Source organism: Xyrauchen texanus, chromosome 22 (assembly GCF_025860055.1).
Source record: "Xyrauchen texanus isolate HMW12.3.18 chromosome 22, RBS_HiC_50CHRs, whole genome shotgun sequence".
NCBI classification, from domain to species: Eukaryota; Metazoa; Chordata; class Actinopteri; order Cypriniformes; family Catostomidae; genus Xyrauchen; species Xyrauchen texanus.
The window spans coordinates 30,698,257-30,842,435 of NC_068297.1; the positions used below are offsets into that span (position 1 = coordinate 30,698,257).

Sequence of the window (144,179 nt, forward strand, 5' to 3'; positions counted from 1 at the left end):
GCCACTCATACAGCCACTGTAAATGTGTATTGTTTTACAGAAATGATGCTCGTAAATACATAAAGATGCTTGGATGGATCACCGGAGATTTAGGTGGAATGCTAGAAGAATGCTAAAAGTTTTACCTACATCTGTACTCTATCATTCAACTTTTTGTTTGATAACTCTTAATGAGAATTCAAATGGACTTCTACTTCTAATTACTCGGGAACACCATGATGAGGTGCAATGCACAGTATTTTAGCAATTCTTTATTAAAAAGGAATGTCTGACAAATAAAAATAGAAAATCCAATCTAAATGATTCTTTTTCTTTGTTTAGATGACATCCTCAAGGTATTATAGCTGTAAATGTGTTGTCATTCATTTCTGTCATTTTGTTTTTGTATTGATTGCTTTCAAATGACTTATTTGACAACGGCATGTTGACCAAACTCCATCTGACTCTTTTTATTAAATATACTAAGATTAAAGACCACATGAAATCGCTTGACGAATGCACTTTTCTTTCCTGTGTTGACGTATTTCTTACTGAAACTGGAAGTTGAGAAGAGTCATATCAAAGTTCTCACCCCATGAAATTCTTTGACAATTTTTTGGTGTGTGTGTATTGATGTATTTCCTATTGAAACAGGAAGTTGAGGCAGAACAAAATGAAGAGCATCCCATAAAATTGTTTGAAAAACAGTTTCTTTTGTTGTGTTGTACCTGCCTGATGTCATTGGACATTGGATGCTGCACGAGAGTTTGTTTGTGGTCTGCTTAGCATTGCTTATTCTCAAACGTTCAACATTATAGTCATCGTTCATAGTTATATCTTTTGTCATTTTACCGCATTTCAGATTTTTAATCTTTTCTCCTGTTTCATCTGCGTGTATTTTACTGGTTGCTGCTTGCACCTAGCTAGAGGCTGTGTTTGTAGCCTGCTAGTTTTTTAGCATTGCTTATATATCTGTTTTCAGCCTTTAATCCTTAAACATCTGCCATTTTTAAGCACGCATCGGGTCTTCCCGTATTATTCTCTTATCGCTATTCAACTGCGCGCATATTCCACCTGCATCTGCGTTCTAATTTTATTGCGATTAAACTGTGTGCATTTTTTTTTTCCAGCGCGCACCCGTTTTTTCTCCTCTGCGGTACACAGATTATTGTATCGACCTCAAAGCACCGCTTATCAAGAACAACCACTACCAACAACAAACAATTTTGTGAGGGATTCACATCAATCTCAAACCCTCACCACTCAGGAACAACAAACAATTTGCGGTAAGTCATGGCACCCGCTCATGTTATTTGTTCCTGCATTGCATGTCACATGTTTAAAATAGCCTCCTCCATCAGCAGTGAGGGATTCACTTGTGATAAATGTAAGGAATTAGTCAGGCTGAAGGAGAAGGTTAATGAGTTAGAGACTCGCATCCGAACGCTAGTAGAGGTTAGTGAGAAAGAGAAGCCGGTAGATAATGTTTCGGATGCGGGCAGTACAGAGAGCAACATACACACTTTGGAGCCCCTGCAGCAGGGCATTTGGGTGACGTCTTGTAGGGCAAAGAGACACCACTCTCCCGTTCCTGTTAGGGTTTCCAATCAATTCTTCCCACTCAGTGATACACCCACTGAGAATCATATTGAAAGAGCCCTTGTTATCGGTGATTCTATTGTAAGGAACGTGGAAATAGAGACTCCAGCCACTATTGTTAATTGCATTTCGGGGGCCAGAGCGTCTGACATCAAATCAAATTTACAAGTGCTGGCTAATGCTAAACGTAGATTTTCTAAAATTGTTATCCATGTCGGCACTAACGATGTCCGGCTTCGCCAGTCGGAGATCACTAAAGATAATGTTAAAGAGGTGTGCAAATTTGCAAAAATGATGTCAGACACTGTAATATGCTCTGGTACTCTCCCTGCTTGTCGTGGTGACGAGGTTTATAGTAGATCAGTGTCACTGAATGGCTGGATGTCTGAAGAATAAAATAGGATTTATAGACAATTGGAAGTGTTTTTGGGGTAGATCTGACCTGCTAAAGAGAGATGGACTCCATCCCTCCAGGGAAGGTGCCGCTCTCCTCTAGTAATTTGGCTCATAGTCTTAATAATGATAGTAATTGACTAACTGGGGCCCAGGTCAGGAAGCAGACAAACTGGTTAATCCGAACATCTGCTAGCTGCCTTGAGACATCACACAGGTCACATAAACTACAACACATAGAGACTGTATCACCTAGATATCTCATAGAGACTGTGTCTGTTCCCCAAACTACGAAACACAATACCCTCAATAAATAATTTAGAAAAAATTTGATTAAGGTCAAACTTGAACAAAACAAACAAATTAAAAATACACATCATATAAAAATAGGGCTACTAAACATTAGATATCTTTCTACCAAAGCACTAATTGTCAATTGAATTATTACAGATCATACATTGGATGCGCTCTGTTTGACTGAAACCTGGCTTAAACTGGATGAATAGATTAGTTTAAATGAATCTACTCCCCCAGGTTATTGTTATAAACATGAGCCTCGTCTGAAGGGTCGAGGAGGTGTTGCTACAATTTAAAGTGAAGTTTTTGGTGTTACTCAGAGGACAGGATATAAATGTAAGTCATTTGAACTAATAATGCTTAATGTGACACCATCAAATATAAATAAAACATTTCTGTCGTCTTTTACCCTTGCTACAGTGTATAGATCACCCGAGCCTTATTCTGATTTCCTTAATGAATTTGCTAAATTTTTTATCAGATCTTGTAGTTACTTTAGATAGAGACTTAATTGTTGGTGACTTCAACATTCACATAGATAATGAAAATGACACATTGGAATTAGCATTTATCGATATTCTCAACTCTCTTGGAGTCAGACAAAATGTAACAGGACCAACTCATCGCCATAATCATATGCTAGATTTAATTCTTTCATATGGAGTTGATGTTGATAATGTAGAAATTCTGCAGCAGAGTGATGACATCTCGGATCATTACCTCGTCTCTTGTATGCTGCAATCAACTAATGTTACTCAATTTACACCACGCTATCATTCAGGTAGAACTATTATTTCGACCACTAAAGATAGCTTCACTAATACTCTTCCAGATCTACCCCAAAGCCCAGAAGAACTTGATGAAATAACAAACAATTTAAATGCAGTTTTCTCTAGCACCCTTGATATTGTCGCAACACTTCGATTAAAGAAAATTAAAGAAATAAGCCCTGCACCATGGTACAATGATCACACTCATGCTCTCAAGAGAGCAGCTCGGAAAATGGAGCGCATGTGGAAAAATACAAAATTAGAAGTATTTCATGGTGCATGGAAGGATAGTGTCTGTAGCTACAAACACGCACTCAAAGCTGCCAGGTCAGCATATTTTAGTAAACTCGTAGAAAATAACCGCAACAATCCTAGATGTTTATTTGGTAGGCTGTGGCTAAATTGGTTAGGAATAAAGCCTCAACAGAACCAGATATTATGTCGCAGCACAAGAGTAATGACAATGATAAAATTGAAATAATCAGAAATAAAATTGGAATTATGCAATCATCTGTCATAGCACCTCAGAAAACAGTGTCTAATAATTTTCCTCATGTGCAACTCCAATCCTTTGCAATCATAGGTCATGAAGAGCTAACAAAACTTATCAACATCAAAAGCCACAACTTGTTTGTTAGATCCTATACCAACTAAGCTCTTAAAAGAGGTATCTCCTGTAATCTCAGAACCTCTTCTTAATATCATTAACTCCTCGCTATGCTTAGGACATGTCCCAAGAAACTTTAAAATGGCAATTATCAAACCGCTTATTAAGAAGCCACAACTTCATCCTGGAGAACTTGCTAATTATAGACCGATTTCAAATCTCCCGTTTATGTCAAAAATACTAGAAAAGGTAGTATCCTTCCAAATATGTCCATTTCTACAGAGAAATAGTATATATGAAGAATTTCAATCAGGATTTAGGCCTCATCACAGTACAGAGACTGCACTTATCAGAGTTACAAATGACTTGCTCTTATCATCTGATCGCGGCTGCATTTCTCTTCTAGTGCTTTTAGATCTTAGTGCTGCATTCGACACAATAGATCACGACATTCTCTTGAATAGGCTGGAGAATTATGTTGGAATTTGTGGAGTTGCATTAGCATGGTTTAGGTCATATTTAGCAGACCGCTACCACTTTGTCTATGTAAATGAGGAATTGTCAAACCAAGCAAAAGTAAAATATGGAGTGCCACAGGGATCAGTTTTAGGGCCTCTGCTTTTCTCCATGTATATGCTTCCCCTGGGAGATATTATCAGGAATCGTGGAATAAGTTTCCACTGCTATGCTGACGATACACAACTTTATATTTCTTCAAAACCTGATGAGATTTCACAATTCTCAAAATTAGCAGAGTGTATCAATGAAATAAAAGATTGGATGGCCAGAAATTTCCTTCTACTCAATTCTAACAAAACAGAGGTTCTAATTATTGGACCAAAAAATGCTAAAAATAAGCCGCTAAAATATAATTTGACTCTAGATGGATGTACTGTTACATCATCTTCAACAGCGAAGAACTTAGGTGTTATATTTGATACCAATCTGTCCTTTGAAAATCAAATCACAAATGTTTGTAGAACAGCATTCTTCCACCTAAGAAATATTGCTAAATTAAGGCATATGCTCTCTGTTGCTGATGCCGAAAAATTAATTCATGCGTTCATGACCTCAAGACTAGATTATTGTAATGCATTACTGGGAGGATGTCCAGCAAGATCAATAAATAAACTTAAATTGGTTCAAAATGCAGCAGCCAAAGTGCTAACAAGAACCAAGAAATATGATCATATTAGCCCCATTTTATCATCGTTACATTGGCTACCTGTTAAATTCCGTATTAATAGAAAAATTCTGTTAACTACGTACAAAGTTTTAAATGGTCTAGCTCCACAGTACTTAAGTGATCTTCTACCATGCTATATTCCATCATGTTCATTGAGATCGCAAAATTCTGGCCTGTTAATAGTTCCTAGAATATCAAAATCCACAAAAGGAGGTAGATCCTTTTCATATTTGGCTCCTAAACTATGGAATAGTCCCACAAACACTTTTCGAGATGCAGACACACTCTCTCAGTTTAAGTCTAGACTAAAGACTCATCTATTTAGCCAGGCATACACCTAATTTATCCTCCAACCCTCAATTAGGCTGCTTTAGTTGGGTCTGCCAGAACCAGAAACCAGAAACAGTGATCATGATCTCTAACTCTGCAATAAATTTAATGGCATCTATGCTTACATCTTTTTATTTGTTTCCCTGTCTCAACCTCGGGACTCCTATCCTGAGGTCACCAGAACCGCCTGGATCCAGCACCATTCCTGCTTCATGTTGGACTCCACTGCTACATGTCGTTGAATGATGATGACTAAATGCAGCTGGCACCAGCCATATATCACTTCAGTCTATTATGATGGACTTCAGAGGATGAACTGATGCCAACTCCAACCTGCATCACCTCGGTCTATTGATGGACTACGACCTTGAAATGGAATGCATAGACTAACTATTGCCAACAAAAGCCTTCATCAGCCAATTAACAAGGAAAATTGCATCTATGTGAACTTCTGCAATTAATCAAGATGGACTTCAAAGACTTTGGTCATTCATTTTACAGTTCAAACACAATCAATGTTTAAACACTGACCCTTAACCCTTACTTAGTTTAATAATTTTAAACCATGATTTTATCTATACATAAGTAATATTGGTATTATATTCATGATGTTAGCCAGAGGGGAACTGGCCCTCACAGAGAGTCTGGTTTCTCCCAAGGTTATTTTTCTCCATTAATCTACATCTTATGGAGTTTTGTGTTCCTTGCCACAGTCGCCTACAGCTTGCTCACTGGGGTTATTAATACAATTATTATTTAATTATTTTTAAACACGATTAAGAATCGTATTTTATCTAAATTGCACAATGAAGATTCATCGACTTTATAGACATTACAGTTTTATCGTCTGTTAATGCTGATCTTCTGTAAAGCTGCTTTGAAACGATGTGTGTTGTGAAAGGCGCTATACAAATAAAATTGACTTGAATTGTTGCAATTCGGGCTGTCAGTAGATTAAATCTTTTAATCGCGATTAATCTCTTTTTTTTTTTATAGTTAATCGCGATTAATCTCACATTTGAAAAGTAGTCAAATTTGACTCTATATATACTTATTGTCACATTCCCTGTAGTATTTTGTTTTTGTGCTTTTATGTTGAAGTCCTTGTTTAGTTCCTGTTAGGTTTTTGCAGCTTTATTAAAATAAACAGGAAAACACAGAGTACAGGAAAAACACAAGGAACCGAGTACAGAGCATAACAAAACATGCAAGAACTGACAAACTATATAGGGGAAACAAGGGCTTAAATATACAAGGGAACAAACAAGGGAACGAGGAACACCTGGGGAAACATTCAGGGAGTGAAAAATAATCAGGGGAAAACCAATCATAAAATGAAACTACAAAGAACTACAAAAACCTAACAGGAAACAGGAACTAAACAAGAACTTCAACAAAAGCACAAAAACAAAAGACAACAGGGATTGTGATTGTCTTCATGCATTTATTTGTTCTTTGGAAAGAACAACACAATAGAACAAAACAAAACAATACAGCATGTAACAAAATGCTTTATTAACATTTTCCAAACTCTCAAGACAGAAATTCTCAAAAATAGCTCCAATGAGTAACATTAAACATTTCCCAAAGTCTAACTGTGATGTTGACTGATTGAAAGAACTAGTATTCATTGAAATGCACCTTAAACCCTCTTTTAATATTAATCTGTCGGTGGGGTGTCTTTTCACTTTAGATATGGAATGCACATGACTCGTGTCAGATCATCCAGCACTGCAATGAACTCAATATAAAAAGCGCATCTTGTTCTGCTTTTAGCAGTGGTGGCTCTTCCAATATAAAGGTAATTCATCCAAACTGACATTTCAAAAGCTTGGCACAAATGGGTACAAAGTTGAAATCATATTAAATTTGATCAGAGGGAGAAAAACTAGCTGCACTGTGGGCTAGTAAGAATCTACATGCTTTTGTGCGCAAATCCTGATTTGCTAAAGATGCGTGAAGGACTTCAGTGAAGTCCTTTGAAGTTCCTTCAGCATTACTTTCATAGAGGTTCTTTTTCCAGCACTTGATCATTGGCAAAGACTCACTATTGTGTGTTTGTTTTTAGTGTGTATATAAGAGTAATGTCCCCAATAAACTGTAGACCCACCCTCTAACAGTGTTTACAACTCACAGAGCTGGATAAAATGTCAGAACCTTATGTCAAATCGATTCAGAAAAGTACGAGCTAAAATTTTTAAATCAATCGCCTGCATTAACAGGTTACCGCTGACAGCACTAGTTGAAATATTTCCTATTAAAACAGAAAGTTGAAAAGGGACACATCGAACATTTCGTCTTATGAAATCATTTGACGAACACAGATTTTTTGTTCTTATTTTTCCTATTTAAACAGGAAGTTATGGTGGAACAAAACAAAGTGCTCGACCAATTAAATTGTTTAAAAAAGATTTTTTTCCCCTGTGTTGACTTGTTTCCTATTGAAACAGGAAGTTGAGTTGGGGCATAACGAAGTGCTCCTCCCATAAAATCGCTTGAAGAATGTCGGTTTTTTTTCGTATGTTGACTTGTTTTCTATTGAAACAGGAAGTTGAGTTGGGGCATAACGAAGTGCTCCTCCCATAAAATCGCTTGAAGAATGTCGGTTTTTTTTTTCGTGTGTTGACTTGTTTCCTACTGAAACAGGAAGTTGAGTTGGGCATAACAGTGCTCTCCCATAAAATCGCTGAAGAATGTCGTTGTGTGTTGACTTGTTTCCTACTGAAACAGGAAGTTGAGTTGGGGCGTAACGAAGTGCTCCTCCCATAAAATCGCTTGAAGAATGTCGTTTTTTTTTCGTGTGTTGACTTGTTTCCTATTGAAACAGGAAGTTGAGTTGGGGCATAACGAAGTGCTCCTCCCATAAAATCGCTTGAAGAATGTCGTTTTTTTTTCGTGTGTTGACTTGTTTTCTATTGAAACAGGAAGTTGAATTGGGGCATAACGAAGTGCTCCTCCCATAAAATCGCTTGAAGAATGTCGTTTTTTTTTCTGTGTTGACTTGTTTCCTATTGAAACAGGAAGTTGAGTTGGGGCATAACGAAGTGCTCCTCCCATAAAATCGCTTGAAGAATGTCGTTTTTTTTGTGTGTGTTGACTTGTTTCCTACTGAAACAGGAAGTTGAGTTGGGGCATAACGAATTGCTCCTCCCATAAAATCGCTTGAAGAATGTCGTTTTTTTTGTGTGTTGACTTGTTTCCTATTGAAACAGGAAGTTGAGTTGGGGCATAACAAATTGCTCCTCCCATAAAATCGCTTGAAGAATGTCATTTTTTTTTTGTGTGTTGACTTGTTTCCTATTGAAACAGGAAGTTGAGTTGGGGCATAACGAATTGCTCCTCCCATAAAATCGCTTGAAGAATGTCGTTTTTTTTTGTGTGTTGACTTGTTTCCTACTGAAACAGGAAGTTGAGTTGGGGCATAACGAAGTGCTCCTCCCATAAAATCGCTTGAATGTCGTTTTTTTTTGTGTGTTGACTTGTTTCCTACTGAAACAGGAAGTTGAGTTGGGGCATAACGAAGTGCTCCTCCCATAAAATCGCTTGAAGAATGTCGTTTTTTTTGTGTGTTGACTTGTTTCCTATTGAAACAGGAAGTTGAGTTGGGGCATAACGAAGTGCTCCTCCCATAAAATTGCTTGAAGAATGTCGTAACATGAGACAAAAGTGTCATAGAAGTGACACAAAATGACATGGTTGCTTCAGAAAATGTGCTTTTCATTTCTCATTTTGCTTTTTGGAAACTATCGGTTAGGTTTAGACATTGATTAAGAGTAAGGATGTCTGTTTTGTGTTTAGTAGACACCTCTCATTTGCTTTAAAGACACTAAAGAAACTTGGTTAGGTTTATGGTGAATACTAGATGTAGGTTTAAATGAGTAAAACGTACCTCCCTAACCTAAAACTTTAAAAATCTCATCTGATTACGACATAATGACACTCGCTTATGGCATCCCTCGCTTGACATTTCCCTGGGAAACTGCAGCCATACATGTAATAAGGCACGCAATTTCATTTGGCAAAAATGTTGCCATGGTTACGTAATGTTTATGAGATCAGGCTGGGGATAAAACAAAGTGCTTAACCCTTTTTAAAACTAGACAGTAGCCTTTAGTTTACATCACAACTGTGAACCATGATTTGCTACCAGCTATATCTAGTGAGTGTATCAGGAGGAGGGGGTGTTCTCATTCTGGGAAGAATTTTACTGGATAAATATTTGGATTCACCTGTGAGTGAAAGTTGTGACAACAATATTTTTGGTTTATTTTTCAGGGAATTTGCATTTTAAAAGTGAAAATTGACTAAATCACACTTTTGTCAGCTTTTGTGGGTACACCACCCTATAGATGCCCTCATAGCTAAAAATCAATTGTGATTTCACAGGGCGTTTAAATGTATAATAATAAAATATTTTTTTGCCAGACTGTACCCACTCCATTCATGTTATGAGTCTCCTGTAATATGCTGTACTAGACTTCATGACCAGAAAAATGAAACACCTTTGAGATATTTGTTGATCCAGATGGCATACCGACATGACTCCTGCTCTTTGCCCAGCTCAACGTGTTAATGAAATAACTAATCTAACCTTTTGAAGTCTCTTACAGTATATTAACCTGATGGAAGTCATGTGGAGTGATACAATGGTATTCAGACTGACTGCATTTAACATTGTTTTTCATAACAAAGACAAAGAAAGCAAAGTGGCCTCCACACAATGATAGTGGAACAAAACAATGACAGCACTGCCCACACCTAGACATGGGAAACCTTTTAGACTCTTGAACCTGGAGTACTTAATTACCCTTGATGTTTAGTACCTAAATGTCAGCTTTGAAGATCAAGTATCACTATGACCTTGGTCTGAACTACAGCTCAGAGAAAAATAGCAGTTATCCCATACAGACCCTCCAAGTGCTCTCAGCAACAATCTGGACATCTTGTCCTGTGTATCCCCTATGACTCAGAGAGGTCTTGCTGATCAGGTTATGTTTGGCCCACACTGGATAGCGTGCCATCTTCACATCCTGCCAAGGAGAAAGCGCTGTGTGCCCAAGACTTTGCCTTCAGCTATTAAACCTGCCTGACTAAGTAACAGAAGGAACGCCATTACATCAAATGCCTGTATTGCCCTCCCATTGTGGCGGCATCTGTTGCTCTTCCTTCTAGTTTATGTATCTCAGGCATCCACATGCATGAGAAAGGTAAAAAATATCTTTGCCCAGCAGGCCCATGGGGGTAGGACATAGTGTACAGTATATTTATGTTTCTATTTTCGTCCTTACTGAAGGAACCAGGACAAAAATATCTCTTTGCTAATTGGAAGCGCAAGATAATTTATTTGAGACTCATATTTTGTTAATTAATCTGAGAGGAATATCCTGCTTATTTGGCATCATACTAGGGAGGGACAATAAATGCATGATTTTTGTTTTTGTTTATTATGTTTTATTAAAACCTCAAAAGGATATCTTTAATTAGTTTAACTAGTGAAACATATTCATTTGCATGTTCACTTAACACAGTCTGCACTGTAAGAGGTCTTAAAGGAATGTTCCGGGTTCAATAAAAGTTATGCTGCTATAATGTCAGAAAATGACGCTGATAACACATTACTTGTGTTCATCTACCTAGAAAAATAGTCAGCTGATAGAAGGATGATTTAGACATTTTTACAGCTCCAAAAACATACATGTGTTGCTTCAACTTCGAGCACTTTTAGCACTTTTTCACACTCTCACATTTTTTTTAACCGGTCTGCTAACAATGTCCAACAGTGTATGTAGATGCACCACAGGAGATTTATGTAGTTTTCATCATTTTATTCTTCTTCTAAAAATTATGAAAATTCCAACATCTGTGTCATTTCCACCACATCTCAAATTCGGTATTGTGTTTAATAGAATTCCTTGGGGGTTCGGGCGCCTGCCCAAATGCATTTGTATTCAGAATCGTGAAAAGTGACAAAAGTTGGAGGAAAGGAGTTGAAAAATAAGAGGGCCCTGTTAGTGTCAGCCGAAAAGTACTTTAAAGTCCTTTCCGAGATAGAGCAAGTGTATAACCTTTTGTTAAAAAATTACAGACAATTATATATATATATATATATATATATATATATATATATATATATATATATATATATATATATATATATATATATCCCGCACATGGGAATTGTTCACATTCACAATAAAAGTAAATCGGGTTCCATTTTGATTTCATGTTTACTTCAAAAGTGAGGACCTGTCACTTTAAAATTTCCTAGTAGCAAAAGGCTTTTTCATTGGGTGCATGTGACATGTGGCATACTATCATACTACTCCTACTATTTCTGCCATAGACAGAGATGGTAAAAGTAGTAAGAGTAGTATGGGTAGTATGCTATTTCGAAACCCAGCGACTACTTCAGATGTAACGAGTGCTGGAAAACTTTTCCGAGATTTGTCTCACCGACAAGAAAGATGGATTCTACTGCCTTTGTGAAATTAATCGATCAGAATAGGAAAATCGCCCTATGTGGTGCTGGTACTGCAGTTGCGCTGCTTGGACTCGGCCTGGGGTATAACTATATGTGCAAAGAGAAAAAGTTAACTCAGGTTGGAGTTGTTTCTCAGCTGTTAGTTCATCCGATGAAGTCTGGGAAAGCTGTGTCGGTAGATTCCGCAGAATGCCTTCGAATGGGACTGAAATACGGCGACCTGCAGGATCGGTGAGCATATGTAACAATGCTGCAAAGATCTGGATTGTTATTATAAGGACTGATGCATTGCTATTTTGAGGGCTATGCAGTTGTTTGGAACGCCTATTCTGTTTTAACATACTTTACTCTTTAATTATTTTTGCGTGCATCATAAAACTTCTTTAATTATGTGAGTTACAAATGGTTTGAATGAGCGTGTTTTTAGAACGACATAAGGATAGCCATTTGTCTTTTTCAGCTGTTAATTTCAACAAATAGTGTGTTTTGTTGTAGCCACTGGCTTGTCATCACTGAAGATGGACACATGGTGACAGGCAGACAGCAGCCTCGTCTGGTGTTGGTGTCGCTGGCCTGTGAAGGTGGGCAGCTTTGTCTCAATGGACCCAAGATGGAGGAGTTGAGGGTTCCTCTTCAACAGCCCAATAACTCCGTTGTGGACTGCAGGTACTTACTTTAGTGGCCCCCACAATTATTTGGACGCTAAAAGGAATAGTTCACCCATAATAGAAAATTCTGTCACCATTTACTCACCCTTCTAAACCTGTATGGCCTGCTTCTGTGGAACAAAAAAGGAGAAATTTAGTAGAATGTCCTTGTCCCTCTTAATGCAAAGGTAATAGATAGTGAGTCCACTTTGGAGCATCAAAAAGAAAGCAACAGTAACAGAAAAACAGTCAATCACTGAAAAAAAAAAAAGATGTGTTGGATTTACTTAAAATATACATGTGGCATTTTTTTGCATCACACTTTTTAAGTACATTCAACTTTTGGTCGTTTAATGTCAACATAGCTAGAAAACCTTAGTTAGATATACACAAATGTATCAGTTAATTGTAAACTTGATTTGCTTATTTATTTTACTTAAAAAGGTATGTCACACCAGTAAGGTAACTAGTAACATGTTGTTTCAAATTAGCATTTTATTATAGTTTCTACTTAATTGCATTGAATTGGCACAAGAGAAATTAATGACTGAGATCCTCCATTAAACTTGATTCCCCAAAGAAGACTTCAGCTATACACGTTCACACTCGCTAAGAAAATATACATTAGTGATGGGTCGTTCGCGAACGTTGGGAGCCGACTTGCATATCAGAAGGGCCTAATCTATTTATAAAAATTAAGATATGAATAATCAAAAGATTTAAATGAATAGAATTAACTCATTCAAAGAACGAAATAAATAAAATAATAAAGGCCTAAATGCTCAAGTGCACGCACATTCATTCTGACTGTCTGCTCAGACTAACAGCCTCATCTGTTGTTCCTGTCAATCATACACGCAGTGTCAACCAATGAACCAAAGATGCGCGAGGCAGGGCGGAGCCAACGTATTTTGTTGTTCAGATTGTATTCAATGTACACATTGTGTATATAGATCTAAAAAAATTATACTTTAAATGCACAAGTGTAATAACATCCTCCTTTTTTACATTTATTTCAATTTGTGGGATGCTGCAATTTTGAAAATTGTTTTTTTTTTTTCTTTGATATGGTGCAATATTCTATTATGCTGTTCAGAGTGTATTAGTTTTGAATGCACTTATATACAATAACATTTTATACTTTTAATGCAAATGTTTAATAGCATTCTTTTTCATAACAAAACAATGCATGTTTAAATACAAAAAATGTAGCATATGATTTCTTTTAATAATGTAATTAGAATTGTTTTTTGGGAGCCAAAAGAGCCGGAATGCCCATCACTACTTTACATGGATTGAGTATAATGCAGCTTCACCAAAGGGAACACTATGCACCTTAATGCTGACTTTACACAAAACAAATAATTACAATAAAACAACATCAATAATATACTTTGTAATTTGTTGTTGATAGGAACATGTTCATATTCTCAAATAAGTTCCTTTTGACCAAACAAACATGCTTAATTATTGAAGAACAATGGTTTATGGGTATTCCCCACAAAATCAGGTCTGTACTTGATTGTTTTTTATGGATTTTTAAGCCAAAGAAGTTTAAGAAACTCACAATTAATCCTTTGTCTTATGTATCACTCTAAGTTCACATTATAATTGATATTTTGGGTTGTACACGTTAATGCAATGTATGTTTTCGAGTAGATGCGGTTTATATTCATATGTTATGATAAATATATATATAGTATTACTGCACACCTTTACAAAATGAAATTGTGGTGAATTAGTTGCGATAAATGATACATTTGATAAATGATTTTGCTTGTGTCTGTAGAGTGTTTACTGTAGACGTCCAAGGCAGAGACTGTGGGGACGAAGTGTCTGACTGGCTTACTAGATACCTGGCATTTGACAAGACCATTCGCCTGGTCCATTTTGAACCGCATCTAAAGGCCCAGTGGCCTTCAGAGAAAGAGCCACTGTTTCCTAGGGATGAGAAGGTTTGATGCACATTTCTCATACTCCAAAGAACAAGGATTAAAAGCTCTTTAACTATAAAAATATGATTAACATATCTGTGGAGAGGAGGGGGCGGGGCCGGGTCGGAATATCGCGCGCCCGGTCCCCAATTGAATTGCATTCAATTATGATTTATGTTGACAAGCCGGTTCTCGCCTCCTCCTTGCCCATCCTTAACAGTGTTACAATATCATATCAGACGATAGCAATACCAAAAAGTAGTCACCGTTACTGCAAAGAAGTGATCTAATTAGATTTTGGGTTGTTTGTTTTCAGTCACAGGCATTATCTGGTATTTCATGATTTCCCAGGTGGCCTATCCTGATGCAGCTCCCATCATGCTGATGTCTGAGGCCTCTGTTAGGGACCTGAATAGCAGATTGGACCGTGAGGTCACTATCTCTCAGTTCCGTCCCAGCATTGTGGTCAGTGACTGTGAGGCCTTCACAGAGGTATAACTCAATGAAATACTTAATATATTTAATCTCATGTAAAATTAACCAAAACTGTTATCATTACAACTTTAAGACCCCTTTTACACCTGGTGACGTGGTACGAGTGACAGTGCTAAATAGATTCAAGTTTGCAAAATTGTTTTGTACAATAGGACACATGGGATCATATTCAGATTGGCCAAGTGGAGATGAAGAGAGTCATTGGCTGTGGAAGGTGAAGTAACTTGTACATTTAGTCCATACAGTGTTCTCCAGTATCATTACTAATGCAAAATACTCCAGTAACATTAGTGCTGTCTCTTTAACATACAGGTGCATTTTTACTACTGTTGACCCTGAAACTGGAGTTCTCACTGGGAAAGAGCCACTGAACACACTCAAAGCGTAAGTCTACACAGACAGAAACTTTATTTTTCATTAGATTAGGCTGATTAAAAATGACCTAGAGCATATGCATACTCCAGTTTTAAAAGAATCGTTCACCCAAAAATGAAAATTCTCTCATCATTTACTCACCCTCATGACATCCCAGATATATATATATATCTCTTCTGCTTAATTAAAAAAATATATATTTTAGTAGAATATCTCCGCTCGGTAGGTCCTCACAATGCAAGTGAATGGTGACCAAAATTTTGAATCTCCAAAAGCACATTAAGCCAGCATAAAAGAAATCCATAAGACTCCAGTGGTTAATTCTTTATCTTCAGAAGCGATATGATAAGTGTGGGTGAGAAACAGATCAACATTTAAGTCCTTTTTTACTATCAATCTCCACTTTCACTTTTACTTTCACATTCTTCTTGTGTTTTGGCGATTTCTTCGTGCCTATCGCCACCTACTTGGCAGGAAGGAGAATATATAATAAAAAAATGACTTTTTTTGGCTGAACTATCCCTTTAATAAGTACTTTTTATGACAGATTAAATAGATCTGTTGATTTAGGTTCATGGCTGTTTAGTCAGTCATTTTTTTGCGCCTCTTACCAAAATAAGTTTCTTGTTTCTTCTTTGTTAATCAGTTACATGTTATCGGGTACACTAGACTTAAATTCAACATGAAAAGCCATTTGCAGGCCATTTTACATTACATTTAGTTAAATGGGATATTGAAAGGAGAGAAAAAATCACAGGGCAGGACTTTATTTAGTCCTTTGTGATTTGATTGGATTGTGAAAAGTGGGCATTACAAATTAGAATTGAGATGGGTGGTTATTATAGTTTCATGAAAGATTAAGAAACACACTCACACACACACACACACACGTTAAATCTAGAATAACGTACACAAATTAATCATAAACAGTGAAACCAGGAATGTGCAATAAGAAAGATATTGGGGTACATTTCGATTCCATGTTGACGATGGTAAAGCTATGAGTTTTGAAATTAATAATATTGAGTTTATATAACACAGAACTACTCTGAAGCGTTTTGTTCACATCTTTGTAAACTGTACTGTATATTTTCATTCTACACATGTAACTACAAGGTAATGTAATGGCTCTATGTACTGTATAATTTATATTGTTGACATCTCTTAAAATGCATTAACAATTTACTTTTCATAACCTGCTTGGTTTTTGCTTCATAGCTATCGAATGACTGACCCTAAGCAGAAAATCTCACCAATATTGGGCCAGTACTACACCATCAAGAAAACAGGTGTCCTTCTTGTTGGTGAACCTGTTTATAAAGTCACCTGTTGATACAGTCCTGACAGGATGGAATGCAGAACAATGATCTGTTGAACATGTTACATGCGGACACAACAGAAAATTTGACTTTGATCAATGTTCCTAATCATTTTCAATGAATAAAAAAGAATAAAGAATTTATAATCAAGATTGTTTTGTAAAATGTACCATTAGCTGGAGATTATTGGGTTTGGAATAGAGAATATAAGAAGTCTTATGGATTCCAAAACCATTAGGTTTGTAGTGAAAAGCACAGATTTGTGTGCTTAAAAGTATTCAGTATTTTCAGTGTCTTCATATTGAACAAGGTATTCAATATTTTGGGAACCCCCAAAACACATGTGTATTATAATGATAATGTTGCAAGTGCATTGTTATGACTATCTCTGTTTATGCTGAAGCAGTGACGTTTCATTTTAGCAGGTGCCTTCATATGAGAAGCCATACATGTAACTGTTATATCAAGAACAGAACATTCTGTTCATTTGGAAAACACCCAGTAGATGGCGCTATTTCACTGATTTCAAGGACTTAAAGTGTACCAATCCATTAGAATCACATCATTAACCAATAGCACATTACAAACTACCTTGTTGCTTTTTAGCACATTATAAAAACCAAAAAACAGCGCATTATAAATATTTTCCATTTCTTAATGGTAGAGTGTACCCTAAAATAAAATTCTGTTATATTCTCACATTCAAATCCTTACGTATCTGTGATTTTCATACTTCTGTGGAAAACAAAACAAGTTATTTAGGTTTTTATATCTAACCTGTTCTTTTTTCATACAATGAAAAGTCTACTTTTGAGTTCCACTGGACAATGATTTGGAACAACATTAAGGTGAGTATAGGATAACAGAAATTGGTCACCCATGTTTTGGGTGAGCTTTTTCTTTGAAGGGATATTTCACCCAAAAATAAATGTTCTCGTCATTTACTCACCCTCATGCCATCCCAGATGGGTGTGACTGTCTTTGTTCTGGTGAACACAAACAAAGATTTTTTGAAAAATATTTCAGCTCTGCTAGTCCATACAGTGCAAGTGAATGGTGGCCAGAGCCTTGAAGGTCCAAAAAGCATATAAAGGCAGCATAAAAGTAATCCATAAGAATCCAGTTGTTAACTCAATGTCTTCTAAAGCAATATTACAGGTGTAGGTGTGAAACAGATAAATATTTAAGTCCTTTTTACCATAAATTCTCCCTGCCCAGTAGGTGGCGATATGCACAAATAGTGTGAATCACCAAAAAGTGAGAAAGGACTTGAATATTGATCTGTTTTTCATGCACATAACTTCTGAATAGTCGTATGGATTACTTTTATTTTGTCTTTATGTGGTTTTTGGCGCTTCAAAGGTTTGGTCACCATTCACTTGCATTGTAAGGACCAACAGAGCTGACATATTCTTTTAAAAATCTTAATTTGTGTTCTGCAGAAGAAAGAAGGTCAGACGTATCTGGGTTGGAGTAATGTTGAGAACATTTTCATTTTTGCATGATCTTTCCCTTTAAGGTCTTTGTTTTAGGGTTTGAAAGCAAAGAAGTATAAGGAAGGCAGAGTTTATATTAAGTAATGTTAAGACAACTTGATTGTTTTCATTACTATAGTCACTATATAGTACTACTTATTGGCAGTCAATTGCCCTCAGTGCCCAGTAGGATATTTGTGTTGGAGGACATACATTGGCAGTTATTACTTACATCTTTAGCCATGTTCAGTGTAGACAGTTGCAGGATAAAAACAGCAAAAAAGTTTTCATTGTGGCTATAAAGCACGTATCATACATATGCCGCACACACTACCAAGTCTATGGATCAATTATGTAGGACTAACATAAAATGTGAGCTCAACGCCAGTCAGAGACACGTTAGAACTTGTCAACACAGTAAGATCATTTTTCCTTAATTGGAAATATTGCCTTGGGCACTAATGCAACCAGTTTTCAGAAGCAAAGCTGCAGTTATTTTAGTTCTGAAGACCCTTCAAATTGTGCAAAATAATCCATGGCTTCCTCCCAGGGCACAAAACGAGCCCCTGCTTTAAACTACAAAGATCTCAAGCCCAGGATTTGCATAGAGCTGAATACTTCTGTGATGACATTTCAGCAAATCTTCACCTTTAGGGAATTTTCCAGACAATGCCTTAAGCTGTCAAACTAAGATGTCGTGCAGTGGCTTTCTAAAAGCTAGTTATTAGTTTCGGTGTGTGTCGTGAATACAAATAATCTGGTTCCAACATGTCAACCTGTTATGGTATGTCCATAAACTGTGCTTTAATTACAGGATACAGTAAAGCTCGGAGTGTTAGGCTTTGAAAAAGACCAACAGGCTCAGCAAACATAATCTCTGTGTACATTAAGTCGGCATTTCACTGTTGAACTTTATGGAATGGCATACTACTATACTATTCTTACTCTCTTTCATTATTTTTACTTTGCACAACATGCACATTTTCTGTATGCATGGAACTTTGAAGATCCTATTACATTTGCCAAAAATACAAAAGTGTTTGACGATTAAACCACATTTTTTACCATCTTTTTTGACCTCGAGGCATTAATCAGTGTATATTTCTTATTAAGCAGCAGACTATACTAGTATTCCATTACAATTCTATGCAACATTTCATAGTATACAACTCTCTTACAAAGGTTATCTGCAACCACTAAAAATACCCTTCTTAACATTATTTGCTATGATGTCTTGTGTCATGACCAGTCCTATGATCACTCATTTGCCTATCAGCATGCTAATGTAGATTTAGATGTCTGTCAATCTGAGAAATGCATTCAGAAAGTGTACAAAAATACCGGTAAAATCAGTCTGATCCTATGATTATTTGTAGGGTTTGCTGCATAAGATTGTGTATTTACACATACTGTACATTTTTGTGTGCTTGCATAGACACAGAGAAGTGCAATACAGACATATTAGCAGCATCTAAAATGTCATGTCATTATGTAGAGCTTTAGAAAAGTATTACAAATATTCCATTTGTACTTCTTTTTATTTTTATTTTACAGATATTTTAGATCCCCCTAAAGGGATAGTTCACCCAAAAATGATCATTCTCTCATACTTTACTCACCCTCATGCCATCCCAGATGTGTATGACTATCTTTCTTCTGCAGAACACAAATTACGATTTTTAAAAGAATATCTCAGCTCTGTAGGTCCATAAAATGCAAATGAATGGTGACCAGAACTTTGAAGCTCCAAAAAAGCCACATAAAAGTGATCCATATGTTCGACAGTGGTTAAATCCATATTTTCAGAAGTGATATGATAGGAGTGGGTGAGAAACAGATCAATATTTAAGTAATTTACGTGTTTTTGGAGCTTCAACGTTCTGGCCATCATTAACTTGTATTGTATGGACCTACAGGAGCTGAAATATTCTTCAAACATTCTTTGTTTGTGTTCTGGAGAAGAAAGAAAGACAGATGCATCTGGGATGAAATGAGGGTGAGTAAATGATGAGAGCATTTTCATTTTTAGGTGAACCATCCCGTCAACCCTAACCCTAAACACTTGGATTCTAGCGCATTAATACATAGGATTGCTTTTATGACTGTTTATGGTGTACTTTATGACAAGCTCAGTGATTAATTACAATAATATCAACCGATTATTTCAATTAATTCAATGTTCATGGATTCAATAAGGATTTATGATTTATGTTTTACATGCTGTCGATACGTCAATGTGCTTTTCAGTGAAAGCAAATGTATCTGTGCCAGTACAGTACTTTACTTAAGAATACCTAATACTAATGAGATCACAATGGTAAAATATATAAAGATGCAAAAGAGTTGGTATTACAGACATCAATTATGACTTGGAGGATAAACTGTTTTACCAAACTTAAAAAAAATGTTCTTTTATATCACTTGCCATTTTCATAAAATGACATTTAGCTTCTACAGTATGTTGAGATACTATAAATATATGTAAGATATTACAGGTGTGAGGTGGAGAAGGCAAGGAACATAACAGCTTGTGATCGGGGGTGATGGATTGGGTTTTCGATGATGTGCATTCTGTCAGCGGATCACCTTTGATTCTCTGTGCTCATGACACAAACTGCTGTAGGTCATTTTTGTTCTTGGAGGTGCAGTATCACACAGTGATGCCACTAGTGAGAACATTATTTATGTTGCCTTTGAAAACATTTTGAGGATTGTTTCCCCATGCCCCATTTCTTTTAGTACCACAATAAGTGCAACTGTAGCCATTAACATTTGCCATTTCATCTTGAAAAAGGGGCAAAAAGCATGTTTTCAGTTCGTATTTCACACATGTGAAATATTTGTATTAAATATTTTGTTACATACACCGGCAGCCATTTCCCCTGCAGCTCTTGCCTGGTTGCCCACTAAAGCTAAGCAGGGTTAAGCCTGGCCATTACCTTAATGGGAGACCTCCTGGGGAAAACCAAGGTTGCTGCTGGAAATGGTATTAGGGAGGCCAGCAGGGAGTGCTCACCCTATGGTCTGTGTGGGTCCTAATGCCCCAGTATAGTGACGGGGACACTATACTGTAAAAAGGCACTGTTCTTCGGATGAGATGTTAAACCGAGGTCCTGACTCTCTGTGGTCATTAAAAATCCTGGTGTCCTGGCCAAATTCCCCCCATTGGACCCTATCTATCATGGCCTTGATTAATCTCCATCCCTGAATTGGCTACATCACTCTACTCTCTACTCCCCACCAATAGCTGGTGTGTGGTGGGTGGTCTGGCGCACTATTGCTGCCGTCGCATCATCATTCCTATGCCATGTAAAGCGCTTTGAGAGCCTAGAAAAGTGCTATATAAATGTAAGGAATCATTATTATTATTATTATTATTTTGAAACAAAATATTTTTATAATTGTATTATTACAGATAAGAACCAATCATTTGCTAATCACATACAATATTATAATATTTTCTGTGGGGTCTACATCTTTTTTTAATTATTATATGCAAATATGTGCATATTTAATAAGATGATGCTTATTAAGTAAATAGTCATAATAGAAATAAATATGTACTCCTACTTTAATATGAAAAGGTTTGAAGAAAAATCCTATTCACCTGTTGTGCCTCTGATGTTAAATTTGTAGTTGAGCAGCAAGTAAGAGTGTAGAAAGTGATACTAAACTTACACTGTCACATGGACATGGTTAGGATCTGCGTTGAAAAGAATTTAACTGCAAACATACCAAAACACGTTTATTGAATGAAACATTTTTAGTTGAACCAAAAAAACCAACCAACAAACAAAACAAATCTTATCATGCATGGTAAATACAGTATATGTTTGCCTTCTGTCTGATTCTATTAAAGGAAAAGTAATACCACTTTGGTTTAACACAAGTTATTTGAAGTTTAAAAAAAGAGTTCTTGTTTTACTTTCTTAGGTTTGTCACAAAATTAACACGTTTAACAATGCAATGTATTTTAGTTTCAAACAATTATGAAAGATTTTCAAAAGCATTCTTGGTTTTTATTTAGAATTTTTCCTTTTAATTTTTGTTTTGCTCTAAAATAAAGATTATTGCCTGTACTAATTACTTAACCACATTCCAAAATTAGAATAACTTTTGAAGAATGCTCTTGTTGCATGCAAAGTCAAATCGAAACACGTGGACTGTTGGTGTTTTCTCCTTGTTCCCACACATGATTATTGACCTCACAGTTGCTATTTCATTGATACACTTTTTGAACTGTACAGTATATCACAGAAGTCACTACATTGCTACAACTGACTTGTGGGTTATTAAAGCATTCTTCCCTTTTTTTGACCAATATTTTATCTTTTTGCTGCGGTCTTGATTATTTTTTGAATCAGTCACCTTAGGTTTGCTGTTCGTGGGTTTCTTCTCTTTTCCAGCCTTTCTAGCCTTTGGTAACCAAACAGTAGGCTTTTCCCCCTCTTTTGGTTTCATTGGTTTAGTTTTCTGGCTCTTCAGAGGTCCTTTCACAGATAATTTGAGTTTGTGGGACAGCTTCCCTTTGTCTTTTTTGTCCTTCTTGGTATGTAACATTGATTTTCTACTGTGAGGAGTGTCTTTCTTTAGAGCTTTGGTGCTTACATTCTTTTGCTTATCCTTTGACTGGGTTGTCTTTGACTTTTCTTGGAGCAGTTTTGCCATAGTTGTTTGGCCAAGGGTTTTTTTCTTTGGTGCAGATGTGGTGGGTTGGGCCCTTGTGGGCTGGCGTGTGCCTGGTGGTTTAGTGGCAAGTTTTATCTTTTCCAGTGGTGGCCTTGTTGGTGATTCATTTATGCCCAGTACAGTTACTGAAAAAACCAACATATTTATATCAGCTGTCACCTTCAGGCCATATAGTTAAAAAAGATTAAAAAAAGATTTTATCTGTTAATCCCAACATTCTATGCAAGCAAATTATTTTTAATGTACGTCTAATACTATTCAACATTTACATTAGTATATTATTCATTTAACCACCATTTTTTCCTAAAGCTACTTACAAATGAGAATAATTCAAGCAGAAGCAATTCATCCAAGTGAGAAAACAATACAAAAAGTGCTCCTGTGCCATATTTAAATAGAGCACTAGAACAGTATAATGCCTAAATTGTGCAGTGAATGCAGAAAAGTGGAGAACAGTTTATTGTTTTTTTAATTAACTGGGATAAAAAAGGCTTAAGGTGTGTCTTCATGTCATTAGAGATACAGTACAAAGAGCTATGACATAAGATGTAGAATGAAATAACTTGTACTTACATTCTCTAGGTACGAATGGCACTTTCTTCCCCCTGACCTTTACAGGAAGTGGCTTGTATTTGCATTTCCCCGGAGGTGCCCTCCTGTACATCCCATACATACAGAGAAAATAACTTAAAGGGATACTTCACCAACATTTTTTAATTCTCTTACAATTCTCCATCCCAGATGTGCATGACTTTCCTTCTTCTTCAGAACACAAATTATGATTTTTAGAAGAATATCTCTGCTCTGTAGGTCCATACAATGCAATTAAATGGGTGCCAAAATCTTGATGCTCCAAAAAGCACATACTGCCATCATAAAAGTAATGTATATGACTCCAGTGGATTAAATAACACTAGGTGAGTGTAAAAACAAAGATATATATTTAAAACTTTTTTAACTACAAAATTTTGCTTCGGCCCAGCTCGGTCACATGGGTCGAAGACATGCTGCCTCTTGCGTGACACACAAGTACTGGAAAGTTCACCCAAGAACTGACACATGAAATACGTAAAATACGGAAGAGCTGTATTGTTTACAACAGAGGAGGAATGTTATACGGAAGCTAAATTGGTTTTGCTATAGATTTGTATTTGTATCTGTTTCTTTTATAAGATAGTGCTTGTGTGTGTTTTTCCTGGATGCCTCAACCTGCTAAAAAACGTTAGATTACATCCGCGGGCATAATCGCAAGAGGAAAGATTAACGTTTCACCGATTTCCTATTTATGATCCTAAGAGACTGAACCTATGGCTGCTTGTTGTTCACTGGGATATCAAAACACCCATTGATTCACTCAAAATATTGAGGGTGTGCAGTGAACATTTTTCCCCTTCCACTTCCACTTCTACCAGCCAAGGGATCTGAAGATATCGACATGCCAACCCGCTTTTCATCATGCGAGAGGCAGTTTGAACCCTCATGACTGTTCATACCACAGCTGGCTGGAATCTAACATTTTTAATAAAAAAAGATTTAAATATTGATCTATTTCTTACACACACCTAGCATTTTGCTTCAGAAGACATTCATTAATCAATCCAATGGAGTCATATGGATTACATTTATGATGGCTATATGTTCTTTTTGGTGCTTTAATATTTTGGCAACCCATTGACTTGCATTGTAAGGACCTACATAATTGAAATATTCTTCAAAAAATCTTCATTTGTGTTCTGCCGAAGAAATAAAGTCATACACATCTGGGATGTAATGTAAACGATGAGAGAAATTTTTAATATTTATTCAAGTCGGCATCGACACAGTCTCCCCTTCATATTGACAAATAGGAAGGAAAAAGAGACATAAAATCCAAACATTTAAGGTAGAGAATTGTCAGTGACACAATCCAATCCGAGTAGTGAAGGACAGTAGAACGTCATGGTTACTGTTGAAACCTCCGTTCCCCGATGGAAGGAACGAGACATTGTGTCGATTGTAGTGACACAAGGGGTCTCTTCTGAGAGCCTCGCGTACCTCTGAACTTGAGAAAAGGCCAATGCCAAGTTGGCAGACAGAATTTGCATGGCACGCCTCTGGATATATGGGTACAAAGGGGAGCGGGCGAGCGAATGTCAGACAGGTTTTCACAGAGGAGCCGAGAATAAGGTTACGGCGCATTACAGTGGTAGGGATAGTGACGTGGCAAGGGGAATACAACATCTCATTCTTTCCATCTGGGAACGGAGGTTACAACAGTAACCATGACGTTTCCCTTCTATCACTCACTCGACGTTGTGTCGATTGTAGTGACACAAGGGGTCCCACTTCAAAATGCCATGCACTACCCGTGTTAAGTGACTGCTGCGTGCTTGAAGCAGCTGGGTCAGCTGCACATACCCCTCCCCAACGCCCTAATGAAAGGTGTCATATACCGCTCTTAGATTCCCAGCACCTGTACGGGAACAGGTGACATGACTTGTATAGGAGCCAGCCATCTCTCTCTATGTTACTCGTCATAGAGTTAAAAAGTGGCTTGGGCTATCTTAACGCTATAGATGCATCAGGGAAGGCGTCCTTTTCCATTCTTATTCTTTCAGGGGGAAACGGCCCTGCCCATACTAGGGGGAGGTAACATGTGGCTAATACACACAGGGGTTGTCAAGCCACCCATGGACATGGTGCGGTGGTAGATCCTGCCTGACAAGGGAGGAGTTGCTACAGACACAGCGACTGGGGGCAGCGAGGACTGCCCAAGGGAGACGCGGGTCCTGCCAGCAGGGGGACCGTATTCCAGAAAATACATCACAGGGAGTTGCCGGAAATGGGAACTATGCCTGTGGAGCCCAAGCCCAACACTGAGTACTCGACTCGTTGTGGATCTGGCGGCGAATTCCTCCACTGAATTTGCTGGCCAGAGGGCTAAGGAGGAAGAGCATTACCAACCCAATGAGCTAACCTCTGTTTAGAGACAGCGTTCCTTTCCGCTGTCTGCCAAAGCAGACAAAGAGCTGCTCAGAGCATCTAGAGCCCAGCGTGTGGTCCACATGGATACGCAAAGCACGTACCGGACACAGCAACGAAGAGGCTGGGTCTGCCTCCTCCCGGGGTAGCTTCACCTGCAGGTTCACGACCTAAACCCTGAAGGGGGTCATAGGAACCTAGAGCACGTAGCCCGGTCATGGTCTTAGGATGAGGTGAGCATCTGCCAGACCGAACTCCAGGCAAGTGTCGCTGAAAGAGAACGCTTGCAGGTCCCCTACCCTCTTGATGGAAGCGAGCGCGATCAGGAGGGCCGTCTTCAAGGAGAGGGCTTTGCGCTCGACTGAATCAAGCGGATTGAAGGGGGGTCTCTGAAGGCCTGAGAGGACCACTGAGAGATCCCAGAAGGGGAACAGGCTTGACCGAGAAAGGTTCAACCTCCGGGCGCCTCTTAAGGAACCTGATAATCAAGTCATGCTTACAAAGGGACTTGCCATCAAATACATCGTGGTGGGCTGCAATAGCAGCAACATACACCTTCAAGGTGGAGTGGGACAGCCTCCCCTCCAACTTCTCCTGCAGGAATGAGAGCACTGACCGAACTGCGCATCTCTGCGGGTCTTCAGCTCTGGAAGAGCACTATTTTGCGAACAGATAACACTTGAGGGCGTGAAGCTGCATGGGGGAGCTCTGGCTCGGTTGATCGTGTCTATGACTGTAGGTGGTAAACCGCTTAAGTCTTCTGCATCTGTGACATGGAGGCATGAAGGTTCCAGAGGTCTGGGCGTAGTGCCAGAGGGTGCCCCGTCCCTGAGAATGGAGGTCCTTCCTCAAGGAAATTTGCCAGGGAGGTGCTGTCGCGAAGAGCGTGAGATCCGAGAACCAGGTCTGAGTGGGCCAGTAAGGAGCCACTAAGGTGACCTGTTCCTCGTCCTCCCTGACCTTGCACTGCACCAGTGCAAGAAGGCTCACTGCCTTTTCGCAGCCCCCGGTGCCAGCTGTGTGCCAGCACCTCTGTACCAATAGGGGACTCCGTTAGGGAGTACCAGAGTGGGCAGTGGGAGTTGTCTTGAGATGCAAAGAGATCTATCTGTGCCCAGCCGAAGTGGCCACAAATCAGCTGGACCACCTGGGGCTGGAGCCTCCACTGTATGCTGAGGGAGACCTGTCGCAACAGCGTGTCCGCCGTCGTGTTGTGGTCGCCCGGGATATGAGTAGCGAGCAGAGACCTGAGTGACGGCTGACTCCTAAGGAGGAGATGGCGTACGAGTTGTGACATGTGACGGGAGCGTACGCCGCCATGGCGATTTATGTACACTACCGTGGCGGTGCTGTCTGAACGGATCAAGACGTGCTTGCCCTGAATCTGCGGGAGAGACCTCTGCAGGGCAAGGAGTACAGCCAACAACTCGAGGCGGTTGATGTGCCAATGCAGGCGGGGCCCCGTCCAGGAGCCAGCGGCTGCGGTCCCGTAGCACACAGCACCCCAACCCAGTTGAGAGGCATCTGTGGTGACCACGACACATCTGCACACCTGCTGTAAGGGGACTCCTGTCCTCAGAAAACAGAGGTCTGTCCAAGGGTTGAAAGTCTGACGGCAGGAAGGGGTGATTAACACACGGTATGTGCCGCAGCACCATGCCCATCTCGGGACTCGAGTCTGAAGCCAGTGCTGAAGCGGTCCGTGGCCAAGGATGCCATATGTCCCAGGAGCCTCTGGAACTGTTTGAGAGGAACCACTGTGCCTGGCTTGAAGCGAGCGAGGCACCTGAGCACTAACTGCACGTGCTCATTCGTAAGGCACGCTGACATTGAGACTGAGTCTAACTCCAAGCTGGGAAAAGAGATGCTTTGAACCGGAGAGAGCTTGCTTTTTTCCCAGTTGACCTGAAGCCCCAAACGGCTGAGGTGCGTGAGCACCTGGTCCCTGTGGGTGCATAGTAACTCTCGAGAGTGTGCTAGGATGAGCCAGTCATCGAGGTAATCGAGTATGCGGATGCCCACTTCATGTAGCGGGGCAAGGGCTGCCTCTGCGAACTTGGTGAAGATGCAAGGGAACGGGCCGACAGGGATGACCTTGTACTGATACGCCTGGCCATCAGACGCAAGCCGTGGGGAGGGTCGATGCTGAGGCAGAATGGAGACATGAAGTACACGTCCTTCAAGTCTACCGCTGCAAACCAATCTAATGCAAATGCAGGTTATAATTTGTTTCTGCGTGAGCTTTCTGAACAGGAGTTTGTGTAAAGTCCGGTTGAGAACTTGCAAGTCCAAGATTGGCCGAAACCCACTGTGAGTACGATGAAATAAGGGCTGTAGAGACCCTTCTCACTCTCGGCTGGAGGGACAGGTTCTATCGCGTCTCTGAGTAGCAGGGTCGTAACCTCTGTACGTAAGGTGCCGGCATTTCTGCCACCCATGCAGTGGAGTGAATACCGCCGAGACGAGGCGGGATCCCGGCGAACTGAATTGACTTTTTCTCGTGAGAAAAGAAAGCCGCGACCACAATGTTGCCATGGCTATGTTCTCGCACTGAGAATATGAACCATTCATAAAATGCTGTCTGCGTGTGTTCGCAGCACAGGCACACGAGGCAGCTTTTTATGACCGTCAGAGGTGGAAGGGCATCTTGAAAAAAAGACGTTCAACTCCTGCTGTGTATTGCTCTTTTATGAGTGGAAACTCAAACTCTTTTAGAGGAAATAAACTCTTTTAGGAGGAGAAACACTTTTCCAGGCAATGAAAGTGCTGTCGAAGCACCCAGGGGCGTGGACTTAGAGGAGAAAGCCACTGGAATGCACTGTAGATCCAACAGCAGTGCTTTATCGCCAGTAGAGGTGAATGGAACAGTGGAGAACTCAGCTTTGCTGTTGCACAACCGCTTGGCTCCGAAGAAAAAATCTGTCTGACATTCGCTCCCCCGCTCCCCTTTGTACCATATGTCCAGGGGCGGACATGCAACTTCTATCTGCCAACTTGGCATTGGCCTTTTCTCAAATTCAGAGGTACGTCACTACAATCGACACAATGTTGAGTGAGTGACAAAAGGAGAACTACAGAAGTTTGGAACGGTCCATGAGTGAACGCATGACAAAATGCTGCTAGCCAGCCAGGTAGAAGGACATTAAACATGATTCTATATGTGAGAATGCTGTTTGTAGACTACAGCTCAGAATTCAACACCATAGTGCCCTCTAAGCTTGATGTGAAACTCCGGGCTCTGGGCCAAACAGCTCGCTGTGCGATCCTGGACTTCCTGTCAAGAAGACACCAGGTGGTTAGAATGGGCAGCAACATCTCCTCATCACTGACCCTCAAGCCCCGCAGGGCTGTGTTCTCAGCCCACTCTTGTATACCCTGTACACACATGACTGTGTGGCAACACACAGCTTCAATGCCATCATTAAGTTTACTGATGATATGACGGTAGTAGTTCTGATCACAATGATGAAACAGAGAGGAGGTGCACACTCTGACATGCTGGTGTCAGGAGCACAACCTCTCCCTCAACGTCAGTAAATCTAAGGAACTTGTGGTGGACTTCAGGAGAAAAGACAGAGAATACAGCCCCATCACCATCAATGGAGCACCGGTGGAGAGAGTCAGCAGCTTCAAGTTCCTTGGTGTCCACATCACTGAGGAACTCACATGGTCTGTCCACACTTAGGCCATTGTGAAGAAGGCTCACCAGCACCTCTTCTTCCTGAGAAGTGAACTTGGAATGAACCACCACATCCAGGCGGTATGAAAAAAGCTTGGAGGTTCATCAGAGACTCCAGCCACCCGAGCCATGGGCTGCTTTCACTGCTACCATCAGGCAGGCTATATTGCAGTATCAGGACCTGCACCGGCAAACTTCATGACAGCCTCTTCCCCCAAGCAATCAGATTTTGGAACTCTTGATCGCTCACGATACATATATCAGCACCACACTTTATTAGCCTCAGACTGGACCCACATTTCATACTTCACTTAATAACACACTGGCAACTGACTATCAACCGACAGTTGAATGTCAACACAACACTTAATATTTAATTACACTGATTACATGGGGGGTCCTCTCATCGTCAATGGGGTTCGCGTGATATGAGCGCAAAGCGATCATCTGTGTTCCGCAACTGCTTTCGGCTCCTTGCATAACTTATAATGTGCGAGTAAGGGCAGCCGGTGGACTTTCTGGTGCCCCTCAAGGGAGTTGGTGCCCTACACAGACTGCGTAGTCAGCTTATAGGGATCGGCTGAACTGTATGTGGGTGAGCTATTTCTGTAAGTCCTTTCCCAATTAAAATAACACCTTGTTGCTGAGTTATTAAGAGTAAATGGTGCAAGATTGTGTGTGTACAGTAAATGCACTTATTAACGTCCTGTTGCTTCAAATAGTAATGGACCCCTGAATTTTCCATTGGTCTGTGAAGTACAAAGAAAAAGCTGGGAGAAACATCTGGTACAGCTATTAGTCAGATTGATTTCAGATGTGTCTAATAATCCTCAGTAATCTTGGTTGTCCAACAGGATGTCTCTTTGGATTTATCCATCAGTTAATAATTAACATCACAGAGATTATTTTTGGTTGTTTATTTGTTTTTGTTTCTAAAATTGTTAATTTTGGCACACATTATCCTTTACTAGATTCAATTTATTTTAGAATCAATCCATTAAAATAAATAAATAATGCAAACCTTTTCATACATTGGAGCACATATCTTACAAAATAGTATAAATAAAAAAATTATTTGGTTTTCACTCATGCAGTTCATTATCAGTGATAGAAGAATGGAGGTTTCCAGAAGCCTGAATGGAATCCATTTAGATGAAGCATGTGCCAGAAATTCCAAGATTCTAAAGAAGGAATACATGACATTTATTTGACACATAGCTGATAGTCCTTCTGTCTCACTGCATGATGTCTTAACTGTGAAGAAATTTGTGCTTTAAGAACCATTCTAATGTGGAATTTACCCATCAATCTGTAAGACTGATAATATAGACACCACTCTTTCTTTAAAATATGAAGTATAATAAGGGGTTAAATTGGGATTTCGGTGGTGGGGGAACTCTAAAATCGGGGTATGATCTTTTTGCCAATTTAAGCAGTTACTAGATCTATGTTAAATATGAAAAGATATTTTTAATATCAGCTCATGTGATATGTGTGAAACAGAAGCAAGTGCTCCTCAAGATGAACAAGAATGTTTTTTTTTGCAATTAATTTGCAATAATGGAATCTTTAAAATACTACAAATATAAGTATATAATACTTATATCATAATTATATTAATATATATTGTAATATATTAATACTGCACTGTAAATGTTGGGTTTGTGTGAGCCTCATACTGACAGCTGTGTTCCCCCCACTTTTAATATGACTGCTACGCCCCTGTCCCACTGTATATTTGCTAGAGAGAGAAAAAAAAACAACCTAGTAAAATAGAAATAAATGCTGAATCAACATAAATGAAGTAGGCTACACATCAATATACAAATAACAGTGAAACCTTTTACGGTGTGTTGGTCGAGTGGTCTTTTGTTCTCAAGTTGATATTATATCTGATGTCGCTTTGTATGTGATTGATTCCTGATTCAAAACCCCTTTGGGTATTCAGCTTTATAACAAATCGTTACTGCATATCTAATAAATGGGGGCACACGGTCTGGTGCCGCTTTCGTATGCCACCTTTGTCTGAATCAGTCAAGATCGAAGCATTATGAGCTTGAAATACATTTCATAAGTACACTCACTAAATAGAGACGGAATGTGTCAAGGGGATCAAATAATAACCGCTTCAGAGAATACAATAAATGGGATGGATTGATGGATCTTTTTGGAATCAAAGGTACCGGAATGCCGTTCCAGACCGTACCGCCCCAATTTTACCCCTGAGTCTAATGGATTTAAAAAGCATTCTTTCATTAAGATCATTAGGCCCATATACCTATATTTTACACGTATTCCCCATATTAAAAAGAAATGTAAATAAATAAACGGATAAACATTGTATAAAATCATAAGATTGAAGTGGGCCCTGGCAACCTAATTCATGGTATATTACCTCCATTACTAACAAATAAATTACAGTAATAGACTTCTGGCCTTAAAGCAAATTACATGGACAAATCAGATTCCCACGAATGCAAGGATGGAGTTCAGAAAAATAAAATCAAGGATTGAATGGAAGGAAATATATTAGATGGCTAGATCAATAAGAACCTCAAATTTGTACAAAGGATGGGTACTGCTTAAAGAACTTTTCTGTGACTTTTCTGATTAATTGGTAAAAATGGAAAGGTAATTAACAATTATAATGCTCTACAAAAGCAAAATGCTAAATTTTGTTGTGACTGAAGTCAGGTCTCTGTCGCCATGTTCACACACCAGCAGATTACGGTTGTCAGTCCTGATTGGAGTGCTTAATACAGTTACGTTCACACACAGGACGGTTATTTACTGTCCAGTGCCCGGGCCCCTTGACTGCCTGGGGGGCCCTGGGCTTTAAGGTTGCGTGATCCAGTTTGGCAATCCCACCACTCGAAAACCCATCAACAATGAAAACAACTCAACAACTTTTGACCATGAAAACGACCCAAAGCCCAACAACTTTTGACGGGTGGCCCTTGGAGATAATTGGCCCTCCACTGTATTGTAATGCACTGTATCCAGGCGCGGTGGTAGAGGTTGGCTTACCGGGCTTGAACCTCGGATGTTTCAGGAAAAGCCCTGATTTGTGTTTTCATATGTGCAGTAAAATAAAATCCTTTAGAACTGGTATTCTGCTCGCTGCACATCAAAAAGTATCTCCTTTATGATCATTCACTGCTGACTGATGTACTGACTGACATGTAACTTGCCAATCGTCGATAAGAATTTACATATGATTCAGCCAATGAGATTGGAACTTTTGGATGTAATTAGGTATGTGCATGTAATTATGTCCGGTGTATAATAATGCACACATGGATGTTTCTGGGCTAAGTCCCGGATGTCCACTGACCCTAGAACTGCCCCTGACTGTATCAAACCATGGTCAATCGACCAGTAACAAGTAGAAAAATTCAGTAGAAAAATACAAAACATTTCTGGTGCTATTTTTTGATTGGTTCAGGTGGTCTACAGTCCACCCTCAATGTTTGTAGCACACAGCCGGCCCCCAAATTGCTTTTAACCAGTGCACACATTGTAAAAACGTTCATATTTTATTTAAAGGTGCACTCTCTTTTTGCTTATGTCATCTTGGATTTACAGTGACACCTAGTGGTGTGGATGCAGCATCATTCAAAATCATTCGTTTTCAGTTACAGATGCCATTGTAGAAATTCACTGTTCACAATCAGCCATGATTAATTTAATTCAAGAGTATTAACAAGTAATATCAAGACGGTTACTGAGACTAAGCAAGTAGTATTCAGCTAGTCGTGTGATTCTGAAATGGTAGCCCCCATGAGGGCGTCCCTCCCTCATGTAGATTAAAACAGAAGGGGAGCAAATTAACAACATTATCTGGTCAGACATCTTATCCAAATGCAGACACTGACCTGCCAAAATGACAGATGTTTGCAGAGTTGTCCAAAGGTTACACAAATGCTAAGCATTTTCCTATCAAACCTAACCAAATACTCAGTTCTCAGCAAATTATACATACCTAGATGGATCCACAAATTTGTAGACTGTGCCAAAGGGAGAATTTGCACTTGGGTAGGAGGTCGCCAGAAAATACATTTCTCCTTCAGGAAAGATGGCATGAGGAAAGACAAAAGAAACATATCGTATGAAAGTCACATTATTGCTTTAATATTTATATTGGGGATTTACAAAACCGCAAAGCAATCCAACCTGCTTCATCTTCAGCAAATGAGATGATGAACTTGTGGTGATGATTTATAAGGCCAGGGAAAGAGCAGGTTTTAGTGTCACCCATGCACACATTATTTTCCTTCCATCTCCCAGTTTTCTTATCCTCCTCCAGAGCCATCAATCGTCTGAATTAAAACAACAGCAGGTTTTGTCATTTCTCCAAGACTAGTTTTAAATAATTTTCTGTTTTATAGTTGCAACATTCTGAGTATTTCTGTTACATTTCTGAAAGCCATCAAAGGTTGGTCCTTACCCATTCATAAAGTCTCCAAAAATGTAAAGACCATTGAGGTTTGGTGACTCGCATCCTCTATACACATATCCTCCAGTTACTGACTTCCCAATGTGGTGTCCATAGGCAAATATTGGAAGAATGTCATCTATCAAAACAAAATATATTTCTTATAGTGGGCTATAACAATGTGTGCTATGAAATGCGAATTTGTCCTTTATGTTGTAGAGCTTTTCATTCTTTCACTTCAAAATCAAATAGTTCTCCCTAAAATTTCAATGTTTACCCCTTATTATTTTATTTCTTCTGTAAAACACAAAATTAGACATCTTTTCCATGCAGCAGAAGTGGATATTGATTTATACGGTCAAGTTCCAAAAAGGACCAAAACGTAAACAATCATAAAAGTATTACAGAAAATATGTTTTGGATGTTATATTCCAAGTTTTCTTAAACTGTTTGATTTAACTTTCAAAACACTCCAAAATGTAAGCCATATTTCTTTCTTCTGCAGAACATGAAGTTATTTAAAAGAATATTTGTCTGGAGGTCAATACAATTCAAGTGAATGGTGGCTAGAACTTTGACTCACCAAAAATCACATAAAGGCAGCATAAAAGTAATCCATATGACTCCAGTGGTTAAAGCCATATCTTCTGAAGCAATATGATTGGTGTGGGTGCGAAACAGATCAATACTAAAATTATTTTTATCCATGATATGCATGAAGAATGCATGAAGAATGTGAAGAATGTGAATCACCAGAAAACAAAAGTGAAAGTGGAGATTTATAGTACAAAAATACATATCATATCATTCAGGAGATCTGGATTTAACCACTAGAGACTAATAGATGACTTTTATGCTGACTTTATGTGATTTTTGTAGATTCAAAGTGCTGGTCACCATTCACTTGCATTACGGTGTTGCATTGGAATGCATTGAAATGTCTTGGAGATGAGTAAATTATGACAAAATTGTTATTTGTGGGTCTATTTGGGTTGTGGGTTATGTGAACTATGAATTTAAAATTGTCTGAAAAGCCCAAACTTAAATTCACTTTCAGAATTTCCAGATATCAGTTGCACAAATGTATAAACTTGCCTTTAGTATGAATTTCTCCAGTGAATAGTTTCACTAAGCAATAAACATTTTGGAATGCTCTGTTTGGTCACATTTTGTGCGACCCATACTGTATGTGCGTTGGTTTGTGTAAATTTGGCTGCAATTCTATGATCCAGCTCACCTAGAGAGGAGTTTTGGCACAATTTCATATCAAAGCATTCAAAGCCTTCTTTGGCCCTCCATCCATAGTTTCCCCCCTTCACAATGATGTCAACTTCCTCATATCGATTCTGGCCCACATCTCCACAGAAAATTCTCCCTCTGCCATAACTGGTCACTGGATCCCCTCGATCCACTGAGCAGCGCCACATATTCCTCACACCGTAGGCATAGACTTCTGGTTTAGCATCAGGCTCTCCGAGGAAGGGATTGTCTGGTGGAATCTTATAGGGCTTCCCATCTATACTGCTACCGTCCACATCAATGCGGAGCACTTTGCCCAACATTGCTGATCTAAAAATTTGCATATCAGGTAAATTGTTATGATAAAGTGTCTGAGAGAGAGTTATTGGAAAGAGTTTTATCAAAAGTATATTTGTGACACTCATCCTTCAACAATTATAGTTTCAGAACTTTCATTACTTGTTTTGGGAATTTCCAAACTTTCCAAAAGGGTCCCCTGCTTTTCCGCCATCCCCTGTGAAGATGTATAGGTATCCATCTAGACCAAACAAGAGCTGTCCACCATTATGGTTTGCTGCAGGCTCCTCAATCTCAAGAAGAACTCTGTAGATACAGATTGGCATAGATCTACAGTATTGGCATAGAACGAGAATTTGGTTTAAAAGTTTATGCTTAAAAGGATTGTCCACCAAAAAATCTTAATTCTCTCATTTACTCTCTCCATCTCAAATTGTTCTGCTGCTGAACACAAAGATATTTTTGAAGTATGTATGATGTGTTTTTGTCTATAAAATGTCAATGTGGTCCAAAACTTTCAAGCTCCAAAAAGTTAATAAATGCAACATATAAGTGATCCATAAGGCTTAAGTGATTTGATTCATATCTTCTGAACCAATATAATCTCTCTGGGTTCAAAACAGGCCGTATTCACAAAATATGGATATCTGGCCCGATTGGAACAAAGTTCAATCTTCAAGATCTTTGATGCTGCACACGGTTGCCAGGTACTCAAACCTGGTATCATTGTAAACAATGAGATCTTGCATTAAAATGTTTTAGTTTATCATGAACTTTATGGTGAAAAAGGTAAAATTTGAAAATAGCCTGAAGTCAACCCATACAACTGTATTATTTTAACTCACGTTTGCATTTTCGGTGAGTTTGCTCAGGTTTGTTTTGTATGTTTTGTTATTTTCTCCCCGCGTCTCGCAGGTGCAACCCGCATGCATGATCGGCATTTCCATGGCAACACCTGTTCTCCTCTAATTCGCTCCCTTCTTAAGCCCTTCATGTTCTCAGTATCTTTGCTAATTTGTCGTTTGGTGTGAAATATGTCACCTCACACTCTCAAGCAAGCAATGTGTAAAGGAGTTAATGGAAAGGAGGAGGCGAGAACCAGCTTGACAATATAAATATATATAATATGTATTAATAATATATAAATATTATTTTTTTGAAAAACGTAAACAAAAGACACAAACACACATGACGGTCAGCTGCCCGTAAATGCTCTCTCTCTCTGTCGCACCACCATCCGCAGTCGGCGGACAAATTATAAAACTTCTCTTATAATTAGCCTGATAAGGGACCGGGTGTGCAACATCACAATCTGGCCCCACCCTCTGCCCTGTCACATTCCTCCCTCGTTCTATCAGGCCATGGAGCCCCCGGCATGACATACACCCCCCCCCTTTCCCTGGGGAGGGCGTGCCCTAAGCCCCGTCTGCCGGCAGGTCATCCCCGCCTTCCTGAATCTGGGAGGGGACAGGGTGAGGGAAACAAAAATAATTAAAATAGGGGGTACTTCCTGTAACATTGTAGTACCACCCCCAAAAAAAAAGTGCTGTAAAATTTAAAAGAGGAAAAGGCCAACATGGAGCGGCAGTGCGAGATAGAGAGGAGAGAGAGGAGAGAGAAAAAGACACTTACACGCCGGTTCTCCGATACACCGTAGCTTGGTCCTCGGCCACTCCTCCACCCTCTAATGGAAAACAGCTGTGCCTCCCCGGGCTGATCCCTGGCAGACGGAATGCCCCGCCACGTTCTGGAACAGGAGGGGTCTCCCCCACCCATGGCAGTGGTTCTCCCGCTCCAGGTGGTTGGCAGTGAGCCCTTTCCCGCTCGCTGTTGGCGGGCCCTACCTGTGTTTGAAGAATCCAGCTACTGGTGTCTTCATTCTTTGTTACACTGGTGTCAAAACCCGTTGAAGTACACCCCATGGAGTCCTTGCAGTTGGCCGATATCCTCCAGTCTCTCGCCAGCTTGCATCAAACCAACCATCAATCCCTACTTGAGCTACACCAAGACCAAGATCTTTGGATCTTTGAGATTCTGCGAGCTCATGCTGAGGACTGGCATGCGATCCAGAGCCTCATCGTCCAGGAGAGAGCCCTGGCTGCAACCCCGGACAACCACAGCCCCCTGCCCCCACCCAAGCTCCTGAAGATGGGGAGGAAGATGATGCCGAGGCCTTCCTCTATTTATTTGAGAGAACCACCGGGATCTGTGGCTGGCCGCGTGACCAGTGGGCGCATCTAACACAGGAGAATTTGCTCCAAGTTCAAGAAAGACAGAGCCAGCTGTATAACAGGGGGGCTCAGCTGCGGGAATTCGCACCGGGAGATAAAGTGCTCGTATTACTCCCCACACCGAACTCCAAATTACTTGCCAAGTGGCAAGGACCCTTTGAAGTCACATGACAAGTGGCTATTACAGGAGGTTTGTGCCTAATTACTCGGACGTCACCACATGCGGCATCTGAGGGCGGTCCTGAGATCGCTGCAATGGGTGGGGCTAACAGCAAACCCCAGGAAGCTGGGCTCCAGACCCGGTCCAGTGGAAGGAGCAGTGCCAACAGGCATTCACGCAGGTTAAGGCTGCACATTGCGGGGGCGCTTTTGCATGCACCTAATTTCTTTTAATTACAGACAGAAGATTCAGACAGAGGACTGGGGCCGTACTCTCGCAGGTGGTGGAGGGTGAGGAGCGCCCAGTGCTGTACATCAGCCGTAAGCTCTCCCTGAGGGAAACAAAAAACAGCACTGTGGAAAAGGAGTGTCTTGCCATCAAGTGGGCGGTCTTCACTCTCCAGTACTACCTGCTGGGGCGGGCTGTCACCCTGTGCACGGCTCACTCCCCACTCCAAGTGCTCCACCGCATGAAGGATACCAAAGTGCAGATCACTCGGTGGTATCTGGCTCTCCAGACTTTTAAATTCAAGGTGGTCAACAGACCGGGGGCACAGATGGCTGTGCTGATATCCTTCCTTGTATGTGGCAGCGGGGACATGGTCAAGTGCCCGTCCGGAGAGAGAAAGCGGTAAGGGCACCTGAGCTAAATTAGAGAGAGTTGTTATGCCTAACATCTGTCTCTAATTCCAATGTGCACGGGGAGAGCAGCATAAAAGCACCCACACCACTAGCAGAAAGAAGAGAGAGAGAGATACTGGGTCGAGAGCCTTAATGTGAAGCTGATGTGACTGTGAAGCTGATAAGTTAGTGTGAAGCTGTTGAGTTAGAGTGAAGTCACGGAGTTATTGTGAAGCTGTAAACCATGGAAATTGTCAATTAAAAGTTCCCTACCTGTATTTGAAGAATCCAGCACCCGGTGTCTTCCTTCTTTGTTAAAGTCTACATTTATTCACGGACGATCACTATTAATAGTAGCCATGATTTGTGTGGTAGTAGATGAATATGATTAATTACACTTACATTCTCTACAATTGAATGGAGCCTATATCCAACTAGTCCTGACGAGCACCACATTTTCAATGCCTATATAAGGAGTGCATCACTGTCATAAAAATGCCTGACATTCAACAAGGACACAGTTAATGCACAAAGGAAGTCCAGATTTGTAATCATCTAATGCATTGCATACTGCCAATTTACACTACCAACTTCTTATGAATGTGCTGTATTTGTTTATGTCACTGGTGCTAGACAGAATGGACTATATAATAGGATGTAGACGTTGCAATGACAGCAGAAGAACCTCTAAAGTAAATGGCACTTGACCCAGCCCATTAGTGCTTTGCACACACAATTTCGCCAACCCTATTGTCCCTAGACTTAGCACAGGCTTGCACGAAAATACCAAAACTTAATTGACATGCCCAGTGACTTGTATGACTTAACTCATAGCACTGAGCCAAGGTGCGCTAAAAACAGGGCCCGTAATCTCTTAGCCAATTGGCTCGCATACTCTATGGCCCAAGCTGATTTGTATTTTGACATGCAATATGTTAAGAAAAGCAGCTGACATACAGTAGTGCAGCTGATAGGTCCTTTTACGTATATTCTGTTAGCCAATCAACTTGTGTACTCTCTTTTTGTCTAACAGCCTCAGTTGTTTGCAGGTAAGCTGGTTACACTGCAACACAATATAAGAGTTTTCTATCTGAAGCCCTCTTCTACATGTCTAAATCTGCTTCAAGGGGATAATTTGTATGTCTAATTGTGCAGCAGTTGGATGTGTTACATGCTCAACTGAGTATGCCTGTGTATATTCTAGCAGAAGCAAGAATTAGTATTTGCTCTGCTGCAGCAGCAGCAATGTCAGCAGATCTATTCTGCCAAGACCAAACCTACTAATTTGTGATATTCATTGTAGCATTTTAAATTTATTCTGAGAGATGTCATGACTCAACTTTATGTTTCAAACAAACCTCTCTGATTCAGGGTCTGCCATGTTCATGTCATGAGTTGAGACCCTCATCTCGCTGATGCGAACTTTCTCAAGTATGCCATTGATCAGAATGGAATAGTAGATGAAGAAGCGGCCATTGTTTCTGTATTTCAGGTGGAAGGCAAGCCCCAGGAAACCTCTTTCATCTCCCAGCCACATTGTGGTCAGTACCTCACCACTAATGTCCAAAAAGCGGTTGCTCTACGCGGCTGCCATCCCTCAGATACACCCATACAAAACCTATCTGCTCTGCCACAAACATGCGGTGGGTGTCATCTCCACTGTGGACCATCAGCACAGGGTTCCTCAGCCCATTGGCCACTTCTGTCAAGCATAGCTGCAGGCAGCCTTTGGTGTCTTCCACCACCTTGCCCAGATTGCTGTACAGATCATTGTTCTTCAGGACGTTGGGGTAGCAGTAATCTTGGTCAGCAAGGTTAATGAGTGTACAGAAATGCGAGCGGTCTCTCTCACAAGTCTCCTGTAGTGTCTGGCTGTTGGTGAGATACTTGACCACAGAGTGACACTTGTTATGGAAGTCTGAACAGTAGGAGAAGCACAGTCCAGGCAGGTGACGCATTGGAGTGTATGGGTCTTCAGCATCAAACAAGTGTGCAGCGTATGGGGAACACTCCTGTAAGAGAGTGATACAATTCAGAACAATATTGAGTTAAACAAAAGTTATGTCAAGTAAATGTTATTTGAATAGTGCATTTTACAATACAGGTAGTTTCAAAGCAGCTTTGCAGAAGGTCATGCCTTAATATCTTAATATACCTAGTGAACAGCTTTTTAGAAAATCATGTCTTATTATCTTTATTAGCCCCCATTGAGAAAGCCAAATGCAACTGTGGCAAGGAAAAACTCCATAAGATGTTAGTTATTGGATGGAAAACTCCATAAGTTATTCAGTTAGTGGAGAGAACAGTCTTCCTCTGGATTTACGTTAAATGTGTACAGTATATGCTAATAGTATTTTTGTGTTAAATTTGTAATACAAGTCATGTATTCATTGAATAGATTTAAGTAATCTGATTTTTTCAATGTGAAAATGAGGCAGTTTTTAATACTGTAATGATAACCATTAAATTGCAAGGCAATTGTAGTCCCTCCAAAATTGACTGCATGGATGTTGGCAGGGGTCGATGAAAGTTCTTTTGCTGGTTGACAGGCTTTAATTGGCAATAGTTTATTGTTTGTGAATTACATTTTAAAAGACAAAAGAGATGCAGGCAGTGGTCAGTTGACCATCCAACATGATCACATGAGAAGTTGGCATACTGTTTCCGTCTGTTCTGATATCCTTGGATCGACCACATTATGCTGACTCAGCAACAAGCACCATCTCCTATCTGTTTTTTAATGTTGGCTCCAGTTTATAAAATCTGCATTCCTCCACAATGTATTACAGCCTCTACAGCTGAAAGCAACTCTCTTCACAACTTGCTTGTGGTGCCCCTCGGTGGACATTGCATCTGGAAAATGAGCTCACACGTGCCCATATGCTCAACAGCACCCACTACTTTGTGCATCAGAGGCAGCGTTTTGCATTTTGGTAAGCACAGAACGATTTTAGCCAAAGGAAAGTCCCTCTACTTTTTCCAATTTCACTGTGAGATCAGTCTAGACCATCAATTTGTGTCAGACTGGCATGGGCCACAGTAGGTACAGTAGTAGTTTATTGTCTGTCAAGTCAATTCTAAGAGACTGAGACAATGCTTGCTGATAGTGCCTATTGCTGTCTAGCTGTTTGCGTATAACTGGATCTTCTGAGGAAAATGTGAGTCATGCTTGCATGTACAAAATTCACCACCATGATGCAACGTGATATCGCAGGAAATCAACATGTTGGTTTGAAATGTTCAAGTACCCTACAGTAGACCCCATTTTGCAATATAAATAACAATCGCCATCCCCCATCAGACATTTTTGCACCAATTCAATTATGTTTACCTTTCCCTCTGGTGCTAGCATGTTGCGTGAACAACCTCAGAAACAAATGTTCTGGTCCCCTGAAAACCAGGAAGTTGTTGCTTTATAAGCAATAATGAGCACATTTTGGAGGTAGCATTTTTGCTGTAAAATTACATTTTCGCTCCACTGACGTTTAGGTTTAGGGTTGAGGTTTGGATTAGAGTGTAGGGTTAATAAAATATTTATTCCTGTTGACTGTATTACAGACTGTATTACGTTATTACAGCTAAAAACACATCTTGTTTTATCCCATTCGGACCCTTTGTCCATTACAATGGACATCACATGTCAGCCCTTTTTTTTTCCAATTCTGGAGCATTTCACCTAGTTTAAAGCCTGCAGTCCATGAGATTGGACGTTTGTCATCCAATCAAATCGCAGTAAAGCTCTGCATGTGGTAATTGAAAAAAAAAAACCACTACATTGAAGAGAAGCATGGCAGCACTTCTCTCCAAACACAGAAGCAACAATTTCTTTGATTTTATTTACATTTTTGTATATGTTTGCCAGTATTTCATATTTTGTCTGTAAAATAGAAGGATTGAACTTATTAATTAAAGTTAAAAATCATTTGTAGAATTGCAAGTTTTAAATCAGGATTTTTTCAAATGTGTCTGTCCATTACAATGTACAGTGGGTTCGAACACCTGTTTCTGAAAGCACATGTCCAGTAATGCTGATTGAAATTTCTTATATAAAAAAAATCTATATCACAGTACTAATACATTTTTTAAATTTTTTTAACTATTTAATATGCAGAATATACAGTTCTTGAAGTGCTTGAACATATAGCTGATGGAAATATCTCAGATGTTGACTTTATGTGGAGTGATGAGGAAGATGGAGATGGAAATGCAGATGATGCTAGATCTCCAACAATGGAGATCTAGATGAAGATCTAATGAAAATTAGGGATAGTTAGTTAGTTAAGACATTAATATTTTTTATAGGTTTTATATTGTAAATAAATGACAATATAAAACTTGTATGAAGTTGTTTGTAAGGGACAGTTTTTGGTAATAATTTCAGGGGAGGACAGAGATGAGCCACTACCCGTAGTAGGGGAAGAAATTGAGATTGATGCAGAGGAAAGTCAGAATCAAGAAGACAGAAGATTATGAGCATGAGGCAGATGTAGAACCAGTACTTGGTGATGATCCTTTTACAAACATCACACAAAAGAGTGATATTCAGTGGCGTCGTCACACCCGCTTTACCCCAGTAGAAACAACGTGGGAAAGTCCCACCACTGACCCCCCTGAGCCACTAACACCACACGGCTACTTCAATCAGTATGTTCCAAGTCAGATGTTTGAGCTGATGAGCACAATGACCAACATATATGCAGAACAAAATGGAGTCAGGGGGTATAAACATGCCTCAGCTTCTGAGATTGAAGTCCTTGTTGGTCTACATATGGCAATGGGAGTTCTTGGTCTTCCAAGAGTGAGAATGTGCTAGTCCTCCAGTATCAATATTGGAATTTTCAAGGAAACCATGTCTTTTTTCCAACTCCGCTACAACATGCATGTTGTGAACAACCATGAGAGGCCTCCTGGAGATACTGATGTTTTCTTCAAGGTCAGACCAATCTATGAGTCCATAAGGAAACGCTGTCTGCAGCTACACCTGGAGGAAGATCTCTGTATTGATGAGCAGATTGTGCCTTTCAGAGGAAAACTCTCTGTGCTCCAGTATATCAAAGGGAAACCTACACCACGGGGAGTGAAGATGTATTTCCTCTGTGGCAAAAGTGGGCTTGCTTATGATTTCCTCATCTATCAAGGTGCCACAACAGAGCTTACTGAGCAAAGCAAAAAGGTTCTAGGGCATGGAGCTTCTGTTGTCTTCCACCTGTGCCAGAGAATCCAGGCTCCCAACCACAAGCTCTTTTTTGACAACTATTTCACCACCTACAATGATCTTGAAGTTCTTGCAGAAAAGAAAATCCATGCTGCTGGAACAGCAAGGCTTTGCCGCTTTGCAAATCCGCCACTGAAGACAAAGAAAATGCGGGGGAACCATGATGAAGTTAGAAGTAGGGATGGAAAAGTTGTTCTAGTGAAGTGGTTTGATAACCGCTCTGTTGTACTGGCCTCCAACTTTGTTGGTGTTGGAGATGAAGATGAAGTTGAGAGGTGGGATAAGAAAGAGATGCAGTTTGTGAAGGTCAAGCGTCCATAGGTTGTGAAGAAATACAACAAGGGCATGGGAGGGGTGGACAAGCTTGATCAGCTAATCAGCCTTTACAGGATTGATATCAAGTCCCGCAAATGGCCACTGCGCATGATTACTCATGCTTTTGATGTTTCTGTAGTGAATAGCTGGCTTGAGTATCGCAGGGACAATGAATACAAAGGAACTCAGCCACAGAAAATCATGGATCTCCTTGAATTCAAAATGAATGTGGCCGAAGTGCTTGTGCGTTCTGGGAAGCCACAGGGTTAAAAAAAATGAGGGAGGCCAAGCAATTCTAACGCAGCCAGTACCTCTCAAACTCCACATGATGAAGCTGGACAAAAGAGAGTGGCAAGGAAATGGCGGACAGTTCTTGAAGTCCAAAAAGATATGGTTGACCACCTGCCAAATTATGATACAAAAAAAGAAGCAACAAGATGCAAATTGGAAGGTTGTTCTGGGAAAACACACATCATCTGTGATAAGTGCAAGGTGCACTACTTCTTTGTGTCACAGAGAAATTGTTTCAAAGATGCACACTGGAAATGACTCTAACATTGATGACTCTAATGACTCTGACTGCATTGATTGATTCCTAGGTTTATTTTGTTATGAAAACAAATGTGCAATTTGTAAAACAAAAACCTCAAAATGAAAGTTGAAATTTTATATTAAAGTTGAAAAGTTAATATGTTATAAGCTTAAAGTATAGACCAACAATTGTTATGTTTTTCATTTTATTTCATGTTGGTACATTTTTTTTGAAGTACCCCAGTTTTGACCTGACGTCCATTGAAATGGACAAAAAAAATTACAATGAAAGAGTGCTGAAATTTGTAATATTTGTATTTGGTCTCATTTATAGAAGCCTCATGAGCTGGGAAAATGTACTTTTATATTTTTCAGAAACTGGAAACATAATTCAGGTCTGAAGGGGTTAAGTGCCATTCTCAGATTTCAGCAGCAGATCTTTCCACTTATTCACAGTGCAATCTGTCTGCCATGATGATATGAGGTTGCGAGGCATTTCTATGCAGTTGCTAGGGTGTTCTAGTTGCATCGCTTACTGGCCGAAGTCCAACGAGCTCAACTCTCTGTCTCTGATATTCTGGTCCTTATGGCTTGGTCCTTCCTGGGATTTTTTGAGCTGTTTGACATTCACCATATTGCTTCAAAGGAGAAAATTCACAGTTTAATTCAGGTTTTGTGGTCAGTACCTTGCTGTTTGGCGCTCTGCACGATCCAGTCAAGCCAGGTTCATGACGCGTCCAGCGCGAGGATGCGCGCGAGTCGCGCAGCGCGCTGTTCAAATGGGAAGCGCATTCAAAGCGCTTTTGGAATAAACCATAATAAACTAATGCCCTGTTTGTATTTTCTTTTTAAATTTGCCTCGTCCATATTTCATTGTAGGCTAACTTATTTCGTTGTAGCCTACCATATTTCATTTTTATTTATTTTGTTTATATATAGGCCTACGGCCCCATCAAACGCTGTTTTATCCAGAATAAACCCCAAAAGAAATGTTTGTATCCTGTGGTGATTATATCCAACCCACCAGCTACATACATTTAGAATGTGATCTATGCAAAGAGAAATCTTCGATGCTGATTTTTAAATGAAAGAAAAAAAATCCTAATCACAACCCTTTCATTTCAGATGCGATTATATGCCATTTTAAATTACAGTTTAATATTAGTCTAATATTAAATATTAGGCTATTAATTAATAATGGAATTTGAATTGTGTTTATTAGTTATTACTCCCAGATCACATTTAGTTTACATTTTAATGTATAAAGGTATAAAGTTTAATGTATGAAGGTTAATAAAAGCAGGTACTTTTCAGTTCCTTTGAAAATCTCTTACACATCTATAAATAAACATAAAAATGGTTTCTTACAGTTCAAGTATTAGTTCATTAGAGCATTTACAATACAAACTTAATCAAGTTTTGTTGATTAAGGATCAGACATACCTGGCACATAACATCTTTTACCAAATCAGCACACACGTTATACTCTTCCTCACCGATCAGGTCCATAATATCCCAGTACCTCATCGCAATACTGTTGTCCGTTTTTTGGTCACAACAACCAAATTTCTCGTAATGCCTGCAGAACTCAAGATGTTGGGGGGTTTGAAAGGTGGCTGATAGTCCAAACACTGAGGATGTGCCAGTGAATGTCTCAAATAAGAGAAGAAAATGATGAAGCCTACTATGGAATGTCCTTGCATCCATTTGGTCCTCTTAGTCGGCAAACTACCCTGGGGGTACTTTGCACAATGATGTCTTAGTAAATTCTGCTCTCTCGGCATTTTTGCCGTGTGTATGAAAGGGAATGAGTCTATTTGCTTTTGATCGTTTTTGTGTGTGTGTCTGTGCAGAGCAATTCTATGTGTGTGCGGGTTGCGTGCAAACTCTTCTTCGTCTTCGTTCATTGTGCGAACTATCTTAACTCCTGATAGACTACCAAGAACCCTGTTCACAAAACAATTCTCTCTCTCTCTCTCTCTCTCTCTCTCTCTCTCTCTCTCATTTATTTTACAAGTGGACACACCAGCATATATTTAAATAGATAGACTAGGCTAAAATAGTTTGGGGCCATACATGATTAAATGCATTATATTGAAAATATAACTGTACAAAAATAGATAGATAGATAAATAAAATGTCGTGCTAATAAGGCCTAGTATATATATGCGTATTTAAGATTTTATTTAAGAATGTATGCATTTCACATTTGAGTTTTAATAGCGTTGCATACTTTACAGAAAAAAAAAAGAAACAAAACATAAATAAGTAAAATGAATCAAATGTATGACCCGAAGCTTGAAACTCCTGCTGATACTGATGAAAAAACTAATTTATGCCACCTAGTGTACAAAATCACAGTGCAATTCAATGTATTGCACAAACATTCAATTGTACAGTAAACCAAAAAGGCAATGCTTATCAATATATATTTTCATGTAAGAATCAGATGGAAAAAACTGAACAGTATAGCTGAACATTGCTGTCTTGAAAAGTATGTGTCTCATTTTACTGATTTAATTAAAACCTCACAGTTTCTTCTGAAGACATGTTTAAACTATATACCATTACAAATTGTGTCTGATCAACTTAGTCCTGCAATGTTTTAGGTCTGGGCTGATTCAGATATTTCATATTTGAGGAAATGAGAATTTACAGAGATTCTAAGATGCCCAATTATTTCTGCTATTTATGTGCTGTAAATTGCTTTGTACAAAAAAGCACCTGTTGACAAATACTGTAAATATACCATGGTTTCATTTAACACAATCAGTGGACTTGTGCAATAAGCAATTTTAAAACAGTCAATTTTTCTTTGTTCAACTATTCAAAATTCTGGACACCTTACAGTTGACCAGCTTTAAAACTGCTTTGAATTACTGTATATACCGTAGTATTCAATCTATGGGCCTAGTCTGGCCAGTGCACTATCATTTATAATTATTCATATGTAGTATTAATTATTATATTATCTTTGATCAATAAGCAAAATCCTGTCAAATACAGACAATTACATCTTTGGAGGACAACTGTATGAAGAGGTTCACATCTGTGTAAACCATCTGTTACTCATCAGGGACCGAAGAGCTCAAATGATAGCTCCTAAATTTTTTTACATTCCTGATATACTTTAATCTGTCGGTGTTTTGCCTCTATCATCTGTTCCCCCCGGACTACACTTCCCATAATCCCCTACTCTGATCACTTCCAGCTGTTCCCAATTGTCCTGTGTGTCATTTACCTAATTATCCCTCATGTATATAATGCCCTGTTTTTCTGTTCACCTTTGTCAGTTGTTAATGTTTCTCCTGTTTTGTAGTTTTATTCATATTAAAATAGCTGCTCTTTGATCATGCCCTCGTGACCTCCCTCATTGCTTCAGAACAACCGACTGAACCAAAATGGGTCTAGCAGCGCCCTTCATCCGGCTGACCCAAGCGAACTTACCCGTACCAGAATTTCCCTGTCTGTTTTGTGTCTTTCCAAGTGCGCAGACTTTTCCGATGCAACCCTGAAGTCCATGTACTCTATCGGTTGCATTGCACATCAGTTGAGGGAGTTGCGACTGGAGATTACACGTGAGAGGAATATGTTGAGTTGATATTACATTTACATTTATGCATATGGCAGACACTTTTATCCAAAGCGACTTACATGTCTCTGTTTGAGACATTAGAGACATTCACTTCAGTGGATCCTCCTCAATCAATCCCAATCCCGGTTTCCGAGTCAGCCACTTCTAAATCCACTCCACGTCACATCCATGTCACAGTCGGCTTCATGACATGTCATTGCCATGCCTGAGTCTGCTCCACGCCTTGTCACAGCCATGCCTGAGTCTGCTCTATGCCTTGTCACAGCCAAATCTGAGCCTGCTATACACCATGTCACTGCCACGTCTGAGTCTGCTCCACACCAAGTCACAGTCAAGTCTGAGTGTACTTCACGTCATATCAAGTCAAGTCTGAGTTTGCTCCACTCCATGTCACTGCCACGTCTGAGTCTTTTCCACTCCATTTACCAATCAAGTTTGAATCTGCTCCAGTCTCTGCCCATGTACACGACCACAGAGGTCGTTTCCAAGTCTCTGCCCTTGTACATGACCACGGAGGTCATTTCCAAGTCTCTGCCAATGTTCACTACCATATAGGTCGTATCTGAGTCTCTGTCTATGCCCACGACCACAGAGGTCGTCTCAGAGTCTCTGCCCATATACATGACCTCGGAGGTCGTTTCCGAGTCTCTGCCCATGTACATGACCTCGGAGGTCGTTTCCGAATCTCTGCCCATGTACGCGACCACAGAGATCGTTCCCGAGTCTCTGCCCATGTACATGACCTCGGAGGTCGTTTCCGAATCTCTGCCCATGTACGCGACCACAGAGATCGTTCCCGAGTCTCTGCCCATGTACATGACCTCGGAGGTCGTTTCCGAATCTCTGCCCATGTACGCGACCACAGAGATCGTTCCCGAGTCTCTGCCCATGTACATGACCTCGGAGGTCGTTTCCAAGTCTGCCTTGTATTTTGCCTCTGTTATCAGTTCCCCTGGACTATACTTCCCATAATCCCCTGCTTTGATCATTTCCAGCTGTTCCCCATTGTTTTCTCCTGTGTGTCATTTACCTAATTATCCCTCATGTAAATAATGCTGTTTTTCTGTTCACCTTTGTCGGTTGTTAATGTTTCTCCCCAGTTCATGCTCCGGTTTCTTTCCTGTTTGTTTTTGCTTCCTGGTTTCCTGCCTTGCCCTGTTTCTGTGTTCATCCTGTTTTGTATTTAGTTTCATTCTAATTAAAATAGCTGCTCTTAGATCCTGCCCTCATGACCTCCCTCATTGCTACACATATATTGATCCAGCAACAGGAACAAGACAGCATTTAATGGGATAGTTCACCCCAAAATTTAAATTCTCTCATAAGTTACTCACCCTCATGCCATCCCAGATGTGACTTACTTTCTTCTGCAGAACACAAATTAAGCTTTTTAGAAGAATATCTCAGCTCTGTAGGTCCATAAAATGCAAGTGAATGGTGCCCAGAACTTTCAATCAGCATAAAAGTAATCATGCAGTGGTTAAATCCATATCTTTTGAAGCAATATGTTAGGTGTTTGTGAGAAACACAAATTAAGATTTTTAGAAGAATATATCAGCTCTGCAGGTCCACACAATGCAGAAACAGATACATATTTAAGTATTTTTTTTTACTATAAATCACCACTTTCTCTTCCACATTCTTCTTCTTTTATTTTCTGGCGATTCACATTCTTCATGCATATCGCCACCTACTGGTCGGGGGTGGTAAGGTGGAGATTTATAGTAAAAAGGACTTAAATATTGATCTGTTTCTGCATTGTATGGACCTACAGAGCTGAGATATTCTTCTAAAAATATTAATTTGTGTTCGAAGAAGATAGAAAGTCATACACATCTGGGATAGCATGAGGGTGAGTAAATTATGAGACAATTTTCATTTGTTTGTGATCTGCACTTTATGGGCCTCATTCATGAAAAACAAGCAGAACAAGTTTTTTGTGTAAATAGTTCGTAAAGCCGTTCTGATGTAATTTTTCCTATTCATGACATTTTCGTATTTTCAAAACAATAGTTGGTATGAACAAAATTTACATCTGCCCACACAATGTCATTTAACTTGCAAATATGTAATATCTTACAGCGTTTGGGTCAAATACCTTCTTCAGGCATTCTATTAATTTCTTACAAGATTGTTCCTGTTGCAAGGGAAATATCACTACTTCACCAGAGAAGTTTTGCCAATGATATGGAGATGCACTCGACTGAATCAGAGATTAATAGTGGTGGATAATCTCCTGCCGGCGTGAACTGAACATTGCTTTTACACTAAAGCTTCATTTCAAACCATTGTTGGACTGTTTAACTGACAAAAGAACCTCCGATGACAGCAAAAGCATGTGTTGACCATAAGTTTCTCACTTTCTTTTTATAACGAACATGCGAGTGTTTGCTAAATCAATCAGCTATTTTACGACGTGAATGCATTCCATTTCAAGAAGATAAATAAATATCTTTAATTATTGTTCGAATAGATGTTAAATGCTTCCTATTCTCATTTACTTGAGTCTGAAGCTTTCCTTATATGGCATTTCTATGGGCATGGATTATGATAATTATGAATTAACGTGCACACGCCCCGTTTACGAATGTTTGGAATTCACTAACTTTGTGAATCAGGCGGAAAGATTTGGGAAGGTCCATTGCACGGACGTTTTTTTTTTTTTTTTGCTTATCACATCATATACGCTGATAAATTGTCTTGATTTCATAAGCATAGAACATCAAAATTACAGTTCTTACCAAAATTTGAAGTCTTTTAAATGGTCACATAGTTTTGCATTTGCATGTATAATCAATAGCCTAGTTGTTTAATTAAATATGACCCCAACCAGTGTTGGGTAAGTTACTCTAAAAAAGTAATTACTTACTACCTAATAATTACATATTCTACAGTGTAATTAGATTACTGTACTAATTATTCTGTCTGAAAAGTAATTGCATTACTTATAATTAATTACTTTCTAAACCCCTTATCAGTCTCAACCAGATGAAGAATACAAGGATAGACATGAAACTGTTCTTTTATTTCTTTAAATAAATAATATAAAATAAAATAAATTATTCATGAACCGGTCAAAGAATTTAAAAGGGCAGCGTTAAATTAGAAAACATACAGTATATTATAACATTAGATGTTAAATTCGATTTTAAATTCACTATTGTTTTATATAGAATTGTTCTATAGTCTATACATTATTTAACGCAATTACATCAGAAGTAACTGTAATTAAATTACAGGAAACACTTAAAGTAATCCTTTACTTTTTCAATGAAAAAGTAATTTACTTACAGTAATTAGTAATGCATTACACCCAACACTGACCCCAACAAGACTTAAACCAACATTTTTGCTTCATTACACATTTTTCCATTTTATAATTCATCTCATATTTGATTAAATCCAACCGAAGTTTCATAACTTTTTACTCTGGAGCCAGCTCATCAGGTTTTAACTTGTCCCATTAGTTTAATTGACAATTAGCCCAGAAAAGTGCAGGTTGGCTAACAGTTTAAAATAATAATGAACTCACATTTAAAGTTTAAACACCCAACACTGGGTGTCATTTATTTAAGAAATTGTCATTATTGTTATTACAGTCCATACCATTTGAAAGCAGTCCCAAATTCAGCACAGCTACCCAGTGAAAGTCACAGGAAAAATAATCTAGAATACTTGGATGCTTTGCATTGTGTAGTGGGGAAGTTAAACTAACTTAATATGCCATGATGGAATGCATAGTTTGTCCATGAGAAGAAATTGGGAGTTTATTTTCTCTTCATTAATCATTTTAATTGCCTATATTTCGTTGGTGTGCTCTTTATTAAATTATGTGTGCAGAGATTCTGTATGAGAAGAAATTTGGCCTTTGCCACATTATTCAACAAAATCAGAAATGAATGCTGAATTAAGAGTAAGGTGAATCTACCAGTGTCTCATTTTTAAATAGAGATAACAATCAGCAGTCCTCTTCACCATCCTCCACAAGAGGAATTTCTGAAAAATACAAGTAAATAAAGAACATTGGTTAGTGCATCAAATTGCAAAACACAAATTGTGGCTTATAAAAAGTGTGGTAATACCACTAGGTGGCATCAGCCTACAACCTTACCATCTGCAATGTCTATGCTGGGGCTTGTGGAGGCAGTCTCCTCCATAGAGGTGATTGCATTGGTTTTCTCTGACATGTTATTTAGTCCACCTGCATGGGAGGAAGATGGCTGTATGCCTTGGAGACATTCTGATGTGTCTGAGATGCTATCGCTGATATCACCCTCACCAGTGTCCAATGGCACACCAATATGACTTCCTGTGTGGCCAGGATATGAAGGTGGATTTTGTTCCTCTGAATGCTGTGTGCTTCCCAGACCAGCAGGGGGCAACTCACTTGGGGGCTGACAACAAGTACCGCTTACAGCCTCTTCATAAGAGGGCAGTGGTACAGCAATACCATCGACAACCAAGATGTTTGGATCATGGCTGTCTTCTTGCTCTTCACTGAAAAGGGGGTGAGAAGCATTTTTAAATAGTACAGTCGTTTCCATTCGAACTAGACAATGCAACTTTGTTGTCTGTACCTTGGATCTTGCTGGGACTTGCATTTGAAGTGGAACATCTTGGCTGTTATAACCAGGAGCAGGGCTAGCAGCACACTAGTGGCCGTACAAGCCACTACTTTCCATGTGGTCAGTAGAGAATCTTGAAATCCTGGCCAGGTTGTCTCTATGGGAATAAACAATCACTTGTATTACCTAAATAAAATCAGTTTTATTCAACAGGCTGATAGAATAAAACATACGGTCCTAATTTCTTAAATCTTGATCCTTGATCTGTTATGATATTTTACATGTACAGTAAGAGGTCATTGTACTTTAAAACACACTGTAAGTTTCAGAACTCAAAACTTCCTCCTCACTGCAAAAAGAGCATTTGTTGAATCCAAGCTGCCAAAATGACTCTTTCTGTACTTCCTTCACATTGTGATATAATGTGGTAGATATTTGCATCTGACTGCCTCCTCAACAACACATCAATGCCTAAGTTTTCTTAATACATCTGTATCCCTGATCAGTAGTGTTGAGCAGTGAGATGGCACGGAGTGAGCAGATCAGTCAAGAGCAGAGAGCCAATCAGAACAGTGGCCGTTTACTGACAAGTGTTAAAGAGAAGCAGCACCAAAACCGAGTGTTTCTGACAGAGGGTCAGAATGAGGGTGAAAAATGTACACGTTTTACAAATCGACCGATATGGGGTTTTTAATGGGTAATGCTGATACCCAGACAGCAGGGTGGCTGACAGGCCGATACAATGCCGATATATCACACAATTTAATATAGTAAATAACATAAAAATAAAATTGCTAAAACTATTATTTAGCACTATATTTAATCAAATTCACACAAAACATTAACTTTGTAAAAAATTATCTAAAAAAACATTATTGTATTTTATGGTAGATAGCAGTTTCTTCTGATTTCTGTTCAGTCATACAATTTTATTAATTTATTTGTCCATCAACTATTGGATGGCATGAGCACATTAACAATCACATTTTAAAAAAAAAATACTGAATCAAACAAATTGTAATAAGACATTTACTTATAGCACACATGAAGCACTTTTACTTTGAAGTTGCACTCACACGCTTGTGCAGATCCAGCTCAAGCAGCAATCTCCTGACAATTTAAACAGCCTGGATCACCTGCTTGGATTGTAAAGGAGTGACTGTCATGATTTGTGAGTCAGAGGAACTTTTCATCCTGATGTTTTGATTTTTGCTGATATAATACATGCTTCAGAGGAAGATATTAGATGAGTGCTCAATGGGAAGAAAACACTGCAAACGAAAAAGCTGGAGGCTCGTGAATTATATGTTTAAATGAGATTTCTGCATATTTGCAGACGTTAAAAGTTTTATTGATATTTACCTTTTATCAGAAAAGAAAGTTACAAATTACAGGGAACTGTTGAGGAGAGACTCTTAGAATACATGTTTCAGAGGAAGATACAGTATACGTGAGTTCCACAGGATGCTGGATCTGCTGAAGTTGTGTGAGGTTGGTTTATTACATCGGTTTAAACATCTGAAATATGTGCATATTTTCGTTAGTTTTATTTATATTTGCCTTTTGATCATTAGACAAGACTGCTAAACGTTACAAGGAACTGCTGAAAAGAGAGATGGAGAATGAAACAGATGAGCACTTTAAAATTCTTAGCTCAAACATGACTGCCGCATCTGATATGCGGACTATTTAAATGACACTGTGTTGAACACTGGTCTATTGCTGTAGTAACATGATGGCATGTAACAACAATCAATGTTCAAATGTCTCAATAGCTCCACATGCAAGCAGGTGATTCTCTGCACCCTCAAGAATCAAATTGGTCAAACGTGAAAATTTATGTTTGGAAATTGCTACAAGGATGAACCAGACTTGTGGAGGTCCACAATTTTATTTTTTTTCTGAGGTCTTGGCTGATTTCTTTTGATTTTCCCATGATGTCAAGCAAAGAGGCACAGAGTTTGAAGGTAGGCCTTAAAATACATCCACATGTACACCTCTAATTGACTCCAATTAGCCTATCAGAAGCTGATTGGCTAATTGTCTAAAGGCTTAATATCATTTTCTGGAATTTTCCAAGTTGCTTAAAGGCACAGTTAATTTAGTGAATGTAAACTTCTGACCCACAGCAATTGTGATATAGCCAATTAAAAGTGAAACAATCTCTCTGTAAACAGTTTTTGGAAAAATGACTCATGTCATGCACAAAGTAGATGTACTAAACAACTTGTCAAACAACTATAGTTTGCTAATATGAAATCTGTGGAGTGGTTAAAAAATTTGTTTTAATGACTTCACCGTAAGTGTATGTAAACTTCTGACTTCAACTGAACATAAAGTTTGTTCAGACACACTATAATGTTGCTCTAATAAAATCTTGTCTGAAAGTAAAGAAATTGTTTTGACAGGTTTAACAGTAAGAAAGAAAGAGAGAAGGAAAAAAGAAAAAGCATCTTAAAGCAGATTAAAGGGCTTGTGTGTAAGTTTTGACAGCTAAAGTTTTACAAACATTCCAAATTCTGTGTCACAGGATGTGGTCATGTGTCTGTAATCGGAGAGCGAGGAAGCATTAAGGGCCATCACCTGGTGATTGTTAACACTAAACACCTGTGTGTCATTACAGTGACGATGGAGACCGGCGGAGAGACAGTCGTGTGTGTGTGTGTGTGTGTGTGTGTGTGTGTGTGTGTGTGTGTGTGTGTGTGTGTGTTAAAGTTTGACTTACCTGGACTGCCACCCCACTTCCTTCCTAATTACTGGAACCTTTACAGATTAGTAGCTCATTTAAAAATTCTGTAAGTTATGTAGTCTAGGCAATTTTCAGCCTTTCAAAACTCTCACAATGGAAGGTAAAGTCTTTGAAAGAAAGAGGGTGTAAGGATGATCACTTCTGAATGCAACACACCCCATCATTCAGATGCGCTAGAAAAGGTATAGCAGCGTGAGCCAGAACTGCCTGAACTCTTTGCTAAATTTCACCAAACCCTTGCATAGACACTGTAGACTACTGTACTTGTTAAATTCATCAATATTTTATGTGTTTGATGACATTAAAATATTTCATTATTTACTATGGCTCCTTTAAATATATGCATTTTGTATGCATAATTTTTTATATATACACTGAGTTTACATTATGTATAACAAATGTCTCTTTAAGAACAGCGGCTGTTCAGTGAACGAGTTCTTTACCACATCCGTGCTATGTGTTTAAATTAATCTGACTGTAAATAACAGAACAGGTATTAAAAGAGACTTAAATCAATGAAAATCGATTGTGTAGATCTCAACTTTAAAAGAAAGTTGGACCGGGAGAGCCCTAAAAGATAATTGCCCCTAGTCCTTGGCCCTTGCTAGTCATAATCCGCCCCTGCTTGCCAACCCTTATTCTGCTCTTGCCCCACCCTTGCCATCCTGGACACACCCCTGCCCTCCAACTACCTAGCTCCTTTCTTTAAGTATATGCAATTACCATTTTTCACAATACAATCAATTTCCTATGATAAAATCAAGTCTCTTCTTATTTTTATTTTTTTTGTTGCTGAATATTTTGTTTCACTCAAAAATGTAACTTTATAGATGTAAAAAGGGTTGTGAATACCAGTTTAATGGTTAATTAAAAAACTCAGAGACATACCATCTTTGATGCAGTATAACTGCATATGTGGAAACCATTGCCCATACTGACAGGTGATGTACTTGTAGTCTTTCACTAGAGAGAAGCCATGATAACAGTAGTATTCTACGACTGTCCCATGAATGTAGCGGTCACATGGATGAGGGTGGCACATGTAATCTCCATGCTCTATCATTGGGGGTAGAGAGCATGCTGTAAAAACATTAGAGACAGAAAAAAGCATCTTAATCAGATAAATACTTTCCTGTTCCAGAGTCATTAAAATGTTTATGTTTGTCTATGGAACATAATCTGGAGACTTGTCTACATAAAGCTTTGATATTTCACCCTCAACATCAAGGCACCGGGGTGGTGTGTCCGACCAGATGAGGTTATACATGCATTCCAGAAGTTCAGGTCCCTCCAACTTGTACCCAGGGAAACACTGGTAGTGGACTACTGTACCCACAGGCACAGAGAACTCTGTTTCTGAGATGTTCATGTAACTGTGTGGAGGTATCAGCGGCCGCAGGCAGCCTATGTAGAGAGAGGATCATGCTGAATTTCTGTACAATGACCAACCTCATGAAACTGTCTGCAGATGTGACCTGGACCATTTTGTATGTGTTAAAAATCAAAGTGATGTGTGTACTTCACAACACATGAACAAGTATTGTAGAAGTATATAGTTAGTTTACATAGAAGATTAATTTGTAGACTGATATGCCAAAAATTACTTATTGCTCGACACCTTGACAAGTTGGCTGATTATCCCATGTCCCATCAGCCTGACAGATTGACACCATAGTTTCCATGTCAGGGTATCGAATCTGAAATCCCTCATGACAGCTAATAATGAGGCTGTCTCCAGGCCTGTACGTTTTATTAGTGATGTCAGCATCCTCGATGAATGGAGGAAAACAATCTTTGAAAGACAGAATACCATTTTTGAGAAATAATTTTAGAAAGTGAATGTGAAGTCTTTAATATTTTTGAAAAACCTTTAATTCAGTACCATAACATTTTCATACAATTACATTTACCAAGCTGAAAAATAAACACCCATTATGAGAGACTTATGCTTTGGATTTTAGTTGACAAGTCTATTAAGACTGAATAACCTCACCTTCTGAAAGGCACACTGGTTTAAGGCTTGGTTTCCAGCCTACCGATCCATTGTGGAAGCGTGTGCAGACAATTTTGGCTGGCCCCTTTAAGCTGTAACCTTCCACACAAGAGAATCTGGCCACTGAGTTTTCAAAGAACACACCATGGCTTGGAGTTCTGATTCCATGCTCAGGAACATCAGGATCCTTGCAAAACTGTTCCACTTAAAGTGCACATGGAAGAACCAAAATCATGTTCTCAAAGCAACAAAAGACCAGGTAAATCTTAGAATACTGTATGTGTGCCAGAGATCGGAGAGTGTCTCAACATCTGGAACTCAGTAGTCCTCTAAAATGATATGATAGGTGCGGTGAGAAACCTTTTTTATTATCAGTTTCCCCTTTCACATTCTTCTTCTTGTGTTTTTGGTGATTGGTGACATGCTTCATGCATATCGCCCCCTACTGGGCAGGGAGGAGTATTTTTTTAGCAAAATAGGACTTAAAGGAATAGTTCACCCAAAAATGGAAATTTGCTGATAATTTACTCACTCTCAGACCATCCAAGATGTATCTGAGTTTCTTTCTTCATCAAAACAGAATTAGGAGGAGGCCTGAAATTAAATCCAAAAATCTTAAATTCTGTTTTGATGAAGAAAGAAACTCAGATACATCTTGGATGGCCTGAAGGTGAGCAAATTATAAGCACATTTTCATTTTTGGGTGAACTATTCCTTTAAATATTGATTTGTTTCTCACCCACACCTATCATATCGCCTCAGAAAATATGGATTAAAACACTGGATTACTTTCATGATGCCTTTATGTGCTTTTTCGAGCGTCAACATTTTAGCATGCATTCACTTGCAATTAATTTTAAGTGAAATAAACATATACAATTAAGTCAGGTAAACTCAAACAAGTCCATGCCAAAACAAACAAACAAACAAACAAAAAAAACGCACTAAAAGTAATGAGTTGAATCAATACTTAAATATTTTTTTTTTTACAGTTACTAATTAACAAACCCTTTATAAAGCCTTAACAAAGGGATCAGTAATGTAGAGTGTTACCACAGTGTCAATTAGTGTCAAGTATAGTGTGTAGTAACATAGTGAGAGCTTTAAATACTATATGTATAATAGGTAAGAAGTTGCATTGGAAAAATGCTTTAACACATTAACATAACTGCAAATCAGATTATAAACTAAATCGTAGCCTACTTTATCTCGAAGCGTGTTTTTTCTCCCGCAAATCCTTAAAGTTTTACATAAAGGATTCTTACAACTTTTATGAGTGTATATGGTGATGTCACCCCTGCAGCTGATCTGTTTGGTGAAGCTGATGGTTACAACACTCAGTGGTCTCCACCACAGTAGTCTACATCAGATTGCATGCTATCACTTTCAGTCACCAAGTAAACACCTCCAGAATGAGATATAATTCACTGAAGGTTACATAAATGTTACCTTCATAAAATTGTGGTACAGGGCTTATGTGTTGTCTGTAATTGTATGAGTGTTGTCTTCTGCTTTATTAATGGCCAGATGTTATTCAATATAAAACATGCAGCGATTGTCTTGTCATGACAGTGGCACACGTTGAGTGATGTCCCATTAACAAATACAGTATTGAGACAATGGGTGGCAGAAGGGAGGTTTCTAAACGTCATCATATTCCCTAATAATTCTCATTTATGCAACCACAATGATTGTGCTATTCTCTTACCTACTGTGGTAACCGTGGAGGCGGTGACCAGACAAGGAGGGAGGAGGAGGAAGATGGTCGAGAAAACAATCTGGCCGTAGACAGGATGTCCAAACGGAGATTTCTTGCCTTCTTTGTTAGCATGGTGAAGCATCTTTCACTCAATACAACGCATCTGGTGTCAATGCTCTGAAATTTAGATGATAATGCCAAAAAGGTTAGGTAAAACGCGAAAATATTAAATCTATTGCATCATGGATTTCCCGCCCTATGGAATATCCTCGGCGACGCGTAGAACAAGTTGACCAATAAATCCCCATATCAGTTGGTAAATAGCAAAATAGTCTTTTCGTGGAAGCGTGTATCGCATATCCGGCACGCATTATTATGCATTATTATGCATTATCATGCATTATTCTTCAGTAGACCAGACGAAGACTAGAGCAACATAACGATGCGGTGTAAATGTGCGACGATGATGAAAAATGCGTCAGATGCGTCACTCTCCCACCTTAAAAATGACGCGAATGTATTTTAAAGATATTGATTCCTGTTTCCCCCCTCATAAACATATGATATTTGTTCACCTACCTGCTGAGGCAGAATATTGAAAATCAATTTCGCCGGAGTTGCACTTTCCCTCAGCAGATGTAGTTGAGCTGATTAAGCTATGTTGATTATCAATGAAATAATCGCGTTATACTGGACCACCGGCCTTTACGAAAAACAAGAGTTATTGAAAGCAAAAAATAGCTCTACCTGCCGTTTTGTAAGTTGGATATCTCGTGATATGTTGATGAATTATTGTACAGGTCAAAGTACCAACCTGTAAAATGAGCTACAGAGAACAACACATTTTCTATGTGGAATGAATGACCTTATTCCCTCCTGTGTAGGTGTTACAAGATAAAATATTCCTTAACCAAAGATGTTTTATCACATTTATTAAATATATGACTATGAGGAAAATCCAATAAATACCTGTGCCTAATTAGTTTATTGTGTGTCTTCTCTCAGATATACTGTAGGTTTAGTATATTTCACCAGGTCATGGTAAGAAATAAAAGCTCAAAACAGAAAATGTTGCATGGGAATATGCAGACATAAGTTACATTTACTTTGATATTTGTTTTGCAAATGAGCTTTTATCAAAGTGCATTTTTGTGACCTCTCAGATATAAGAATACTTCCACAGGTAAAGAACTTACAGTGTGCTTGTAACCAAAAAAACTGAAGAAATAACAATAACAGCAAAAGGAACAACTGGAATGAATATGGAAATCATACAGAATAATGCAGGAAAGTTCAAATTCAACTTACAGGACAGAAATCAAAGACTTAAAGGGATAGTTCGTCCACACTTGAGGATTCTCTTATCATTTACTCACCCTCATGCCATCCCAGATGTGTATGACTTTCTATCATCTACAGAACAGAAATGAAGGTTTTTAGAAGAATATCTCAGCTCTGTAGATCCATTCAATGCAAGAACTGTGAAGGTCCAAAATGCCTGTTCTTTATGCATATCGCCACCTATTGGCAATTTGTTGTAAAAAGGACTTAATATTTATCACCCACACCTATCTTATTGCTTCAGGAGACAAGGATTAAACCACTGGAGTCATATGGATTACTTTTATGCTTCTTTTATGTCCTCTTGGGAGCTTTCTACGTTCTGGCCACCATTCATTCGCATTGTTTGGAACTACAGAGCTGAAATATTATTCTAAAAATCTTCATTTTTTGGTTCAACAGAAGAAAGTCATAAACATCTGGGATAGCATGAGGGTGAATAAATGATAAGAGAACTTCCATTTTTGGATGAACTATCCCTTGAAAAGGAGCACCATCACCAGAGATGTAGGTGTATTACATATAATTCAACAACCATTAAAACACATGTGGCCTTTATCACAAAACCAATTGGCTGTGAAACATGGATATGCTTCCAATGCAACAAGAATAAATGTACACCAAAATTCTGCTTGTGTTATTGCCTACTATTTTTGTAAGAAAAATATTTATATTGTAAGTAAATATTATTTATGATTGTTGTTTATTTTTACAATGTGTCATTGTGTATCAATAAAGTAGAAAACCTTGTCATATTTTTTATTTTATTTTTTGCTAATTTGAGTAAATTTAACTTGTAAATAAAATACAGTAAGTACATTTTACTTAACTTTTTGAGGCTGGTGTTCCCAGCATGCACTGGGCTTGAATAATTAATTAACTTACATGCAGGCTTCTCTGTTCAGACCTTTATTTTGTTATTACGTTTGGTGATATTTTGTTTTGTGCAGTCTTAAGTACATTTTCTGAATTATTTCTCAACATTATCCATTTGTCATTAAAGATTGTTTCTGTCATCTTGTTTTGTGCACAAATTTTTGAAGTCTTTGTGTGCTTATTATATCTTATTGATATTGCCATGTAATGCAAGGTTATATTATCTCATATACTAGGGCTAAATAACATGCATTAAGTTTACCTGTGGGAGGCAGGTTACAGTATGTCATTTACAACATGAATAAACATACAGTATGTTTGCATGGAAATTTCAAAATGTGACGTTCTAATAATATGTTCTTTTAAATTTTACCAAGTGCATTTAACACATAACACTTAAATTTAAGCTCATTGTGCATACACTGTTATTAGTCTGATATTTGTGATTCATAGGGCTGAAGTAACTTGAATACTTGAATTACCTCTAATGAACTAGAACAAAATGGCAGTCATAGTCTAATCATAAACTGGTGGATTGCATTCCTGTAAAGCAGCTTTAAGTCAAGTCAAGCTTCGATATAAAGGGGCAATCTTTGGTCCAATCAAAATGTTGGTTGCGGGAGTGTTCGAATTCTTCGAAGATTCTTTCTCTCAGTACTATTAGCAATGTAAACAGAACATAAAGCAGTGGTGAAGAGAACATTTCCTGAGAAAGTGCATCTCTATGCACTGCTGTTTATTGCCCGTGGTGGCCTATTTTAGTCAGCAGATTTGCCTCTCCCTGTTTTGCTGGCAGTTGACAGAAAATGTTTCCCCCTCAGCCAGGACATAGAATATAGAGGCAAGGGTCAATAGAGGGCCACAGCACTGGAGAGAGACTTCTGGTTCGCAGGCGATTCTTTGCATCTGTGGCAGTGAAATTTAGAGCAGAGAAACCTCTTTCACATTCAGCTGAACTTACCAGGCATGTCTTGCTTGCAGTCAACAGCTTTTTTAGGATCTTCCCATTCTGGTTATTGTTGAGTTTCCTATACCTGAAGTCCTCAACTGCCTCTCTACTAGGTACACCAAGCTTCTTTGCTAGGTCATGGATATCTTTTCCCCCAAAGAGAACAAGGGACTCCTCCCAACGGGGGTTAGGGGTCACAAATGTCAGTAGGTGGTATGTATTTTCTTTAATAAGTATGATATGAGTATTATATTAATATATACACATATCATTTACTTTTAATATTTATAATATTTTAAAGATTCATGTATTGCAAAATAATTGCATTATTTTCACACATGACAATAAAAGACTGAGCACAAGCTGGTCCTGAATAAATTATTTAATCAATTACAATAATGATAATTGTGCATATGCACAATATAATTTTTTACTCTGTTCTTGTGCACAGTGGGATTTAAATGTATACAAGTGGCTCAGGTGTTTTGTTTACGTTCACCAAAATCCATTCAGATCAATTTAATAATTTAGTGACCATATCTGGTACATTTTCATGTATAAAAAACGTGTCTACATGTTTATTCACTTCAGTAAATTGCTGTAAAAAAGGTTTATTTTACAGTAAAAAAGTGTTCTAAGAACACAGCAAATCTATCTTTTTCCCTATAGTTTGTCGACTGCACGCCAACATAGAGATAACAATCAGGAGCTGATATTAAAATAAGCTTAAATATTTAACACAGATCAAGTAATTTGCTTAAATTGGCTAAATCAACCGATCAAACCATTACCTCACAAATGTTTTAATAATCGGCCGATATATTTTCCTGATTGGCCGATTTGTCGTATCTTAATGTTACGCTTTATAAGCTCCAGACATGCACAATTAACAGATACCACAAATGGAGTTAAGACCATGTCCATACGATCTGAAATATTATTCAGATGAATCCGTTATTCATTTTGAAGTCATTATTTGAATCGACCACCCTGCTCTCTGGATATTGACAATGGCTATTAAAAAACCCATATCGGCCGATCACTAATAAACTCCACTAACAATGTGCGCTTTAAAGAAGGATTGTATTTGTTTTTTGTGCAGTGCTTTTCACATAATGCTCCAATCAAGAATGATATGCTGATAAATAACTCTTGTTTGTGTTCCTCATCTCTAGATTATTAATTCAGACCAACATCAATGTCAAGAAAAACCATGGATAAATGAACATTGTTGAAAGCAACTTTGTAAAAATGAACGGAGCAGTGTTGATTAGACTGTCTGACTGACGGCCTATTACTTATAGTGCTGGGCAAGTTACTTTCAAAAAGCAATCCACTACTGATTACTGATTACTTCTGTAAAACTGTAATTAGATTACTAATTTCTTCATGTGGAAAGTAATCATATAACTAGTTACTTTGAAGTTACTTTTTAAAACCAGTCAAACCTTTGAAAAAACAAATGTGCCACTAATAGCTCATTAAGTACTTTAATATTGACTGAAAACAACAAAGACAGCAACTTGGCTAAAGAGATCCAATGCATTTCTAAAAATGCAACTTTCTTATCTCAAATATGCTGTAGTAGTGTCTTCGAGTGTGTGTGTGTGTGTGTGTGTGTGTGTGTGTGTGCTATCTACAACCTTTTTAGCTGTGTGTGGCATGTATGTGTACAGTAAGTTGTTTACTTGTGTTAGTAAGAATAGTAATGAACTGAAAGCATTTCTGAAAACCCACTTGCAGACAGCTTTGATTTGCGTATTTGAATGCTTGTTGTTTTTTCTGTGTGAATATACAGATTTGCTTGTGTGTTGCATCATGCATGTCTGTGTGCATGTAGGCCTACAGTATCTGTAGTCTGTTTGTGTGTACATGTGCAACATGTGTGCTTACGTAACTTTACAGCGGGTTGATTATTTCTACCTCCCTGCTTGTGCTCAAACGAATTTAGTATCCTTTATCACTTGCGCATCTGTACCGCTATTTTATTGTGTTTTATTGTGTACAGTACATAAAGAACATAAATAGCCCTTTGCTTAGCGATGCCTTTTTCAGGACACCGTTCTGCAAATGTTTCCACCTTGTGACTGATATATCCCTGTGTCAGACAGGAACGAGTAGTGTTTTCCATGTACACCAAAACCGATCCCCAGCTGCAGAGGCAAACCCGAGTGAAACGCGCAGAGATTTGAGGAGGATTTGTCAGTGACCCAGCCTTGCATGCCTCAGCCAGGACGCACTGAGATCCCTTTTCACAATTTAGGTATTTTCTGAAGATTAAGCGACTCACCTGATTAGCACATGTCTTAAGTAGATGTCCCCCAATCTTATTTGGGCCAGAAGGTTTCATCACCTTGCTCTTTTTAAAAACTTGTATATAATTCAGCTGATTAAAAAGTTACACTCCTTATTACACACTGTCACACTCCTTGGTGCATTCACTTCATTGGGAAAATCCTCCACATCAAATCTAGTATAAAATTGTGGCCGGGCAGAGGGCGGGGCCGGGTCATGATCCTACACACCTGGTCCCGTATTAGGCTAATTAAGCCTCCGAGAGGGATAAAAGACCCGGCCCCGCCCTCCGCCCTGCCACAAAAATATATTCAATTCGTGTTCCAATTGTTTGTCAGATTGATAAACAACTAGATTTACAGCATTACTCTTACTCTTAAATCCAGTTATAATATGCATACTCTCCCAGGCGGAGCCAAATCTATTTCTTCGAAGATCCCCCTCCACTTTGTCCTTATAACTTTTTTCACTTCCTATCTAAGTCACCTACATGAAATGCCCTCTTTCTCTCAATCATAAGAGACTTTATAGATTTGGTTATCCATGGCTTTGTATTAGCAAATGTTCATATAGTTCTTAGCATATAGCATATCCTCACAAAAATGTCATCATTGTCAGAACATGAGTATTCAAAAACCTCCTGTTTGTACAATGAAAACATCCTTGTAGTGATAAAGATGAGTCTGCAGACCATTTCCTGATAGATTTGTTTTCAGCCATATACTTCTTTAGAACAGATTTATACACAGGAATTAAAAATACAGTATTACGGTCGGACAGTCCCAAAGGTGGATTACTAATGGACGTATATGCACCTCTGACGGATCCATAACATAAGTCCAGAGTCTTATTGTGCTGTGTTACACAAGTAACATACTGTTGAACATTTTGCAAAGTTTGTTTCAAAGAACAATGGTTAAAATCCTCTTGCGCTTTACGACCACACAAGCAACAATAAGGCAAAAACAGCCACTACAATGAATATAATCAGACCAACATACTCCCCTGGGGTAGACAGTAACCCCCCGGACAATGTAATCAGACCAACATACTCCCCTGGGGTAGACAGTAACCCCCGGACAATGTAATCAGACCAACATATTCCCCTAGGGTAGACAGTAACCCCCGGACAATGTAATCAGACCAACATATTCCCCTAGGGTAGACAGTAACCCCCGGACAATGTAATCAGACCAACATATTCCCCTAGGGTAGACAGTAACCCCCGGACAATGTAATCAGACCAACATATTCCCCTAGGGTAGACAGTAACCCCCGGACAATGTAATCAGACCAACATATTCCCCTAGGGTAGACAGTAACCCCCGGACAATGTAATCAGACCAACATACTCCTCTGGGGTAGACAGTAACCCCCGGACAATGTAATCAGACCAACATATTCCCCTAGGGTAGACAGTAACCCCCGGACAATGCAATCAGACCAACATACTCCCCTGGGGTAGACAGTAACCCCCGGACAATGCAATCAGACCAACATACTCCCCTGGGGTAGACAGTAACCCCCGGACAATGTAATCAGACCAACATACTCCCCTGGGGTAGACAGTAACCCCCGGACAATGTAATCAGACCAACATATTCCCCTGGGGTAGACAGTAACCCCTGGACAATGTAATAAGACCAACATACTCCCCTGGGGTAGACAGTAACCCCCGGACAATGTAATTTTGGGATGGTGTCATCAATTCAAGTTTGTGAATAAGAGGGCATTCAGATCCATTAACGAGAATGAAGGGATCAAAGCAAGCACATCTATATCTTCCTATCGTGATTTGACTCGCATTTGTCTACAGTATGTCTTCGCAATTCTGTCCATTTCTAACAAAACCAGCTGGGCACCGACACTCAGACCTGTCTCTCGCATAAAACGCTTCACAAACTGTTGACACGCAGTATAAATCACAGTGCCCCTGACCCTTATGCAAAGCGGAGGGTTCTTGTATCAACCTGAAGGGGTTTATTTTGCAATAAAACCGGCTGACTGACTCCTCATTGTTCAGCCTATTACAAGACTACTTGCCCAATAAATAAATAAATGTACATGAAACTTTGATTTGAGTTACATTTATTTTATTAGCTTACTTGTAGAGATCACACAGTGACCTGAGAAGCAGGAGAGATGGCTCGCAGAATGTTCGGTTGATGCGTTTTACTTAACTTTTCGAAGCTTGAATAATTAATGAGCTTGCATAGTATCACTGTTTGAATGTTTATTTACACCATTTTTGTTGTTAATTTTGTTGTTATGTTTGGTAACTTCTTGTTTTGTTCAGTCTGAAGTTCATTTTCTACACAAAATGGCCTGTTCATGATCAAAAACATTATGTGTTGATTGTCACGTCATCGTGTTTGTGCATCAAGTGCTGAGGCCTGCGTGTGCAGTGCCAGTTGAGTTATGCAAAGTTGTCTTGACATAAATAATATTATGAAATGAATATTTTAAATATAAAAATAAGAATATAGAAATATGAACAAATGAAATTATACTTTTAAAATGAAACTACATTATGAAATGTATGCTCTATCATGACAACAAGGCTGCTTTGATGCTGCATTTAGTTTAAACAGAACTTCAGCAGCATCAGAACTGCCTTTGACACAGGGGTGGAGGTGGGTCAGAGCAGGTATAATTTAGTTTGGCTTCTGCGTCTTTATACAGAATTTTTTTTATACAGAGCATGCACCTGAGACCCGTAGTGACGGATTAATTGACAGCTGCTGTCAGACTCTAAAATGGAGAGTGACTGGAGTGACGCAAGTATCTTTGCCACGGAGCGGTCTTTTGAAGTCGAGGACTTTTCTCCCCCACCTTCACCTGAAGTGAAGGAGGGTGAATTGTCTGTGGACACAGAGCCGGAGCCATATCAATTCGAGCCGCTGGCTCAAACTGCGGTTTTAACTCCCGCATCGCGATCGGCATCCGACGATGCTAGCGAAGCAGCCGCGCAAGAGAGAATGGGGCCAGTGTCTAGCTGGTACCAAGGGCGTGGTGAGCTGGAACCTGCTTACGTCAGCTGTCACCGCTTACGTCATGAACTACCGCAAACAGCCAATAGGAAAATTCAACTGCAGTAGCTACCGTTCAACCTGAAGAGGGCAGCACTCAGACGTTTTTACACCATATATTGAAGAATTAAAACACTTTATACACAAATGTCAAAAAAATTACTTTTTGAAATTGCTTTTGAAAATAAAAACATACAAAGTATGATTATTGTTTATGAAAACTGAGGAAGAATATTAAGATCTGCTAAAGTCTGTATCTTTCACAATATCAACACACATAAGAGAACAATGTAACAAAATAAAGTTAGCCTTAAACTGAAATAATAATAATAATAATAATAATAATAATAATAGAGCATTATATCTGTTTTTCCTTTTTAAAATTTGTATTATTCTCTAATTCAATGAGGGCATTTGCCTTCCTTATCCTGCACACATTCATTTGCACACAGGAGCTAGATACTTGTGAAGATAATAGTCATTAGAAATGGTGAACAAACTGATTTGATAATGTCCAGGATTGAGGATAATGGAATTCCTGACACTGTCAGGAATTATGCAAGTTCAGTGACACTTCAAACAATCTTTTTATGAGCACTAGAAAAGAAAAGAATGGAGAATAAAAGCACATTTTCACATGTATTTACTTTGAAGGTTTGGTTTTCATCATCGTTTTGCCTCTTGTGAAAATAGGTTGTGCATATGATCGGACATCACTTCTGTAACAGTTTTTTTAATCTGTAGTTTTGACAGCACCCAGCAGCTAAGCAATTTGCATAAATACATTTGAGTGAATAAGACTAGAATGTGCTCATCCAGAAGTTGCTGGTCCATGTTTTGGAGAAGAGTGAAACTGAGCTATATTCAGACAAGCTTATACGGGCGCTCTTCTGGAACTTGACGAGCACCGATGCTGTTGCACGTGTTGTTAAATTCACCGCTGAGTTTTGCTCAGAGAGGGCTCGGATGTTTACCGTGATTGGCGGGCCGCATCAAATAAGACTTAAAGACATTAGTAGGCTACATCTTACCGGGAGACTCTGAGAAGTGGTGGTACGCAAGAAAAACTGCCGGTACTCTGTTAACTAAATTGTAGAAGTGCAGGTACTGCGTACCACCCCACTTCAAGCCCTGTGTAAAATTGACTGTTTTTGCTTAAGTGTTTAAGTTAAATTTATTCACTTTAATAAATATGCCACGAAGTTAAGTAAATTTTATTTCATTTCATACAATTAAGGTTTACTTAATTTAAAACTGTGCAAATATGAAAAAAAAACTTGCAATATGTAGGTATATATATATATATATTTTGCACGTTATTTTATTCAGTAATTATTGGCAACACGTTTCATCCATCCTAATTATTCCTTTTTTTATTTTTCATTTAATAACAAGAGTTACAGTACACGAATTGCAAATTTTTTTTTTTCATATTTTGAGGCAAATGTATTGTTTGTTGTTATTTTTGTGTTAGTTATTTAGTGGAGTGAATTAACTAATAATGATGTTTATCTGTCTCTGCCATTAACTCGTGGCTCAAACTTGAATCCGTTTAAAAGATTTGTTCAGATTTGTTCATTTTGGCATAATTCATTCAGTGATAATTTTGTAAATCACACTTTTATGCCAGTAAGTGCCAAAAAATAAATGTATTTTATGTGTTTTGAGAGAATAATTAAACCATTGGTGAAGTCATTCATGACCGAAACGAGTCTAATTACACTTTACGTGTCTACAAATCTATAGGCTACTAAGAGAGAAGTTTTAAGCGTGTTCCCCACAAATGCCAACTGCATAGGCCTATTTATCATTTTGTGAACTGCTGTTCATGACTATCAAGCTATACACAAAAGACAGCATTATTAGCCTAAAAATAATTACTCATTATTCCTCCAGTCTCTTTCACTCTCTCCAACATTCCTTCTCTTCTTCAGTCAGTCAATAGACGCTAATCCTTGCTTGTTCACAAATCATCTAGTTCAGATTTAAATGTGGTTCAGTGAAGGGCCGTATTCATTCAGTGGGTCGAAACAATGATCACTCGAATGCTATTGGCTCGTGCTGTAGTCACTATTTAGTAATCATCCATGTCTCGCACATAATTGCAGTGCTGCCGTTGTTTAAAGAGCTCAAAATGGGTGCACACATTTCCCCCTAAATAGGGTCTAGCAACACCCCCTAAATAGGGTCTAGCAACACCCATGCTGGTACCTCTACACAGTCATAAATTAATTATTTACTCACTTGTTTGAAGATATATTACTTACAATTTACTTGTTATTTATTACAAATTTTAATTGATATTACTTACAATTCTAGCTTGCAGATTACCGATACCCATAGTACAGTATAGAGACTACAATAACAGAGAACAGGACGTGAAGCTTTATTTTAAGCTACTTTATTTGCTCAAGTAAATTGTACAGAAAATATTTACAATACATGGCATAAAATAGCAAATAATAAAGTAAAAACAATATTATATCATTTTACATTTAGTGCTCTGGAGTTAGTTGATAGTCTCATGGAACTATAAGGAAGAGGGAGACCGGAGAGAATTGTCACACTTTTTACTGTTTTACCCCAGTGAATATTTCTCAGTCAATTTCTGTATTGACACATATCTTAAAGTCTTGGCATCAAAAGTCAATTAAACATTTCCACCAGTTAATTTAGTGCATGTTGACCTTTTGTGACAACATTCCCCAATGGCAGCATTTTGTTGCATGGTAACCTGTCATTAATCAGAATCTTCAGCTAAATTGAAACAATTATGACACAAAAAGCAATGCATGAAACAGCTAAAAATTAAAAAGTAAATGTAAAATATTAAAGCATTGTTTTGGCCATCAGAAATTGTAATTAATACACTGTATAATTTTATAAAATAGGCCTACCAGTGTTGGGTGTAATTTGAATACAACGTAATATAATCTAATAAATGTAACTATTAATTTGTATTTAATTACTTTACTAATTCAAGTGTAACATTACAAATTATTGTAATCAGATTACAGTTACTGAATAAAGTAATTATTTTTATGTATAGGCTACATTACTTATTACACATACTGTATTTCTAAAATACTATTGGTAACAAATGTATTGTCCATTTGTTAATGATTTGTAAAATAATTGCGTTAATATGAACTTCCAATAAACAATATGACATTTATTCTACTTGGTTAATTTCAACATACACTAATACATTTTTTAAATGAAAACTTGTGTATGTTAACGTTTGTTATTAAACCATGAACAAACAATCAACAATTGTATGTTTAAAAACTAACATTAACCAAGATTTAAAAATGATGTACAAATATATTGTTCATTGTTAGTTCAAGATACCTAATGCATTAACTAATGTTAACAAAGGAAACCTTAATGTAAAGTGTTACTACAATATTATGTAGGCCATATAATACATTTAAACGTCTGTTTGCGTTTCTGAGACAGCTGAAGGGTGTGACAATGCACTATAGACATGATAGAAATATAGACATTTAGAATTTGTTGTAAATAATACAAACGCTTTTCTATGAGGTGTTTTAGAAAATAAACTAAAATTAAAGTAATGATTAGTGTCATTTTGTGGCTTTTTGATGAAGTAATCAGTAAATTAACCTGATTACAATTTTAGAGGTTAGGTTAGATTAGTAATTTGTAGTGGATTACATATTTTGAGAAACTTTTACCCAACACTGGTGACAATTTGCCACCAAACACAGCACACCCTTAAAATCTCCCATCATTATGCTGTTGATTCTTGCCTTAGTTTATGCCATTAATTGTATTAACTTATCAATTAAATAAAATCAATGTACAAAACCACTGCTAGAGAAAACATGCATTTGTGTAATTTACCTTTTGACTCAAAACCTTAGTTACAGAGACAGCCAATGACATCTTCAGCTTGCAAACAATAGCCTGTCTCCTCTGTAAAATCTCACATTACACTTAAACATTTAAAGGAATAGTTCACCTAAAAATGAAATTTCTCTCATCTTTTACTCACCCTCATGCCACCCCAGATGTGTATGACTTTTTTCTTCTGCTGAACACAAAGGAAAACGTAAAAAAGAATAATATCTGAGCTATCTTGGCCCATTTAATGCACATGAATGGTGGCCAGATGCTCAAATGATGCACATATCGATGCTCAAAAACACACAAAAAGGCAGCACAAAAGTAATCCATATGACTTCAGCATTTAAATCAATTTCTTCAGAAGTGATAGGATAGGTGTGGGTGAGAAACAGCTAAATATTTATGTCCTTTTTCACTAAAAAACTCAATTTTCAATTTCACATTCTTCTTCTTCTTTGGTTTATGGCAATCCACATTCTTTGTGCATATCGCCACCTACTGGGCAGGGAGTAGAATTTACAGTAAAAAAAGGACTTAACTATTTAACTGTTTCTCACCCACATCTTTTATATCGCTTCTGAAGACATGGAGTCTAGTGGGTTACTTTTATGCTGCCTTTATGTGGTTTTTGGAGCTTCAAAGTTCTGGCTATCACTCACTTGCATTGAATGGACCTACAGAGTTGAGACATATTTTCTAAAAATCTTCATTTATGTTCTGCAGGAGAACGAAAATCAAACACGTCTGGGATGGCATGACTGCAAGTAAATGAGGAAAGTATTTTCATTTTTGGGTGAACTTTTCCTTTAATGTCCACATCGTCTTACAAAATAAAAAAAATCAGCGTTGCTCTTTTTCTTGATGCTCTAATCCAGATGAAACCCAGCAATAGTTATCAGCGGTGGCATTTTTCTTAATGGCTTTTTTTGAGCGTTTCCATCGGTAGATGACAAAGACTGATGTGAGCACAATGAGCAGAAGCAATGGAATAACTGAACCCAAGACACACATCAAAATCCAAGAAAGGCCGAGGAAACTTTCTGAACGTTTAGTAGATTCTGTTTTAGTATTTGTCTCGTTGTGTGAAAGGGGATTGATTGTTGAGGGTCCATGTGCGTCAGCTAACTGATCCAGTTCTGTTATGAGTGCCTCTTCGTGGTTTTGGGATGTTGGAGTCGGGACGCAGCTTATGCCATTTTCAGCTAAAGTGAAGTTTTGCCTGCACGAACACTTATAACTTCCCAAAGTATTAAAACAGATGTCTTCGCACGGCTTATTGACACATTCGTCGATATCTATACATGTCCCACTCTCGTCCGATGATGAACTGTAACCAGCGTGACAGTAACAAGAGAATGAACCCTCCGAATTGAGACAGCCCTGGTCACATCTGAATTCGGTGCATTCGTCCACGTCTTCGCATTTCCCAGCGAGAAGTCCGAAACCTGGTTTACACTCACAAAAGTAGCTTCCAGGATTGTTGCGACACTTGTGTTCGCCGCAGATGCTTTGAAGGCATTCGTCGATATCGACGCAGCTGATGTTGTCTCGTGCCAGCCGAAATCCATCCGGACATGCGCACGAAAACCCAGTGGATGTCGACACGCACTTCGATTTGCACGGTGAATTTTCGCAGTTGATTCTGAGAACGCAACTAACTCTGTCATCCGTCAGATAATAGCCCTCACGACATTCACAACGCACACCTGCTGCATTAGTCTCTAAACAAAGATGATCGCAACCACCGTTTTTATGTTTGCAACTTATTTTATCCCGTGCGCAAAAGCGCCCTGGAGTTGTCCAGTCAAAAGGACCATTTTTGTTGTCACATAATGAGGTAAAAGTTACACCATCCTCGGACCCATTGCACTGTATTTCAGCCAATGTTCCATGTGGTAGCATTGCCAACCCGTCATTCTGATTGAGTGGTTTTGTTAAAAATGGAAGACTATAATTGACATCACCTGGTTTGTCAAACGCAATGGGTTTGCACATGCCTTTGGAAAGAAATGTACACATATAAAAGGCGCTGTCTCGGCACGTGCCATCTGTCCATTTCAGACCATCCACTAACGACACCGACACGCACCGCTTTTCCGTGCACGTTCTCGAAGGGCTCTTTTTCCAGTTGGAATATTTGGAAACTGTTGGCTCTGACGTCCATTTGTAGCCATGCAAATATGCATTGAAATTAGTACAGTTTCCTTTGACCAACTCAAGTCCTATCCAAAGTTTAGAGTGGCGGACGGAGCGTTCTCCTGATGCTAAAAGAGCTGATTTAACGATCTCTAATTCATTGTGATTCCTCATAGTGACCAAATTACCGCCATTTTCGACACAGATCTGATGAGCTTGTTCAAAACGTTCCTCCTCCAAATGCAATGTAAGGCAAGCCTCAGCCGTGCACGTTGTGGTCACTCGATTGGTCCCGCCAGAGACAAAAGTGGACAGCATCAGAATCAGTACGCGCATCATCCCGTCACTATCATCAATATGTTAATTGCCTGTCGTTCGTAAATGTTCAGTTCATCTCTGAGAATAGAGAAGAAATCGTTCGCATGACTTCCAAATGCCAAAGCAGTGTGATGAATCCTTAGGCTTACTCAAACAGATGCATCCTGTTTGGTTTATAACCTATAACGGAAATAATTGTAAGCAGCACGTTTCATTGTCTCTTCTCAGAGCAAGTTCCTGTAGCAGCTAAAACAATTGTCCAGGCTGCTTATTGTTTTGACTAGTTTCCCAGATCTGACCAGATCTGCTGTGGGGGCTCAAAACCCCCACAGCACTCCAAATGTAGAATTTATATTAACCTGGGTCAAACTGAGGGTCTTATTTAACTTACTTTTGGCTCCATATGAAAACTGTCATAATTCACTTTAACCACATTATACCACTATATACTTAAGATAAGCGTGATATAATAAAGACAAGTAAATAAATGTTTTTTTTGTTGTTGTTGTCATTGTACTACAACCAAAATAAGTTATTAAAAAATATATAATTGAATGCAAAATATTACTTTGTAAAGGAATTGCTTACCCCAAAATGGAGATTTTCTTATCACTAACTCACCCTCAAGACATCCCAGAGGTGTATGACTTCTCGTTTATCTTCAGAACACAAATTAAGATTTTATAGAAGAACATTTCAGCTCTGTAGGTCCTTACAGTGCATGCGAATGGTGGCTAGAACGTTGATGCTCCAAAAAGCACATAAATGAGGTATAAAAGTAATCTCTATGACTCAAGTGGTTTAATCCATGTCTTCAGAAGTGATATAGGTGTGAGTGAGAAACAGATCAGTAATTAAGTCATTTTTTTACTATAAATTTTCCTCCCTGTCCAGTAGGTGGCATTATGCATGAAGAATGTTAATCGTCTAAAACGAAAGAAGAATGTGAAAGTGTCCATTTATAGTTAAAAAAAGGACTTAAATACACACACACACACACACACACACACACACACACACACACACACACACACACACACACACACACACACACATACACATCTATTGATTATGAACGCATTGATTTAACCACTAGAGTTGTATGGATTAATTATATGCTGCCTTTATATGCTTTTTGAGCTCCAAAGTTCTGGCTACCATTCACTTGCATTGAATGGACCTTCAAAGCTGAGATACATTTCTAAAAATCTTAATTTGTGTTCTGCAGAATAAAGAAAGTCATACGCACCTGGGATGGCATGAGGGTGAGTAAATAATAACATCTTTGGGTCAACTAACCCTTTAAGTGTATTAAGACAGCATCTTATTTCCCCGTGCCAGCTCTTAAATAATGGTAGATGTATTAACCTTAAGAGAAACATTTCAATTCAATTAAAATGTATTTGTAAGGCACTTATCACAATAAATATTGTGCCAAAGCAGTTTTACAGAGAATATTGCCATATAACCCTCAGTGTCTAAAGTCTAAAGCAGTGATGAGAACAATCTATGGCTGTCAATAGATTAAAATATTTTTGATTCATATCATTATTTTCATAAAGGCTTTAGAAATTATAATGAAAATGTAAAAAATATATATATATTTGGTAAGTGGTTCTATTAAAAATAGACTGCAGATTATACATGGCCACACTAAATATCCTCATGAAAGTATCCCTAGAATTAAAAAAGAAATATATATATATTTATACTTATATTTTGTCCGGAAACACCCATTCAACATGGCTATGTCTTGCCATTGTGTCTATTGCCTGCCTGCTACTGATAAATACAGCAATGGATCACATCCTGTGTTTGTGTTTAGTGGGCCAGCGCCTCTATTTCAATGCCAGGAAATGACCTAAGACACCCTTTTGGTAGGTCCCCTTAGACCTAATGTTAAAACAGTAGATGTTGCTTATTTTTCTTTAGTCATCAGGAATTGTGCTCTTTCCTAATATTTTGCATTATACAGGAGGTTGTAAGATACAAATAAGAGACAAGAAACACATTTTCTTCCATTGATTAAAGTTAGCATATAAGTGGTTAAACATTGCTTATCATGATCTTCTATCATACAGAGGAAAAATACACATTTTAGAAAATAAATACAATAAGAGAATTTTACTGCATAAATTAGAGTTGAATGGCCATTAATGCTCTTCATGAGTCATTTCAATGAAGCCTACTTTATGGTGATAATATTTTAACACTGTTCACATTAGGACGTGTTCCTGAAATGATTATTTTATATCTATTTCATTGCATAAATCAACCTATTGTTCATTTGTAGACAAATTACTTTAGGTGTATATCCAACACCTTTCCTAACAATTCTACATACCACACTAATATCTGATATAAGATAGCAAGGGCCTTTCTCTAAGAAACACAAGCTTTTGTGATTGTTATAATGGCAATTAAACAATTCAAACCACTGTGCAAATGGTAATTATTGTGTATTTCATTGATCCACAGTATTCTATCATGAAGATGCCACAAATGAGATTACAGGTGACAATAGGAATGTTATTATTTTAGCCATTGTTGTAGCAAGAAATTGACGTTAGAATTCTTCAGAAATACACAAGTTAGTTTTATGCATTATACAATAGACATATAATGTTCTTTAATTTAACCAAAGTAATTCTTTAAGGTAGCATTCTTTTTTATTTTATAAGTGAAAAAAATCAAATCAAATCAAATCAAATCACTTTATTGTCACACTACCATGTACACAAGTGCAACAGTAGGTTGAAATTCTTGTGTGCAGTTCCGAAAAAGAAAAAGCTATAGATACTAAGTACTGCATTCTGCATGTGCTGCCCATACTGAAATGTTTCTAGGTGTTTATATGCAGATATTTAAATGCATTACAGTAGCTATTTGTACACTGAAATATTACAACTAATTACTTAAATTTTCTCAACTTAAAAAGTTTACATTGTGGAACATCTGCGGTTGTTACCCCTCATTCAACCACCAGAGGGAGCCCTCTCCCGAATACTAACTCTGTACAGTTTCTTCATTGGTTACTTTCTGTCTGAACTGTATAAATGCCATGCTGTTTCCATTATCACATTGTGAAGTATTGCCAGCTTACCCTTCCTTACAAAGCGTTAATTCCATTGCTGTTTGCTGATTGTTTACATGTTATGACCATTGCCTGTTTTCCTTGATTTACTACTTTTTGGATACCCCTTTGTTTTGTTTGCCTTGTTGGACTGTCTTTTTGGTTTATTGGGTTATACCACCTGCATAACAACTACCTTTATTTGCCTGACGATTTGGATTGTTTGCTTGTGTTCTAATAAACTTCATGCACGTGGATCCTAACACTGTCTCCATGGCCAGTTCATTACACACTGGATAAATTAATAATCCATTAGTCATCCAAAGTAAAAAGTGTCTTTGAACCAAATAAAGTTTTCAAGTTTAGTGAAATCATAAATATTAGTCTTAATGTTTTCTCTTTATATTAACTTACTTTTAAAACCAAATATCCAAACAAATATAATTTAAAAATATCAATGTAACGTCAAGATATTTCTTCACTTTCAGAATATGTGATTTTATCATCTGTGAGAGAAATGAACTGTCAGACAAAAAATTTCCAACATTTATTTTGTTGGAATACAACATTTTTACAATGTTTTTATATGATCAGACAAAGCATCCTTAACAAATACACACTGTATAGCAATGAAAATGTCTTTCCACCATTTTTTACGTATAAAGGAAACAAAGAATAACACACACATTGTATAACAATGAAAAAATCTTTCCATGTTAGCATACCTCAGATGAAACACAACTGATGTTCACTAGAAAAATACACAACATTTCCATGAACAGTCCATTAGAAATGACTTTACACAACCAAGCATTTAAAAAAATGAATCCCAAAGGTCAATACAATGTCTGATGCTACTGTTAAAACAAGTTTGGGTCAAAAACTGCTTTAAAAGTGGCATTATACAAAAAAAAAAAAAAATAATAATAATTTTTTATATAAATAAAACAGTTGTCAAATTAGCCAATGAAAAAATAAAACCATGAAAATGGATTTCCACCTTCAATGAATAGTTCACCCAAAAATTAAAATTCTCTCGTCATTTACTCATGCCACCTCTGATGTGTATGACTTTCTATCTTCAGATTGTTTTTAGAATATTTAATATATATATATATATATATTGTAACCGCTACCCTTTTCAGGCTTAAATCACACATCAGAGTAAAGACGTAAAGGCTTAATACTATTTTAGGTATTATTAAAAGATGAATGTTAATCTCCTTTGGTTTACCCAACAATGTTTATTTAGTAACAGGCCCAAAATTTGCAGTGAATTGCATGAATTTTATATTAAACAACTCAATCATCACAAGCATTTACATTTAGAAAATATTAAATTAAATTATCAAAATAATCCAGAAATAATCAAGAAATGTTCAGTGTTGAGTGATCTCACCAGAAAAGCTGAAGATGAAGCCGAACTGTTAGGAAATGGTTGAAATTATGATGTCCATACAAAAGTCAGCACTTTCAGAAAGCAAAGTTCAATTATGGGTAATCCAATGTTGACATAAACCAGTCAAACTTGGTGCAAAAAAAAAGTCCTCCTGTCTTCCACATGTAAAATCCTGTAATACATTCCAAGCATTCATGAGTTCAGCAACAAACAACAAAGCAGGCAATTCGTGAGAGCAATCATTTTGAACTACTTTCCTAACATGAAAGAAAGCACAGGAATAAAAGGTCCATCTAAATAAAAGACACATTAACAATTAGCATGTATGACTAGCTCAATGCTCAATACATACTCAATCCAACAATTACACATTAAGTACTAATCACCAAAACCATATAGGGCATGTAAGAAAAAAAACAACACTACTTACTGATTGACCAAAAGGAAACAAATTCAGTAACAAAAAAAGGTTTTGTTTACCCCAAGTCTAGATCCATCATGACCCAGGTGTCAGCTGGTGCTGCGTGTTCAGCTCCTCCAGGTTCCACACCGAGTCCCTCTGGATCCAGACTGACACATTACAACCTCTCCAATATATATATATATATATAGGGCAGTTGTGGCTCAGCGGTTAAGGCTCTGTGCCCGGTTGCATAAAGCACCTTAAGTGTAATTTTCCCTTAAGTTCGCCCTTATGTTTCCCTTAAACCTAAGGGTGTTGCAGAAAAAAACCCTTAAGTGTTACTTAAGTTTTTTTTCACTGAAACATCATACACCCTTAGAATTACCCTTAGGTGTCTATCTTTTACTTAAGTAATCCCTTAAAAACCGTTAAGTGTTGCATAAAGCCCCTTAACTGTCATTTTCCTAAGTACAGTTTAAGGTTAGGAAAACTTTACCTTAAGAGTAACGCAGACAAAAATAAGACGACATGGCTGAATTTATGGAACCAGCTGAAGATCATTATGTGCCAAGAAGAATTTTTAGGGATAGGGAGAACCCTTTGGACCATCTTAGCGATGAAAAACTGCTTCGAGAATATCGATTTGATCGCCGCGGAATTTATGAAATTGCTGACAAACTGGAAGGCGACCTTGACCATGTTACCCAGCGCAACCACTTACTACCCTCTGTGCATTTCTTTATCTATTGTAGGCTATTCGTTGTTTTAAAGCTCCTAGGTTAATGTGTATAGTAGCGTATCTATGGCAACAATAGATTTTTATAAACCTGGATCGCTGCCGTGAAACACTTAACGGTTTCCCTTACCTAAGAGAACTGTTTAAGGGATTATATGCAACACCCTTAAATCATTCCCTTAGTTAAGGGGAAATCACGCCTTAAGTCCCACACTTAACGGAAAAACTTAAGGTGCTTTATGCAACCGGGCACTGGGTTACTGACCAGAAGGTTGGGGGTTCAAGCCCCAACACTGCCAAGACACCACTGTTGGGTCTTCCCTTCTTGTCCTTATCCCATATTTCTTGCCACTCTTTCTTAATATTTATCTTAATAATAGATTTTATTTCCCCCTTACCTAGTGGTACTCTAATATCCTCTTCTTTTCTTTTTAAAGCCTTCTTCGCTAACTCATCAGCAGCTTCATTTCCATGAATCCCTTCATGTGCTGGTACAAAACAGAATCCGACTGTCCCTCCTTTCCTTTGAATACGATACAAGAGCATGAATATTTCATTCATCAAATCTTCTCTGGATGATCTTCAGGTAGCTAATGATGTTAATACCAATGCTGAATCAGAACATATAACTACTCTGTCAGGTCTGGTTTATCTACCCAAGTTAAACATATTATGATGGCAGTTATCTCTACAGAATATATAGATAAATTCGCTGTTAATCTTTTTGACATTTCTACACTTACTACTGGAATATACACTCCTATTCCTGTAATTCCTGTGGTTGGATCTTTTGATCCATCTGTATATATTTGTAGACTTTCATCAAATGTTCCCTGAACATGCTTTTTTACATTAGATGTTATTATGCCCATTTTCTCCCAGTCCCTTATCTTTCTAATATCTCCAGATCAATTTCAACCTCAGGAAAAGTCCATGCCGGTACCTCTCCCCATACAGGTGACATATTACACTCAGTCTCTGCAATCTGATATTTTTTCTGTTAAGGGGTGTTTCTGTTATATTCCATCCAAAATCCTTCCTTTTTTGTTTACATATTCCCAACAGTTATTTAATACCTCAGTAGCAATGTGATTTCCAGCATAACTCTTCATATATTTCCAGTATATCCAGTGATAATTTTTTCTCTATGCAAATTCAGTGGCATTTCATTTGCCTCAACCAGTAGAGCATTAATAGGTGTTATTTTTACTGCTCCTAAGCATATCCTAAGAACTCTATACTGTATTTTATCCAATCGCTTTAATACTGTTATTGATGCGGCACCATATATCATACAGCCATAATCCAACACAGATCTAATCATAGCTTGATATATCATCAACAATCCTATTCTTTCTGCTCCCCACTCTTTGCCAGCTATTGCCCTCATCACATTTAAGAACTTTCTATATTTATTATCAATTTCATCTATATGTTTTTTCCATGTATATCTGCTATCAAATCAGACACCTAGATATTTAAATGTTTTCACTCGTTCTAAAGCTTTATCATATAATATTCATTCATAATGTTCTGGGATTTCTCTTTTGCGAGTATAGAATATACAACATGATTTACTTGTTGACATTTTAAATCTCCAGTATACAGTTCCAACTTTTAATGGCTGCCTGCATGCATGAGATGACCTGCGAGATGTTTCGACCCCTCTTCCATATGGCGCCATCATCTGCATATAGTGCACATCCTATACCAGGGCCTACGTTTCCAAATATATCATTAATCATAACATTAAAAAGTTGAGGACTGATTACACTTGGTTACCCTGTGGTATACCATTTACTGCATTAAATACAGATGACTGGTTGAACCCAGCTTAACTACAAATGTTCTTTCAAATAAAAATTGTAACAACCAATTATACATTGAACCTGATATTCCCATTCTATCAGCTTTTATTAGCAATCATTCTTTCCATAATGTATCATATGCCTTTTCAATATCAAAATATACCACAGCCATGTTCCCTTTACAAAAAGCTTCACTATGATGCTGCGCTTTACTAAGCGCTTTTGGGAACAATCCTGATTTGTGACCAGCTGTGAATATGTGTGTAACACGTCAATGAACATTGTCCGGAATTTATAGCCTCAGCTGGTGATGATCATTAGATGCACCTGTGGCCAGGCTATAAATAGTCGCGTCACCAGTTTTCTTCAGAGCAAACTGTGCTGTGTGTCTCACAAGCCTGTCAGAAACTTTCTTTCCTCTGCTGGGATTTAGAATTTGTTAGGCAGTGCGCAGTGAACCTTTTCTCCTTTCCCTCTTTCTATATATATATATATACATATATATATATATATATATATATATATAAAATAGAAAAGAAAAAGGTGGAAAAATGTCGGAGAAGCAAAGCAAACGATGCGTGTTTCCCTGTCAACGTTCTATGACTGTCAGGGACACGCATCAATTTTGTTTTGTTTGTTTGGGGGAAGAGCACGCTGCTCTTGCGTTGGGGCAGGGCAAGTGCGCGCATTGCACCTACTTTTGGGCGAAATGCTTCGCGCTCGCCTCGCTTACTTCCGGGAGTCAGCGCCCACTCTTTCATCGTGGGGCTCTCGCATATATTTGGCTGAGGAGCGAGAGACGGGACCTATCGCTCGCTCTTTCCCCAGATCCAGCTGATCCTTCTCGTAATCTGAAGCGCGCCTCGGCGCCTCTTCGTTTCACGAGGGGGACGCCGAACCTCTGTACATTTCATGCATAATAATAAAGTGGCTGAGAAATTACTCGAGGTGGTTACTCGGGCTGTGGCCAAACTACAGCTAGACTGGCATGAGACCCCCCCCCCCAAACCCTCCAAACTATAAGACAGATTTCTGTCTCACTCATGGAGGAACCCATATTCTTCTCGTGTTCGCATACCCTCGACGTCTTTATACTCGACAATCGTGGGTGCTGAGACACGGGGGTATTCAATGATGCCGCCGGTCAGAGAGACGCTAGCGGGCTGTCTCTCTCCGGGTTCGGCATCATCACTCAAGAAACCCGCTCTCCCCTCTAAGCCATGCAGGACTACCTCCATGCTAGTGGGGAGGGCTTATCAAGTGGCAGGTCAGGCTGGTGCTGCACTGCACACCATGGCCGTGTTACAGGAGTACCAGGCTGACCTACTGAAAGACCTGAGTGCGGGTGCAACGCTCGATGAAGAAGCCTTTTTTGAACTTCGTCGGGCCACATATTTATCTCTCCGTGTGACCAAGCAGACAGCCCGTGCCATTGGTCGGTCTATGTCTGCTTTAGTCAGCACGGAGAGGCATTTATGGCTCAACCTTTCGGGCATCAAGGATAAGGACAGAGTTTTCCCACTCGATGCCCCGGTTTCGCCTTCCGGTCTCTTCGGAGACGCCATGAATATGTTTATCTCCAGATTCCAGGAGGTGAAAAGCCACAAGGAAGCCTTCGGGCAGTTTTTTTTCCTTGCCGCACTCAGGGGGGCGGGGCCTTCGGCCACCAAGTCACGCCCCGACTCTGCTAGGCAGAGCGTGTCGAGTCGTGCTCCCCCTCGTAAAGACTGGGGACAGGCTCGTCATCCTCAGCAGCCCCCGAAGCAGAACCTCAGGGTCCTGATTTCTAAAAGAAAGAAACCCTGACGATCTTGTACCCAGCCTTGTGGGGGTGGTTCCTCTCGGGACGGGGCGCGTGTACCATCCACTTCGGCCCTCCCGATACCCTCTTGAAACCTCTTCACTCCCGCCACCTTTGGTGTTTTGGGTGAAAACCAAATCGGTTTGCATCCGATTTTAGATCTTTGAGGCTTGAACCGCTCGGTCAGGGTGTTCAAGTACGATTGGCTGATCATGATCGATCTCATGGACGCATATTTCCATATTGGAATTCTGCCACAGCACAGGAAGTTCCTGAGGTTCGCTTTCGGGGATGAAGCCTTCCAGTATTGTGTTCTTCCATTCGGCCTAGCCCCATCACCCCGCACATTCACGAAATGCATTGATGCAGCACTGGCTCCTTCGCGACTCCGGGGCATCCGCATTCTGAATTACATAGACAACTGGCTGATCTTAGCGCAGCTCCAAGAACTGGCAGTTCAGCACAGGGATATTGTCTTAGCTCATCTGGTTTCTCCAGGTCTGAGACTCAACATCAAAGAGCGTTCTCTCTCCCACCTGGGGAATCACCTATCTGGGGGTTATATGGAATTTGATCACGGTGCGGGCACAGTTGTCTCCCGCTCATATCACGTCCATTCAGAACACCCTGAGCAGACTCAGACTAGGTCAAGGTTGCACTGTTCACCAGTATCAACAAATACTTGGTCTCATGGCGTCTGCGTCCACGGTGATCTCTTTGGGCCTGCTCCATATGAGCCCATTTCAGCTGTGGCTAAAATTCAGGGGAATTCATCCAAGGGCCAGTCCCCTAGGGCTAATAAGGGTTACGCGCCTCATGCTTCGTTCCCTTGCTATGTTGTTCAGACCCGGTTTCTTACCTTGGGTCCCACTCTAGGTCTCGTTGTCGCAGGCTGCTAAGGACAGACGCCTCCCTGACGAGCCGGTTCTCGCCTCCTCCTTCCCGGATTTAGGCACCAGTGTAAAGCAGTTCAATGGAAAGGAGGAGGCGAGAACCGGCTTGTAAATATAAATAATATTTTAATGATAAACTTAAACAAAAGACAAAACACACAAATGACGGACATGTCTGTATACGATCTCTCTCTCGTCGCACCACCGTCCGCAATCGGCCTTTATCCCTCTCTGAGGCTTAATTAGCCTGATAAGGGACCGGATGTGTATAATCACGACCCGGCCCCACCCTCCGCCCTGTCACAGAAAGTTTTTTTGCTGAATATATATATATATTACATGTGTCTTACCAAAAATGTTAACATATTGTAGGAAATCACAAGTACACTATATAAAAAAAGTTTGTGGACTCCACACCCATACAGTATATGTGCTTATTGAGCATTTAATTTAAAAACCGCAAGGATAAATAGGGTGTTGGTCCTCCCTAACAGCTTTTACCTCACTGAGAATGCTTTCCACTACATGGCTGCATTCCAACACAGGTCTGGCACTAATGTTGAGTGATGGGTCCAGGCTTGCAGTCTGTTTTTTGAGGTTTGGGCTTGTGTAGTGCAGATCAGTCAGGTTCTGCCACATAAGATTTTGCAAATCATGTCTTTATGAACCTCGCTATGTGCATCAGCACCCCAAACTGTTATCACATGATCGAAAGCACACAATTCTGAACAATGTCACTGCATGTCATAGTATTAAGATGCACAATAATTGTCACTAGAATTGTTAAAGGATTTAAGGGCCAAACATGTTAATTAGAAGGTAGTGTCCGCATACTTTTGCCCATGTTGGGTATACTTTATAGTGTATGAACCATTTGGTTCTTTTCTTAAGATTTAGTAATAATTAAAATGACAAGCAGATGACCATGACATGAACATGTTTTTTAGGGTGACAGGGGTTTGAGAATGTCCCAAAAGGTATTTCTTTTGAGGTTGTATTTTTTAATATATTTGCTTTTATGACTTCCTACAAAAGGGGGGTAAAACAAGTTTATGTAACCAGGTGGGGGAATTCCTCTTTATTCTTACTGCTGTAAGGGTTATCATCCTACTATGCAATTTACATGGTTTTTACCAGTGTTTCCCAAATGTTTTGTCGTACCCTCACAGCCCCATAAGAGAAGCTCAAGAACCCCTTTATTACCCCTTTGTTGGTTACTTGATCATTAATAGTATAAAAGTCACTTTAAAATTATATAAAACAATGAAACCAATATTGTGGGTGAAAAACTGATGAGTAGCTCATGTTATATTGTGCTATAAGTGTCACACAAATTTACAAATAATGCACAAATTCCTTAAAAAATATATTTTGTTTCATAGAAAAAATAGAAACAACCATTAATCATGATTATTATATAAAATACACACCCCTAGTTGAGAATCACTGCTTTAATGTTTTACAGTATGCACTGTATTATACAGTATTATACTTTATCCTTGGTTAAAAAAATCTTATACTGTTTCATTTACTGTTTTACTGTTTCGTTATTCTTTATTTCCTACATGATTTAACTATAACTGCAACAACCTCCAGGAAGCACAAGACACTAATATTACCTAATCTTGCAAAAAAAAAAAAAAAAACCTTGACTGGACTTGACTGGTATTTATTTGCATATTGTGGTGCAAAGAAACACACCTATTTGAATGAGTGTCAAGCATTTTAGAAATGTAGGAACGAGTGCTTTCTATCATTAACAAACTCTTATCCGAGGCTATGTTGAACCTTTGTTTTGTTAAAAATATCCAAATGTGCATGCAGGCCCGGTTCCAGATCAAAATCACTGAGGGTGCTTCTGAAAATAGTGGGGGTGCTCTTTATAAAGTGGAGATGTATCACTACACATCTCTTAATAGTTTAATCATGTTTAAATGGTTTCCCCATGATCTGATGCCAAAAATGAAAGCCAAATTCTGCACCTGCAGATTAGGACATACTGATTTGCAAAATCATACACGTTTATAAGTTTTGATGCAGCATTTTGTACATTCAAATTTGAAGTGTATTCTGATGGGACATTCTGCGATTGCTTAACGTTATGCAGCTATACTTTCTATCATGTGTTACTAAAACTGAATAAAGGCTGAATAAAATTATGAATTGATTATTTTTCCATACTTCAATACAATGGTAATTTAGTATTCAATTTAACACTCTATATCAGGAGTCTGGTTTAAAAGTAAAATAAAATATTTGGGAAAGAGATTCTAAAAGCTTATTTTAATGTTGGCTGCAAAGTGGACCTGCTTACTTATTTTATTCTCAGAACATTATCAACCTGTTTACATGCTCATGGGTCATGATGTGGGTCTTGTCAATGTTTGGCACCCTGTTCAGCACACAACTGAATAAAACAGGCAGCATGATACTGATAAATGATTACTGCTAGAGTAACATTCACATACAGGTGTGAGGGACTTTTTACAAATAACACAAAGAATAAATATTTTTTTCGCATGTCCCCTCCGTGCACTATTGAGGGCTAAGTTGTTGTTTGTTTTTTGCGGAGAGAAAGCTTGTGCACTGGCATGCATGGTTGCCAGATTGCATAAATTAAGAATGACATAAGGTGAAATATTTCCAATTTGTGCAAGTTTAGATCTCTGATTCGGGTGTTGCATATTTTATCTGGCAACCCTAAGCATATTAAAAGCTTGTTAATGCATGTTAGGTCCAAAAACCAGATAAATTAAAGATCTAATAAAAACATTCATGATAAATCGACCCGCGGGCAATAGTTTGCCCTGGCCTGTAATTGAGGGTGCTCTAAGTTTCGTTTGAGGATTAGCACCCTCAAGCAATCCCGTAGATCCGGCACTGTGTGCATGCAGTTGTGCAGTAGTTCACATTTCAAAATAATAATTATAAAAGCATAGTAAAATGCATGTAAAAATGGGATGAACTAGTTACTGCAGCGTTCGCTGTATTTAGCTGTGGCATTTAGTACACCAATTTGAGTGCTAATATCAAATGTGTCTAAAAATATACATATTCATCCATTTGTGTAATTTGTTGTGCAAAATGTCCTTTTGGAAATGCAGAATTTGCAGTGTCTTTAGACTATGACAACTTTGCAGACTATATTTATGCCAAACACATCTTATTGTGAAATTAGATAAGAGTTAGATGGGGTATCTGCAGGTGTTTTTAAAGTTCAAGGAGTGGCAACAGCGCATAAGGCTCCACACAGACATAAAGGATTGCAAATCAGTTGGGAGTATTCTTCGGCTCTACCAATTCATTGCATTCTTGAAGGTATTTCAATATGTTAAAGTATACTGATCTTAGAGGACATTTTTAAATATAGCTTACAAATTAAGGAAAGATATAGGCCTATATTATATTTGTAGATGCAAACTAACTAATTTGTCATAACCAATTATTCTTTTAAATAAATAAAAACATGAATTTTAATAATACTTGTATGTATGACAGTGCATGATGACAGATTGATTGAGATCTGGGTTCCAAGTAATATTTAAATACTTTGCAGTGTATTTAGATCTTTGTTATGTATGTTACATTATACTGTGTGTGCGATAAGGTGCAATACAAAACATTTAATAACAAGATAAAATTAGTTTAGGTTCAAGCGAAAATGTCTTACTGTTTGATTAGTTTAAAGATAGGCCTATACAACACCTAAAGGTGCTGTGAGCTTTTTTTTTTATTGAAAATTATGAAAAAAAAATTCATACTCCCTAAAAGATAATAATGAAATAAGCATGCTAAGATATCTCACGGTCTCGGTGACAGCTGTAGACTTTGTAAACAGCAAACAAAAATGTATCTACTTGTCACCTGTCAATAATTTTGCTCGTTCTCACAGTGTTGCATTTGAAGTGATCATTGAGGCTATGATTCATAGTGTTTGTCAAATGAGGGTGCTATTGTGCCACTGTTGAATTTGACAGTCACAGGAACACAAAATGCTGTTATTTTTCTCAGTTTTGGTCTCAAAATTATCTTTGGAGGGAGGAGTTTTGGACTGAGAGGGCTTGGCTAATTCAAAGTATGATGGGCATGCTGAATTGTGTTTTGCCCAGGGTGCAAACAAGCTAGAACTGCTACTGCTCTGGTGGCTATATTGGAAAAAACTGGAAATGGATGTGAGGTAATATTTTCGGACAATTACGGCAATGTAATAACTCTGTATTATTACTGTAATTTGCTTTTCCAGAAACAGAAACCCAGACAGATTTAAAAATGCCTCCCCCATTGGCCCCGCATGGCATGTGCCTCAAAATCATGAATGAACGCAACACAAAGGCAGGCAAGGGCTCTGTAGAAGATCCTTTGAAGTTCATGGACCAAGACTATGACTCTTTACTAGATATGTGTCTCAAGGAGAGAAAGAGATTTGTTGATTATTGCTTCCCACCAGAACCTCGTTCCATTGGCAAAGAGTGGCTGACTCCGGCAGAAATGAGCCGAGTAGTGTGGAAAAGGCCAATGGTATGTAATTGCTACTGCATTCATTATCTGCTCGAGACCTCATCTTAAAGGGATAAGTTCACCCAAAAATGAAAATTCTCTCATTATTTATTCATCCTTATATCTATGGTGTATATGACTTTCTTTCTTCACCACAACACATTTTAAGAAATATAGAAACATTTCTTGGCTCAGTAGGTCCTTAAAATGCAAGTGAATAAAGATGTATAGTCTGAAGCTCCAAAAATCAAAGTTAGCCAGCATAAATGTCATCTATTGTCACGATTCCCTGTTGTCTGCCCTGGGTTTCTCACTTGTCATCTGTCCCGGACTACGCTTCCCATAATTCCCTGCCCTCATCACTGCCAACTTCATTGTTTTCACCTGTGTGTCATTATCCTTGTGCATTTAAACCCCACTGTTGTATCATTCGGGGTCAGTTGTTAAATGTAATGTCTGTTCTTGAATGTGTTCCAGCCCGTGCCGTTCGTGGATGTTTTCTCTTGTTTATATTTTGGTTTGCCATCGTGGATGTTTATTGTGTTCCCTGTGTTTTTGTTTTACCCCGGTCTACCCTGTTCATCTTTAGTTTTTTTCATTAAAAGCTGCGTTTAGATCCTACTCCTCGTCTGCCTCGTTACATCTATACGACTCCTGCGGTTAAATTAATAACATCTAAAGTGATGCGATTGCTTTTGTGTACTTCTTGAAAAATTTAAATCATACTTCTGGTGAGCAGCGGTATGCACACGTGACGTAATCGCATTGGCATTTGAAACACATGAGAACTGACGCAAGTGCGTCACAGCCGGAAGAGCAGTGCTGCTTACAAGTGAGAAAGAGGAACGCTGTACAGTTTCTTGGTTGGTTTTGGTTTAGATCTGTTTCTTTAATCACAATGGTGCATTTGTGTGCTTAACCTGGATGTCTCAACCGAGAGGAGAACATGAGATTACATCTGTATCCATGGCAATGCGAATACGTCACTCAAGATACTGCTTGGACTCCACCTTCTCATGAAGCATTGGATTATAGTTTAAATATTTTTTTTTTTCACACCAAAAGTGATCATATCGCTTTAAAAGACAATTTAACCAGTGGAGTCATATATATGACGTTTCTGCTGACTGTCTGTGATTTTTGGAGCTTCAAAAGATAAATATCCATTCACTTGCATTGTAAGGACCAACTAAGCTAAGATATTATTCTATTTTTCTTCAAATGTGTTCTGGTGAAGAAAGAAAGTCATACACCTGGGATATCATGAGGGTGAGTAATTTTCATTTTTTGGTGAACTTTCCATTTATTCCACATGTTCTTGGCAAAACTGCCGAAACTGAAGAAGTGATTTTTGCTGTTTAAAGAAAATTGACTCTGACAAAACTGCATGAAATAATTTCATGCATTGTTGCAATGACCTGTAGTCAAGTGTTCCAGCATAACCTACCCCCATTCAGACAGTTTTGTCAGTGCAATTCTAAAAAAGATAACACCACTGCAAATGGCAATCGGATGCTCTTGTTAAATGTCTCTATTGCAACCCTTCCCAGAAATACCAGTTCTCCAAAATGACTCAGAGCTTTAACGTAGATGCTGAGCCCAATTACAAGATGACCCTTGAAGGAATATTCCGTGTTCAAAACAAATTAAGCTCAGTTGACAGCATTTGTGTCATAATATTGATTACCACAAAAATGAATTTAGTCTCATCCCTTATTTTCTTTAAAAAAGCAAAAATCGAGGTTACAGTGAGGCACTTACAATGGAAGTGAATGTGGTCAATCTGAAAATTGTAAAATATTCACTGTTTCAAAAGCAACAATTGTTAACATGATTTTAGTGTGATAAAATCACTTACTAACCTTTTCTGTGTAAAGTTATAGCCAATTTGATGGCCATAATGACAATTTATTGTCAACAAACCCTAAAAATGACAGTAATAATGACAATTTAAACAACTTTACAGCTCAAATAATGCATGTGTTTTAACAGAAGAATTAATTTAAGTGCTTTTATAAAATGATTAGCTTCACATTTCAACTTTTAAACTTCCACAAACTGGCCACATTCACTTCCATTGTAAGTGCCTCATTGTAATCACGTGTTTTTTTTTTGTAAAGAAAACGAGATTAATCAAAAATCAAAATAAAGTTTTCGAGTAATTAACATTATGCCACAAATGCTGTCGACTGAGCTTAACTTACATTAAACCTGGAATGTTTCTTTAAGTGAAAGCTGAAGTGTGTAACTTTTCTGGTGTTAAAATACTTTCTTCAATCCTAGCTTAATATGCAGAGATAACTGTAAGTAAGCCATTTATAGTTTAATGTTCTTGAAAACGTCTAGGTTACTGTTGTAACCCCCGTTTCCTGATGGAGGGAAGGAGACATTATGTCGGTGAAGTGACACTAGGGTTCTCTCTTGAGAGCCTCCGTTGCCTCTTATCTTTGAGGAAAGTCCAATGAGAATTGGCGAACAGAATTTGCATGTCCCTCCCCTGGACATACAGTTATAAAAGGAGGGAATCGTGCATCTGTTTAGTCAGATTTTGCACTGAGAAGCTGAGAATAAGGTACGGCTGTTACATTGGTTGGTTCGGTGCTGTGGCATGAGGGACACAACGTCTCGTTCCCTCCATCAGGGAACGGGGGTTACAACAGTAATCTAGACATTCCCCTTCTGTCACTCACTCGACATTGTGTTGGTGAAGTGACACTAGGGGTTGCTATCCAATAATGCCACAACACTGAACTGTGAACTGCGGATGCGGATGCGGGTGCAAGCAAGCAAGCTGTTGCGTGCCAAAGAAGCAGCCCGTGCCAGGCTGCACATAACCTTCCCCAACGCCCCATAAAAACGTCATACACTTTTTAGGTTCCCGGAAGCGATATGCCAAGCATGGGAGCAGGCCACGCCAGCCGTGGCCTTTTCTCTCTCTATGTTTACCATAGGGCTGTTAGAATTGGCTGGGGCCATCTAACGCTATAACACGCATAAGAGAACGTGTTCTTTTTCAAGTCCTATTCTTTCAGGGGGAAAAGACCCCACGGAGACCACATCCTGCCTAGGCTAGGGAGGTCACATGTGGCAAATACGTCACATGGGCTTATGAGCCACACATGGAAGTGGTGCAGTGGTAGGTCTTACCTGGTGTGGGAGGAGCTCTACAAACACGGCGACCAGGGGCAGAGGGAAAAGCCCAAGGGAGACGCGGGTCCACCGTCAGGGGGACCGTTCCGCGGAAAATACAACACAGGGGGTAATCATGATGACCGATACCTGTAGAGATCCTATTCCAGTACAGAGTAATTAGTACCCGTGGTGGTCTGGTTGGGAATTCCTCTGCCGCACTCGCGAGTCAGAGGGCTATGGAGGAAAAACATCCAGGGAGCGCAAGCTTTTGTGGACTCACCTGGGGGTAAAAGCGCATGGGTTCACCTCGAAGAGGGGAAAAGGCGCTATGCGCAAGCGGTACACCTGGTCAGCTGTCCTGTATTACCCAGTTCTACGTGATTGGACATGAAGAAACATGGGCCAGGACCGACTCAACCCTCGGAGGTCATTGATCTCGCAAAGGTATTGGGTGTTTCCCAGCCCGCTGCTCTGCCCATATCTGCTAGAGAAGTGCCGTTGGTCAGTGCCCACGAGAATGCCACGCTCCTCATAGAGCGTGCTTGAACCTGCAAGGGGGCAGGCATGAACTGGGTGTAATAGGCCGGTGCAAGGGCGTTGATGACCTCATGGACAAACCTCTGTTGGGGGACAGCGTCTCTTTCCGCTGTCCACCACAGTAAACAAAGAGCTGCTTGGAATCATCTAGAGCTCCGTGTGCGTTAAGGCTGGGTCTGCCTCCTCCTGGGGTTCACTGTCTGACCCTGAAGTGGGGCCGTAGGAACCTTGGCACGTAGCCTGTTCGGGGTCCTAGGGTGACATGAGCATCTGCCAGACCGGGCTCCGGGCAAGTGTTGCTGGCAGAGGGCGCTTGCAGGTCCCCGACCCTCTTGATGGAAGCGAGTGGAATAAGGAGGGCCATCTTCAGAGGAGGACACATAGCTTGACTGACTCTAGTGGATTGAAGGGGGTTCTCTGAGGGCCGAAAGGGAGCGTGGAGTGAACCCATGAGTGGAACAGGCATGGCCTGGGAGGATTCAGCCTCCGGGTGCATCTTAAGGGACCTGATGACCAGGTCGTGCTCCCCCAAGGGCTTAGCGTCCACTGCATCATGGTGGGCCGGCATAGTGGCTACAACACCTTCAAGGTGCAGGGGGACTGCCACCCCTCCAACCTCCTGTGTAGAAATGAGAGCACTAACCCGACTGAAATTTCTATGGGTCTTTTGATCGGGAAAAGCACCAGTTGCAAACAGATGGCACTTTAGGGCGTGGAGCTGCCTGGTCAAGGGAGCTCTGGGTTGGTTGATTTTGTCTACGACAGCGGGTGGTAGAACACTTTTTGATATTCCGCGACTCATCCAAGGGCCAGACGTGGAGGTTACAGAGGACTAGGCATGGATGCCAGAGGTTGCCCCATCCCTGAGAAAAGAGGTCCTTCCTCAGAAGAACACACCAGGGAGGTGCTGTCGTGAGGAGCGTAAGGTCCGAGAACCAAGTCCAAGTGGGCCAGTAGGGGGCCACTATGAGGACCTATTCTTCGTCCTCCCTGACCTTGCACAGCACCTGTTCAAGTAGGCTAACTGGGGGAAATGCGTATTTGTGCAGCCCCCGGGGCCGTGGGAGTTTTCCTGGGAAGCAAACAGGTCTACCTGTGCTTTTCCGAATTGGTCCCAAATCAGCTGGTCCCCTCTCAGCGTTTCTGCTGTCGTGTTAAGGCTGCCCGGGATATGTGGTGTGCAGCGACTCCAGAAGGGAGATGGCGGGCGAGTTGCGACATTTGATGACAGCACACGCCGCCTTGGCGATTTATCTACGCTACCATTGTGGTGCTGTCTGAACGGATCAAGCAGTGCATGCCCTGAATCAGCAGGAGAAACCTGCAGAGGGCAAAAAATACAGCTAGCAACTCTAGGCAGATGATGTGCCAATGCAGTCTAGGTCCTGTCCAGGAACCAGGTGCTCCAACCCATTTTGGAGGCGTCTGTGGTGCCCATGATGTGTCTGCAAACCTACTGTAGGGGGGACTCCTGTCCACAGAAAACAGAGGTCTGTCCAAGGGCTGAATAAATGACAGCAGAGAGGGGTGAAAATCACATGGTATGCTGCCGCAGAGGATGCCATATGCCCCAGGAGCCTTTGGACCTGCCGCAGTGGAACCGCTGTGACTTGTCAGCACATGCTGCATGCACTCGCTTGTGAGTCTAGAGGCCAGCTCCGTAGCGGCCATTTTGCTCCCTGAGTCGATCATCTCAGGAAAACTTGGGAGCCTTTTGGGTCCCTGAAGGGGTTTGTGAGACGGGGCAGGTGCTCTATGTTGAGGCCGAGAGCTGGGCCCGGGTTGGGCTGAGCTGCCTGAGCTTTCGCAGCTGCGGAGGACACCTTCAGAGAACAGACGGGGTGCAAGCTCTTGAGCGACAAGGGGGCATGATGTGTTGAATGGCCTCTGTCTGTTTTTTCACAGCTGAAAACCGCTGGGCGAGGTCCTAGATGGGCGTCACCGAATAGGCTGAGCTGTGAGACGGGTGCGCTGAGAAAGTGGGCTTTGTAAGTATCACGCATTTCGACCAGGTACAGCCACAGATGTCGTTCCTGGACCTGAGTCAGTGTTGAGGATCGCCTGTCTGAGTGCCCGCGCTGTGACCTTCGTGGCCCGGGGGGGCAAGGTCAGTTGCTGAGCGCAGTTCCTTCAGCACATCGGGATCAGGACTACCCAAGTGCAGTTCTTTAAATGCCTTGGCCTGGTAGTTTGCAGGAAGACTGTGGCATCCAGAGCGCAGGCGCCCCGTCCAGTGGCTCTGTAGGCTTTGGACGCCAGGGATGACATCGTCCTACAGGCCTTGGAGGGTAGTATCGGGAAAACCCAAGCAAGCAAGTAGCTTGCTGAACACACAACCGCTCGGCTCCGAAGAAAAAATCACCGCAACACCGAACCAACCACCTTATTCTCGGCTCCTCAGTTCAAAACCTGACAAAACAGATGCACGATTCCCTCCTTTTATACCGTATTATAAATTGTATTTATATGTCTGGGGGAGGGACATGCAAATTCTGTTCGCCAATTCTCATTGGCCTATTCTCAAAGCTCAGAGGCAACTGAGGCTCTCAAGAGAGACCCCTAGTGTCATTTCACCGACACAACATCGAGTGAGTGACAGAAGGGGAACTGTAAACAATGTTACTTTGGCGCTTTAAAAATTCCTCTGTTTGTTTTCAGAAGCCCATCCAGCCCATCGCAACAACACCAATGGTGTGAGTTGGGGGCGGGACAATCTGTTTGTTTTCTAAATGTTTATTTTTGCGGGACATTGTTAATTTTTGCAATACTGTTCATTGGTGCTTGTGGCACAGTAATCACACTTCAGCTTTAAATTATAATTGTAAGGCTATTGGTACTTGGCAGGGTTTTTCCACATAAGGGCTTTCGTGCAACCAGCTACTGTTACTTTAAAAGAATTCCAAAGTCTTCTGAATGCAAAATACAGAATATGTATTACTTTATTCTTTTCAGGTATTGTGTAATAATCCCAAATTAGTTGTAGGTGGAGTGTCCAGGTTTGACTATGCCCAAGGGAATTTAGGTAAGCCTTGTTTTGGACACTTAATCATGGTCAATTGTCATGACATATATGATCAACATGTTCACATAAATCATTCAGTCTATAGATGCAGTAACTTTCAAATGTGTATACTTTGTGTCTAGATGTCTAAATTAATTATTATAAAATGTAGTTGTAGCTGTTTAAATACAGATTTGATGTCAAAGATTACTTTTTTAAGCTGCTATTATTGGTCATGTTATAACATTTGTTAAATAAAGAATATTCTTTTTCCAGAACAATAACTAACAATGTCAGTGAAACAATGTATCCTGGTCTCCTCCACCATTGGTTTACTTTAGCAAACAAAGCAAAGAACCTTCAGTACAAAAATTAGAAAAATTGAAATACGAATTGAAACTTACATATTTGCTGTTTTTGTTCTTAGGAAACTGTTGGTTTCTGGCCTCAGTTGGGAGTCTAACTTTTCAGAATAAATTATTGCCCAGGGTCATTCCAGCTGGACAGTCATTCAGTTACAACTATGCTGGGATATTTCACTTCAGGGTAAGTTTTTAAGAATTGTATTATTTGTATTATTATTTATTTATAAAAAATAAAAATCATATAATCAAGCATTGCACCCCCATAAAATGTATGTTCTCTCCCATTAAAACATTCTTGTCTATTTTTTATTTAATTGTTTTGCACCAGTTTCTCAGTCTCTGTTCTGTGTAATTAATTTTACAGTTCTGGCGTTTTGGAAAATGGTTTGATGTTGTGATTGATGATAAATTGCCAACACTTGATGACAGACTAATTTTCGTGCAATCAAAGACATATAACGAGTTTTGGCCAGCCTTGCTGGAGAAAGCTTATGCCAAGTAGGTGCCTGTACAGTACATGTTTCTAGAAAATCACCTGACATTGACTTTTTAAAATATAATTTCAAATAAAATGACAAATAAAATAATCATTAAATTCTAAATTCTGAAGATGACAGTACTCAATACTCCTCTGCAGAGCTTTTCTTACATTTCAACATGCATGTCTTAACATAGTCAATTACATGTGGGTGTGAAATGTACAGTAAAGTTTGAATGACTGTTTCAGGGTGTGCGGCTCTTATGTTGACATGCACGCTGGCTGTGTATCTGAGGCCCTGATGGACTTCACTGGTGGGATTCACATGCACTATGAACTGAAAACAGCTCCTGATGATTTGTGGGACATCATGCAACGTGCAAATCAGGCAAAGGCCCTCATGGGCTGTGAATCTCCTCCGTCAGGGGTAAGGAGCGACTTATTGAACTTATAATTGGCAGATAAATACTGCAGTCATGCCAAGCTAAAAATACTCTTACATATATTACAAAAATGGTCCTGTAGGTATGGTGGCCACAGAGTGCACAACACAATAAAATTTGAAAAAATAAAAACAAAATTGAGCCACAACACAACAGAAATAATCCATAAAACATCAATAGGCATGGGTGGGGGGGGGGGGGGCATGGTCACGTGTCGGTCTGTGGGAGAGGGAGAGGATCATCACTTGGGTCGCAGTTATCTCTAATACCTGTCTCTCATTATAGTGATGGTGAAGGGAGACCTGAAAAGGCACACCAGAGCATCAGAGAGAGTGACCAGAGAGAGAGTGTTCAGTTATTTTTTTATGTACACTTGTTTTGATGCTTACTGTCAAGTGCGTTCAAGCTGATTATTATTATTAAAAGGAACAATGCTTCCAACTCCTACTCCAGGCACAAGCAGAGGACCGGCAGGTGCTCCGGAGCCTGATCACCAGGGAGGGGGCTGGTTCTGCGACCTCCCTGGAGCCTACTCCATTGGTGGCCCTCATGAAGATAGGTCTAAATGATGATCCAGAGGCCTACCTTGACCTCTTTGAGAAAACTGCAGAGGAGGTGGCCTGCTGATCTTGGAGGTGGCCTGCCGATCAGCGGGCAGCACGCTTGTTGCCGTTACTCTCAGGAGAGGCGCAGCTAGCTCAGCAACTTCCTGCTGAGGACCCTTAACCTTGTCTGTCCCTCCTACTCCCCCTGACTCCCTACACTAACCCTCCCAGGTTGGCAAGACCGCCCCCATGAGTGTGGAAGGAAGACCTGGGCCAGTCTGCTGGAGCTATGGGGAAACCGGTCACTGCCAGGAGTGGTCCAGACCCCCGACGAGCCACAGGCTGCACCCGATCGGGCAGGTGCATATCAGATACTGGAGTAAAAGGGGATACACATTAAGCTTTGGGGGATACAGGTTGTTCTCAAACCTCAATCCACCAATGCTTGGTGCAAGGCGGGGCATTGGATAAGAATAAATGGGTGAGGGTGAGGTGTATGCATGGTGACATTAACAAGTATCCAGTGGTTACCACGGAGTTACGATTCATGAGAAAAAGGCATAAAGTCGGGGGTGTGGTTAATTCCTGCCTCACCATCCACTATTTTTGGGAACCAATTGCCCTGCTTTAAAAATCTATTGGGGGTAATGTGTTTGGATGGGTCCTGCAAAGTAGTGTCGCATTGTGTGGCGTGTGTCCACGTCAGCTCAGCGTCAAGATGATGCAGACGAGGAAATTCACATTCTCAGGGGCTTCCCTGAGGGGGATTTCCCTCTGGGGCAGTCAAGTGAAAAATCCCTCAAGCACGCCTTTGACCAAGTGAAAGTAATTTATGGTCAATAGCTCCAGCCTAATGTTGCGCTCACATACCCGTACTTTTCTATTATCAAGGAGTGGTTGTATCGAGTGATGCAGGGCACTCAAACCAAAGAGAATACAACTCAGCTATTTAGTACCAAAGAGCCGTTGGGAAACACTCTTCCAGGTGGCTCACTAACCTGGCCTGGCCTCTTAGGTCACGAAAAGACTTTGAACCGGATAATGGCCAGTTTCTTTTGGCCGGGCCTTCACAGGGACGTTTGCAAATGGTGTGCGGCGTGCCGTGAATGTCAGTTGGTGAATTCACTGGACTGCAAAAGCATCATTGCGCCCTCTGCCATTGATCGAGGTCCCCTGCGAGAAAATTGGCATGGACCTCGATGGGCCATTAAAGCGGACTGCACATGGCCATCGCTTTTATGATTATGCAGCGCAATATCTGGAAGCAGTGCCCCAGCGCAACATCTCAGCACATAGTGTTGCGGAGGCACTCTTTAAAATGATTTCCCGAGTGGGGATCCCAAAGGAAATCCTCACTGATCAAGGCACAACATTCATGTCTCTTACACTTCATGAACTATATGAATTATTAGTCATTAAATCGATTCACAGCAATGTTTATCACCTGCAAACCGATGGGTTGGTCGAATGATTAAATAAGATCCTAAAAAACATGATTCGTAAGTTCATACACAAAGATGCTAAGAATTGGGATAAGTGGCTCGAACCCCTGCTGTTTGCAGGAGGAGAGGTCCCTCAAGCCTCCACCGGGTTTTCCCCATTTGAACAACTGTATGGGCGCCGGCCACGGTGTGTGCTTGACGTCATATGGGAAGCTTGGGTGGAAGGACCTTCGAATAGCAAAAACCATATTCAATATGATCTTGACCTTAGAGCAAAACTTCACTCTTTGGGGCAGGTAACACAGGAGAATTTGCTCCAATCTAGATGATATCAACATTTATAGTAATGATTGGTGGTGGCATATGCAATACCCGAGGGCTATCCTGAGAGCACTGCGACAGGCGGGACTCAGGGCCAACACAAATAAGTCAGCAGCTGGGCGGGTGGAAGTCAGGTATCTGGGGTTCCACTTGGGTCATGGGCTGGTGCATCCACAGATTAACAAAACCACAGCGATCGCAGCCTGCCCAAGACCAAAAAGGAGGTAAGGCAATTCGAAGGTTTGTTCCTTGTTACTCTGATGTCACCAGCCCGCTGACTGACCTTCATAAAAAGGGGGCTCTCGATCCTGTCCAGTGGACAGAGTCGTGCCAACAGGCTTTCCTTAAGGTGAAGTCCACACTGTGTGGGGGGCCACTTTTACATGCACCTGATTTCTCTCTTTATTTTGCAGACTGTTGCAGACTGATGCATCTGTCTGCAGGAGAGGGAGAGCGGTAAGGCTTGTCAGCAGGGTCATAATTATCTCTAAAACCTGTTTTAGAGATACTTTTATCATTTTAATTTTACCATTTTAGTGATGGCGGAGAGAGTCCTAAAAAGGCACGCCAGAGAGAGTGACCAGCTAGTCCAACCCCTGAGAGAGTTTTCAGTTATTTATATCAACACTTGCTTTGATGGTTACCGCCAAGCGCGTTCAAGATGATTATTAAAAGGACTGACCTTGAACCTGCTTTGTTGTCTCCTGACACCTCCATTGCCCATGAACTAAGATCGTTTACAAACAATTAAAAGGCTTTACAGACAGAATTAACAGAAAATAAATATTTATAATTTAGACAACTCTGGACAAAGCATATGTTGTTGGGTTTATTGCACACAACGTCATCACCATTTCACTAAGTTGATAGTCTAAAAGCCAAAAGTATCAAATCAGTTTATATTCAAAAATATATTTCTACCATACAATGAGTTTCTTCTGTTTTGATTTTTGCAAATCCATGTCAGCCAACCTCAAATTGGCCAGCATGTGCTGGTTGCACCCTGATCATTTACAGCACCTTTATAAGGAACAATTAAATTAATTTGTAACCATACCAAATGTCTCTTGTTTTCTGTGTTTCCATACAATCAGCAACCAACTGAAAAAGAGTTAACAAATGGCATAGTTCTGGGCCATGCTTACTCTGTGACAGGGATTTTCCAGGTAAGGCTGCACATAATCAAGTCTCAGTTCACAGTGCCATCAGGTCTTAATAGCCCCAGGGACTAAATTTGATGTCTAGAAGACAACTGATTTCAAATACACCCTCTTTTTAATCTAACTAAAGCTATTTATTTATTTATTGCAGAGGTTAAATGACTGCTCTAGTAATAGTAGTGAGAAAGTTGTTGACTACTTTTGTAGCCATGTATTCTTTGAACAAAATGTGAGCCAATTCAGCGATGGGAATTTTGTGCAGTTTATATATGTGTATATCTCCATTTTTTCTCAAAGATAACATTTTACTCTACAGATGGTTAGGTTTAGGGTTTGGGGGTAAAGTTATTATAATATGCATTCCTCTTCACTGTAATACATAATTTTCATCTAAAAACAACTTACTTTACAACTCGCTTTTGGCGCCCCTCTGTGGACATTTCACCTTGTTACTGGAACTCACACATATCCTATAGAGTCAAAAACACTTCCAGCGCCAGCCACTAGGGTCATTGGTTAAATTTTCAGTAAGCATAGGCGAAGTGTAGCTGAAGAAGTTTCAACCAACTATTGCCGAATTCACAGTGAGATCTGTCTGGTTCTGTTAACTGTAACTTTTTCTGTAACTATAAAACACGTGTAACCATTGTCATGTTCTGAGTCTGGCCAATCGTGACTGAGCTGTGTCATAATTCAGAGCTTGTGCAACTCCTCTAGAGCAACTGCAGCAGCTGCGCCAGCCGGCTGCTCTCTGATTGCTCTCGCAGCACTTTAATGGCATACATCAAATTTCATATATACAATTCCAGCGTTTCAGAATTTTACATTTTACGTTAACTGTGCCTATAAGCAGCTTGGAAAATTCTAGAACACGATGTCAAGCCTTTAGCTTCTGATAGGAGGTGTACTGAATAGGAGGCGTACCTGTGAATGTATTTTAAAGCCTACAATCATATTCAATGCCTTTTTGCTTGACATCATGGGAAAATCTAAATAAATCAGCCAAGACATCAGAAAAAATTGTGGACCTCCACAAGTCTGGTTCATCCTTGAGAGCAATTTCCAAATGCCTGAAGGTACCACGTTTATCTGTACAAACAATAGTGCGCAAGTATAAATACCATGGGACCATGCAGCCACCATACAGCAAAGGTAGGAGGCATATTTTGTTGCAAAAAGTGAAAATAAATCCTGGAACAACAGCAAAGGAAATTGTGAAGATTCTGGAGAAAACAGGTAGACAAATATCTATATCCACAGTAAAACGAGTCCCATAGCCTGAAACGCTGCTCAGCAAGGAAGAAGCCACTGGTCCAAAACCATCATAAAAAAGACTACAGTTTGCAAGTGCACATGGGGACAGAGATATTCATTTTTGGAGAAATGTCCTCTGCTACAATGAAACAAAAATCTTTCTGTTTGACCATAATGACCATCATTATGTTTGATGGAAAAAGCATCATGTTGTGGGGTGCTTTTCTGCAGGAGGGACTGGTACACTTCACAAAATAGATAGCATTATGAGGAAGGAAAATGATATGGATATATTGAAGTAACATCTCAAGACATCAGCCAGGAAGTTAAAGCTTGGTCGCAAATGGGTCTTCCAATGACCCCAAGCATACCTGCAAAGTTGTGGCAAAATGGCTTAAGGGTAACAAAGTCAAGGTATTAGAGTGGCCATCACAAAGCCCTGACCTCAATCCAATGGCAAATTTGTGGGCAGAACTAAAAATGCATTTCTGACCTACTGGGAATGTGATAAAAAGCTTATCAATGTAAAAAGCTTAAATAAATTATCCTACTCCACTATTATTCTGACATTTCACATTCTTAAAATAAAGTAGTTATCCTAACTGGCCTTAGACAGAGAATGTTTTCTACGATTAAATGTCAGGAATTGTGAAAAACTGAGTTTAAATGTATTTGGCTAAGGTGTATGTAAACTTCTGAATTCAACTATATTGGGTGTGTATGTGCACACATGCGAGAGAAAAATAGGAAAAATCAATAAATAATACAATATCATATAAAGATGTCATGACCTAACCATCTTTGCCTATTGTCATCTCAGCCAAGAGTCTTTGTCAATAGTCAATTACAGCTACATATAATACTAAAGAGTTTGCAAATCTTCTCTCACCACTGTAAATATTTGACGTTTAAAGTGTGTTCAACAGGTAATGAGTGATGGAAATCCAGTTAAGCTGGTGAGATTGTTCAACCCATGGGGATATAAAGAGTGGAATGGAGACTGGAGTGACAAGTAAGCACTGTTTTCAATTAAAACTGCAGACAGGGTAAGGTCACATCCACACTAATTTGTTTTAGTTTAAAAACGTTTTCAGTTTCTTACCGTCAATGTTTTCCAAAGCATCCAGATATAGAGAGCGTTTTCAAAAGTTTCCAAATTTGGTGGAGATAAATACTACTAGTGTGGATGAAAGGCATAAACATATAAAAAACACATTTGTGTGGATGTGGCCAACAATAAATAATTTTTTATGCTTAAACAAACAGTTGACAATTGAGCCTTAGCAAAGCACTGCCTCCCTTGGTTACCGCTGCTTGCTCAGACAAGCTTTGCAACACGTCCCATAAGAATGAACATGAGATTGCTGTGGACATCACAATTTTTGACAAAATTTTAGCATAGCCCGAATGAATGTTATTCTTACAACAAAACAAACTCTGGAACAAAAACCAACTCTGCAAAGTAGTTTTTGTCTACTGTGTTTCTTGAATAAAATTGTTAAATTTAGCTATTAAACTGAAATGACTGCAGAAACAGCAAATCAGACATACCAGAGAAAACGTCATCAACATGAGATGTTTACTTTTACATTTGAAAACCAGCAATGGAGTAGTCATATATGTTGTCACTCTTACCCTGTTAAGTTATTTTTAATGTTTGGAAAAGAGAATCCCAACTTTTAGACCAAAGCAGACAGAAAGGTCTTCAGTATGCATTTAATGTATGCAAATGCATTCTTGTAATTTTTCGACGGTTGTAGTTGGTAAAGTAGCCTACCATACGGTTTAATCCACAGTCTGCATCTCTCCTCTTAAAGTTTTGGTTAAGGAAATGGGTGGAATTTTTCTCCACCCGAGTCCAAACATTTCTGGAGAAGACTTCACAATAAGGTTCCATTCGTTAAAATTTGTTTATGTGTTTATTGTTTTAATTAGTTATCATGAACAAATAATGAACAATATATTTTTACATTATTTATTCATCTTTGTAAATGTTAGTTAATACAAATATTATTGTTCATTGTTAGTTCATAGCTCATTAACTGTTAACAAATACAACTTCTGATTTTAAACATGCAGTAGTATATGTTGTAATAACATTAACTAAGATTAAAAAATGCTTAATAAGTAATATTCATTGTTAGTTCATGTTAACTAATGCTGTTAACTAATGTTAACAAAAGGAACCTTATTGTAAAATGTTTCCCATTTATAATTTCCAAATTCCCTATGCACACCACTTTAGCATATTGAGAAATCCAAAGAGTTTGTCTAAGTTGCATAGCGCAGTCAACCATTGTCAAGCTGCGATTTTTTAATCAACGTTACAGGCACGGCTTAGCAAAGGGTCAATTCTGTTTGGTGATGCTAATGCCACAGGAAGTACAATTCTTATCTTTGACTGTTTTCTGGTGTTTCAAAGTTAAACACTCATCAAATACCTCTTGCAAGTTCAGTTCCCTTTCATAGGAACTCGGCTGCGTAATCGCATTGGTACATGCCCTGAGTGTCACGTGGTCTGGAATACGTTAAGCTAATATTGACTCAGTTTGGAATTTCCTTCATTTTCCCCCAATGGCTGGGTAACGAGTTGGTGAAGTGATGCTTTGCTTTGGTTTGCTAGGGTGTTTCTTGCTAGCTGGGCACTCCAGTTTGTTTCCCCAATTATATGTTGGGACCAGTTTTGTTCTCACCCATTTTATTCAGTACTCCAATTTATCAATGTACGATAAAAATAGGTCTACACATGAGCCTGACGGGCTTGCTGTTCAACGAAGGATGAGCTCCTATTCAGTGAACAAAATTGGATCATATAAACGTATCCGTTTCTCTCCTGTTTGCCCTTCAGTCAGTATCGGGATGAGTTTGCCGTTGTACATGTCTCAAAGGTCTGACAACCAGGTTGCTGTGGAGCTTCCCGAATTCAGCCTCTGTTTCCATGACCAAGGGCCTCAAGACATGCATAACAGAATTTGATGTTCATCAAGCACAAGTGTACACAAAACACACAGTTAACGTAAGTGCGGCTTTTACAGCCGTTATTATCTAGTCCCCCCCATCCCATTCTACAAAGCATTCTTGCATCCCATTCTGGATTTTGACATTTGAATTCCAAACTAATGGAATGTCAATTCAGAAGGCTGATGCAGAAGCAATAATGTCACAAGTGCAGCCGGGGGACTGTTATGTGACAATACATTTGAAGGATGCTTATTTTCATATTCAGATTGCATCGAAGCACAGTGCTTTCTCAGATTTGCTTTCGGGGGCAAAGTGTATCAATTTTACGTCCTTCCATTGGGACTTGCGCTGGCACCACGTACTTTCACAAAATGCATGGATGTGGCTTTAGATTCACTCACGTTTTGACCTATCTCAATGAATGGTTGGTGTTAGCTCACTCTGGGACTTTGGCTGCCCAAAATCAAGATGTCATTCTCAGCCATTTGAAAGCAATCAAGGGCTGTGTGTAAACCTAGACAAGAATGTCCTGTGGCCAAGGGTGGAGCTAGATTCGGGGGTGATGCAGTCACGTCTGTCTCCAGTTCTGTCATTCCGCCAGTGTCTCGCAATGTTCAGAGTGGGATTTTCTCCCTGCAAGAACATTTCAATGGTTTTTGGGGCTTATGATCATGGCTTCCACTGTCATTCCCCTGTGCATGTTGCATGTAAGACCTTTTCAGTGCTGGATGAACTCCATAAAGGGACTTCAACCACTGATGCATGCGTTCCGTCTCTTCAAAGTGGTGCGTAGGTGCTACCGAACCATGCAAACGAACTCGCCTTCTTATGTCTTGCATTCTGTTGGGAGAGGTGTGTCACCACAAAGTTATAAGGACAGTCACCTCCTCCATGGGTAGGGGTGCTATATACAAGGGTCATCCAGCCTTTGGGGTTTGGATGGGCCAGCGGCAAATCTGTCTAGAGATGTTCACGGTGCTGCTGGAATTAAAGTTTTTTCCTCCAAGAGATTCAGGGCAGCTATATCCTCATCCGGTCAGACAACAGGATGGTGGTATATCAATTTCCAGGGAAGAGTGCGTTCTCATGCCATACTGATGCTGATATGTCACATTCTTTTGTGGGCACGGGCCAATGTGCTGTCTCTGTGAGCTGAATTTGGGGGCGGATCTCCTGTTCAGACAGGGCTTGATGCACGGAGAGTGGACATTACATCTGCAGATTATGGAACAAATCTGGAGAAGGTTTGGCGGAATGGAAGTGCATCTGTTTGCTTCGAGCGAGATATCACACTGACCCTCTGGTTTTCCCTCTCAACCCCGGCACCGCTGGGCATCGATGCTTTGGCGCATCACTGGCCGGCAACACGTCTTTATTCGTTTCCACCAATCATTCTGCTGCATACAGTTCTGCAGAGAATTCGGGAGGATCAGGTTCGGCTTCTGTTAATGGCACCATTTTGGCCATCTCAGGTATGGTTTTCAAATCTGGTCTCTCTCCTGGAGAAAGTGCATTGGGAGATTCCAGTCTGAACAGACATGTTGTCTCAGGCTCGAGGCAGCATTTGGCACCCCCTGCCAGACTTGTGGAAGTTATGGGTGTGGCTCTTATCAATGGGGTGCTCTTTTGAATGATGGATTATCCCCCACTGTGGTTGATACCATTCTGAATGCTAGAGCTCCATAAACTAGAAAGCTTAATACATTCAAGTGGCGTATTTTTGCCTCTTGGTGTACAGCGTGAGGTGAAGATCCAGTTCACTGCTCTGTTGGGTACAGGTACAGTTCTGGATTTTTTTTGCAACAGCGTTTTGGGGCCAGGGTTGCCCTGGCAATGCTTAAGTCTATGTCGCCACTATAGCAGCTGAGGATTCGCTTATCAATGGAGTCTCTGTTGGTAGACATTCTCTTTTCTCTCGTTTTATGCGTGGGGTACGCAGGCTTATACCTTTTCGTCCCGTCCGCATTCCTTTATGGGGTTTATTTGTTGTTTTAGAGGAGCTCTAGTGTACTCTGTTTGAGCCCTTGGCAACAGTTGCTGATAATTTTCTGACTCATAAAATGACCCTGCTGGTGGCATTGGCATCGTTTAAAATGGTTGGTGATTTGCATTAATCCCACATGTATGGATTTTTCACCAGGGTGTTCAATGAAGTGGTGTTAAGGCATCACTTGGGTTATTTGCCCAAGGTCGTTCCTACATCATTTTGCTCACAGACTTTTAGCTTTCTATCCTCGCCCATTTGAGTCAGAAGATCATGAAAGATTGCATATGCGTTTACGAGTTCGGGTGCTGCAAGTTTATGTTGACCATACTAGCCAGTGGCGTAAGTCAGAGCAGTTGTTTGTGTGCTTTGGTGGCCACAACAGGGGTGTTTCAGTGTCCAAGCAAAGACGTCTCATTGGCTTATTGTTGACAGTTCAAGTACGAATACACAGTGTCTCATTTCTACTCAGGGAACCAGGGTTATGCTTCACATAACAGAGGTATTTCTCATAGTCTTCACATGTAGTCATAAGCCCTCCAGCAAGAGTTTGTTATCTAAGTTACACATACAGTATTTAGGATAATAATGGGGTTCCCTATGGCACATTGTGTAATATTATTTGATTTTTAAATAAATTAAAATTCAGGTCATTTTACAACAAATACAACTTAATTTGCCTTTTTTTTTTTTTTTTTAACATTATTGAACAGTTGTCCATTATGCTAATATTTTTCAACATAATTCTTCCAGCTCACTTAAGTGGGACACAGTGAGTGAGGAGGAGCGCAAAAAGAACCGTGCGGCTGAAAATGGAGAGTTCTGGTCTGCATCAGTCACTTTTTTTTAAATATACCATTCTTAATGTGTACATCATAAATCAAACTTAATGTGTACATCATAAATCAAACAATTATATATATATTTATATATATTATTTTTTTTTTTTTATGCAGGATGTCAATGAAAGATTTCACCAGAGCTTTTGAAAACTTGGATATCTGCTGTCTCTCTTCTGATTTTCTGAATGATGACACTCCATGTGACTGGACTTCCAAGTACCACTATGGCAGCTGGGTTATTGGGAGTACAGCTGGTGGCTCCATGAAATATAAAGGTAATCATTTAACTAATCATGTATGTATATAGAGTGATGACAGTTATAACAAAGAAACATTTGATATGTTTATTACAATTGAGAATTATTGCAACAATGTAAAGTAGTGAGTGTACATCTTGTATAACAGTGTACATTTGATGTCCCCTCAAAATAACTCAACACACAGCCATTAATGTCTAAACCGCTGGCAACAAAAGTGAGTACACCCCTAAGTGAAAATGTCCAAATTGGGCCCAATTAGCCATTTTCCCTCCCCAGTGTCATGTGACTCGTTAGTGTTACAAGGTCTCAGGTGTGAATAGGAGCAGGTGTGTTAAATTTGGTGTCATCGCTCCCTCACACTCCCTCAAACTGGTCACTGGAAGTTCAACATGCCACCTCATGGCAAAGAACTCTCTGAGGATCTGAAAAAAGAAATGTTGCTCTACATAAAGATGGCCTATGCTATAAGAAGGTTGCCAAGACCCTGACACTGAGCAGCAGCATGGTGGCCATGACCATACAGTGGTTTAACAGGACAGGTTCCACTCAGAACAGGCCTCGCCATGGTCGACCAAAGAAGTTGAGTGCACGTACTCAGCGTCATATCCAGAGGTTGTCTTTGGGAAATAGACATATGAGTGCTGCCAGCATTGTTGCAGAGATTGAAGGGGTGGTGGGTCAGACTGTCAGTGCTCAGACCATACGCCGCACACCGCATCAAATTGGTCTGCGTGGCTGTCGTCCCTGAAGGAAGCCTCTTCTAAAGATGATGCACAAGAAACCCGCAAACAGTTTGCTGAAGACAAGCAGACTAAGGACATGGATTACTGGAACCATGTCCTTTGGTCTGATGAGTCCAAGATAAACTTATTTGGTTCAGATGGTGTCAAGCGTGTGTGGCAGAAACTAGGTGAGGAGTACAAAGACAAGTGTGTCTTGCCTACAGTCAAGCATGGTGGTGGGAGTGTCATGGTCTGGGGTTGCATGAGTGCTGCCGGCACTGGAGAGCTACAGTTCATTGAGGGAACCATGAATGCCAACATGTACTGTGACATACTGAAGCAGAGCATGATCCCCTCCCTTCGGAGACTGGGCCGCAGGGCAGTATTCCAGCATGATAACGACCCCAAACACACCTCCAAGATGACCACTGCCTTGCTAAAGAAGCTGAGGTTGAAGGTGATGGACTGGCCAAGCATGTCTCCAGGTCTAAACCCTATTGATCATCTGTGGGGCATCCTCAAACGGAAGGTGGAGGAGCACAAGGTCTCTAACATCCACCAGCTCCGTGATGTCTTCATGGAGGAATGGAAGAGGACTCTAGTGGCAACCTGTGAAACTCTGGTGAACTCCATGCCCAAGAGATGTGCTGGAAAATAATGGTGGCCACACAACATATTGACACTTTGGGCCCAATTTGGACATTTTCACTTAGGGGTGTACTCACTTTTGTTGCCAGAGGTTTAGACATTAATGGCTGTGTGTTGAGTTATTTTGAGGGCACAGCAAATTTACACTGTTATACAAGCTGTACACTCACTACTTTACATTGTAGCAAAGTGTCATTTCTTCACTGTTGTCACATGAAAACATATCATCAAATATTTACAAAACTGTGAGGGGTGTACTTACTTTTGTGAGATACTGTATATGTCAAGTATATCCGTCCAATGAATGTACTGTATGAACACAAAAACACCTTTGGTGTGATGGCATATACAGTAGTAGGGGTGCAAAGTCTTGCTCCTTGAGTTCTTACTTCCAGAGTTTAGTTGCAGCCCTGCTTCCAACACTCCTTGTAATTTCTTGTAATTGTAGAGACTTTCTGTACAAACCCCCAGTTTTGGCTGAAGATTAATGAGATTGACAAGCAACATGACAAAGGCAACAACAATGTAATGGTTTGCCTGATACAAATACCTGACAAGAGAAACAGACACCAAGCTGCACTCCATGCAATCGGCTTTGATGTGTTTGAGGTAAGTATTACATAAAAGGCACTTATGCCACGAATGAAAAGGCCTGCATTGCACACTATACATGTTTGACTGTAAGAGATCCATCCAGACATACTCTTTAAAAAAAAGCATAGAAACAATGTTAATTCAACATTGATGCATGATCGTTAATTACATTATATTACATTATATTACAATCTGATGTTGATTCTACATCACTTTTGCACCCTCAATTAATGTTGAAACAATATTGAAATTTCAAAATATAAAAACAGAAAATAAAACAATGGTAAGACATTGAATCAGTGTTAGAACCTTGAAAAGTTGTTGAAAATGTAATTTTCAGTGTTAATGTGTTAATGCACACTGCAATCTGATGTGGATCCTATATTACTTTTGCACCCTGCATTAATGTTGAACAAAATAGACCCTTTGCTAAGCTGCCTCTTGTTTACCATTGCTCACTCTGACAAGCTTTGCAGAACTTCATAAAGGAATGAATATGAGATTGCTGTGAACGACAAATATTTGCTAAATATTCTCATTAACGGAATTGAAAATATTCTCACTTGGGCTGGAATGATGAGTGACATTTTAAAGCATATTTATTTGATGTTTTTTTGTCAAATAAATTGTTAAATTACACAGTAATTTGAATGAAAACTGTGAATAAGAATTCTGGCAAACAATTATCACAGTTATTCAAAAGAGAATAGTTTCATTTGAAAGCGATTACCTGATAACATTAGTGTAAGTGAACAGAACTGAACAAAACCTGCTCATAACATCTTATAACACACTCACTATGATGCTGTGAACTATTTATTTACTAACGCCTTGACTATGACCTGAACCAATTAATTAACGTAGGAGGAAATGTTGGTGTCCATGCTGATGTTATACATGTTCATTTGGGAAGGAGGATTGACAGAGTTTAATCCATAGCATGCTCTTGAGATGAAGAAAAAACTAAAAAGTGGTTCTTAAACTTGTGTTAGGCCCCCCCATGTTTATGTTACATCCCTTGGGGGCCCCTGGTGGTAGGCACCCAACCTGAGAAATGCATGATGTAAAATAATCTCTAATTTACAATAATAATCATAAAACATATAATTTAAAAATGAATTACTGTATTCAGCATGGAATGTCAGTTAAACATTACTATAAATGTGCACAGCTTGTTCTTGTGAGAAGATATGGTAATACTGTCTTTTCTTGCAGAGCATGTCTAAGTGTTATTTTTATTTGTTATAGATCTGGATATTATTTTTATTTGTTACATTGACCAATAACACCAAGTCATCAAAATAACATGTTATTACCATCACTTTTCCATACTGTTTATTTTTTTAAGATAATGTTAGAAACCTCTGCAAGTGAGGTCATGTGAATACTTTAAATCTAGAGATGCATTGTATCCCATATTTACATTCAAGCTACACAAGATGAATTTAGAATGTTGTTGCCAAACTCACTAAAATCGCATGCTTTGTTCATTTAAAAACAATACTCACAAGGGACAGGTGAGCATTCTCCCGGCCCCGCTACAAAATAAGGGAAAACTATTTGACTAGATGGATCTTACAAAATATAATGTACATAGTTTCTGTTTTCTTAAGACATTATGCAGTTATTATTTAGTTGTACAGTATATACTATATATCCATATACACACACGCACACAGAATATGCTTTCATATCTTGTTTACAAATGATATGATTATGATAATCTAAATTTAATCCTGCATGTTTTGTGGTAGTGATGCCACCCTGCTATATTGCTTAACAGATTATTCGTTAAAACTTAAAAAAACATTTAAATTAATGACTAATCTGTTAAGAATTCAACAATTCGTGCATGGACGTGTTTTTAATATGTCAGTTGGTTTTATTAGTTAACTGCAACATAATATCTTCAATATATCCACATATTTTTTCTTCCTCATGATGCCCTCCTCAATCTGTTTTAAGTCACGCCACCTTGTGTTTTGACAAGACTGGTTCCACACCACGAAGGGGGGAAAATTACTTAAAAAAGACTTAACCTCTGCTTACATTTACAATATAATTTACTGTCTATAAATATAATTATTGTTAACAAATTATACAGTACATCTTTTCAAAGGTCTAAGGGTTCAACATTGATATCTGATCTCTGTTTCAGAAACAGCAATTTAGTTATTTGTGCCTGGAGTACAAATGAAAACCTGCAATATCAAAACGGGACTTCATACATTTGTTATGAAAACGTGATCGCCAGATGAATCCAGTTCGCCACACTTGGGTCAATTGTCCATGACAAGCGTTCATTGAAAAACATAAGCGTTCATTTTTGTCCATAAAAGTGATAAAGCTCAGAAATATATATATATTCTCCATTGTTTACATGAGATCTCACCTGAAAGAATTACCCTTTGTCATTGTTTTTCAACAAACTATGCAATCTGAGCAGCATTCATGTTGTGTATTCTATATTGTACGCAGCACTACTTTTCGAAACTTGATCTGACACTGAATGCTCAAGCAGACTAAATTACACTTAGAAAACTCCTGATGTTGCTATAACAATGCAAAAAAACACTTACCAATTTGCTTAAAGAGAAAACCAGTCCTCTTTTCCTGTATAATAAATTAAGCAACCACACGGTCATGCAGAACATCTGGTGTTTTTAAATCCCAAATTTTATTATGTAGAATGTTATGTATTAGTTTATTCATTAAAGTATATATTTAATAGACATTTAATTATTTATATCAAGCTTTAGTTGTGTACTGTACACCTTATATTGGTTATATGGGAAATATATCTCTTTTACAAGGGAAAGCATTTGATGAAAACTGTTTTATAAATGACTACTTGGTTGTTTTGTCCATTAGCTTATGTTGTCATTGTCAAGTTCACAACGCTGCTCTTACAAGCACTGCTGATGGTTCAAGTGGCACAATATAACATTTACATTTACATTTATGCATTTGGCAGACGCTTTTATCCAAAGCGACTTACAGAGTCCTTATTACAGGGACAATCCCCCCGGAACAACCTGGAGTTAAGTGCCTTGCTCAAGGACACAATGGTGGTGGCTGTGGGGATAGAACCAGCAACCTTCTGATTACCAGTTATGTGCTTTAGCCCACTACGCCACCATCACTCCATATAAAGCGTATACTTGAGAAAAATGGGGGCAATTCTAAATAAACAAATGCTGCTTCTTGCTGCTTCTTTTTATATTATGTATTTAATGTCTGGTTCTATAGACATTATTCTGAATATATGTAATATTATATAAAAAAAATATGATTTAATTATTATTTAATTTAACTATTATAATTATCATTATAATAGTTAAATATAAACTATTATAATGATCATGGTGGATGAGGGGGCCAGTGGGGGTCCAGTATTTTCTTTTCCTTTGGGGGTCTCACTGTAACCAAAACAATGATTCAGATGAAAAAAATCTACATTTTATCATCATTACGTCACCATCTGATGTTGGCTCGTATATGTTCGTATATGTCTTTGTGCTTGGTGTATAACATTTTCTTTTTCTTTTTACTTGTACAGGTTCCACTCGAGGTAAGAACAATTTAAACAGTTTTGTGTTAAAAATAGCTTATTACTACTTTTTCAGGCTGAATTAATACGTGTTAGTTTTTTTGTTATTTTTAAATACCTTGATGGATGGATGAATGGATGGATAGATAGATTACTGAGTAATTCAAGTTTTTCTTTCGTTATCTTTTAGATGAGATCTGAGGGAAAGTTTGGAGCAAGCTTTTTCAATAACAGACATCCTGTGGCAACATCTGGGGACTATAAGAGCATGAGAGATGTGATGAAATTCTTCAGGCTGGAGCCAGGAGAGTATCTCATCGTGCCATCCACTTTTGAACACAAAAAGAAAGCTGAATTCATCCTGTCCTTTTGCTGTAAAAATGAGATCCACATTCAGTAAGTTGTGGTGTATCTTCTGCTAGTTGGATAAATATAGTATTGCAAACAATAGATCTTTAACACTACCACTTGGATCTGACCAGTGAGTCCATGTTGATCTGTGTATTAAGGCAAATGAGCAAATCTAAATTTAAATTTAAGCTTTGATTTAATCTTAACTCTAAAATATTTAACCTATAAGGATTTTTTGTGCTTGTAAACTAATTCAAAGTAATATATATTTTTTTTAATTCAGAAAGGACTCTGAAAGAACCAAGAAAACATTTCTTGTGGATCTTCCAAAGGTATATTACACAGTCAACCAACATGCACAGTAAAAGCCTTCCTCTTGTTTGAGTATTGAGACTTTCAAAACACAATTAGTTGACCACCCATCATCATGGGCATTCCAGTAACACTCCATTGTAGTCTCAGAACACTGGTGACTTAAATTTTTCATCCCTTAAAGCTGATGTATTTTTTGTTGTTGTTGTTTAAATGCTCTCTCCCATACCAGCTCAATATGCAGGCAACTATATGTTCATTATTTGCAGGTTAATTTCCCTAAAAAGTGCAAACACTGCAGGGCTATCATTGCTCTGTTTGACCATTCCGTCCAGCCAGACAAAGCAACATTGACTCAAACAATTATGTTATTTTGGGCAGGGCTATCTGTTTGTTCGACCTATGGCAGAGGGAGGGAGTATTTAAGAATCTGTTTGAAAACAACAGGTGCTTTTCAATACTCAATGAGTTCTCACTTCCAAAGTGTCAAATACTGATGGTTTTGCAAGAGCCCTGCACACTGTAATATTCTTAGATTTTTGCGTGTCTCCTTTAAGCTAAATACTTAACTAGTTTTCACATTGTAGACGATGCCTTTGATTGGTTGGTCTGGTGTCATGTTAATATGCAAATTGTTCAGGGTGTGTTATGGGCAGTTTGGGAGTAACGCATTACAAAAGCGAAATTGCAATAATGTATTGCTTTTTGCAGTAACGTAGTAATATAACGCAGTACGAATAAAATTTAGGTAATATTATACCCATTACAATCTCAGTAACGCGTGTTACAACGTATTTTAACTTGATATTAAGTGGTGTTTTGTTTTTTAAGAATTCACCAACACCGCGAAACATTTCGGCACAAGAGAAAAAAATCAGTGAGTAAAAGAGTAATGTTATTTCCTGTTGCCGTAATTCGATGTTTGAGATGATGACTGCAGTGACTGATTCTACGTTTGCGAGATGGACATACTACCATTATTTTCAGTTTGTCAGGGACAAGGATAAGAACATTATAGTCAAGTGCAATCTATGTGCTACACCGAGGGAACTCGAGAAATAGCACTAGTAACTTGGACTAGTAATTTACACTTAATCTAATTGCTAACAATGAGGTTGATAAATGGCTAGCATCTAATCCAGAATCGAGGGCTGTTTATCGTAGTGCCACAGCCAAATGTTCAGCGCTATGGACAAAGGCCAGCCGCTCCACAGTCGCATCAGAGTGCCTGGAAGGGGTCAGTGATAGAAAGTTGATTGTCTCTAATGTAACACGGTGAAACTCATTTTATGACGCCTATGCTCGGATCACAGAAATGCCCCTCACTGACATCAATAACCTCTGCACACAGCTTTAGATTACATTTATGAATGACAGGGAATACCAGTTTCTCAAGGAGTACTGTTCCATTATGAAGCCTTTCACAGTTGCACTGGACATCCTACAGGGTGAGGACACTTGGTTTTATGGAACGCTTCAACCAATGCTAGAAGTTCTAATGGCCAAAACCTTAGCAACGAAAAATGGTCTATCGCAAATGACCACTGGGCTGCCTGAGGTTATTGTGGGAGCAATTAAAACTCGATTTGCCACAACAATTGACTCCAAGGATGCGCTATTGGCCGCCATCTCATTGCCCAAGTTCAAGCTGCGCTGGGTAAAAGAAGAAGCCAGAAGAGACCACATCAAGTTCCTCCTCACGATGGAGTGCCGCTCCCTAACAACAGAAGAGCCTGCAGCCCTGATGCCTGATGACCCTCAACCTTATGCTGTCGCCTCCAGCGAGGATTACTTTTTTCCTTTGACACACTGCCCAATGCCACAGCTGATGCGCCCATGTCAGTGGAAACAGAGGTAATGTCTTATTTCAGTTCTGCCCCTGTGCTCCATGAACTCCATCCAGTGCACCAGTAGAAAGACTTTTCAATCTCGGGAGTCTTGTGCTCACCCCAAAACGCAACCATCTTGGTGATAGACGCTTTCAGTGCCTTCTCCTGATGCGCTTCAACAGATATTTCTGTCAAGTGGGTAGTGGAATAGGCTGGCCCCACCACCATAGAACCATATGTAGGCTATATAGGTCTAGGCCATTAGTGCCTTCATATTTCTATTTATTTTACCTGTCTTGTTTGGCTGCATGCTACCTCTGTTGTATATTTGGCTATAACAGGTTTCCTGTTTAGACTTTATCTTTTTATTTTAAAATGTCCTGTTTGTGTGTTTAGCCAACCTTAATTTTTTTGTGAAGTTGGACTTAAATAACTGAGCTGTATTTCTAATGAGGTGTAATAGGCCCAAGAAATTTAACTTTATTTTTTTGTATTCTTGCAAAATGTGGCTAGCCTCACAGAGCCATTAGCTATAGGTCTAGCTAGAAGTTATTTAAATTTTACCAGACTTTATTTGGTAGCCAATGTTTTAGTAATTTTTTGGTAAATAGCAGGGTTCTTCTGTTTGGCCTGCATTTTGTTTCTTAGCAGTTGTAGGCTATGTTTAGCCTACGTGTTAAATGTGAAGTTGGACTGAAATGAGTCATATTCCTGGAGGCTTAATTCTACAAGAGCACGATGCATGCCTAGACTATAAATATTTACAATTTCTCTATCATAATTTACCAGACTTTGATCCTTTGTCTGCTTTTGTGATTCTGACAGTGATTGTTACTTATTTAATTGCACCATGAGACTTCACTTCACATAATATTAAGTTGTTAGTAGCCTTAGGAGCCTAAACAGTCATTATGCTATACCACATTGCCCTCCACTTGATTTATAATGAGGTTCAATAAACTCAATTTTGGCATTTTAGAATGCCAAGTCATACTTCCGTGGTTATTTACATTTATTCATTTGGCAGATGCTTTTATCCAAAGTGACTTACAAAAGAGGAAAACATAAGCGAATCATCTTAAGGAGACAGTGGTACGAAGAGTGCCATACTACAAAGTTTCACAAATTTTTGTTAAAATAACTCAAAAGTAGAGTAAAGCATTACAAATCAGATACAGTAATATTGTAATATAACTAATTACTCTCAAATGACAGTAACTAGTAATCTATAATGTATTACATTTTGGAAGTAACTTGCCCTACACTGGTTATGGGATACCTGATGTGAGTTGCTGCAGAGAACACAAGCGAGTCTGATGCCATGTTGTTCAATAAACAGTTGCATGTAGATAAATCGGCATCCTGAGCATTTGTTCATGCAAAGTGTGAACACTTAAACAAGACATGGTGTCAGAATAAAAGGAATATACAGACATGATGGATGTCGCTGGAGTTCCAACACCCATGATGGATTGGGACGCGACAATCCTCCCTGAAGCATGGCGTAAATTCAGACTGCATGCAGAGTTGATGTTCAGCAGGCCTCGTAAGAAAAAGAGCAAAGACTCATATCTAAAAGATGTAACAGCTAAGTTAGCTGGGGCTCGTTACTTCAGCATCCTTCATGCAAAATCAGGCTACTGGGTCATCAAGCTAACTAACTAGTCATAAAGACTAGCAACCTTCAACAAAATCTTTGGGCACTATTGCTTCTGCCGTCTTTCTTTTGGCTTGATTCCAGCCCAAGATGAGTACCAGTGCAAAATCAACGAGGCATACAAAGGTCTCAAAGGGGTTACAGCCATACTAGATGACATCCACATTTATGGAAGAACCAAAACAGAGCATGATAAAAACCTTCATGCTATGCTATAACGTTCCAGAGGGTGTGGAGTCAAGCTGAACCCCGAAAAGTGTGTCATCTGTGTTACAGAAATCAGTTACTTCAGACATTATCTCACTGTGGATGGCATAAAGCCAGACCCTGCCAAGGTTGAGAGACAAGAAAGAACTTGAAACAGTGCTAGGTATGATCAATTACCACTCTACATTTGAACGCAGCCTCTGAATTCAATGCACCACTGCGCCTGCTGTTGAAAGAGTCTAATGAGTTTGAGATGTTCAACACGACGAGGCATTCAAGAAAATAAAATAAATTCTCACACATGAGCCAGGCCCAGTCTTAGCCTATTTTGACCTTTGCAAAGTGCTCAGACTGCAAGTACATGCCTCAAAGAATGGGCTTGACACTGCCTTGCTGCAAGGGGGAAGGCAGGTTGCATATGCATCAAAGTCCCTTAATGATAGTGAAATTAACTACGTGCAAATTGAGAAAGAGCTCTTTGCTATCCTATTTGGGTGCAAGCTTTTTTACCAGTACATATATGGCTGACACGTCATTGTGGAAACTGATGACAAGCCACTTGAATCCATTGTGCAAAAGCCACTTGCAGCAGTTCCCCCGAGACTATAGAGGATGATCCTGCAACTTCAGAAGTATAACTTTTCCATCATACATCGGCCAGTCAAGGACATCCCCAATGCAGATACACTTTCCAGAAAGTCTGTTCAAATTGCAAAGTCACTGCTGGGAAAAGTCAAGGCAGATAGAAAAGAACCATACCTCAGTCTATTTGAGGACCACAATAGTCCTGTGGACAATTTCAAGTCCCCAAAACAGTTGCTGATGAGTTGCTGCATGTGCTCAATCTTACCTAGCACTAACCAGCAGCTTTTTGCCAAAGATTGTTTGTTGCAAAGACGTACAAGCTAAAAGATTGCAGAAACAAAATCAACAAAAGCGCTACTATGACAGATAAATTGTAAAAGTGTATAGGCGGATCACTGCCCTTTGAATTGCTATTACAACACTGTTTCAAAGTCTGTATGTTCTGAACGCCCTACATTTAGTTGATTAACTAACATCATATCTGCCTAAAGTATGCTATGAGAGTTTGTTAATGCAAATCAATTTAGCAGAGTATTGTATTGTTGTTGAGTTAAACAATACCATTTTTGTCATTGCAAACATTTACAAAGTCATTTGTGCAGGTTTTGCATTTTGTTTTTTAAAGGGGTTTTATGTTATTAACCATTCTTTTATTTAGTTTTAACCTGTTACAATTTGGAATATAGGCTATGGAACATAGGAAACAGAACAAAACAAATCTGTTTCTGCTCAGAACGAACTGAAATGAAAAACATTTTTGTTTTAGTCCCTACTTAGCATTGGCCATTGGGTTGCCGCTCTTTGATATACCTCTTTTCATCATCCCTCCAGTTTGCCACCCAGTATAGTAGGTTGTTTTCTATAATTAAGTGAGGGTAGCAGTCTCTCCTGTCGTGGAACTCCATTTATGATCTTGACTTGGTCCCAGTAATGTTTCAGTCGGTCATCCTCTTATTGTTCTCTGGCAAAGGATCTGCATTTCTGCACCTGCTGGAAGAAATCAGAGAATGCAGAAAGGTTATTTTGCTCACCATCCCTCTCACTCCCGGTGGCCCACATAACAGTCAGCACTCTTGATTTTCTATTTATTTGGCAGGCATATCTCAAGGCTCTAAGTTAGTGCAACCTGGCTGGCGAACCCTGGCCAGTCTCGCCCCAGAATCAGTGGAAAGGACAGGTCCTCAACAAACATACTTCCATCGTCCAGAAGCCAGGTTCTACTGAGATAGTAGTTGTTGTTAAAGGCACATACTTGGTGTTGCCATATATGCAAGTTACCATAATTAGAGCTTTTCTGGGCCTTTTTGGCAGTAGTAGGTGTCCGGGTTGAGTGAGAACTATTGCGTTGCCGGAGACTGACACAGCCTGGGTGCATTTGCCATCTAGGTACACTTCTCTCTCCGGTGCATTGTGTGGTGTAACTTTGTTGAGAACACACCCTGTGAGCAAGGTGCAACCTTGGTTGTAATGATTGTAATTATTGAAATGACTGTAATGATTTTTGACCAGACACTTAGTAAGATAGTAATCTAAGGATTTATCCTTAACTCAGAACTTTTCTATTTAGCTTTACAATTTATAACTTTAATCGAGTATACAAAGCTACTGATGACACAGATTTACTTGGTATCTTTTCTTATGTTAAGGCTGATTACACTGAGAGTGGGGACCAAGGATTGTACTACAGCAAACCTCCTGTGTTTCGACAATATTCTGATCAAGTAAATGCAAATGCTAATATTTTATAAAACATAAAACTGAATTACAAATGAAAACTGTGATTCAGAATAGTACGTTTTGTTTTTCACTTAAATGTGAAACCTTAAACCCTGTTATGTGTTTTTTGGAAATAGTACAAAGATGTCGATGCTGAGAGTCTGCAACAGCTTCTACATCAAAACCTTTTTGAAGGTGAGTATTTCAAAAGCCTGTACAAACTATGTGAAAAATGATTAGCAATGAAATCACAAAATGCATGTCTCTTGTGTGATTTACCTTTTAGGGGAAGTAAAACTTTCTCAGGGATTTGGCCTGGATACTTGTAGAAGTATGATTGCCATGTCAGATGTATCCTTTATTCCCATAAAAACATAATCATTAACTTATTGTGCTTTGTTCATTAGCTGCTTAAAATTTGACTGATTTTAAGCAGCTAACGTTAAGCAGTAAAGTCTGTGGTTGGACTGTAAAGGTATAATATTTATCTCTACAAATATTCCTTGACTGTAACAATAGTCCCGTGTCACTGGAAGACTTGATGGATCAGAGTTCCTTCGTCTGTGGAATAAAATTCTCACATACAAGGTAAAGCAGTCACCTCATTAGCAGACTTAATAAGAAAGATTTTTCACCCAGAGTTTCACACTTGCCGACTATTTTGCTGAGATTTTGATCTCTTCAGTCGGGGTATGTCACACTTGCCGATTAAGAATGGATAGGGTTGATGGACATATAACATTTCCGCAACTCTCTCTCTCTCTCCCTGATTCCCTGTCACGTGGAGCTCACCGAAATAGCAACAAGAGTACCGCATGAGCATAAACAAATGTAACAAAATACATTTTGGATTTTATTTGCCTCAAATCTCAGCCAATCACGTTTTTGATTACATTAGCGGTCAATCATGTGATTGTTTACAGCAGCGGCCAATCGCAAACTTGATACTGCAATGCATCTACAGTGTTTGGTCACACGTGGGTTGATTTAATTTGCTTATTTCCTCAACCACCACCACAACAACAACAACAACGGACAATTACATGGAAAAAAAGAGATAAAAGATGAATTTCTTGTTGTTTTCAACTCTTCACTGAATCATTATTCGATTCGTTCTGAACTCAGACACTACTCTCAGTTTAAGTCTAGACTAAAGACTTAACTATTCAGTCATGTATACACCTAATTTATCCCTCAATCCATGGCTATGCTTCTTTATTTAGGTCTGCCGGAACCGAAAGCACTTCTCTTATTCTCTAAAGGGTTAGTTCACCCAAAAATGAAAATTATCCCATAATTTACCATCCTCAAGCCATCCTAGGTGTATATGACTTTCTTCTTTTAGCCAAACAAAATCAGAGTTATATTAAAAAATATCCTGGCTTTTCCAAGCTTTATAATAGGAGTGAATGGTACCTTAGATTTTGAAGCACAAAAAAGCACATCCATTTATCCGTCCATCAAAAAAGTAATCCATATGGCTCCAGGGGTTAATAAAGGCCTTTTGAAGAGAAGCGATGCATTTTTATAAGAAAAAATATCCATAATTATACCTTTCTAAACTATAATCACTTGCTTCCGGTAACGGCCGTCCGCACGTTCACTAGAGAGTCGAGCTCCAGCGTATGACGTAGGCATTTTTTTACTTTTACTACTTTATAATGGGTGGTGTTCCTGTCATTGCATTACTGGGTTTAATTTAAACGAATGAATATTGTATTGAGAGATTATTGAATGGGACGAGAGCGGAATTTCACACAGCTGCACGGGCTGAGCCGCAGTCACAGACTGCCACTCAATCACTGCTGCAGCATCAAGCTCTTCAAAGTGAAACACATTCTTCGCTCCGCACAGTGAAAAAAATTATATATTCATCATGCAATGCCTTCATTTAACACCAAGACAAGCTGATATTTCAAGATTAAAATCACAGGTCCAATTTAAGGCAGCACGCTGAGCTATGTTTTGCCTCTAATCCTAATGCAGGTTTTTCCTCTGTGTAATGATATGGTCATTTTCAGGGTGATAATGTAACTGGTCTCTTATGACACCAGTTTTTAAGTGTACATTTTTAAATCAGTGCAGCAATATATCAGTGCACTTTGTTCCGCATGTCATAAGCAGCATTTACGCATTTACCACGTGTGCGTGTGAGATGTGTGGGCGCAAGGCAATCATATGGCGAATAGAGTAGCTGTGTCCACAATCATTCACTATTTGCTATATAGTGAATGGCAGTTAGTGCACTATATCTCAGCAGTAAGTGAGCGAAATGAGTGAATTCTGATGCTGACGTGTTGGAGCTCTGGGGCTGTCGCAGAAACAACATCACATATGCAATTTTTAATACATGGGCCATGTTATTCTTATTAAATAATATATTAATACAATAATTCTCCATTCTGATTGTCATTTTTTAATATATACTGTGTGTAATATAAAGAGTAAACACATTTTATCAAATAAAGAGTACATTTTAAAATGTATCTGTATGTTTGTCTCTATATGTTATGTTATTTTAATCAAGTAATGATTTGTCAAAAAGTAATTTACTACATTCAGCATTAAATAAAACATTGCAGTAGTGAAGGAAGCAGTAAACTCCCAGCTCGTACATCTTCCCTGTGGTGGATTGTGGGCAATTAACCATTGTTGAGTGTACATTTGATGTAATAATGAGTGAACAAAAGTGGGGAACGAGTGGCTCACTCAGAATTCAGACACTCCTGCAAAATGGCAGACACCTGAATTAGTGCACTATATAGTGGATAGGGAGTGGTTTCAGACACAGCGAGTGTTCCACGACCGGGGTTGGTGCCCTACGCACTAGGCTGCGTATATGTATTTAGAGAGCGGTAGTACTGCTGTACAGAACTAATGATCTAAATACTTACGACACTTAAAACTGTAACTACACTGAAATGAGAATCCACACAGGACTTTAAAAGCTATGAAATAGTGACAGAATTAATTAATAAAGCATGATCTTTCTTTGGTTTATATTTCTGCATTATATATAATGTCCTTGTTGGAAATGTTCAAGTTTTCACTGTAATAATTACTAGAAATGTTTCCAAACCTCTCTTATTGACAAATTCATCTAGATCTAGATGACAAGAGCCCTTAAAGGGATAGTTCACCCAAAAATTACAATTCTCATTATTTACTCACCCTCCTGCCACCCCAGATGTGTATGACTTTCTTTCATCTGCTGAACTCAGATTAAGACTTTTAGAAGAATTTCTCAGACCTGTAGGTTCATACAATGCAAGTGAATGGGTGGCAACATTTTAGAGCTAAACAAAATCACATAAGTCAGCATAAAAGTAATCTAGAAGACTCCAGTGGTTAAATCAATATCTTCAGAAGTGATGTGATAGGTGTGGATGAGAAACATCATAGTCTGCATGCCACCCCTTAAAAAATGTCTAGATCCGCCTCTGGTCAAACAATTCTTCCTGTCTAAGTGGGTGGTTCTTGGACAAAATAAGCTGCATGTATGGCCCAGACCCTCTGCCGCAAAAAGTTCTTGCTGTGAAGGACTAATGTTATACTAACTCAATATCATTTTTTAAATATTTTTACAGGAAATCTTCTACAGTATGGATTCCTCCAAAGATGGATTTTTGTCTTTGGATGAACTGCAAAATACATTCAAGAAAACAGGTTAATGCTTATACATTTTGTGTGGCAACACCATAGATTCTCATAATATTTGAATGAATAGTATCCACTTTATTGTCTTTTCAAATTCAGCACAAGTTCAGCTGTAATTTAATTATACAGTATACTGTAGATTTCAGTGCTGGGTACTGTTGTTTTGCATTTTAATAATAATAGATTTCTGCTTTTTTGTTTCTTTACTACTGCCAGCATGCCATCTCTCACCAATCCTCTAGAGATATTGTATTTATTATGTTTCTTGCAACTGTCACTTTACCCCAGGGATGAACTTAACTGAAGAAATCCTGAATCTCATGGTTGTGCGGTATGGTGGTGAAAAGATCTCTTTGGAGGGTTTCATATGCCTCGTCTTGCGTTTGAACTGCATGGCTAGTGAGTAGGACCAGTGTTATTTTTTTTTAACATAATTGGGGAAAAAAGAAGAAACTAAAATACATTTAAATGAATCCAACAGTAAATAAAATAAAATACAATTTGCCTGAATTCATTTTAGTTTTTGATACACAATAAATTATAATATTTTAAGCGTTAACAACCCGCCTCCATTAAATTGAAAATGACACTTGAAGGCAATGATAAATCTACCATCTTTAACCATATTTAAATTATATTAGTTAACAGATTAACACAGCCCTTAAATACTACAACTAAATTAAAAATTTAATATACTGAAACTAAAATACACTGAAAAAACTCAACTAAAATGTCTCTGTTACTGTCGTAACCTCCATTCCCAGATGAAGGGAACGAGACTGTTGTCAATGTAGTGCCACTAGGGATCGGCCTTAGTGCCGGTGCAGTTATGGCGGTGCGAGATGGGCACATCTCTGCATGCCTTGTGGCTTCCCTTACCTTGCACAACATCTGTGCAAGTAGGCTCATTGGGGGGAATGCATACTTGCATAGCCCCAGGGGTCAGCTGTGTGCCAATGCATCTGTGCCAAGGGGAGCCTCGGTCAGGGAATACCAGAGAGGGCAGTGGGAGTATCCCAGGGAAGCGAACAGGTCTACCTGCACTTATTGTTATTATACATTACCTGCACTTATTGTTATTATACATGTCATGTAAGGTATATATTATAACTTACATGACACTCAAGGACAAACAAAACAACAAAATAATAACATTAAACAACAATTAATCATTATTACAGCCTGAACAGACTTAATACAAGCATAAAAGCAATCACATAAAAGCCTGCCTAAAAAGATGGGTCTTAAGGCAAAATCTAAAAACCAGAAGACTTTCACTGTTTTGCACATCCTGTGACAATGAGTTCCATAAATAAGGAGCTGCAAGTCTCAAGGCTCTAGATTGTAATATGAGAATAATGTTTTCATTTATAAGAGTCCTGCAAATAATTTGTGCTGCTGAATTCTGTACTAGCTGGAGTTTATACTGAAGTCTATACTGATGGCTGACCGTAAAAAAGAGTGTTACAATAATCAATATGAGAAGTTACTAAAGCATGAACAAGAATTGTGGTGCTCTTTACTGAAAGAGCTGGACAAAGTCAATTAATGTTAATGTGCAGAGCGAATGACATTGTTTATATATGCTTCTTCTAATGATAAAGTACTATCAAAGCTGACACATAAACTTTTAACCTGTTTAGCAACAGAGACTGGAAAATCATAAATATTCACTGAGCAACATTTAGACTTGGCCAAGTTGGTTTTTGAACCAACAAGAAGAATTTCAGTTTTACAGCAATTTAACTTAAGAAAATTTGAAGTAAACCACTCTTTCATCTCAACTACACTATCTGATAGGATAGATGGAGGAAAAGTAGAGGTAGGTTTGGAGGACAGGTAAAGTTGGGTGTCATCAGCATAGCAGTGGAATTGAATACCAAATTTCCTAAAGATATTACCAAGAGGTAAAAGATAAATAATAAATGAGAGAGGACTTAAGACTGATCCCTGTGGAACGCCAGAATTAACATATGAAAGCTTTTATGTAAACTGCTTCAGTTGTACAAATTGATTACAACCCGTAAGATAAGATCGAAACCAAGTCAGGGCAGTATCCCTGATTCCCATCAATTCCAATCTGTCCAACATAATGCTGTGTGAGATAGCATCAAATGCTGCAGTCAAATCGAGCAAAATATTTATGTTTATATATAGTACATTTACATTTATGCATTTGGCAGACGCTTTTATCCAAAGCGACTTACAGTGCACTTATTACAGGGACAATCCCCCTGGAGCAACCTGGAGTTAAGTGCCTTGCTCAAGGGCCCAACAGTGGCATCTTGGTCAGTACCTTCTGGTCAGTAACCCTGAGCGTCAACCACTGAGCCACCACTGCCCCATAGTATAAGTGTAAGTAGTGCTTGGTGCACTTGCAGGAGAGCTGTGGCATGCAGGGCGGAGGCAGCCTATCCAGCTGCACCATAGGCCTCAGCCGCCAATGACGATGTAAGCCCCAAAGGCCCTGGAAGGGTGTCTCGGATGGTTCTGCCAGGTGGCGGCACTTTGCAGGCACAGGTGCACCTGGGGAAATCACAAAATACCCCCTGGTAGCCCGTCGTCGAGGGTAGTGAGAGCAGAGAAGCCCACGAATTGGGTCCGGGCAGTAAAAATTGCCCGCCACGATCTTGTAAACTCGTCATACACCTCCGGGAAGAAAGGAACTGGGTGGGCCGTGGCCGTTAGGGGCGCTCTGGGCCCAGGAATCAATTGTTGAGCCATGAGGGTTCATGGGGGAGTGGAGGGTTCCACTCCAGCCCGATGCTCGCAGCCACTCAAGCAAGCATTGACGTCAGCTGCGAATGGTGTCAGACTGAACCAGCCTATTCTCCAATGCTGTAATCGAAAGATCATCCACTTCACAAGCTGCGAATGAGATCGCAAACTCGCCCTGAGACGAGCTGGCAGTCCCATCACAGAACTCACTGGGGCAAATGAGCATGCTGGGGAATGGGAGGTCCATGGGGGGCTACCTTGTGGAGCAGCTCCCATTGAAATCCCCAAATCGCTCCCAATGCCAACTAACGCTGCCTCAAACCCGTAGGTAGAAGGACCGTGGCAGGGAGCTGCTGGGGTGGCTTTCACTCTGGGGAAAGCCACGACTGCAACATTGCCATAATCAAGCTCTCGCAGTGAGAACATGACCCATCCACGAATGCTGTCCCCGTGTGGGCAGTGCCCAGAACTTGAGGCAGCGATCGTGGCCATGGGAAGCGGAGAGGTAAAGATCGCAACCAGGAAATATACACAAATGGAATGGCATCTTTAAAAAGACCCTCTATGTGAGTGCCACACTTTTGAAGGGAATATACTCTTTTAGAGGAAGAATATATTCTTTTAGGCTGCTGAAGCGCCCAGGGGCGTTCTCTGCACTCAAGAGGTGCAAGAGGGGAGAAGCCGCTGTGATGCACCATAAATCCAACAGCTTTTGTAGAGGTGAATGGATCGGTGGAGGAATTCAGCTCACTTACAACCGCTCAGCTCTGAAGAAAAAATCAGAATGATTGGTTGCAAGCCAGCTCCTTTTATACCTGTATGTCTGGGGGAGTGGCATGCAAATTCCACTCGCCAATTCCCATTGGCCATTTCTCAAAGATCAGAGCTGTTTGGGGCTCCCAAGGGTGACCCCTAGTGTCATTACATCGATACAACTTCGAGTGAGTGACAGAAGGGGAACTAACAATACCAGAGTGAAAATGATCCAAAATGAGGACAAATTAAAAATGATATGGATATGGGGCCTGGGTAGCTCAGCGAGTAAAGATGCTGACTACCACCCCTAGAGTCGTGACTTCTAATCCAGGGTGAGATGAGTGACTCCAGACAGGTCTCCTAAGCAACCAAATTGGCCCAGTTGCTAGGGAGGTTAGAGTAATGTGGTTCGCTCTCGGTGGGGTGCGTGGTGAGTTATGCGTGGACGCTGCAGAGAATAGCGTGAAGCCTCCACACATGCTATGTGTCCGCGGTAATGCGTTCAACAAGCCACGTGATCGGATAGTCTGAAATATGGAGGCAACTGAGATTCATCCTCCACCACCTGGATTGAGGTAAGTCACTACACCACCATGAGTACTTAGAGCACATTGGGAATTAGAAATTCCAAATTGGGGAGAAAAATCAAAACAATAAATTTAAAATAGAATGGTTGTATAAAAATAAAAATACAAATTGGAAACCATAGTAATCCTGAGGAGGACTTAAATTGTTTGTTTAGACTACCAAGAGGTCTACGGGATCATACTTTTTTATTCTGTATCCTAAAAACTTGTAATAAATAAAAATGTTGTTCTTTGTCCTTTTATACTCTAGAAATGAGGCGGCGTAATGTAAACTACTACTTTACAGAGACAAGTTTTGTGATTCTTGTGCTACATGTCCTGGGTATTATCTTTTGGCTTTATTAAATTGCAACAGCCTCTTCTTTTTCTTCTTTTCACCAGGCATATTTCAGAAATTCTGCAAAGAAGGGACAATAACTCTTGACGAGAGTGAGGTAATCTTGATGCAAACATTGTTTTCTCCAAAATTTTGAGAAAAATACAAGTGTTTAATTTTCTGCCTTTTTTTTTTGTTTTCCTTTGCAGTGGATCAGGATCACCATGTACTCGTGAGGGAATGTCTGCATGCCTAGATGTTTGCCAATAAATGCCAGAAGCAGCATGACAAATGCACTTTAGTTTAGTGACTCAAACCTGACCAATAAATAAATAAATGCAGACAATGCTCCTTCAGTGCTGGCAAACTCTAGTTAAGGAGTACCTGAACCTTTGAAAGAACACATTTTTTAATTTCCGTCAAATTGGTAAACAAACTGATTGTTTTACACTTTCCTTCTTTGTGCATTTTATGTTTCTTAAAAGTATAGTTTTATATAGACTTTCACGTTAGCTAATTTTGTCTGTAATAAAAATCTGTGCAACTATTTTTCCAGTTTTTAACCTGTTTTAACTGCCTGCCAGAAATTTGATTTTATGGAGGGATTTCATTTCCAACCACATTCCCTGTGTTTGGTTGCTTACTTTTGTTGGAGACATCTTGTTTCCATTTCTTGTTTGCCATTATCCTTTGTGTTTGTAGCAAGATTTAAAAATCACTATAAAATCTATGGTTGTTGATAAACACGTGGACTGGTCTTGATGTTGGAATGGTGTTGGTTGGATTGATGTATGGTATAGGATGCTACCAGCTGTGCAGTGGTAACTGAAGATGTTGGCATACTATGAATATTTCAAGAACACACACACACACACACACACACACACACACACACACACACACACACACACACACACACACACACACACACACACACACACACACACACACACACACACACACACACATGTTGTGTTTCCATGTTTTATGGGGACTTTCCATAGACATAATGGTTTTTATACTGTACAAACTTTATATTCTATCCCCTAAACCTAACCCTACCCCTAAACCTAACCCTCACAGAAAACTTTCTGCATTTTTACATTTTCAAAAAACATAATTTAGTATGATTTATAAGCTGTTTTCCTCATGGGGACCGACAAAATGTCCCCACAAGGTCAAAAATTTCGGGTTTTACTATCCTTATGGGGACATTTGGTCCCCACAAAGTGATAAATACACGCTCACACACACACACACACACACACACACACACACACACACACACACACACACACACACACACACACACACTATTGTTGTGTTTCCATGTTTTATGGGGACTTTCCATAGACATAATGGTTTTTATACTGTACAAACTTTATATTCTATCCCCCAAACCTAACCCTACCCCTAAACCTAACCCTCAAAGAAAACATTCTGCATTTTTACATTTTCAAAAAACATAATTTAGTATGATTTATAAGCTGTTTTTCTCATGGGGACCGACAAAATGTCCCCACAAGGTCAAAACTTTCGGGTTTTACAATCCTTATGGGGACATTTGGTACCCATAAAGTGATAAATACACGCTCACACACACACACACACACCTCAACTCACTCTAAATAACTGAGATCACTTGAAATCTCTGGATTTTTTCCCCATTCTGATGGTTGAAGTGAATATTAACTGAAGCTCCTGACCCATATCTGCATGATTTTATGCACTGCACTGCTGCCACATGATTGGCTGATTAGATAATGACATGAATGTTGGCACCAGACGGGCTTGTTTGACTATTTCTGTAACTGCTGATCTCCTGCAATTTTCATGAACAACAGTCAATATATATGTATATAAAAGCAAGAGTATGATATGGCCCTACATCAGCACTTCCGTGATTTGGCTGCAAGCACGAGGCCACAGGCTGAGAGCCGTAGGTAATCACAGCAGTGCTGATTTAGGGCCATATAGCACGATTGCGAGTGTGATATTGCTATATACAACAGTTCAATGAACAAGAAAATGAGGAAAATCTGAGTACGGTCATAAAAACGCATTTGTGCATTGAACTACTTTATTACGTGGTGGATCATAATCTGCCGTTGCTGGTTCAAACCAAATAATGCATCCAAGCCTTAGTTAGTGATTCAAAAAGTTCACTTCAGAAATAATATCATGGATTTGTGCTGTTTCTAACAAGTTATTGGATAAACAACGATGGATGGATGTGTTTATGTGTGTGTGTGTGTGAGAGAGAGAGAGAGACAGAGCGTGTGTGATCACCTGTTGCCACTCCCAAGCAGAGATGCTGTCAGCTTTCTGAAGATCAGCATTCTCAGTGGAAAAATAGCGTCGGTTCTATATTACGGTTATAATATAAGGGAGGCAGAGGGAGGTGGCGCCGTAGGAGGTTTTAAACAGTGTGTCCACTCCAATGTGGAAATTGGTACTAATTGCTCTCCCTGAAACAGTTTTTTAAGTTTGTTTTGATTGTTTTAAATGCTTGTCTGTCAGTCAGTATCTCAACATACAACTGTGATATTGTGTTAAAGATCAGGGTATCATGTTTTGAACTGGACTTTATATGGAATTATTACAACAAACAACTTCCGAAGGAGATAATTTGTCCAGCAGGGTCTCCACGGATTTTATACCAGCTGGAAAACACAGGAGGCGACGGAGGGAAAGGAGACAGACGCGGGATTGCCGGGCGGGCTTACAAACAAGGCTAAAGAGAGCTCCTCGTAAGCCTGCGCTGCCAGCATGTGACGTATCCTACAAGAGGTCAAAATGGTTTGGATCATATACTGTATATAAGGGATGGATACATTTGTCCAGCAGGGTCTCCACGGATTTTATACCAGCTGGAAAACACAGGAGGGGACGGAGGGAAAGGAGACAGACGCGGGATTGCCGGGCGGGCTTACAAACAAGGCTAAAGAGAGCTCCTCGTAAGCCTGCGCTGCCAGCATGTGACGTATCCTACAAGAGGTCAAAATGGTTTGGATCATATACTGTATATAAGGGATGGATACAAAGTCACTACTCTCCCCCACCTGGGTCAGTCTGACCATCTATCCCTTTTTCTCACCCTTGTATACAAACCTCTCATCAGGAAAATAAATCCATCAGTGAGAATCATAAGGACTTGGCCTGAGGAGGCTTCCACCCAACTTCAGGACCTTTTTGAGCAAACTCATTGGGATTTATTTGCACAACAAAACATAGAAGACTTCACATTTACTGTCCTGTCCTACCTACAGTTTTGCATTGATAATGTCACTGTTGAGAAACACATTAGATGTTATCCGAACAACAAACCATGGATGACACGAGACATTAAGCTCCGGCTGAGAGACCGTGACTTAGCCTTCAGGTCTGGTAATGATGAACTGTATAGTACAAACAGGTTCAACCTGAAGAGATGCATCAAGGAGGCAAAAGCAGCTAACAGACAGAAAATTGAAGGACACTTCAGAAATGGAGACCCACGATGAGTATGGCAAGGTATCCAGCACCTCACAAACTATAAAGGCAGTAAAGACCCAACCACCACCAGCAACAGCGACTCACTAGTGGAGGAATTAGCCTCCAGAGTGAGGCCGGGAGGTGGAAGCCCGTCTTCTCTTCCTCCTCCGGGCAGACGAAGTGGACCGCGTAGGCTCGTGGAAGGCGACTGGTGTGGGGGTGAGCTTGCTGACAGGTGGGACTGGCGTGACAGGAAGCGCCATGGGTGACTGGAGAGTCACCACTGAGGGAGGAGAGGTAGGGTCCTCCTCAGCGAAGCCCACGGTTAACGGCGAGCCGCAGACCTGCAAAGTCACCTCCACGAAGCTGCAGAGAGTCCACGAAGCTGCAGAGAGTCCACTCGTGCGTTGCCGGTGGCAACCGCTCCCTCAGTGAGGCGTTCAGGTTGCCCCTGAAGAAGACCACCAGGGCAGAGTCCGGGAAGTCAGAGACGTTAGCCAGCTCGAGAAAGTCGCCAACGTGGTCCTCCACCGGTCGGTCCCCTTGGAAATGTAGTTGTCTTAGACAAGGACTGGTGAAAACACGGGCCGGACAACAAGGAAACGTGACATGTGCTGAGTGAAACAGAAAACACGGGGCGGACAACAAGGGATCATGATATTAACGTTCTGCATTACATATTTTGTGTTGCATAGAAGAGAGAGAAATGTATTTGGGTTTGGAAAAATACATGGGTGAGAAAATGACAGAACTTTCCCTTTTGGTGAACTTTAACTGTTTAAGTATTTGTCAAAGGTATCTGCTAAGAACATCTATATAAATGCGATTCAGCACATTATTGCATCAAGTTCTCTTTCAACATCTCATGTTTGAGATGCACACATGGGAGGAACAGATATACAGAGACTATGCAGAAGCATCTAATTGCACCAATTCTGGCTTAGCAGACAGGAGTGCACGTCCAATGCCACTGTAAGGCCCCACCCTTACTTGAGGGTATAAAGGACCTTTATGCACTACTTTTCCTCAGTTGACATTCACATTTGCTCTCACTTAACGGTCAGCAGAACACATTTTCGGATCAGCCTCAGCTAGGCATAACTGCCAAATGTTTCTGGTCATTTTGCTTTTTTATTCAGATTGCAAGCAACCCATTCTCACCGACCTTTACATTTCATGGCAGTCCATGCAGGGACTCCCATTTCATGGGAACCAGCAGTCGTGGGCATGGCCATCCACAGGAGGAGGCCTATTCGCAGTGAGGTATTCACATTCCTTTTGCATTGTGTGTATGGTGTTAAAACACGTAGAGAAAGTTCTCTCCCTCCCTGATAACTGTAGCCATTTCTTCACCTTGCCAAGGTAGCTGCTACTCAGAGCAGTGGACAGGGGAAATGGTGATGACGTTGCAATTCTGGGGGCCTCCCAGATTTCGCCATCTCTCAGTTGAGCCTACCACAGTGACTCGTGGCTACTAGAGGACACTACTCTTCCCAGTGTTTCCTAATTTGATTATGAGCCACCCTGTTCTAGAGAAGATGATTCTGGGGAAGAAGCTTGAAGACTCGGACAAAGAGAATGTGCCCAGGTTCCAACATTTTGCAGCTCGACTGTGTTACAACATGCTATTCTCCTCAAGGTGTGCGAGTGAGAGGCCTCTCGTCTCAACATTGAATGGCCAAAGTTTAAAACGACACCGATCAGAAGAGGGATGTTTATGATGGTAAACTTCTGGGGCTGCCACCCGGAATTTCTGCCCTTGTTATAGATGCTCTGTCTCACCCATGGTCCAATGTGCTGCTCTATGCCTTTCATCCACTCAGCTTGATTTTCCCCACTTTAGCTAGAATGAGGGAGCAGGGTCTGATGCTGATTCTCATAGCAGAAATAATTCCTCTCCTTTATGCCCAGCCATGCCCTATGCTGTTGCACAAAGAACTCTTCACAGACAAAATTAGAAATATATCATCCTCACCCAGACATAGAGGTGTTAGAGCTCACCACTTTTCACCCACCTCACTTCTCTGTTGACGATAAGAGGCTGAATGCTCTGTGTCCTATGTGTGCGCTCCAATTGTATATGCGTAGGACAGAGGCTATCAGGTTGGGTGACCAGCTCTTTGCTTCCCACCACATGGGTAGACCCATTTCTAAACTACGCCTTTCCCATTGGCTTGTGGAAGCAATTTCTTTGACATATAGCTCTAATAGTTTGCATCATCCCTTTGGCCCTATTCTACGAGAGTACCTTAGTACCTGTTTCAGGGGGTCTCACTGCAGGACATTTGTTCAGCTACATGTTGGGCTTCTCCCCACACTTTTGCCAGTTACTACTGACTTGTTGTTACTAGAACCCCAGTAGAACATTAGGTTCTGGGTGTGGGCTCTTCATAACCTTCCTTATAACACTTGGTACTTGATACATTTAGGTTACATGCCAAACATAATGCATGGCCCCTTTGTAACAATGCTGGCAGGCAATAAAGATGAACCCTAGTGCAGTTTTATTTTTCAAACATTGAAACCAATAACCCTAATATTAAATGTGAACAAAACATAAAATGGCTTGGCTTGGCTCGGCTCGGCTCGGCTCAAAACAACAAAGTTACATTCACAATACCTGACAAGAGACAATGTCAAACACGAGGGCTTAAATACACAGACATGGGTAACAAGACAACCAATAAACAGACAAAACTATAAACAAGATAACAAGACTATTAAACTAAACCAATGACAAACTAGAACTGATTACAAAGTAATAAACCAGGGGAAACACATAACAAGATCACATGAGGGAACAGGAAATCACATGACCAGGAACAAACATGGCATGGAAACAGGAAATACTATTCAAAATAAAAGACATGAACAAAAAAACATCTAGACATGACACCGTTAGCCCTTCTTTTCTGTGTTGATGGGTTGTATGGCCTGGTTATATTAAATAGGATGTGCAAGGCACTGCCTCTATGGGGAGACCACCCCTCTGGCTGACAGTGTCTTACTGTGAGTGTATAGGGCAATCTGGGAGTTATCAAATTTTCCCATAGGTAGATCTAGGAAAAGTAGCCTATAGGTCCTTTATGCCCTCAGGTAACTGCGGGGGCTTAGAGTGGCATTGGACGTGTCTGTCTGTCAAGCCAGACTTGGTGCAATTGAATGCTTCTGAATAGTTTCTGTGTGTCTGTCCCTCCCATAGGTGGATCTCTCCAGTCAATGTTTCAGAGTACTGGGGTTACAGAATAGGTAACCTATTGTTTTTCTGGGAAAGAAGTGACTGAAGACAAGGGCCATAATGTAGGATTTATACTTTAGAAATAATTTTATTTAAGTAAAATTGTAAGAATTGAGAAAAGTAGCCATTTGAGGAAAGTCCAGTGAGATAATTTTTACATTTCTTATGTTTTATTATTGCAAGTTTTATCACATCATAAAAACAACAGTTTTAACCAAACCATTGTTCTGAAAATGCTGTTTAATATAATTGTCTTTTTAATATATTGTCTCAGGAAATTCAACACCAAATTAAACTCTTTCTGTCTATTTTCTAATAGTTGTAAGTATAGAAAGTTGAGCAGTAGTCTTAAGCATTGTTTTATGTAGAACAAAATTTAGGCTACACATAGTGATTCATTTTCTTTGGTTTGTCTATAATTTTTTGTATTTAGATATTTTTCTCTTTTCAACTGATACCGTATATTGAAGAGCGTTGGAGAGAGAATGAGTAAGCTAACCCTTTATTAATGCCTGCCACATAGAAGTCTTCAGCTTTTAAACTTTTTGCCTTTTCATGCTTAGCTATAATAAAAAATTCAGAAGGGGTTTTGTAAAATCTTTTTTATTAATATTACTAAATTAATATTTTTTTTGGTTGATGTACCAATCATAATTACTCAGGAATATTTGAAACTGGCTTGTATTTGGGATTAGGTTTGGGATTTATTTTTTTATTTTTTTTACGAACTGTAAGATTAATGACTAATTTCTTTGAAGTCCATCCAGGATTAACTGCAGACGTTCACATAAATGCATTGTCCTGTTTAATTGGCTGAAGAAGGTTTTTATTGGCAATTAAATGATAGTCTATGTATTCCAGCTTAAGAGTACAGTCCATTATTAGACCAAGGTGATGAAGGCAGACATCAGTGAGGTGCATTGCAGTTCAACTAGCAGGTAATTTTGGTGAGGTTCATCCTAAATACAAGGTTCAGTCAGTGGCACATGAAGTATCCCATGTCTCAAAGTTGGAGTTGGAATCAGTTCATCCACTGTGAAGTCCATCGTAGTAGACTGAAGTGATGTCTGGCTGGAACAGGCTGCAGTTAGTCGTCATCACTCAGCAAAAGTGGGAGTTGAACATCAAGCAGGAACAGAGCTGGATCTGCAAGGCTCTGGTAACTTTGGGATACGTATCCTGAGATTGAGTTAGGGAGAATATTCTATAGTTAAGGAGCCAAATAGGAAAAGGATCTACCTCCTTTTGTGGATTTTGATATTCTAGGTTCTATTAACAGGCCAGAATTTTGCAATCGTAGTGAACATGATGGAATATAGCGTAATAGAAGGTCGCCTACATAACGTGGAGCTAGACTATTCAAAGCTTTATAAGTAGTTAACTAATTTTAATTACATTTTATATTAACATGTAGCCAAGTAAAGCATTACAATAATCTAGTTGTGCGGTCATGAATGCATCAATTTGTTTTTCGGCATCAGCAACAGAGAGCATGTGCCATAACTTAGCAGTATTTCTGACATGGAAGAATGCTGTTCTACAAACATTGGAAATTTGATTTGAAAATTTCAAAGGACAGATTGGTATCAAATATAACATCTAAGTTCTTTGCTGTTGAAGACAGCATACCAGTACATCCATCGAGAATCTAATTATGTTTTAGTGACTTATTTTTTATCCCTGTGGCTCTCCATAGTTAACTTTAGTTTGATCTGACAATTCCTCATTTACACAAACAAAGTGGTAGCATTCTGATAAATAGTAACTAAACCATGCTTATGCTTCTCCACAAATACCAACATAATCCTTAAGCCTATCATAGAGAATGTCATGATCTATGGTGTTCAAAGCAGCACTAAGATCTAAAAGTACTATAAGAGAAATTAAGCCACGATCAGATGATAAAAGCAAGTCATTTGTATGTCTCTGTATTATTATGGGGCCTTAATTCTTCATAAATACCATTGCTCTGTAGAAATGAACATAGTTGTGAGGACACTACCTTTTCTAGTATTTTTGACATAAATGGGTGATTTGAGATAGGTTTAATACTAGCCAACTCTCCAAGATCAAGCTGTGGTTTCTTATATTTATATTATATATTTATGCATTTGGCAGATGCTTTTATCCAAAGCAACTTACAGAGCCCTTATTACAGGGACAATCCCCCTGGAGCAACCTGGAGTTAAGTGCCTTGCTCAAGGACATAATGGTGGTGGCTGTGGGGCTCAAACTAGTGTCCTTCTGATTACCAGATTACCAGTTATGTGCTTTAGACCACTACACAACCACCACTCCACCACTCCGTTTCTTAATAAGCGGTTTGATTACTGCCAGCATAAAGTTACTTGGGACATGCCAAAGTAACTTACATTTTTTGTATGATCTTGACTGACATTGAGGGCCTCACAGAAATACATTGAATGATCACATTTATGGAGGTGAAACTTTCCATCCTGATCACAAGAATGGATAATGTTGAAAACCGTTTGAGTGTCTGGAGTCGGGCAAAAGAGAGCTATAGTCTAATCCACCTGCTTCCAAGGCTGATGTGGAACAAGAGCAGATGTAACAATGTTCATTTCATTGGAATCCCCAAGGAAAAGGAAAGTCAAGATATGGTGAGGATTTTTGTCTGGCTTATTCCAAATAGGATCGACACATTGGGCCAGCTTCTCAGGGTGGGTGACAGACCCCGATCTATCCTGGCAAGATACTTGTGGTTGGCTGGCAGAGACTTTGTTCTATGAGCGGCGAGGAATAATTTGTGCCTGGAGAACCACAATATCATGTTTTTTCCAGACTTTGCTAGAGTGAACCAAGTGAAGGGAATGTTTCAAAGAGTGTAAAATATCACTGCACCAACAGAAGGTGAGCTTTGCCATGCTTTTTCCTGCTAAGCTGAGAATTGATACCAAGGACGGACATAAGAAATTTTTACATGCCCACGACAACCTATGGCCTTCATTAAATCAATGGTGTGAGTAGGTAATTTTGTCTGCACTCGATCAACAATACAGACCACACATCGTTCATTTTACTGATGTAGCCTGAGAGGGTTTGTTGTTCTGTTGTCTGCCCACAGGCTCCTGCCTGCCTCTCTTTTTTGTTTTTATTTTTCCTCCCTTTGCTGACTTGCTGTTGAGCTCATTCGTTCAATTTGTGAGTTCTATGTTATTGTTTAATGGGGCCTCTTTGATTTTTTTTTAACACATTTATGTACAGTTTAATGCTTATGTTAGGGGGAAAGAAAGGGAAAAGAAGGAAAAAATGTGTTTATATATTTATATATGTAAAAATCACCAGACTTTAGCAATCAGGTTGCAACAGTGTCATGGAAAATCTCGAGTGTGCATGGACTATCGGATTTCAGAGCAACGCACACCAGTTGGGACTGTTATGCACAAGGTTGAAGCACTTTTTTTCTGTTCTGTGGGTTGTTGGGTTTGTGGTTGCATCAATGTTGGATAGTTGTCTATATAATTTAGCATTGGTTACACCATTTTTCTTTGCATGTTAATATGTCACACTTTAAAATCTGCAAAAAGTTTCTCTCCACGTGGAATGTTAATGGGCTGGGGCACCCAAGTGATATCTTTTCTTAAGGGTAAAAAAATGGATATAGTCTTCCTTCAAGAAACTCACCATTCTACACAGGAAGCTGAAAAACATTGCAGGGCATGGGTGTGCATGTGTTTTGAAGTGCTGGTTTGAGTAAGAGCAGGGGAGTCATTATATTTAATAAGTAAGCATTTACAATTTAAATGTCTCAAACATATCAGAAATAATTTAAAAAATACTCATTGTTTTGGCTGAAATACCAGGGCAAATTCTTTTTTTGACTAATATTTTTGCACCCAATGCTGATGGTCAGAACTTTTTTAGAGATCTTAAGGGAATGTTACAAGCAGCTGGGATCCTGCATGATATGGTTTTTGGTGGAGACTTCAATCTTTAAATGGATCCCATCCTTGATCATAGTGATGCAAAAGTGTGCAGACCCTTTAGAGCAATGTTGACACTACAGAGGATGTGTAAAAATCTTGGTCTTAGTCTTACAGACATTTGGAGACTCCTGAATCCATCTGGTAGAGACTACACCTTTTTCCCATTTCCATCTCATACTGACTGCTTAATTGGGAATATTTTAGTTTCAGATCATGCTTTGGTGTGTTTAGAGATGTTGCTGCATATAGATAAAATAAAATTATATAGGTGGTGCTTTAATACATACCTTGTACAGGACCCAGGATTTCAACAAATGTTAAAGTCAGAAGTCAATGTAGAAAAAAATGTTCGCTGTGACATGGGAGGTGCTTAAGGCAGTTCTTAGGGGGTGGATCATACAATATGCCTAAAAAGATCAAAACACAGGAATACATAGAATTGTAAAAGAGTGTTAAAAGTGCTGAAATAGAGCTGAAGAGCTATAGGGCCTTGCCCAATCAAAATGGCAGCGGAGACCACATGGCCCTTTGTTCTATGATCAAAGGTGAGACATTGAACTCGGTTTCCCAGAGTCCTTCACAGCTGGATGGGAAGTCCCGCCCATGGACCCAATCTCAAATGCAATTGATCAAAAAAAGCGGCCTATGACCGATGATGTCATCTTGTCAGCAAAACTAGTGGACAGATTTGATTTCGCTCTCTCTGCGCCCAGCTTCTAAACCAGGTTTAAAGAGATGCATAGCTACACATATGAAGGAGATTTCCCTCCTTCTGGACAAAGGACAAAGAGAGACCACGTTTTTCTAAACTCACCACTTGGCCACGGTAGATTAAGATTAATTTAGCTTTGTTCCAGTCTAGTAGTATACTTATTACAACCGGTTCGTTCATTTTCACTGTAAAACAAAAGTGAATTTATTTATTCATGGGGCGGCTGTGGCTCAGTTGGTAGAGCAGGTCAGCTGCCAATCGCAGGTTTGGTGGTTCGATTCCCGGCCCACACAACTCCACATGCTGAAGTGTCCTTGGGCAAGACACTGAACCCCAACCCAGATAGCAATAAGTCGGCGGGCCGATGGCGGTGCTCTGGAGGCAGTAGAAGCGGCAGAATGGCGATATCGCAAACACGTTTGACGGCGCACCGCCGGCGGCAGCCGCTTTTTAAAAGCGGCAGCCGCCTTCCTACCGCCTTCGTTCCGTGGCCGGCCCGCTGGCCATCAGCCGTTCCGCCGCCGTTATATCGAAGGCGGACCTTCCACGGGGCGTCGGAGGCAAACGCTATTTTCGAGCGATCTGCCGCCGCTTATTGTATATATATATATATATTATAGATTGTAAAAATATATATATATATTTTTTATATTTATAGCATGCAGTTTATCAAGAATAATGATTGATCAAACCAGACAAATTTCCATTTGGCGTTTTAATTCCACATTTCAAAGTACAGTAACTGTCATTGAAACAAGATGTCAGATCACTGAAATATAAATAACAGAAAAATACAAACATTATATATATATATATATATATACACACACACACACACACACACACACACACACACGCACACACACTAAAGAACATGCAGGTTTCCAATTCAATTTTGGTAAAAAAAAAAACCACACTATTGTAACACTTACAATAATTGTTAATAATATAAAGAGGTCAGCTCTGGGATGAAAAGAACTACCAGTAAACATAAGCAATGAGGATATTTGGTACCAAAGAAAGCGCAGGATACCAAATATATTGAGGTATAACATCATATTTACAAGTCATTTCTAAGAATAGGATAAGTGGTAATAATTTAGAGTAAAGCTCTGGAGTAGAATGTACTATTATAACTGCAATGCTGACCTGTGGCACAAGGATTTACAAGCTATATTTAACAATAGAATAACAGTTAAGCATTGTGACGGAATGAAAGTAGAATTTTTGGTACTTGTTAATGTGCAATATCAAGTATCAGAGGTATGAAATAGGATTTAAAACTATAATAGAATCGTTAAGCAAGGACGGAATGAAATAAGCCAATACTAAAGTCACGGTAAGTAGAATATTAGATACCAGATAATGTGCATATATCAAGTATTAGATGTAAATCCTAGATTATACAAGCTATATTTAAAAATAGAATAGTTAAGCACTGTAACAATGAAATAAGCAGCAAATTGTATATGAAATAATTGAGATCTTTGGTATCAAAGAATGTGCAGGATAACAGGTATAATATACATTTTGACATTCAACTTACACATGACAACAAGTGGGAACAAATACAATTAACAGCAGAAAATCTGGCTGTAGAGAACACAGCCAATTAGAATGTCTGGAGTGGTTGGGGTCTGCGTGGCGTAGTGGGCTAAGAATCACCGGTTTTCCCCGACCTCCAGAATGAGGCAGTGCAAATTGGCAAATCTTCAGTGATTCCGTGTGCGCCTGTATAAAAGGACAAACTATCACATATTCATCCAAGGAGCTGCCCTCAAAGCAGGGTCACGAGAGAAAAGAAACAAAAAGCAATTTCCACAGTGTGGATTGGGTGAGTGTAGTCTGACACTTTTAGCAGGCTTTTTAGGGGTCTTGATGTTACTGACTGCAGGATAAAGAAAGGGTTCCAGTTGTCAGTGATGCTGGGGTGTCAGTAGTCAGCCTAGTTTTAAGGAGTCGGCTGTGGGTCCCTCTAAGCTGTGCAGCTTTTTTCCACCTTCATGTTCAGATGCTCCTTTCAGGTAACGTTAACCTGGATCGCCTCATCAGTGGCATCCTGGGTTGCCGGGTTCTTACAGATGGCTCCTATAGAAAATAAAGATCTGTCATTCCATTTGAATGGCATAAGGTCATACACATCTACTTAAATATAAAAAAAATATCCAACTTACTTTGAACAATGGTCTTCAGGAACATGTCTCTAAAACATGCTTTATCCCCTACACCAGTCCAGGTTGTATTGATGGAAAGGTGATTAGAGAAGATACTCTGAAGCATTCGCCACATGGTTGTCTTTAGGTCCCTCCCACATTTGATTGCCAAAATCCAAAGCTGAAAATACAAAAAAAAACATGTTACAAATTACATTTCTCTGAAGCTTCTCATAAATTTAAAATGTGACAGGCTGTGGATTCAGACTGTAGAATATGCAGTGTACAATCTTAATTTTACTTTTTAGATTACCCTATGGCAATATAAACGAAATCGGCACACTTACAAATCGTTGCTGGAGCTCTTTATCCTGCCTCAAACTGTTGTCAAGCAACGCCAAATCTTCCTGGGTGTCTAGGGTGGAGTAACAGATCCCTTGGCAGGGATAACTCTCCAACAGACACATTGGCACTGAAATGTTGCAGCATAGCGTCCATTTTGTTGTCCATGCTACGCACAACATCGCCAAACTCTCCAAGACGTCGCAGCATCAGGGTTTGATCTGCACCTACAGGGGTTCCCAGAATAAAAGAATAAAGCAGTCAGTCCTGGTCCTTCAACTACTAAACTATGACATTTATATCTAGGTCTACTACATGTACAGGTGGCCCCAGTGGGAATTAAACCAACAACCACAGGTGTTGTTTGCAAGTTGTACCTGATTGCCCAGTGCGAGCAAATGTCTTCAACATTGTCCCAACTTGCTTCACCTGCTCTATAAGTGAGCCGCAGTCACCTGGGAAGTAACAATATATTGATTAGCAATACACTAAATATAATAGTAATATAATATAACCACAATTCTCATACCAGTAACTTTCCCTGTAATTTCTATCCACAGTATGTTATACATGGCATGCAAGTTCATAATGAAGAACCCTTATGATAACATCAATATCATTTTTTTTCTTTGAAGCAGAATATTTGTTTGTAAAAGGGGAGGAAAAAGAAAATAATAACATATTGGTATACAGATTTTGGTTGATATTTCATACTGTACAGTGAAATTTGCTATTGTTATATCCCTACTCACCTGAAGGATGGATAGATCAGGCAAATCTCCAGTCAGGCCTTTGTAGAGAGTGTGCTCCTTTGAATAACATAAAACTTTCATGAGTGGGAAGTTGCATATCCACAGGTATTTTAATTCAAACATGCAACATATTGTAATAAATCTAGAATATTCAGCCTTTACCTTACACCCTCAGTTGTTGCCCTACACTTTTATTATATTAAATACTTATTTAATATAGCTTGCTCACTGTATAATCATGATAGCCTAATACTTATAACACAAGATTGCATCTTAAACGAATGACTGAGTTGAAAACTTGAATAAGAACGCATTTTACCCGGAGGGGACCAGCTAGGGAAACTTACCTGCCTACAATAACGGTTTTCATTTGATTTGAGTTACATTAAACATGAATAACCTTAGCCGAATCCCCAGGAACATCGGGCTATTAAAGTAACAAGCCTATAACTGCGGTCTTATCAATTCTAGCTTCACCATACACTCAAACTGTGAGGTTTCTCCGTTTTCCTCATGGACCTGTAACACAATGCCCTGACAGTGACTTCACCTGTGCCCTGATCTTTATTAGAAACTGTGAGGAGAGCAAGTTAATATAATTGATATTACAATTATCACAAAAATTAACAAACAGTCTGCTTTAAAACTAAGAAAAAACAAGCTTCTATACTAACGTTACATTAAAAATGAACACGTGGCGAACTAGCTTAGCCGCTATCTGCCGGCACACCACATTAGATTAAAATACTTACCCTTGTAGTTGTGCAGATAACTCGATATGTAGAGTTTAAAGCCCTTGTCCCTCTTACTTGTCGGGGCAGGGGACCAGGCATCAACAATGCGATGAACATCGCTGACGATAATTTTCAGAAGATCCTGAGACATCGAAAACAGACATTTTGTGCGACGCGCAAGTAAACCGTAAAAGGATATGCCGACTTCTGGCGACAGCGGAAGTTTGTCACTACGCTTGTGCACGTAGGCTATTCAGTACTCCACAGTTCACAGTCTTTGTAATGTGTTTTAGCAATACATTTAACATTTATAATGTGTTTAGATTTTTTTTTGTATTGCCTTTACAGGGACTTTAACACTTTCTTAAACATTTGTACAGGTCATAATTGCAAATGAATCCCTTACCTGTAAAACGTAAAATAACTAAAAAAAATCGAGGTTGGAAAAAATGTAAAGACATAAACGAAATAATATAAAGTATACCCAAGATTTTGGCCATGTTGCAGATGTCTTTCACTGTTCACTGATAGTCAGGCATTGGTGAAAATTCTAACCTCATCAATTTATTCTGCTAAATTGTTCATACCATGAATTAAATATCTATTTTAAAACCTAATCAGAATCAGATTTATTGCCAAGTAAGTTTTACAAAAGGAATTATTTTTGGTTTATTGGTGCATGTCTCAAATGTGCATCAATCAAAGAAATGTAAACAATTTAAGTGCATAAAATAATTCAATATATTTTACATATATTACTGTATAATCGCTTCAGAGTTTCAAAGTAATTTAAATGTAATTTCTTAAACCTTACCTTATCATGGAATCAAGAGTCAAGACTATGTTATAAACCCTAATGGCTTTGGAGCAAAAAATAATAATAGCCAACATGGCTGGTCGATTTTGAGAGTCTAAGCTGTCCTTGTATTTCAAAGCGGCTTGCCGCCAGCCGGCCGCGGTCGATCAGCCCGAGGCAACCGCCAGAGAAAATGAAGCAGGCGGCCCGCCAGCTTTTCGCGGGCGGCATCTCGCAAGAAATGGGAGTGACGAATTCGGCGGCAAACGTTTCATCCCCACCAGTGGGACGCACCTATAGCCGACAGCTTAGGGTCGGCGGCAAAAAGAAGCCGTGCGAACATTTTTTGCTATCTGGGATTTTGTTTCCTTTGTTACCGAATTTAGACACACCCACATACATACATCCATACACATATAGCTCCACTATTTAGTTAGGACTTCCAGGTTATGTTTTTGTGTTATATTCAAATAGTATTGGTTGTGTTCATTGCTGTTTTATTAAAATAAATCTTGTTATATTATAATAAGAAGAACTCCCAAGTTGTTTGTTGAATATTGTGTTGAAGCCGTCCTCTGCCACGTCAAGAACTCCCCTATTACTTCAGTGTATTGTTATTTTGTTGTTGTTAGAAGCCAACTGTAACCAGATTAATGTTGGAGTCATACAGCAATAATTTGAATAGTTTCTTCCCTTTTTGATTATTATCAAAATATTCAACTTTCAGGGTAGATTTTTATGAGACTCGATCAGTCACTTACTATCATTTTTCTCTTGTACCGGCCTCTGCCACAAGTGGTACCCCGATGATAGAATT

The 144,179-nt window shown here is 39.4% G+C and overlaps 6 protein-coding genes across 11 annotated transcripts in view; 3 read left to right on the forward strand and 3 right to left on the reverse strand.

Moving 5' to 3' along the window:
- Window positions 1-660, forward strand: part of LOC127662765 (potassium channel subfamily K member 3-like) — a 4,539-nt gene extending 3,879 nt beyond the window's left edge. Inside the window, exon 2 of the mRNA XM_052154070.1 lies at window positions 1-660. This exon is cut by the window's left edge and continues 892 nt beyond it. The gene's annotated coding sequence lies outside the window, so the exon portion shown is untranslated.
- A 10,851-nt stretch (window positions 661-11,511) lies between these two features.
- LOC127662803 (mitochondrial amidoxime-reducing component 1-like) lies at window positions 11,512-16,585 on the forward strand. The gene is made up of 7 exons (XM_052154152.1): window positions 11,512-11,873; window positions 12,138-12,308; window positions 14,079-14,244; window positions 14,575-14,715; window positions 14,871-14,932; window positions 15,031-15,102; window positions 16,312-16,585. Exons 1-7 carry the CDS (start codon window positions 11,626-11,628, stop codon window positions 16,424-16,426), a joined length of 975 nt encoding a protein of 324 aa, XP_052010112.1. The 5' UTR covers window positions 11,512-11,625; the 3' UTR covers window positions 16,427-16,585.
- A 5,565-nt stretch (window positions 16,586-22,150) lies between these two features.
- Window positions 22,151-46,043, reverse strand: hhipl2 (HHIP-like 2). Its single transcript, XM_052153986.1, is given in 11 exon segments — window positions 22,151-22,701; window positions 23,150-23,232; window positions 33,199-33,280; window positions 33,390-33,535; window positions 33,664-33,790; window positions 34,889-35,220; window positions 35,350-35,493; window positions 39,557-39,768; window positions 39,770-40,210; window positions 45,703-45,860; window positions 45,863-46,043. Coding segments are annotated over 11 exon segments (2,457 nt in total).
- Window positions 46,044-50,929: 4,886 nt separating this feature from the next.
- Window positions 50,930-78,221, reverse strand: LOC127662624 (sushi domain-containing protein 4). 5 transcript variants are annotated; one of them, XM_052153898.1, is made up of 9 exons: window positions 78,147-78,221; window positions 58,870-59,037; window positions 57,162-57,365; window positions 56,787-56,960; window positions 56,384-56,572; window positions 56,057-56,248; window positions 52,432-52,576; window positions 51,966-52,351; window positions 50,930-51,850 (listed from the first exon to the last, which is right to left on the reverse strand). In XM_052153898.1, the coding sequence occupies exons 2-9, from the start codon at window positions 59,000-59,002 to the stop codon at window positions 51,813-51,815; spliced, it is 1,461 nt and encodes a 486-aa protein (XP_052009858.1). In that variant the 5' UTR covers window positions 59,003-59,037; window positions 78,147-78,221; the 3' UTR covers window positions 50,930-51,812. The 5 variants fall into 5 exon arrangements, with proteins under 5 accessions (XP_052009858.1, XP_052009859.1, XP_052009857.1 ...); XM_052153899.1 differs by lacking the exon at window positions 78,147-78,221 and adding an exon at window positions 62,039-62,134; XM_052153897.1 differs by lacking the exon at window positions 78,147-78,221 and adding an exon at window positions 60,237-60,326.
- LOC127662623 (complement component C1q receptor) lies at window positions 69,764-73,879 on the reverse strand. The gene has a single exon (XM_052153893.1). The coding sequence runs from the start codon at window positions 73,693-73,695 to the stop codon at window positions 72,061-72,063; it is 1,635 nt and encodes a 544-aa protein (XP_052009853.1). The 5' UTR covers window positions 73,696-73,879; the 3' UTR covers window positions 69,764-72,060.
- Window positions 78,222-87,050: 8,829 nt separating the features above from the next.
- Window positions 87,051-127,937, forward strand: si:ch211-202f3.3 (calpain-2 catalytic subunit). Of its 2 annotated transcripts, XM_052154304.1 has the most exons (22): window positions 87,051-87,105; window positions 88,031-88,305; window positions 94,906-94,975; window positions 95,382-95,500; window positions 95,684-95,817; window positions 96,047-96,224; window positions 99,643-99,714; window positions 101,889-101,974; window positions 106,661-106,732; window positions 106,864-107,024; window positions 108,828-108,988; window positions 112,533-112,544; window positions 112,714-112,919; window positions 113,158-113,206; window positions 119,111-119,185; window positions 119,318-119,375; window positions 119,467-119,531; window positions 119,700-119,768; window positions 122,768-122,846; window positions 123,126-123,236; window positions 127,280-127,332; window positions 127,424-127,937. In XM_052154304.1, exons 2-22 carry the CDS (start codon window positions 88,057-88,059, stop codon window positions 127,448-127,450), a joined length of 2,106 nt encoding a protein of 701 aa, XP_052010264.1. In that variant the 5' UTR covers window positions 87,051-87,105; window positions 88,031-88,056; the 3' UTR covers window positions 127,451-127,937. The 2 variants fall into 2 exon arrangements, with proteins under 2 accessions (XP_052010264.1, XP_052010265.1); XM_052154305.1 differs by lacking the exon at window positions 99,643-99,714.
- Window positions 127,938-144,179: the final 16,242 nt, after the last annotated feature.

Bases quoted from the DNA above. Each gene is read 5' to 3' on its own strand.
- LOC127662803 (XM_052154152.1), top strand. From the start codon at position 11,626: ATGGATTCTACTGCCTTTGTGAAATTAATCGATCAGAATAGGAAAATC. The intron at 11,874-12,137 runs GTGAGCATATGT...GTTTTGTTGTAG, and splicing joins TACGGCGACCTGCAGGATCG to CCACTGGCTTGTCATCACTG. The intron at 14,933-15,030 runs GTGAAGTAACTT...TTTAACATACAG, and splicing joins AGAGTCATTGGCTGTGGAAG to GTGCATTTTTACTACTGTTG.
- LOC127662624 (XM_052153898.1), bottom strand. From the start codon at position 59,002: ATGCTTCACCATGCTAACAAAGAAGGCAAGAAATCTCCGTTTGGACAT. The intron at 57,366-58,869 runs GTAAGAGAATAG...GTGCACTTTAAG, and splicing joins CTCCACGGTTACCACAGTAG to TGGAACAGTTTTGCAAGGAT. The intron at 56,573-56,786 runs GTGTCGAGCAAT...CTCTCTACATAG, and splicing joins TAATCAGCCAACTTGTCAAG to GCTGCCTGCGGCCGCTGATA.
- LOC127662623 (XM_052153893.1), bottom strand. From the start codon at position 73,695: ATGATGCGCGTACTGATTCTGATGCTGTCCACTTTTGTCTCTGGCGGG.
- si:ch211-202f3.3 (XM_052154304.1), top strand. From the start codon at position 88,057: ATGCCTCCCCCATTGGCCCCGCATGGCATGTGCCTCAAAATCATGAAT. The intron at 94,976-95,381 runs GTAAGCCTTGTT...TTTTGTTCTTAG, and splicing joins CTATGCCCAAGGGAATTTAG to GAAACTGTTGGTTTCTGGCC. The intron at 119,376-119,466 runs GTGAGTATTTCA...TTTACCTTTTAG, and splicing joins ACATCAAAACCTTTTTGAAG to GGGAAGTAAAACTTTCTCAG.